Below are 126,977 nucleotides of genomic sequence, written 5' to 3'. Positions count from 1 at the left end.
TTTTGGTTGGTCAAAGAGGCAGCAAAATGAGTATATGTCCCTGACTACTGGTGGGGAGCTCTGTTCTGGGTCTGAAGGGGGACTGGGTGTAAGGGAAGGTCTTGCTTCATCGATATGTGTCCTATTTGAAGTCTGGGTTTTTTGTGAGACTCATTTGTCATAGGCAGCATGATGGTAGAAGAGAATTTACATCTGTGAATCCTTAACAGCACCTTCTTTTTACACATCTAGCCTTTCTTGAGGAGTCATGTTTCTCACTGGTTGGCTTGGGCAGCTGGCTTTCTGAATCCGGTTCCTAGGCACCCTGTGAAGGGGAGCCCAAACTCCCCAAGTGCTAAAGAACTGGACAGCATGGCGCTGTTCATTAAAACAATGTGGGAATGACACACTTCCCAACACTAGGAAATTAATTGACATCAAGTTGCATTTGTGTCATTCGTCTTGTTTTCCAGGGGGTTGAGATGCATGAGTGCAAATATTAATTCTAAATTACTTTGCTCAGACTGTAAGTTTATACAGACCTAGGAATGCCAATAATTTTCCAGTGGAGAAACAAGGTGAAGTTAAACTGTTATATTGACTTCTGGTGCAGTAGCTACTAATTTTGCATGGGGTGAAATAACATGAAGAGTCAGTGCAGAACAACCATTGTGTCACCTGCTTTCATTTTATTTAAATTTTATGGTGTGTTGTTTGCAGGTCTATATAGGTCATTAAAAGTAGGGCTTCAAGGAACTGTGAGAAATCATCTGGCTGATATCCCTGACCCAAGGCAACTCACCTGTCAGGAATGGTTTAGATAGTTACGTAAGCGTCCCTGTAAATCTCCAATGGTGGAGATTTTGCAGCCTCCATAAGCGATATGTTTCACTGCTCATCTATTCCGACCACCAGAAAGATTTTCCTTATGTCCTTATTTCTCCTGTTGCAATAGGAAGACTTTGTTTCTTTCCTCTATGAAATTTTGTCGTTTTTCTTCATGGTCTTTTCTAAACTGCATGATCCTGATTCTTTCATGAATTTGGTCAGAAGTCTGAAAGACTTCTACTATATTCACTTTAGTCTAAATTGTTCTTGAAGTACAATACTCAAAATTGGATACAGTATTCCAGCTAAAAGTCTCATCTGTATTGACTAGAAATGACAACTTAGGTGTAAACCCTGTAAGACTGTTTATTCATCATGTTGTAAAACTGTTGGAAAATCATGCAGGTGGGATATTGAGTCATGTTCAAGTTTCTGTTTACTGTAATCCCAAGAAACTTTCTGGAGGAGCTGATACGCTGTCATACTATTTATTTTGGGGTTTGGTAGTTGATTATTCCTACATGTAGTACTTCATCCTATTTATTTTAGATCATTGTTGATAAATTGAAAATTCTTGCTGTCCTCTAAAGAGCACTCAGTTCCTACCTTGAAGCGTCTCACATTTTATGTGTACTCTAGTAGCATCTGCATCACCTATGAAAATATAAATACTTTTAGAATCAGATAGACTACCATGGAATTGCCTAATTATTCTTAGTTAATAATTTCATATTTTAAAATGGTCTTAAGGGGAGGCTGGAAGATAAATCCATTGAGAGGTACTAACACATGGGAACCACATCTGGCTCTTAATGCTTGAGATTATTAGAAGGTCACACATATGCATCCTCTATCCTTAGGCTCTACCCTAGGCATCCACTTTAGGCTGCTTGTCAGAGACACCGTATTTTCTGGCCATGTGAGTCAAGCGAAAGATCCATTTTTCACTGCGCTTATGTTCTTAGGGCTATGAATTATTATAAATTATTGATACTTAATTATGTAATGCAGCTTTTTAGCCCGTTGTGCCACTGACTGTATAGGCTACAGATATAATTGTATTTCCCTACGTTGTTATGAAACTGGCATTTGAAACAAAAAGTCAGTGCTAGCACATCTTTCGCATTTTCCCTATCCACAGCACTTGCTCAGTTAAGAAAACTGGGGACGTGTGACATGATTCCCACTGCCAGCTCTGTGCCAGTGGGTTTTTTCCAGGAATTGAAGTCAGATTAATTTGATCTAAAATTCTTTGGCTTGTCTTCTTCCTTGTTAGGTGCCACACTTTTATTTCTTTCCCTACCTTTTAAAATCCCACCTACACTGCAGAATTCTCCAACGCAATCATTTGCTGTGCAAGTGACTTCACTGCCCTTCCATGGCAGGTGTGCAACTGCCTTGCTCCAGACAGCTGCCTTGAAAATAACCGAGACAGACCCCCATACTGACAATATGGCCATATTTTTAACACCCAGAGAATTTCAGCAGGACCATCCCTTATTGCAGGGAGTACCACTTGGCTACCTAATTCTGTCACGTTTTCCAAATTAGAGAAAGGAAAAGACTTAGAAGTGCTGCAAGTAGTATTCCAAGTTTCATAGTCCCACTCTATGTAACGTAGCCTGTAGTACTATAAACACTGTCTTTTTCTTATGTGATAGAGTTAATTGCTTATCATTTTTAAGGTAAAACCATAGCCACAACTGTTACTGTAATCTTAACAGTTCAATCAGAGTACAAGATATGGAAACTACCAGACAGATTGATTGCCAAATGAAAATGGAAATGCCTAGAGCTCTTCTATCGCTACATTTTCATCACTTGTAAACTCCCACCTGTCTCTGCTTCGCTATGGAGATATCACAAGAGCAACATTCCCCATAGTTTTCTTGAAGACATTGCGCCATTTACATTAGCTTTCTTTGCCAGGTGAACAGTGACGTCCCATTGTCTAAATATTTGTGTTGTTCAGTGTGATTCTTTTACAGCATAACCAGCACTACGCCTCCCTGCCACTTTTTATCTGCGTAGGTAAACATAAGTGGTGTATTGTATAGTTTGCCTAAACATCTGTAGTACAGTTATTTGCACATGGCAAATAACTGCGTGAAAGATAGTTATCAAAACCAAGAATAAGAGAGAAAGCTGCACAAGCAAATGAATTATTAGAATTTGATCTATTTGATGTAGGAAAATAACAGAGCCATCTTTCAATTATTATTTCACAGAAGTTCTTGTGTAAAAAAAGTCAGTTGTTACACGCAGTTTAGCTGCCTTTCCAACCACACCACAGCACATCAAAACCACTGAACTTGCTGTTTACAGAGACGACTATGTGAAAGCCAGGATTTATAAATACACTAGGATTGCTGAACCCTGGTATTAATCCAGAAGCTTCCCTAGACCAACATCTTCAAATGATGCAGACTTCACAGAATTTCTGCTAGGCTGAAATTAAATTACTTGAAATGGACAGACTGCTTGAAATAACACCTTTTTTTTTTTTTCTTTAATTACTTCCTGCCTCACAAAGAACTAAACTTACAGCTAAATCTTAGCCTTAAGATGAGCTCATTAGGCACAAACCTCTCTTTCCTAGATTAACTAGAGAGAAGAGCAGCAGACTTTTTTCTTGTTTATTTACTTTTAGGATAAAAATAATTTTCAGTCTTGAACTCCTCCTTAGCTTCTGAAAAGTGGAAAAAAAAGCAGTGATAAGATCTGTGTGCTTTATGGAGTTGGAGGTTTATAGTTAGTTTTAGTTAGGTGTAGCTGATGACAATAATATATTTGCGATTCTGCCTTCAAAATAGGTCTTCTGATGCACTAGAATGTCATTTTGGTATTTTTCAACAAATACCACACTGATGTTGTGTATACATTTATCAGTAAGGTTTTTTGTGCTTAGGTCTAATGTTTAGCAAGCATGACTAAAATGCATTGTTAAAGTTCAGAAGAGGTGCTGGAATGAACAAAACTTTTTAAAGGTTATTACATTATCAACTTTATGAGTCTCCCTCTACAGTACCAGCTTCTAAAGAGAAAGTATGCTAATTTAAGAAAGCCTCAGAACTACTGAAGAGAAGACAGCTGACCTGTAGCAGGCAAATTTATTTCATCTATAATACATAAAAGATCAGAATTCCCTATTGCAGAAACTATGCTTAGTATGCAACTGGGAATAGAATACTAGCTGATTAATGTGTGGTTAAAAGACAACTTAAACTTCCTAGAGTAGTTTAATTAGAATTTAAAGTTATTAGGCTGCAATGAAAAGCATAGTTATTATCCTGAATTTAGATGATGTTTAGAAAGACAGACGTGAAATTCAGACAATTTCTCTCATAGCAAAACCTTGAGATTCTGAAGCATAATTTATGTTTTACTCATTAGGTCACCATATCTTTGGTCAGAAAACCTGTTGCTACAATTGAGCAAATTGTCAAACACAAAGATTAGCCTGAGACATGCTCAGTGAAATGGAAAAGTGGATATATAGTGGCTAATACAATAGATTTGGCAAAGATACTTCAGATATCAAGATAATAGCTTTTAACATTTTCTTTGTCTCGCAAACTCTGGATTTAATCAATAACAACATAACTTAATATTATAATAGTTATTGAAAACAACTTGGAAAATGCCCTTGTATTTAAGAATAACACTTAACCATCAGAGATTAGGGCATACATTATGGGGTAAACACATGCAGTTTTGCAGCAAAGCGTGAGGGAAAAACCCATACTAGCTAGCAATAAGAATCAGTATACCAGAGAAAATATAGGCTTGGGGTATTTTGCTGTCCTCAGCAAGCTATAAACTTGTAAAAGTTGTTAAATTTATTTTAACAAGTGTATCTTTGTAAGATTTCCTCACTTTAATAATTTTTTGTAGAAGGAACTGCTTGTTGAACTTAACTACAGGTGCAAGGAACAAAATGCTAGCAACAGATCCAGGTTTACAGTAGGTGCTAGAGGAAAATAACACTGTGGTTACAAATCCGTAGGGGAATTTTTTGCCAGTTTCTAATTTGTTGCAAGAATTTATTGCTAACTTATTTTCTCTATTAATACCAAAATACAGTGGCACTTCAAATCCACTAGAGCAATTTATTAAAACTTGCGCTTTTAAACTGGGACATTTGTCAAATGTAACAGATTGAATAACTGACATTTCCCAATTTTAACCTCTAAAATACAGAAATGCAAACAAGTTTACTTCAGCATAATTCTATCCAAACTTTGAAAATGGTCTCAGACATTGTCCAAATGTAAACTTTTTTCAGTGTCAAGGAAGTTTGTATTTGCTGGGATGTTTGTTTTCCCAATGACAATTTTCTTGAGAAAAGCTTAAACTTTGGTCAGCATTTTTGTATGAGCTCTAAGTCACCCGTGACTGGAGTTCAGAAAAAGAAGCTACTTACGATTGATGTTTTCAACATGAATCTTAAGCAGCAGAGACCTCTTAACATGACTCTCCTGAGTTTTAATGTATCAAGATGGTGATATATTACACATGTGATACATATGTAAAATACATGTATATATATACACTACACATATACACACACATTATGTATATATAAATATATATAGTGCACCTACTAGGACCAAAAAATCTCTTGCAGCTCTTACTGTCAGTTAAGGTACAAGCACAGTCATCAGGATTCACCAAGAACTGGATATGCCAAACATTAAAATAAAGTGTGACAAAATAGGTGTGCTTTTACTGTTCTCATTTCTAATAGTGAAAAAAATCAGTAGTTTACTATTTTAAGATATTCCTAATTATAAACACATTTCCATTTGCAGTCAAAAATGCAGTAGCTGTTTTTTGCAAAAGGTCAGGGAAAATACTTGAGGCCAAATAAATTACTATAATGTTTTTGTGGAACTGAATTATAAAACTAGTAGTCCTTTTTACAACCTTAAAAAAAAACTTTAAAAAGATCTTTTGCCTTTGTAGAAGAGCATATTGGCAATGTGTATAAAGCAAATATAGTAAGTCCATCTGGAGCTCAAGCTGTACAAAAGTCAATATGTGCTAGTAATTCTCTATGCTGGCTTGTTGGATACTGCACTTTACATCTGGGACACTCGAGAAAACTTTCATCAAGAAGGCTTGAATGTTTCAGGGAAGGACTTCTATTATATGTGGTCCGCTTCTCTTCAAATGCAGATTGCAAATCTTCTTGTGATTCCATACATCCAGATTCCTGGAGTTTCTGGAAAAGGAGAAGCTTTGGTGTAAGACTGGAGCATGCATGCATGCACTGATCAAATACCAAGGGAGAAAAAAATTAAGGTTTGATGGCACACAAGCCTTGTGTGTGTTATAGCACTAAGGGTAGAACTTTAAAGATGGCTAAAACATGAATGAAGAACATCAATATCTCAGAATTCATTCTGTTCTCTTCCTCATTTGAGAAAATACTTCCAAGTTGCCTACAACTAAGAGGGAGAGCAGTCTGGCAAAGTCACAGAAGAATTCCTCTCACCTGCAACTTGTTAGGAGCTTTTGCATTTATCTTTTCTGTAAAAAGCACAGCAGCCCCTGACCTGATCTAATGAAGGACACAGGTATCCGATTTCCATTCTGAACCTCCTTTAAATAAGTCCAGAAATGCAGTTTGACAATGCTATTCAGCTATCGTCTGATCTTACAGGATACCTTATTGTAGAGTTCCAGAAGCACCAACAGTCAAACTGCATTTCTGCTAAAGACCAGGGTAGTACTGGATATGACAGAGCAAACCAGGTCAATGGTTTGCTTAATACTTAATCCTTCCATACAAATGTCTCCATCAAGTCTAGGTCTCAAATCTAGGTGGCTTTCTCTGGGCTTATACAATAAGCAGCAAACAGACCACGGCCCTCACAATACAACAAACGTCCTTTTTCATTGTGTTAGGGAGCTTGTCTTTTTGGAAATGAAAAACCCAGGTTTTAATGACCCACCCATCCTGTATCAGATAGAGACGGGAGGAATTCAACTTCTCTATCTAAGGATTGAGTCCTGTTCACTAGCAGAAAGTCTGAGTAGAACCATACTGCAGCTTTATCAGTGTGCAGCAGACAAAACTAGATACACATTGTGACACAAAATACAGTTACGTTCCCTGCTCAGGAACCTGACTATTCTGGATCTCCTTCTGCAGTACTCGTTCTCCTCTCATACTGTAGAGGAAAGTGATGCCTAGCTAGTTGACATAGAGTTCTGCACCTTGAGGCCACATACCTAAAGGATGTAAGGGCCTACAGTGAGTATCTGACAACATTAACAGAAGTCTCACTACACTTGAAATAAGGTCCCAAGGTGAAAAGATGTACATTATGCAAAATCCCTGACTAAATTCACCTGCAAGTTATTCAGTACATACCAGAGGTTCCAGACGGGTTATTTGCTCGCTGGCCTTGTGCAGTTCCTTAAGGACTTTGTTTAACTGATGCTGCAAATTCTGGCGATCGAGCTTTTCATTCTCAAAGTCTGTGATGCATATCAGGATCTGGCAACCCCCCAAAGTGAAAATTAAATAATTTAACTCAGAATTATTAATAATTGAGGGGAAGAAAGAAATATTTCCCCTTTATATAGAATCATAGAATGATTTGGGTTGGAAGAGACTTTAAAAATCATCTAGTTCCAACCCCCCTGCCATGGGCAGGGACATCTTCCACTAGACCGGGTTGTCAAAGCCCCATCCAACCTAGCCTTGAACACTATGTATTTAAAGTAACTTTTACTCTATCGTATCCTAAAATGAGATTTAAAAAAAAAAATAAAATCACTCGTTGCTTTCACTACAGTGAAATTCATACATGCTCAATTATGAAAATCTTCTCCCTTAGTAGAGGTGGAATTTGAAGTTATTTTGGTTGAAGGGTATTTTAAACTGAACATTTTATAGAAAAGCATATAGTGTTAAGTTCTTATTAAAAACACCAGTTTCTACTCCAGGATCTTTCTTGTAGCAAGACAATTTGGATAGAAACTATGGGAAACACTGTACACTCAAGCTTAGCAAATAAATGTAACTTTTTTTTCAATATTAATGAGATCTGTAAGAATGTACTTTGAAAAAATAAAGAAAATGGTAATGACAGTAATGCAATTATTTGTATAACTTTATCAAGAGTATATTACAAAACATCTATGAGCTGATTGGTTTCAGGATGTTTCCCATACCTAATCTGAGGCTGTACACTTGGAACAAGTGATTGTGGAGAAAATAGCATTAGGTTTGATCACACCCTCTTATCTGTAAAAGGTTGCAGATTTTCCTCGACAGACAAGTCAAAATTTTTAGCAGCATCAAGAGATTATTCAGTTGAATATTCATGTCTATTATTAACTTATTTAATATACTACTCATTCTTAAAATTGAAAAGTTACTCTAGAAAGTCTTTATGCAAAATACAGATTAAGTATTGGCATCTCAGCATATAATTCAGTACCTGTTGTTCCAACAAAGCTATCCTAGTGTGTTCCTCCTTCTGTTTCAGCAACAATTTACGAAGATGTTGCACCTATGAGGCAGAAACACATTTGTAATAAAGAACTTCCATATACAAGAGTTAATAAGCTTAACAAATACTCAATCTAAAAGGGGATGGAAATAAACTTTTATATTCCAACACCAACAGAAAACATATGCCTGTTATGCAACAGCCAAACTCAATTCAAATATCTCTTATTCTCTGGGGAAAGCCCCAGGGGAACATTATCATTGCATTGAACAGGGGGAATGCAGGATGATATTATAGTTAAAAAAATCAAACCAAATTTTCCTAGGTGTTTGCTAGGATGGAGACAAAAAAACCACACAAAACCTATCTTTGCACTTACATGCTATGATGTTAAAAAAACAAGCAATGCAATTTTTTTTTTTAGTAGAAGAGAACAAGTTTAAGACTCAGAAAGTACTATACTATAATGGATTAAGTAAACATTTAAAAAAATTAAAACATCCTCTGTTATCAGCATGTATCAACTTTTACAGTGAATGCTATTGTTCAGCTGAAAAAAAAAAAAAAGACACACCACCTTTTAATCATTATTAACCAGTGAGAACAAGCTGAAGCACTATCCAGGGACACAGCTGCTTATCCAGTAAGCATGAAACTACAAGCCCATATGTGTATTTGCAGCAGCCAGGTGACAGCAATATGTTTAATATTCCATAGTTGAGACTGCACAATGATATAGTCTGTATGGATTTGAGTTTTTACTTTTCCTGTTCTTATTCACATTTAGCCTTGACAATCATCTCGATTAGAATCAATTAAGTATTCTCTCCCTTCTCCCTCTTGTGTCCCAGAAGACCAGGGAAATATGTGAACAAATAAGTGCCTTGTTTAAACAAGGATATTTCAGAAAAGTTTGGATTTTGATTCAAATCAATGTATTAAAGAATTCAGTTTTAACCACAAGGACGAGTCTAGATACACATAACCAACAGTTACCAGAGCAAGTGAGTGAGGGTCCATTCTGATTAAGTAAGACTCTTCAGCTCTCTTGATACTTCGCTAATGACCCTAAACCTCCAAATGCATCCACTTACCTGACATAAAAGATCTTCAGACTTTTTCTTTTCTTCCTTGAGCTGTCCTTTAATAGTTTCATTTTCTTGTTTTAGTCTCTGCACTTTCGCTCCTTTCATTTTATTTTCATTTTCTAGAGTCTTAATTTCAGCAACCTGTTGCGACTGCCGTAAGGCATTTAAATTCATTATTTCTCGTGTTTCTTCATACATCTTTTTGAATTCGTTAAGTTCACTCCTAGCAGTTAGTAACAGCTGGTCATATTTTTGTTTTTCCTCTTGTAGATGACCTTAATGAGTCAGAAATAATTTAGAAAGTAATGGTGTGTTTATGGGGGAAATCTTAGAACACCAAATCCTTGACAGCATTTTGAGGCTTATTGATAGAAATTGACATTTTCAGCTATTACACAGCTCAGATTGACACCAGACTTCAGTTAAAGCAGCTTTCAATACTTCTGATGCAGTGAAGTCCCCTTCCCAATATAGTTACTGGAAAACTGCAGCTTGGCTTGCGCATAGTGTTCTGTGCTACTGCCACTTCCTTCACTAAAGGCATATAGCAACGTTACATCCTTTGCCCTGGCTACACAAGCTCCATGACCCACACAAAGTTCTTATATGGTCTCATGCATTGTACTAACACATTGGAATCAAGGCTCAAAGACATTAGATTCCCACTTCCAGATTTAGGCTCTTTAGCCAAGATTCTGGCATTACTCCCTCCCCAGAGATACCTTGGGAATTTGATGGGCCCTACTTCACCATTGTTGACCAAAGCCAAACTATCCATTGTCTTTTGCAGACTATCTTCTTCAAATTGTATGCTATCATTTACTTCTAAATTGCAAATAAAAGGGAATAGGATAGGGGTTTTTTTTATAAAAACACCTGCTTCTTGGCCAGTGGGTGTTCTTTAAACAAGAGTTTGAAAAATTTCTGCTTGTTGACTCAAGAAAAGTTTAAGTAGGAAAAAAAAAGGAGGCAGTCTGTAAAAATTAAAAGTTCAATAGTAATATAGAATATACCTATAAGCAGAACAAGGGATGCAGAATTTCACAGGCTTTGCTAGTTTTTGGCACTGTAAATTCCTTGATTTCAATACTTTTCCTGTTGAAGGCTTCCCCTCGTTCTTCAAAGTGTAATTTACTTGGGAAAGTTTCTTGCTTGACTATTCTCCCTCCCTTTGACTATGAACTATGCCTTACCTTCTCATTAGCAATACTTCTTTATAGGGTGGCGAGATCTTCAGAGGGATACCAAGTTTTTCCTTTGAAAATGTTGTCATACCTACTTGCAACTCTTATAGCTAGGTTCTTAGGAACATGGATCTCTGCTACGGTCTAGCTGCTTAAAGAGGGGAACTTTATTACAGCCTTACTCCTAGTCTCCTGGCTGTTCTGACAACAAAGCTTTGACTGCAGTAACTGAGTTCTATTTCCTGGTGAGCTACTTCAGTCTGCCTCCCTCTAAAATACTGTTCATAGATTCCTAAACAGCACCAAAACACAATTATGGTATTTTACTATTTTCCATAAAGATTCGAGCAGTAATATAGAAACCAAGCCACTACACATTAATTACTAAGTGGTAATACTGTGGCATACTCTGTGGGCACTCTTACTCCAGATGATTCTAGTTCTATTTAGTGAATTCACCTTGCAGGTCAGTTGCAGCATATATGAAATTAGTATTTAATAATAAGAAAAGCAAGCCAACTCCTTCTGGTTCTTCTGTTCAATGTGATTTTAACGTTATTCCACCTGCTGGTTAAGCACAACTCAAGTTGATCTGAACACATAACTGAGAGGGTGCTCATTATTGAGGAACTACATAGCACAGAAGTCAGCTAGAGGTGGCCAGATCCATATTGTGAAACACAGTTTTGTATAGGTGCCAAAACCTATCACGGGTTTTCATGTCCTGTAAGAACTGTTAAGGTAAGTGAAAAACGTGGCAGTCTTGAGTCATTTTTATAATATTTATTTTGAAAAAAAAATTAAAAAACCTGAACCACACCTAACTAATAAATCCTTAATGCTTCCATTATGTACATTGAAAGTGTACTTTGAAGGATGGGAGACATGCATGTATTTGCCTCAACACTTTCCGCAAACAGAGAGGTTACTAATAGAGTGTCAAGGCTGTTAAAAAACATCTTTGAAGTAGATAAGAACATGAAATACTGTCAATCAAGTAATATAGCTAGATAACAGGAAGCAAAGAAATTTTACTTAATCAAGTTTTACCATTAAGAAACCAAAATGTTGAGAAGAAAGTCTTGATTCCATTCATTAATTGTGCTATAGTTTGTTTTCAGAAAACTTCCATAGATAAATATGGTTTGGGTCACTTGTGAGGAAAAAATAAAGTTGATACCTTCTGAACGGAATTCTTTAGATTCTTGTTGGCTAACTATTCCTGACTTCTGTTCAAGTTCAAAGATCCTTCCAAGCAGGCCCCTGACATATGCTTCACGTTGCTGGTCATACAGTAGCCACTGTTGGTTTTTCTCAAGAGCCTTTATAAAAAGGAACAAAAGAACAACAAAGCAGCCTCTGGTAATTTATCAGATTTTTGAAGTATTAGTCATCTTAAAAATGTTAGAAGTTATACAGTTTAAAGATAAGCTAGTTAATTCTGCTGCAAATTGTAGTAATCTTCTTTGTACTATAAATAAAATCCATCTTCATTTGGAAGGATGTCAGGTTGTTGAGCACGTTAAAATTGCAGCAATATTAAACAGTAATTGTTTTTAAGTCATTTTCCCATTCCAAGAAATAAGCCAAAGGCTTTCATGCATCATGCCTGGATTATGAAGAATTAACTTTTCAATTTCAAATATAAGATAGAGTAAAAAGAACAGATCTTGAAAATGGAATAAACTAAAACTGTTATCATTGCAGTTTAAAGTTGGTAAGAATGAGGACATGGAATTTATACCTGATTGATCATAGAATTATTCAGGTTGGAAGGGACCTCAGGAGGTTTCTAATCCAACCTCTGGCTCTCCCAGACAGTCAGCTGTGAGGTCAGATCAGGTTAACTGGGGCTCCTGTTTTGTCAGCAACCACTTCGTTCTGATGTTCCAAGCAAGGTTTTTCAAAGATGATTGAAATATTATCTTTTTTTATTTAAAATGGTCTTGTCACAAAATAATTTTCAATATTATATTTTGGAGGGAAACATACCCTCTGAGGTCCCATACTACCTAAAAATGCATATGGTGATAATTTACATTCTTATGCATCTTGATACAAATGATTTACACTTGCAGTATTCTACATGAAACTTACATCTTTCAGTTGTTTTTCAACTTCATAAAGATGAGTTGGTGATCCAGTGCTGTTTGTTACAGCTTCCTACAGACAAAGAACAACCTGTTAGTGTTCTTTAAAGTAGATGGCTGAAACAGTAAAGCTAGTCCTGTATATCCAATAATTTCATATAAATAGCATAAGACTATTTTAAAATGGAAAACAGATGCATACATGTGCCTTTGTGTTTAAAGATCTTTATAGGCTTTCTTTCTTTTTACAAAAAGAAGATCTAAGTTACATAGAAAATAATTTCATGGATTTAAAATAAAATCTCCTGGAAATACAGGAGACAGATTTACATTTAATTTATTCTGTAACTCTGCAACTCAAAGTTACATTAAAACATTTCCTAAGAAGACTATCATGTGTCTTCTGCTGAACTGCTGTCTTGGAAGACCTGAAAGGTGTAGGAGAGCTTCTGAAAATGAAGATGTTTAGGGTGTTATTTAAATAACAAAAAAGGTCTTTGTTCTATTTTCATATTCTTTTGTGTTTGACAATAAGCTAGACCTATAGAAGTTGTTGGGGAAAGCTAGAGACCTTGACAACTTCACTGGAGTAACAGTAGGATTATAAACATCTAGGAAACCACACAAGCCTGTCTGGAACCATAAGGACATACTGACTGGTCTTCTGAGACCTCATGTGCAGTAGAGTGCTTAAACTGTGAGTTGGAGAGTTCTTTAGACCCATCTAAACTAAACAGCAGTTAAACAGTTATACTTCTTTCATAACCTGACATGTTTATTTAATGCATGATAGAAAGCTTTTGAAATTGTGTAGATATCATTTAGAGGGAACTTTAAGGAAGTAAAAGTGTAGATTGCTACCTAAATGCAAGCTACATTTTGCAAAGTTTTCATGTGTTTTTTGGAACATGATTTAGAACAAGCGTTATAGCTGAAAAAATACAGAAGACCTTTCAATGTAATTATTAAACTTTAGCATTTCCTAATAAAAATAGGATTTAAAGACACTACAATTGCTCAGATTCCTATTTCTATAAACATTAGAATTCTGTCTCAGTGAAAACTTTCTCAAAATTGTCATACAACTCGTTTCTGTTTCGGAATATACCTGCTGCTCATATGCCACCTATCAGTTTCAAGCAGCATTGCTAGACTTGTTTTCAAGTTTCCAAGACATCCACTCAAAGCAGTCAAATTAGTTGTCCTCTGTTGATAAATCAGTAAAAAAATTAAAAGAAAATTTTTATTTTAAACTAAAAGATATTTGGTAGTTCATTGACAAAAGTATCATGGAAATCTGTTGAATTAAATACATTTTATATTCTGTAAGAAAGTTCAAAGTCTCTTGAAATTGAAAATAACACATTGCATTTAAAGTGGTATTGCCCAAGCCACTGCATTATTAGAAGTGATACATATATGTGTCATCATTGAAAATTAGTAGATTAAGATACTTTGCTAAGTATTTGGCAAAAGCTCGATTTCTAGAAATTACTCAACTTCCCTGTGTAACATGGGAACCAGCACCATCTGCAGGTCAAAAGCTGGAAAAGACTTACAGGCACCTCTTCTAGGTATCAACTTCCCTGCGCTCCTTATTGAGGTGCTACTGCATTATCCATGGAACATTAGAACAGGCAGGGCTGGAAAAACAACTGTAGAAAACTAAATGCACTTGTAAAAGCTGCCAAGTGCCTGGCACCATACCTATTAACCATTTTAAATAAGAGAAGCAACTCATTATTCCTGTCCTATCTTCTGTCACAATGAAGTATTTACCATGTGTGATGTCATATAAAGTACAGGCAACTATTTTTAACAACTAAGGAGCAACCAAGGATTCATAAGAGCAAGGAGGAGAAAGATATTCTCATAGAATCGTAGAATAGTTGGGTTGGAACAGACCTTTAAAGGTCATCTAGTCCAACTCACCCTGCAGTGCGCAGAGACATCTTCAACCAGATCAGGTTGCTCAGAGCCCGGTTGAGCCTGACCTTGAATGTTTCCAGGGATGGAGCATCTACCACCTCTCTCGGCAACCTGTTCATGTTTCACCACACTCATGGTAAAAAATTTCGTCCTTATATCTAGTCTAAATCTGCGCTTTTTCAGTTTAAAACCATTACCCCTTGTCACAATGCAACAGGCTCTACTACAAAGTTCGTCCTATCTTTCTTATAAGCCCCTGTTAAGTACTGAAAGGCCACAAAAACTTCTCCCCAGAGACAAGCCCAGCTCTCTCAGCCAGTCTTCATAGGGTGGTGTACCATCCCTGATAATTTTTGTGGCCCTCCTCTGGACCCTCTCCAACAGGTCCCTGTCTTTCCTGTGATGAGGACTCCAAACCTGAACACAGTATTCCAGGTGCAGTCTCACCAGAGTGGAGAAGAGGGGCAGAATCACCTCCCTTGACCTGCTGGCCACGCTTCTTTTGATGCAGCCCAGGATATAGCTGGCTTTCTGGGCTGCGAGCACACATTGCCAGGTCATGCCCAGCTTCTCATCCACCACTACCCTCAAGTTCTTGTTCACAGGGCTGCTCTCAATCCCTTCATCCCTCAGCTGGTATTAATACTGAGGGTTGCCCCAACCCAGATACAGGACCTTGCTTTTGACCTTATTGAACCTCATGAGGTTCACACAGGCCCACTTCTCGAGCTTATCCAGGTCCCTCAGGCATGTCAACTGCACCACACAGCTTGGTGTCATCCGCAAACTTGCTGAGGGCACACTTGATCCCACTGTCCCACATCACTGATGAAGATGTTAAACAGTGCTGGTCCCAATACAGACCCTGGAGGGACACCACTTGTCACTGATCTCCATCTGGACATTGAACTGTTGACCACTACCCTCTGGATTCGACATCCAATCAATTCCTCATCCACTGAACAAATCCTCTCCATCAAATTCACATCTCTCCAATTTAGACAGAAGGATGTTGTGGAGTACCATGTGAAAGGCCTTACAGAATTTCAGATAGATGACATCAGTAGCTCTTCCCTTGTCCACTGATGTAGTCACTCCATCATAGAAGGCCACTAGGTTGGTCAAGCAGAACTTACCCTTGGTGAAGCCATGCTGGCTGTCTTGATCACTTCCCTATCCTCCATGTGCTTTAGCATAGCTTCTAGGAGGATCTGTTCCACGATCCTTCCCAGGCACAGAGGCTGAGAGGTCAGTAGTTCCCAGGGTTCTCCTTTCTACCCTTTTAAAAACAAGTGTGATGTTTCCCTTTTTCCAGTCACCAGGGACTTCACCTGACCGCCATTACTTTTAAATATCATGGAGAGTAGCTTGGCAACTACATCAGCCAATTTCCTCAGGACTGTGGAATGCATCTCATCAGGTCTTAAGACTTATGTATATTCAGGTTCCTCAGGTGATCACAAACCTTCTCTTACAACAGGAGGGACTTTGCTCCTCGGTCCCTGTCTAGTGGTCTATCCACTCAAGAGGTGTGGAAGAGAGACTGCCAGCAAAGACTGAGGCAAGAAAGTTGTTGAATACCTCAGCTTTCTCTTCGTCTGTTGTTACCAGTTTGCCAGTCTTGTTCATTAGGGAGAATACGATTTCTTTGATGTTCCTTTTCTGGCTGACGTATCTGTAGAAGCCCTTAATATTCTTTGCATCCCTTGCCAAGTTCAGCTCCAGCCACGACTTGGCCTTCCTGACCCCATCCCTACACAACCAGGCAACATCCCTATACTCTTCCCAGGATACCTGTCCCTGCTTCCACTGTCTGTGCACTTCCTTCTTGCCCTTTAGTTTGACCAGGTCTTGACTCAGCCATGGCAATCTCTTGCCTTCCTTTCTTGATTTCTTACAACTGGGGATCAAGAGCTCTTGTGCTCTATGGAAAGTGTTTTTAAAGATCTGCCAGCTCCATTCTGCTTCCTTGTCCCTGAGGGCAGTTTAGCAGGGGGTCCCTATTGAATAACTCCTTGAACAGCTTTCCTAAAATTCAGTGTCCTGACTTTACTCTTCACCTGACCCATATCCCTCAGGACTGCGAACTCCACCAGTGCCTGATCACTGCAGCCCAGGCTGCCTCCAATCTCCATGTCACCGATTAGCTCATAACTGAAGCTGAATTTGGTGAGGAGTTTAGTTTGTCTTTATTAATGTCTAATGTCTCTTACTGCTGTCTTCTCAGTGTGTTTTAATCACTGAGCTTAGAAACCTGAGAAGGGCATAATATCTGCTTAAGCAACAGTGGATCATTACATGTCATACCACTAGTCATACCACCTGCCTGCGAGCTTGAAAAAGGGATCTTGTAGTACAGCATTAAACAATTCCCTCCCAAGCTGCATTCCCTGAAGTTGTGCTTCCTGATTGAATGCTAAATGAAGAACAATCTGGATATCATTTCTCTTCATACAAGAATATTCAGCATCCTATTTTATATCAGATGCTATTTTATAACAGATGTCAGTGCTTAGCAGGCACAAATTCCAAGTCTAACCTGTTTCTTTAGTGCTTACCTGGGATGCCTGAGAAGTACCAGCTCCATTTTCAAGCTCAGAACATTTTCCAGTAGCAGCAGGTAAATGACATTTTAACCGGTTCATTCTTCCGATAGAGAATGAAGTAGCTGTTCTCTCCTTTCTGCTTCCTTTGTTTTTTCCTCTAGTTGACTTCGTAGCAAGGAGACTTCACTATTCTGGGTTTTGGATCTAAGCTGGTCTTTCAGGTTTTGGATTTCTTTGTCCTTCTCTCCAAGAAGATGGTTATGTTTGCTTTATCTTTTTCAAGGAAAGTATTTTCTAAATGAAACAGAATTAAAAAGTGACACGAATAAGTGTCAGTCTATGCAACAAGTGTATTAGCAAGTTTACAACAAGTGAGAAGATACTCACTTTGAAAGGTTCTCTCATAGCCTTTAATTAGAAGAGAATATTACTTTTTACTCAAAACAGACAATACTGCAGTGACCATCTGAAGTATTTCAAGTGGTAGTAAAAACAATCTGAAGGAGATGAAACACGGAAGGAATGCAAAGAGCCAAATTTCACAGACCTGGTAGGTATTCAGTTTTGTAAATGAATCCAGATCACTACAACAGATGAACCTTAAAACACAAGCAGTAGAAGAACTCTTGAACATTTCCAGTGAAGAGGTTGGTGATACATTGCTTAGTGTTGGTTTGCGTATTTAGTAGCTTTTGAGAAGCAGCAGAGCCTTCTTGCAAACTAAATGACAATAAGTTATAAAGAGTTATAATAAAGCTTTCAGGAGAAAAATCCTGTTTTCTAAATTATCTGGCCTTTTAGTTTCAAAATGTGCTTTAGTAGATATTTTCAAGAGGCACTCTCTTTTCAGTAGGCCTCCAGCACAGGTAATTATTACATAATATTATTACTGCCTTTGGGATACTTGTTATAATAGCATTTCATCTTCCATGAGGAAGGTTGATGTTGAAATCCTACATGTTGATATCAAGTCATTAGAAGATGACAGAGAAACTGAAAGAAACTGAATTTTAAAGAGGCTCATTTAGGGAGTGGTTGAAGACCACATAGTGCTCACTAGAATTAACATATTGACACAGTCAAACATGCCTGTGATTTTCCACCTGTAAACTAGGAGCCCAATATTAAGTAACCAACACAGAGCAAGCTGCAAGTCACCAGACACAGCAAACACGCTAACGAGTTTAGCAACAGCAGTACATGAGCTGTCTAGCCATAGCTGGTACTTCGGTTAGCACTTCTCAACTGACCTTGTAGTACAGGCACATGAAAAGCCTTATTGTCAAAAGAAGTAGGCTGGAAATGTTAGTGTGCCTAGTCTCCAGCAGTTGTATCCTTTGAAAGAGTCCATTTAAAGTTCCCCAGTCCTACTAGGAAGCCTAACAGTATGTGACCTGGTCACATACTAAGTCTTGAACTTCTTTCTCTGCAACCATAGGTTTACCTTGAATGGACTACAAGGCGTGGAAATTGCTATGTCTCATTTTCTGCTCTATGGTTGTACTGGAAGAACAATGGGGTGAACTGATTTCAATTTTATTTACCTGCAGCTGAATGGAGCTTGAGAATATAGTTCAAGCAAATACACAGCACTTTTGGCATGTTCTTAGGCAACAGTTTGCAAACACTATGTTCTTTGCAGGAAATGCTCAAAATAATTCTCTGGGACCAACTGTTCCGAACAGTTGGACGTGTGAGGACAGGTCTTAATGGGCTAATTGGAACCTCTGGACTCGAGTCTTTGTATTTAGCAGCCTTAAAGAGGAAAGATGAGCACTTTGCTTGTGAAGTCAGACGTGCTCAGACCCACGATAACCGTGCGCAGTTAGGACATCACGAACATTAGCTTGAGCACAAGCATCCACCTCACCTCTCGGAGCCCGTTCCTTTCCGGATCAGTCATTCCGCTCTTCTCTTTCACGACTTCCTCCATGGATTTTTTAAGGGCTGCGTTCCCCTGCTTGTACTTCCCGAGATCATTCTCGGATCTGGAGCTACCCGACTTTAAGCCCCACTTGCCAATAATTATATCTTTAGCAGTCTTGGAATTCATCTTTAAGCACCTATTGAAAAAAAAAAATAAAATAAACGCCGCGTTACGGAAGAGCAATCCCTTCCGCCAGACGGGACGTAATTCGGACACAGTTTCAGTCACGCACGGGCAGCGCAGAGCTTCCCGGCTCCTGCTGGCGGCTGTCGGGCCGGGCCGCGGCGAGCGAAGGGCAGGCGGGGTGACGGCGAGCGAGGAGGCTCGAGCCGGCGGCGGCTCTGCCGGCCCGGCGCGGCCCCGCTTCCGGGAGTTTGAATCCCGCGGCTCCAGTAACGTCACTTCCGCCCGGCGCCGCCCCAGAGTCGCCGTGAGGGCTACGGCGTCTGCGATGGGTCACGCCAGGCAGGGGGAGGGGTTAAAGAACGCTTCCGCAAAGACGCTGGTTGGACGAGCGGGCGTGGGCGGGGCTGGAGGGACGCGAGCTGCCTGGCGTTGAGTGGCCGGGGTGCTGCTCAGTTCTCCACGGAATGCCTAAGAGAAGGCTCCCCATTGGCTGCTGCGGGCGCCCGCCTGACCTGTCTAGCCAATGCTGTGGGGCCTTTCTTCGCCCTGCCTCGTTTGTCTGCCCCGGCGCACGTGTTGGCGGGCGGCAGGTGCGAGGCGAGGGTGGCCGCGGCGGGGCCATCTGAGCAGCTGTGGGGCGGCGTGGGTTTCCCCTTTGTGAGGCCGTGGTTAGTTTTCCCTTTGGGAAGATTTCCCTTTTGTTGTTGAAGGATGATTGCAGAAGCAGGGGCCGCAGCAGCTGAGCGCTCCCTCCTGTCGCTGCCCGGCGGGTGGCTGCCCTCACCCTGCAGGAGGGTTTTGTTCGCTCCCTGTTGAGGCAGAAGGGCGGTGGCGGCAGCAAGCCTGGCCCGTGCCTCTGGCACTGCACTGCCTGGGGGGCTTCTCCAGGACCGAGATGGGTGAGAGTGGGACAACCAGCCATGATGCTCCAGCCGAGTCTTCTGGGACCTCGCAGTGCTGCATCTGTATCCTCGTCTGTATCCTTGTCTTATCCTGGTGTCTTTATCCTTGTCCCTTCCTGAATGTGTTGGCTTTAGATTACTTTTTCTTCCCCAGAAGCCCTCTTTTTCAGCTACCCAACATCTAATTGTTTCAGAAAAGAAGCAAGGCCCATCTTGGTTTCAGAAGTAATAAGCTAGGATAGTTCTCGTGTGCCCATTTGAAAACTAGACTCAACTTTTTCCGCGTATTTTGCTCTATCTTGCTGGCTTCCTCTCTTCGGCTCTACTTAAAAACGTATTTTGCAGTGGTAGTCTGCACCACTTGGTTTGTTACATCTGGTTCACAGCTGAGGAAAAACTGTAAACATGAACATGGGGTAGCTATGCATGTGTCATCAAAGATGTGTCATCTTTGAACATGGTAGTCTACTGCATGTGTTTACATTAAGACAAATATTTAGGCCTCCAAACAATATATAGGGTCTTATCATATTTTTATACATATTTGCTTAAGTCTTTTTCATTTTTACTTATGCCTATATATTTTAATAATTTCACAGACGGTCTACTAAATTCAGCGTGTTAAATGCAGAACCTGTAGTATTTATGTGTAAAACGTAGTTGTTCCAGAGCACAACTGAAGGGGGAGCACGTAAACTATTTTTGCAAGCTGTAGGTATTTTGTGATTGCGGACAGACGCGGAGGCAAGACAAAAACGTTTATCAAACAATGCAGTTGTGAGAGGAAAAAAGCGTAAGCTGTTGTGAAATTTAATACTTTGATATACCAAGAGGTAGATGTGGTGTATCTTGAGTACTGGGAGCGATGCTTAATGTTCATGTTGCTTATGCTTATTCTTGCCTTGGTTACTTACGAGAGACTTACCACACAGTTTAAGAATAAAAGCAATGAAGAAAATCTGCACTCGTTTTAGCACTACGCTCTTTCTGTTACTGGTTTTCACTACGAGAGCTCTGTTTGTGTAGCAGCAGAGAACGTGGTGTCAATTTACAGGGTACTTTTCTTTTAAAAAACTTAAGTAGCTAGTCCGTCATAGATCCACCCATAGACCTTCTTTACTCTAAGCCAGCTATTCCCTGCCTCCCCTTCCTGCTAGCATTCAGTCCAGAAGTTAAGGAGTTTGAAACTTAAGACTCACTTGTGTTTCTTCGGTAACAATCGGTGTTTAGTCAGGACTGGAAACAATGCTTCGGGTGATTGTGGAATCTGCTACCAATATCCCTAAAACCAAGTTTGGGAAACCAGATCCTATTGTTTCTGTTATTTTTAAAGGTAAGGAAAACTGTCATAAATTTACTCAGGGAGGAGGTTTCTGAAGGATATTTGCCTGTGTAAGTAATTGAAAATCTGTGGAAAACATATTTCCTAAAGTTACATCTGATGTAACTTTAGGCAAGACTTTTTAATTAGGAGTTACCTGAATTAAGTTTGAACTGGGTGGGGTGCATTGATCTTTTCTGGCCAGCAGTGCTTCTGTCTCAGGATCCCTGTTTTACAAGCTTTTGCAAAGGCTTAGCGCTTTGCTTTAAAAACCCAAATCTAACTGTCTAGATAAATCTACTTTTAATTCTGGTATTGAGATTACCATGTTTTCCATCTGAAAAAATAATTCATTGGTCTTCATTACTTTGCACAGCCATTGCTTGCTGTTACACCAATTTTTATTGTGACAGATTTACTGTTATTACCAGCGTGTTGAAAACAGTAGTACCATTACTGAAGGTGTTTGGTTTTGTTTTATTTTTTACAAACTGAATGGCACTATAAAATTTTTTCTGTTGAGGTTATTTGATTTAAAATAAGGATTTAGGAAGGAAACCACATTTTACACTTTCATTGCTCATCAGATACATATGGGAGAAGCAGAAAACAGTGTGATAAAATTAGCATTTATATGTAAAGCTAATTATTTTATAGTACATTTTACCTATTGCCATCATTTCTTCACTTGGCTAGACTAAAGGAACTTGATTTCAGTTATTGGTTTGTCTTTAAGGTGCAGAAACCTCCAAGCAATTTTGGATCGTGTTATATGTTAAACCAAACTGTGACAAACAGTCATCTTAATTCCTGGTGACCTGATTTCCTAACTGTGCACTGAAATGGAAATGGTATTTCCTAAAGTATGGATAATCATCACAGGGATTTATCAGAAACCAAATCTGAAATCGGACATTTTGCTGGGGGCTGGAAAAGGACAGGGCAATGCACATCCAGTATCTCAAATTCCAAAAAAAAAAGTGCTTGGATACTTTATTTCAGCATCATAAAGATGTGATATCATTCAATTTCCTTTCTTTTCCTCCTCTTTCTCAAGTTTGTTTTTTTTACCCCTCTGTGTGTTAGGGCAAGTGGCTCAGCCTGTCTCAGTAGCTTTTGGATCTTCCTAATTAATAAAATTTTATGAATTAGCCCTGCAAAAAGTGCTGTTACTGGTGTGCTGTAATTTCTCAGGTTTGTTCCATTTGTTCCTGCTGCTTTTTAAACATTCATATTATCTTCTTAATTCCTTGTGTTTCTCTTTGCTTTCCTGTCACAGTTTTGCCTTTCTGTGTTAGCTCTGTTCCTGCAGTTTCGTACTCCAGAGTTGTTTTAGGCTTCGCTTCTTTACGCCTTAAGTATCTGTTTAATTCCTACTTATAATCTTTTGTTCCTACTCTGTGCTCTAATTTACTTGCATGGCAAATATGTGTTACAGATTTTTTTTTTTTCTACTGCATTACTGGATTTGTTTCTCAGTCCTTCAGTTATCCAAACACAGGAATTGAGCAACAGACATTACAGGAATGAGTTTATCTTTTATGTGCTCTAACTGAGATTTTTAATGTTCACAAACATGCTTAACCATTGTCTTAAATACAGCTTCATAATTATGACAGTTTTTTAGCAGGATATTTACTTTCTTGTTATACCTGCCACTTCTTTTTATGTGGTTTTACTACATACCAACAATCTGATGTTTTGCTTCTGTCCAGAGTGGTTCAAGGGGCCAGAAAATATCAGGCTTTTGCCAGCTATTGAGGAGCTCTGATTTAATTTGTAAGTGGAGTACCTGGTTGCCAGGTTCAAGGGCATAGGGATCATATCTGAAATATGTTGAACTTCTGGCTGTTTAGGTTTATAGATATTTTATTTTTTTTTTTACATACAGCCTGTTCCCCCTCACCCTTTTAGTGTGTACAATGGGAAACCAGTCTTATTTTTGGGAAGGTGTATGTCAAAGGGCAGCAGTCTTTAACAGTACTCCATACCCACTGTAGCTCCTGGGGGACATAAAGACACAACTGGGAGTTTATTTTCCACACTGCAAAAAAACTGAGGCATTTGCAAGACTTTCACCATAGCCCTGCAGTACATTTTGATGTTCTTGTTTGACTCTGAAGTGTTCTTGTTTGACTCTGAAGTATTCTTGGAGAAATCTTAAAGAGCAGCACTCATTTGACACAAAATTGCTGTAGAAGCTGACATTTCATTAAACGTTTTTTTGTTCATTTCTTTTTCAAACTTTAACTTGCGTAGCCTTTGCAGGTTCAGTAATTTTAAGACTTCAGTGAAAACACACAGTTTTCTGTGGCTATGCTATGAAGAAAAAGGCCGTGATCCTACAACTATGAGTATATAAGTGACTCTGCGAGCATTTTCTATGTTAGCACCCATGTGTTAGTATAGTTTCATCTATGTATAGAATAGACTCATCAAATTTGTATAACTAAGCTAGCTATAGACTATACAGTCAGTACAATTAACATGGCGACATATATTAGGTACACATTGAGAGAAAACAGGGAGCTGTCGCTGTTCTGGTATCTTATTTACAATAGAGGGGGTTTGTGCAAGCATTTGACTTCGACTCACACATTTCTGTTCAGTCCAGTGGGATGGACCTGAATTTTTATTTACTTTAAGAAACAGCTCACTGTTCAAGGAGTACTACACCCTGAAAGTAAATGAGTATAGCTGTCTGAGTCTGGGTGCTGTTCCTGCTGAGTTCATCATCACTCTATGTGAGACAAATTATTAGTCAAATTAATATGAAAAACTGTTGCCATTTGCTGAGGTGGCACTAGTGGTAACGATAAAATCAGTACAATTGTTTTGGTTTGTCAGATATACCAAACTGGAGAAAAATGTGTCAGATTCTTGTCTTTGGGTGTAAAAATTGATGCAATTGCTTCTGTGTGCAGTCGGTACTACGACATTAAGTGCTTGGATCATTCCTTTTGACTGCCTCATTCAGCTTTATGCATTAAAACTGATGGGAAATGGCATTCAGTTGATTGGGCCACCTGAGTAAAACTTCTTTTTCCATTTGTGCTTAATCTTAAGAGCTTTCCAGCAGGCCTGCAGTAGTTCATAGCTATGTTAGTTTATATTTCAGTGTGTGAAAGAAAAGAGTATTAGAGTGTAATTATTCACTACGTTATATTTTCTCTTTTGCAGAGAATGAAATTACCCTATCTTTAATTTCCTGGGTTGTGGAGGTCTGCCCATTTGATCTTGCAGTTGCTGCCACCGTGCAATCTTAATTCTCATCCACAGAAGTTTCATAGAAAACTTAGTTAACCAAAAAGTGATTCTCTCTTGCATCTTAGACTTCAGACTGTTCTAAAAGACAATGTTTGCTTCTGCTATTCCCTACCTGCTGAAATTGATAAAATGCCAGTTAGGCAGGGATCGTAGGACTTTTATCTATAGTTCCGTCAGGATCAGGTCTGTGATCACTATCTCCTTTACAAACAGCTGCAGCTGTTCCTTTTCTCACCAGCACTGACTTCCAGTTCATTTTGTAGGGGGACTTGGAGTACTGGTGCCAAACCTCCAGATACTCTGGATACTGAGTTTAGAGAATGCTTTATCTCCTGTTAGATGACATGGAGTTGAATTTCTCTTACTGGCATGTTAATTAGTTCTTTGTTCCGCAAAGTGCAAGCCCACAGCATGGTATGTTATGAATGCTCTTTCCTTTGTGGTATGATGTGAGTCAATTATCTGTATAAATTGTAGACAATTCCTGTTACATAAATGTGAGTCAGTTCTCGCAAATTGCAGTATGGCTGACTTTTTTCTTTCAGTACATCCTAGTCTCATCCAGTAAAAAGATCCACCACAGGTCTACTGCCTGAAGAGTGGGTATATGAACTTACCTATGTGGCATATCTTTACTCCTGCTTCCCAGCCTTTGCAATGTCTTCCTGGCAAAGTATAGCCATAACTTGCAAATGATAAAATGCTCTTACCTTTACTGTAGTACTTAAATACAGGCATATGTCTGAAACTTACCTTTTTGTGGTGGCTGAGCATTTCATAGATCAGCAGTTAGTTTACTGACTGTACTTAAGTATACTCATTTGTTGTCCACTAATATATGCAATTCTGTTTAGAAAGCTGCACGTTTGCCAGTGCTCTTTGTGCTTCTGAGTGTCATGTGGAGACTTGTTCTCCTCTGGAGCTGTATGTGTATAATGCAACTAAAAAGTAAAATAAAAGTGGTGGCATGTTACTTGCTTGAACCTGTTGCAAGAACAGAATATTGTTACTCTTTTTATTAGATGAGGGGATCTGCAAAGGGCCTCTGCAAGACTTGAGTTGTATTATTCCTCTCAGGAGAAGGAATTTGAATTGAAGTGCCACTCTATATATATGCTACACCCACACTCCTGTGATTTGTAGGTTGAACCAAATGCAAATTTTACCTGAAGTATGGAAAATTTGTAATTTTTAGGCTACAGTAAATGTCAGTGAAGTGATCTGCATAACCTCTGGAAACCATTTGTTCAGGAAGGACTGCGTTTCCTCTTATATGCATATGTATTTCTGCTAATACTTGCTCATTAAAGCAGAAATGCTGACACTCTAAACATATCTCTTAGGGTTTTTTTTTTCCAAGTGATTTGTTTCAGAGTTAAACACAAGTATTTTGTAACTCGAATATGGTAAACGTGTAACACATTTTCTTTACTACTGAAGTTCATCACTTTGAGGTTACTGTTTGGTTTGATGTCTACAAGTCTTTCAGTCTGTCTTCTTTCATCATTACTGAAGTTGCAGTCAAGGGTCATAAAAGGTTGAGAAACCCAAACACTAGTTTTGCTTTTGGGATACAGCTAGCTATGCTTAAACAAAACAATGAAAAGCCTCAACCACTAAAATTGTCCAGAGGACTTTTGATTGTAAAATGTGCAGCTACTGGAAGAGCCAAAAGATTGGAACGTTGGTTTAAAGCTCAAACTTTCTTTTGAAAAGTGAAAGGAAAAATTGTTATATTTGTGTAGTGCTTTAGCGAAAACAGATCATCACACTTTGTTTGTATTCCAGATGAAAAAAGACAAACAAAGAAAATTGACAGTGAACTTAATCTGTTTGGAATGAGGTATTATTATTTTTTTAATCAATTCTTGGTCTTTTTAAGACAAAACACTTGTAAAATTGGTGAGTAAGTTTCTACAGTTGTGAATATCCATTAGAAACAGGAACTAGTGATATATTCTTCAAGGTGTTAATAAGTGCAGGCAAATGGATTTATCTTGCACCATGTATACAATTCATTAAGTAATGTTCTTGTGCAAAAGTGGATAGATATCTGGTGAGTTTGTCGTCTGACTTGGTTCCCTCTTACTTTGGACCAAATTATATTCACCCATTGCTTAGCCACATGTATGGAAACATAATTGGATCTTTTATTACATGGTAGGAAAAACCCCTACAGAATTAGAATGCATCATGTAGTGAAGTTCCTCATGTTTTATTTGTAGGACTGATCCTATTTTGCATCTTCAATATTTTTTGGGGGGATAAACTGCTTTCTTAGTAGTGTTTTTTCATAACCAGAAATGAAAGTTAAAGATTATTCTTACATTTTGTAATTAGGAATACAAAGAGAGAGAACCTACAAATACTTGTCTAAATTGAACAGCAATTGACTTCAACCAGTATTGCAGGGGAATAGTATCAGATCTTATGAATGACAATAAAATAATTCTGTTATTTGAGGAAGTGGAACTGCAAAAGAGGTTATGGCTCAGTATTAAACAATTCAGTTCTTCTTCTGTTATTGTTACTAGTAACCAGCAAATCAAGAATGGTGCTGTGAGCATGTTCCCAGATTTTTAACTTTGATTTTGCAAATGTAAGCTGGTCTGGTCTGTCTCTTACTAAATGCAAAATTATTTCTGAATAATTCTGTTGTATATGCTACTCTGCTGTTAATTAATTTACACATAACTTGTAATTATAATTAGTTTTTCTCATTTTTTTGTTCAGATTCTTGAATTTGACTTGAAAGGAATTGCTCTGGATAATTCATCTTCCCTGACAATTATGTGAAGGATTTTGAAACAATTGGACAAAACAAGTATGCTCTTTTTTTTTTCGGATATTAAACACAACTTTCAGTACAGAAGTCCAGGGGAAAATGGAACTGATAGTTGCTGGAGAGAAATAATGGGTGCAATTAGATCGTTTCTGATGTAGTAACTACTTGTTGCCTATAAGATAGTGGGCTTTCCATCTGTCACCCATTGGATTGTTACTCTGAAGCAAAGTGTCAGCTTTCTTTCTTTTTATACTTTAGACATGCTGAAGCTAAGTTCAAGGAACTTTTTAGGCATTTAAGGTAGAATGGAAATGACTTCCATGTATGGATCTGTGCAAAAATACTTAAAAATCCATACCAAAGACAAAGCAACATCTTCAAAGAAATACTCTTTGAAAATAACCACTATATATTTGCAGTGTGTGATGTGTCTGGAAGGGCTATTGGCAGGGAACAAGAATAAGGGGGTGAGAAGTGGGAAACAAATTAGTAGGATTCCTGACTGAAACACATATAAGAAATGCCATCTTGGATTTCTTTTAAACCACTTTTACAGCAGAAAGGATTTGGTATTCATGAACATTCATGTTTAGACAACGGAACATGTTGAAAGAGGGAATGTGGAATAAGTTTCCCACATATTATTTGCATGTATGCGTAACCTGTGTTTCTGTAGAGTTACTGATTCTATTGAAAAACTATGTCATAGTTTTGCCATTCTTTCACAGTATCCTCTTTTAATATTTATGGAAAAGTCTGTAGTTACATGCCTATACATGCCTGCAGTGCTGCAGCATTCCAAAAAGATGGTTCGTGGAAGAGTGTGCAAATAACGCTTCCTTGCTTTGTCTGCGTGCTAGTTCAGGATTGGAAAGATGGAGTACAATGCCAGCCTAAGGTCCTTCCCACTGAGAGCTATTATAATGACAGTTTAAAGAAGAGAAGTGGAGGAGTGAGGACTGGACGATATTGTGTTAATTTTTATATGTAAATTTGACATGGTTAACTGAACTGAAGTCTTTCAGAGGTAAAGGCCCATTATTTCAGAAACCCAGGTTTGCCATGTGCTGTTGACATTATTCATGAGTAGACCTGTTAAATTGGGAGGTGTATCTGGTGTTTAAGCTAAGTGGAATTTTGAGTCTAAATCAATAATCTTTCCTTAGAGGTTCATGTTTTTATATATTTTACTTTAAAGTCCAGATTAAATTAGGATTTAGTTTTTGACTGTAAAGGGTACATCTAGGGGGCTGTGTCACCCAAGAAGGAGCACTGAGAAGAAACTGTACCATGCCTTTGGCTTTGTTTTCTCGCTGGAGGAAAATAAGCAGTGAGGATTGTTATTTTCAAGGTAAAGACAACTTTGGCTCAAAAGTTCTGCCACCGTTCTTGCTGCAGTGTAGGCTAGAAGCAGAACAAAGTGTTTCTCAACCCAACTGCCTCTCTCTGGCTGCTCCCTCACAAAGCTGCTAGCCAATACACACTGCTATTCCATGCAGTGTTCCTCCTGACTAGTTCTGGGCACTTGGTCCGTTGCGGCACCTAAGAGGTGACTACAGAACCCATACTGCCCTCTAGAACACCATAGCAGAAGATTGCAGTATAACCCATGACTTTTTACAGCTCCTTGATCCAGCCCATTCTTACACTGACGCAGGAACAGGAGCACAGTGGATGTTGTTCTGTTTTTACATTGTGCCAAAGCACATTACTCATTGCTTTGGCATGTTTCTGTAAATCAAGCCAGAAAGAACATTTGAATATTTTTCCATGTATTTTCCTGGAGATAGAATTTACTGCTTGATTTACAAGATCACTAAACTTTCACAGATGGAGTGCTCTTAATGGTAAAAAGACACAGTCATTGGAAAAGATAAATAAAGTAAACCACACAGACATGTATGCAGACAGATCATCAGAGGAATAAAGTAGAGAGTACTCATGTGATCCATGCTTAGCTAGATTTTCCAGCATAAAGATACTTGAAAAGAGAACACATCTGTTTTCCATTATGTCTGATACTGTTAGTAGAAAGATTTCAGACTCTCAGAACACAAATGTTTATGCAGTAAAAAAAAAACAAACAAACAAAAAGAAAAAAAAAAAAAACACAAAAAAACCCAGTAACTTCAGTTGTCCCCGTGAAGTTAGGAAAAAAAAATGTTAACAGGAAGTTACAATCGTGCCTGAATGAAGTGATTTTCATTCTATGTGAGAGAGAGTTGGGATTATGAGTTTCCCCATGTTCTTTGTGTAGTTAGTAACCTAGTGACACAGAGGAAAAACAGATTGGGCACACCCTTTTCTCAAGCAGAAAAATGCAGCCACAAATGAACAGTGCAGCAAATTATTTAATCATGTTTAAGTGTTCTCCGTAGTTAAATAATTTCTAGATTGTTTGAATCCTCCTACAGCTGTACCCTTTTGTGTGGATTCTTTTCCACGTCAGTGTGGCTGTGCATAGTTTTCCTTGCATACATAGCATGCAAGATCCAGCCTGGTTAAGATTCAGTTTTGGGATTTTCTGCCTCGTACAAAATAGTATCCGTGCTTTGTTTCTTTTTTAAAGTTTGGTCTTGCAAAGAGTATTATCAAGTAACTAAAAAAAATAGTTGCTTTGCTCTTAATAAAAATTTTAAACACAGCATGAATAAGAGAAGGTGGATGTTCGGTCTTGTAACATAGAATCTATGATGAAACACGCGCTGAGAAAGAAAGGTTGAGTGTAGCAATTATAACTGCAGCGGTGGGATCAAGTTTGCTTGAATATTCAGTATAAACCTCTGCCAAAATAAACTCTTATAAAGTCAAAAGAACTTAAATGCTTGACTCTCGGGGGATTAAAATCACTTGGCTTCCAGTAGAAGTAGCATGTAAGCAGCTGGAGAATGTGATATGCTGAAGAATTTAGTATAAGTTGCTACCTTCAAGCAGAGGAGGAAGTAATAAAATGGTTAGTACTGTGAGTTAGCATTTCCTGATCCAGGCATGGGTGTGAAGTTTCACTTCTCTTAGTTATTTGGGCAGTTAACAGGAAGTGCTAACCACAGCATCAACGGATTAATTAGCTTTGGCACAAATGCAACACTGTGTTTAATAGTTGGTCATCAGTAGTTCATTGATTTCATGCTGATAAACGAGGTATTTCTCTTTGATTACTGGAGGGAAAAGTATCATAAGCCTAGTACTGATAAAGTATATTTGAAGTCGTTTAAAATCTGCTTCTAAATTTGGATTTTGCCTTTATCTTTGGTGTCTTATTCAGTGGTAGACCAGAACGTTTAAACTGCTTGTGGCAGGACAGGTTTTTTGCTTTACTTCTGCAAAGCTGGAAAAGTTTAAGAGACCTGGCTGACTGGGCACTATACATGTACAAGTCTTAGGGATGGCCAGAAAGGTACTTAAATAAAGAAGTAATACTCATTTGCTGTCTACTGCCAAAACAGCTGGAACAAAAGGTCAGAGGATGTATTGAGCTATTCCAAAAGCAGAAGCTATCCCACCTAATGGTGTCAAGAAACCAGTGTGATCTGGAATTAAATGGGCAAATGTTGTTTGCCTAGGCAGGAAGAAAGTTGAAATAGCTCCAGCAAAGAGCAGCGTCCTTTGAGAATGAATAGGTGACAGAAAGTATTTCAGCTGTGCTGGAAGGAGGAGACTTCTTATCACCTTGAAAGTCATGACTTCAGAGGGAGATTGCACACAATCCTGCTGAAGGTAAAAAGTCTTCAGAGCTCAGAGGAACAGAGCAACTTAACAGTAGTCATGCAGAGGACTGAGGATCTAGTTACATATCAGGAGTACAGTAGGAGGCCTTGCAGCAAAGCGTTAACCAGCAATTAACTATTAATGGACGTGGTGTCACAACATCAACTGCTGCTGTCTGACCTAGCTGACTTGATGTTACCTGACACCTCAAAGATTAGAGACCTGAGAAGACCTCAGGAAAAAGACTTTCTCCAAGACCTGTACAAGTGACAAAGATGAGACCTAGCAATGACCTTGGGGCAGTCCTTGTTACTTTTGAAATACTACTTCAGCCACTGAGTAGTTGTATGATCAAAATCAGACTGGATTTGGTCCTGGGCAACCTGCTAGCTGACTGCTTGAGCAGAGGGCTTGGACTAGATGATCTTGAGTGGTCCCTTCCAACCTCAACATTCCAAATTCGGTGAACAGGATCACTTCAGGGAAGGCAAAAGATTCACTGGCTAAAGCTTAGAAGTTGGCTAAAATAGTGCATAGGCTGACTATTAGATTTCTTACTCTTGCTAGAGTGGAAAAAGACTGGAGACTCTGTTGCCCAACCTGTTAAAGGAAGGAGAACAAAGGATTTCAGAGGCAACTAGTAGCAAGCAAGTAGTCTATGTAACTGACTCCCTCTCAGTCTCTGAACTTGATGAGAATTTTTAAAGTGATTACTGTATATTCAAATGTGTGCCGTTATCATTTGCACAGGACCAATGAGGATGTAGAACTGCAAATTTACGCTGGAATATTTCAAAAGCACTACTGTGAACAGCTGGTCTTGAGTTAATGTCACCAGAGAGAAGGGTGTGATTGCTGAAACAGTCATCCAGATGATTTGAGGCTGGGTCAGTTCAGTTCTTTTTGGAGTTGATGTCAATCACTCCAGCTCATATCAAATCAAAATAGCAAATCTACAAATGTACATAGGGAAATATTTTCTTTGTCTTTGCCTAGAATCAGATTTGGCTTAGCTGGTTTGGATAGTCTTGTTCGTTTTTTCCCTTCTATGATACCTCAAACTATGTATGTTTCTCTCTGTTATTCTCAAATGGCAAGGCATAGTAACGACTGAAGGATTTGGGGAAAATAAGACTATTGGAATGGAAAGTTTTTATTGATTAATTTTGCATTGAAGGAAACAGAGTGAAAAGAAGATGGCTTCTTTCAGTATCCAGCTATGTAAATGAAGTTCAAACGTTTCTTCCTTCCAACTGTAGGAATTGTTTCCCATTTGCTTATATTATACTTGCTTTCAAAGCTATTAACATGTAGAAGGCTATGTGAAAAAGAGAAAAATACATTAAGCTACCCAGTATTTTTATCTTCTAACTGCTTTGGGATTTGCAGTCGTTATGGAACGAACCTTTTCTGCTTTTCTTTGTTGAATAGTATCAGCGACTGTCTGCATGACACCTACTGTTTACATAGAAAAGTTTGGTCAGATATAGAGGGAGATGTTCTCTTTGGTGTGTAATGTCACACTCATTTGACTTCTATGTAACACCGATTTTTGGAATGTTGAAGTCACAGGGGAAAAAATAAAGTCTCTTTCTGTTTGAGAGAGACTATCCGCTGTTGTTTCATGAGCTAGGTAGACATTACTGTTTGGTGTCAAGATGTGCTACATCAATCATAAGCAATGTCAAATAATACGACAGTTGGAGGGATAAATAAGACCACTGCATGTATATGTGATGTTCCAAATCTAGGTGTGTCTTGGGCATCAAATGCAATTTTGATTGCATAAGAGAAGAAATTGCTTCTTGAGCTCCCTGAAATTGAGAAATGCATGGCGTCAGTGTTTCAGCTAAAATCCAGCTCTGGGCAACAATTTGTCAAAAGTGAAAATGTACCTAATGCTCACTGAAATAACTAGATGTATTTCCCTAGTTTTTAAAAGGATACTGGATCAAGACTACAATACTGAATCCAGGTGTCTGTTCAGAAAAGGAAGGAGAGAGACAGATGTTAGAAACAGCATCTTAAAGGTTAGAACAGCTTTACACATTTCCTCTGCAGTATGGCCCGATCTTAATGGTTTTTTCACATCTAGCCCATCCCTTTGTGTGAGGAATATGTGAGGCATAGCTGGAATATTACTGTGTTCTGGCAATTTGTGGGGCGCAAGTGAAAGGTTTGAGTAGTGAGTCAAAATATCAAAAAGGCAGCTGCGATTGGAGGATTGAGATAAACTGGGAAAGCGGAGTTGACTAAGGAGGTGACAGCTCCAAATTAATTCTAACAGGTCATTCAGTGGATGCCCCTTCCCTGGAGGTGTTCAAGGCCAGATTTCGACGGAGCCTTGAGTAGCCTGATCTAGTTGAGAGGCGTCCCTGCCTATGACAGGGAGGTTGGATTAGGTGATCTCTAAGGGCCCTTCCAGCCTATGCCGTTCTATGATTCAAACAGAAAGTGTAGTTATTTTTTGTGCACAGCTAAACAAAAGTTGTAACATGTAATACCTGAAACATGTATTTGCAGGAAATTAGTGTTTTATATTTACCTATCCTAACACACTTTGCAAAAAGTAAACTACACTGTCATGGCATGACATCTGAGAGTAGCTATAATAATGCTCTTGCTCCATGTCAAAAAATGCCCTTGTATCCTTAGCATCTCCATGAAAAAGCACTCCTAATGTATTCAAAGGCACCTCAGTTAAGTTCTCCATATACAGCTCTTTTTTTTCTAGTTTGGCAGCAAAGCTGGTATTTTGTTTGTAAAACATGTTCTTTGTAATATTTGCAGAGTGAAATTATCTTGGAGGTTTTTCATTGGCAAAAATCTCAGTTATTCCAATAATCCACTTCAGTATAGCAGTAAACTGTTACTACATACTATGGGAGCAAAATACAGTGCCAGATATCATGAGACCAATTCCACACTGTTAGAAACTGCCCAAAATAAGTTTCCCAGGTTAAAAGTGCACACAGTTTTCACTTTTTTGAAGAGGATGAGGGTGACAGATGTGGTCTCAAAGTAGACAGAAGAAGCTCAGAAGAGTCTACCACATAATGTTACATCTCCTGGGCAGCTTCCTTCGGTCAGCCTCTCTAGAGCCATATTGAAACATGCTGAGAATTTGGAGGCAAGCAGATGAACCTATTCCAAAACACAGAGTATGGAAAGAAGATTAATTTGTGAAGCCTCTACTAAGCACATTGATTGCATTGTTCTGTTTAATTGTTTTCATTACAGGGATGTGTGTATGTCTTTTGTGTCTGTTGTGTGGCACGACGACTGTCATATCTAGCTTTCATACTGGACTTCTGACCTGAGAGTTTGCAAAGCTATAGAGGGAAAGAAAGTGTTACATCCTTTAGTTTATCTATGAGAATTCAGTGGCTGAAACAAATGATGTAGCTGTTGAAAGTTATACAGAAGATTGTTTTTCAAAAATACACATAAAACTTACTTAATTTAGGGTTTTAACCTCTTTAGGTTAAAACTGTGTCTTACGTAAAGAACGCCAGCACATTTAAGTGCAGTGAAACACAGAATACCAATTAGCAGTACACAATCTTTAGATAACTTTTGCAATGATCTTTTGTTGTGTCTTGAGTTTTCAAGTCATGGCTGGAGTTATTGGTCAACTAACAGACACTAGCAAAAGACAAAAGGTAACTTCTGTTTGATGTATGCTTGCATTCTAATAATGATTTTACTTCATTTCAGATTAATTGGCAGTGCATCTGTAGCGCTTAAGGATCTTGTAGGTAACCAAAGCAGATCTTTTCCCTTCAAACTCATACCTCTGCTAAATGAAAGAGGACAAGAACTGGAGTGAGGGCTTACATTTCCTTATTTTACTCTATTCTTGATCAAAATGCTCAGCAACAGGGCTAAGAAGGAAACAAAAATATTTGCAAGTTGTTTTGCTTTATAAACTAAATATTTGGAATTTTGTCGCAAAAGCTCCAGACAGAGGAAATTATAGCATGATATAGTTTATCTATACCATCTAAGTTTGTTTAATATCCTTTAAGTTAGATAAATTGGTTTTTGTGTATGTAGTATGTATTTGTATATAAGTGTTACAAATATTATGGGCCACAGGGTATGCATGGAAATCAGCCTGATGTTGAAAAAGAGCATTTCCTAAGTAGCAGATGGAGTTCCCATATGCACTTTTTTGCTGTATTCTTTCTAATATCCACCTGTGTCATAGCACTGATTCTAGGAAGCACATAATCATGCACATGTTCACTGCCAACTCAGTTCAGCAAGTTACACAAGAACTCGCTTAACTTGGCTTAACATGTGTTAAATTTAACAGAGTTATTAACTGGTTATTACCTTAGTTATTAATTAAGTAGTTTCTAGAACTGGGAACTTACTGTGTTTGTGCAGTCTAGCTGTTAAGGCACTTTATATTGCATTCTAGTACACTTAATAATAAGAGACTTTAAGGGTAATTGTAGTTTCTCATCAGCTGTAATTCAATATCATGGTTAACTGGTCACAGGGTTGGGCTTTCTGCTGACTCCTCATGTTACTGTGGCAACTGGGATAATAATGGTGTGTTCAATAATCCAAAACCACAGTCAAGCACAAAAAAAGACAATTCTGTAATTAGGGTGGAAAATAACATAGTGACATAGTGGTTTTTCTTCCATGATGGAGGTATGAAGAAGCAATTAGAAGAGCCATATAGGAAATTTTACTTACGTCCAGACTTGTTATGTTATTGGTCAGATAGTGTTATTTCTCATTGTGTTTGTTTTTCCATCTGCAAATTTAGGATGTCACCTAGTCTACCCTGAATATTGTGGAACTAAATAAATTAAAATTTGTAGGACATCTTATATACCTTGTAATGTGACAGATTTTTCTAAATATAAACACTGTTCCATTTGTTAAATACTACTTTAGAGCCTATTCCTTAGCTGCAAATTGTGTAATCTTATTGTTTGTATGTATATATAGCTTAATAACAGTTTATTAATTTACTAATCACTGAATTTTCTTATAAACTGCTGTGACTATGAATAGTTAACTGTTCATGTACAGTGGTAGAACAACTTACTGCTATAAGTCAATCGTTGTGAGTACTGTGTGCTACACAAAAAAAAAACCTCGTGTATTTCTCTATAGGCAACAATTGATTTGGTAGTAGGATATGAGCCGCCAGCTGGACCTGCAAATCCAAATGATCCAGGAGGGACAAATACACAAGAAGGTATTTCAATCTATTCTCAGAACATTATTCTTAAAAGATCATGGAGATATTTAAGATAAGACAAGAAAGTGATTCAACAGAATTGTTCATCAGAAAAAAAAAGGTAACCAGAAGCAATCATGTCAATATTGCCAAATAGTGATTTAAAGAAATTAAAAGATGATGCAGAACTACAACTAGGATGAAATTGGCATTTCTGGCATAAAATGGTTTTTAGAGCATCATTTTCTCCACTGGAATCAGATTATCAAGCAATGATGTTGCTTCAAAGCTTTTCAGATGGCGTCTTGTTTAGGAAAGAAAGGCTTTCAAATGCTTAAAGAAACAGCAATTATCTGCTATAATGCTAGGGCTAACCAAAAAAGCAAGGAAGTCACATTTATGGAGAAATATATCTGTTTCTTTCAATGTCAGCGACCTCTGAAAATATTTTCTTAAGTCATTAAACTTTTTTTTTCCTGTAGAATAAGTAAGTTTTGAAAGGACATTATTGTATCTTATATTAGGCTTGACATTTAACTAGCCTATGAAATGCTGTGACCAGTAGGGGATATTCTTTGTCTCTGTATATCATTTTAAACAGGCTTTTGCTGAGAGTGTTTTGAGATCCTCTGGTTTTTCAGCCTCCTGAAAGAACTGTGAAGTAACAACAGGTTTTTGCAGTTGACAGGGAAATAATTACTGTAATATCCATGTAATACTGTAATAATTACTTATCTACATGTAAGTGTAGAAAGATGTAATAAATGTTATATGTTTGAGGAGAAATAAATCAATTTGACCATTATCTGCTGATAGATAATAACATGAGAAAAAAAATGAAATTAGGAGCCTTCTCAGAGGAAAATTTGATTCCATTGACTTCACTGAGAGGTGTGACTTCTTGCAGAGTGGAAGGATAGGTAATGCAAACTCCAAAGTATTGGGTTAAATAACTACTCTTCAAATAATTTTCTAGAAATGTGGACTTGAAGGCTAAAAAAGCCATTGACTTATATGAGATTATTTTGATAGGCTTTTAAAAATGTACTTGAACTATAAGGTAATACAGATAAAATAAAACATGACAGGCTTTTAGCTAGTATCCAGCAACTGCATGAAAATTATTTCAGTGCAATTATCAAACACACCTTAGTTAATTACTGCAAATGACTATTTCCCATGAAATGAACTCACCTCCCCAGCTGAGATTCCTACAGCTCAGTTTCAGAAATTAAAAATTAGGTGCTAAATCAGGGTGTGTAATCAATCAGGTTGCATGTATTCATCCAGATAGATGGATTTTGAGAGATGTTAGGGAGGTGGGGTCTTCCACTTATAAAATACATGGTATGTCAGTCTTTTTGGTTTTATACTTCTCTTACAGGATCACTGAGGGCTTCATCATGCAAAGTGATCATCACTCTATGTTGGCAAACTAATTCTGAAGTTAACAAATGTTCTTTTAATGTACACTACCAGAGACACAGGTGTTCTTCCTGTAGATTTTACCATAGTCACTGTCCTTCAGTTAAGAAAAGAAGCTGGAAACACGAGGGAATGACACAGTTTTGTGGTCTAGATATTTATAGATCCTGTTTCGCAATACTGGAATCTTACTGTATGATCCAGTAGTGTCATATGGTTGTAAAACAGTCTTCCACAGAGGTATTGTGATTTCAGAACTGTCAAAGAGGCTTACTAAGAAACTTTAACTTATTCCACAGTTAAATGTCGTGGAGGAGGATTCAGATTTTATTTTAGATGGCAGACCCTAAATACCTGCATGTTTTCAACATTCTAAAGTAAAAATTAATGCTATGCTATAGCCTAGTCTTGCTGCTGGGAAAGGGCTTCAACGGGAATAAAATTAATCACTTCTGGTGTATTGTCACGATTACAGCTCAACTGTACTTGCTACAACTTCAATCATTGGCTCAAAAAAGCATATGGAAATTGTATTAGGGACTCTGCATCCTGAAGAGGGACAGATGTACAGGATGTAAGTTTGTTCTTAAGCAGGCTAAATGACTAGCTTTCAAAAGGAGTTGGAAGCATGTGGTTAGCAAAAAATATTGGTGAACTGAGATAAAAATACAATTTTAGTGCAACTTCTGGATATCAGACTCTTACTCCTGTAACTTTAACATCAAGCTGTGCTATTTGTTCATTAATTACACTGTTTTTTACTGTATGAGATGGAGAAGAGGATGGAGGTTATGAGGATGGGTTGGATGGTCCAGTTGGTGGTATCACACCAGCAATTCCAAGTGGCACCAAGGAAGCCCAGCTAGCTAAACGCATCACAAAAGGAAAGAAAACACGGAGAATCCTTTCTAACAAACCACAAGATTTCCAGGTAATAGATTTATTAAATATTGCATATTCCCTTTTGTCTGCCTGGCATGACATTTTTCCTTTCACATAGCCTGAGCATAATTTAGTGTCAGATTGTGCAAGTCTAATGCACTGTAGACACAATTCGCCTCTTCATTGAAAGCTTGTATTACAAAAGGATTCTTCAAAATTGCCTGTTACAGAGATGTCCAATTTTTTACAGTTCTAACTGAAATCTAGATGAAGCTTATTTATGGTATAGTTGTATAGATTTCAAACTACAGTAGCAGCTTTAAAAATAAGTAGTAAAAAAAAATTTACTGAAATAATTATCCTCAACTTGTCTTGTAAAATTCAAGTAAAACTATACTTGCTATCATAATTAGTTTGAATAGTGTGTCCAGTCCATATCTGCCAGCTACTTCAGGATATTGGCTAACTTTTTTGGTGGTACAGTAAGAAATTGGTGTCACCAGGATAATAGATAATATAGGGAATGAATTAATATAAATTTATTTTTTTTTCCAGATTCGTATTAGAGTCATTGAGGGTCGTCAGTTGCCTGGAAATAACATAAAACCAGTAGTCAAAGTTCACATTTGTGGTCAGACACACAGAACAAGAATCAAAAGAGGAAACAACCCATATTTCGATGAAGTGAGTGGCATAAGAACACTGTAGCTGAATGTTGATGCAATCAAATGTAGAAAAATAGTTATCATGGCTTTTGTTATGATGAATGAATAAGAATTTGCTAATATTTAAGGGTAAATGGCTAATATATATTTTGCGGTTCCAGTCCCTTTCTTTTTGTATTCCTATCACTAAACACATCTCTACCGCTGGCAGTCTTAGCTGATAAAGCTATCTAGAAGGAAGTCGAACTTCAGCTGAGACATATGGAAAATGTTTTTTGATACAGTTGGCCATGTGACATAATAATGACTTTGAATAATTGTGTGAAGTTTATAAAATCACAGAAAAAATAATTAGGAATCATCGCAGACCTCTATGAATGTGCAGACGAGCTTTCAGTCAATAAGACTGCCACACAGAATCTGGAAATGTCATTGCCTTGCTACCCAGGATGTGCAAAGCACAACCGGATTTCTTTATCCAGACAGGATCTGCACATCAAACACAGTGAGATACAGGAGAGAATTCAAAGCTGTGTAAGGGACACAAGAATGATCCCATGTCTGGAAGACTAATGTTGCAAGCTTAAGCTTAATAGAGAGAACACTGAGGGATACCTCATTATTTTGAAATGTGTGGAAAATTCAGGAGATTTGGAACTGAGTGGCAGGCATGCTTAACATATGCAGGCAAAACTAAGGAAGTTATAAAACTTTGAGACTTGAACTAAGGTGTAGGTAGCAGTCAAGATTTATGAAGCAGTGGTAAAAAACAGGGAAGGGAGAAAGCCAATTGCACCTTGTATTGAATCAATTCCTAGGCAGTCTCAGTATCCAGACTAGGCAAGAGTTGGAATAGGAGGGACTATGTTTATGTTCCCTTTGCTTTTGTTCAGCAAAGTACTGACTGGAGTATAGCTGGGCTGAAAGATCAAACTTAGTGAGGCATATACTAATAATAAAACAAATAAGCTAATAAGTAGTGTGTTTATCTTCATACTGTCTAGCTATCAGATTTATTTTTGTGGCCTTGAATTCCAAAGACGCAAATCATTACAATCGCTATCACTGCTAGCCCTAAGCAAAACCTTTTCGACAGTTAGAACAGAGATGGCTAGACCAGGATTGAATGCCCTGGAAAATGAACAACCTTTATAATTCCTGAAAGTTTGCAGCACTGCTATGCCTGCTGCATTCATTCAAATGGAAGTTGTGACTGTCTTTTCTCTATTTTATATTAAGTTCATTTACTAAACTTAGTTCATTATTCTGCACCAAATTATCATATAATGTGTTCAGCAAGGAGGCAGGGTAAAAGTATTGTAGTAGGCATGCCTTACAAGCCTCTTAAACAATGTTTTTGCATTTTCTGTTCAGATAATTTTGTCATTTTGAGACAGTTTTTTTGTTTGTTTTTACCTTAACAGATATTTTTCTACAATGTCCACATGACTCCTTTAGAGTTGCTTGATGAAACAATTAGCATTCGGGTAAGAAAAATGAATCATTCTAAAGGTTGCTGGATGCATATAGCATTGTCTGGCCGTTTCACTGTGATGTTTAGGACATTCCTGTTTCATGCTTGTCTGTCTTTTCAGGTGTATGATTCCTACTCTCTACGGGCAGACTGTCTAATGGAGAATTTAAGGTGAGTATGAAACAACTTCCATATCTTGACTAAATTCATTAGAATGACAGAAATTTTTTAAGTATTTGTTTTAAATGTTTAAATTATACTACTTCAGTGTGGAGCTAAAGAACTACTTGGCGATGTCTTGCTTCTCATGCTAGAGAACATTTGCTCAAAGCACTAGTAAACAGTTTTCTTGTTTAAGTAGAAGATTATTGTTAAAGAAAATTGTATGGTTTATATACCAAGTCCTCTAACTTGCATCCAAGAGAAAAAATATTTACTGAAAGGTGAATTTTTTCCTCAAAAGGTATCAGGGTGATTATTTGGTATAGGTAGGGTTTGAAGAGATAATTTTATTAGGTAGCTAACAGGCAGAATAGTGGTATGTATGGCAGCGTAAAGATGTCATTCTCAAGTGTTGTGGAAAGGTGTTCCTTTGGTCAGAAGCTTGTTAGGTAAAAGAGATGGTGGAAAAGTCTCCTAGTTAAAGTAATTTCTGTGGTTCCGATTATATTAGTGAAATTGTCTTTATTTGTGTTTGTTGTGGTCAATTAGGAGGTAGACAACTGCCTGTCGAAGGTACTCCTAAAGCAATACAGACAAAGAATTCACATGACAATTGTAATGGCTACTGGGATCCTCTCTTACAACATTTCCAGTACCAGTGTTAGCTGTGTTTTCTATTTGCATATTTTGTACTGCATAAATTCTGGTCTCTAGACCAGCTTTTCACAAAAATACACAAATGGGAAAGAGTACTCTTTTCTAAATGAAGCAGTTTCTGGCACAAAGCTGGTTGCTTTGCTTCTCACTGCTTATTATCTATGTAATTTCTAGTAATTCAGACAGTGGTATATTGCTCTATGGAGGACTGAACATTCACTAAGCAGGTGACAGCATGTCATTCAGCTGCTTTCTGTTCCTGCAGGCACACATTCCAGGAGAAAACCCAAGGGTAATTCTCTCTAGAAAATCACCCTTTCAGCCTTTACCTGCAAGGAATACTAGCCCCAGTTGCCACGAGCAATCATACTTACATGTTGAAATCTGATACAATGATACAGTCATGATGTATCTGTATATGTGCAATCTCGTCCAGATTTGACACAGTGGGGGAAAAGTTGCCCATCATCTTCGTTTAAAAAAAAAAAAAAAAAAAAGGAAATTATTCATTTAAAAAAAAAGCTTTTTTTTTTTCTGAAACTGAAAGATGAGATGTTGAGCAGGAAATAGAAACAAAAGAGTTCCGAAAAGCCTGTTTGAACATAAAATAATGGGGGAAACAGGGAATTCAAGAAGCAGTAAGCTAGCCCCATCTTCTGTCTCTGGTAAATAAAAAATTTGGGGATCTGAGAAAGAAGAAAGTAACTACAGCTGTTAGTTTGAATACATCTTTTCTTGCATTTTCTTCTTAGCTGCTGTGTCCATTCAAAATCTCATTTTTCAATGCAAAGCTCTTTCTCCTCCCAAGAATATGCTATGTAAACTTTCTTTTGTTTGTGACAAGAGAACAATGTAGTAGTACTCATGAAAAACTTCAGGGGAGTTGGCCCTAACATTTTTCTGTTTTGGTATTTCTTCAGAGGTAACACCTTTGATCTTTATTTCAGATTGACATCGGCTATTTTATGATGAGCCTGGTAAGTAACAGTTACTTCAGAGCTTCTTTCCTAGCTTGATACTTGAAGTTGAAACATTCATGAAATTTCTAAAGAGAAGAAAGTTAGATCTTGAATTGAATCTCAATCATTCTTGACTGAATCTCAATCATTTGAGATTGCTGCATTAACTTTAAAAAATTCAACAATGTATAACTCCTTTCAGTGGTTTCAAGATGAAGTACAAGCATCTAAAATTTGGATATTAGTTTTGATATCAAAGACACAAAATGTGAAAAATAATGCACAAAAATTTGATAATTGTGTCCCTGAATTGATATGCCACAAGATTTTAACACCACTAGATTTCTCGTTTTGAATGGCACTATTGAGATCTGTCTGGGACAGAACAAATTTTTTAAATAATTTGGTTTAGGATAAAAGCACGCTTTTGGAACAGTTGACTTTGATTTTGTGATTTCTGCCATTTTGTAATGGATATTACTGGGGGTGGGTGGTGGTATTTGTTTTATTTTAGGCCATGCAGTCATGAGAAAATGGGCTTTTGCTGAGTGATCCTGAAGATACAAATTCAGGACCTAAAGGCTATATGAAAGTCAGCATGTTTGTCCTGGGAACTGGGGATGAGCCACCAGTAAGTTTCATTTAAATGTTTTTCTTCTCCTCTCTACTCCACAGGTATTTATTCATGTCCCCTTGACATTTTTTGAATACTGTATAATTCACTGTATGAACAGTATTTAAAAGCAAGACAAGATTACAAGTTGTTTCAAGGGCATCCAGTACTAAGTGGCTAACTCAAAGCTCATTGTCTTATCCTGTCCATTTTAAGCAAGCTCTGGACCAGCTCTGAGTGTGTTGATCTACCGTTTGTAGATACTCCTTCACATCCTGGAAGAAGTAGAGATGTGTTAGCCTGGTGTTGCATGCGAGCTGAAACGCAATTCTGTTTAGCGTAGCTAATCAGGCTGAGCAGCATATTGATACAAGTTCCAGGACTAAGTCAGGAATGTCTCCACTACTATGTGAGGTAGACAAGCCCGCAGAGAAACCTGAGTACCAGAAAGCTCCAAGTATTTGCCATGTGAAAAATCAGACCCATCAGTAATTGTAAGTTAAGCATGAATAGTTTGATCTATGTGAAAGCAGTAGGTAGCAATCTAATCCTCACCTGTCCAGATGAAAACAGGCCCTTTTCTGTGTCACATTTTTCTCCCTTGACCATTGTCTGTAGTTTAAGTTGTGCTATTCTTCCTGCCTGACATTTTTGCATGCTGTTAGTTGAATATAATATGGTCTCCAGAACTATGGAAGATCTCCTTCTTGAGCCATATAACTCTTCCCTTCTACTGTCTTCATGATTCTTGAAATCACAAGGGTATATCTAGTTATTTGTAGTGAAATTTTTATTTCCTATTTATTTTTTAAAGGAGGAAGCAGTTAAGTTCTGGTAAATTGTATCAGAGTTGTATGCGTCTTCTAATTGCAATAAGATGGCTTACCACAATATTCATCTTGACTTGAGTGTGAAAATTGCATGAATTGGCATTGCATGAGTGCCAAAATCGTCATCATCGTCATCATGTGATGATGATGATTTTAAAAAGTGTGTTTATAATAGGCTCCTGCAATTGAGTACTTTAGAGATAAAAACGTAAGTAAAATAGTTAGGGTAGAATTAATTTTTGTGGTTTGATGTTTTGATAAAATCTCATTCTTTACAATGAAACTGACAATAGTCTTCTATCCGAAGAGTATTGTGAGCATCAGTTCAGCTAATCACCTTAATTCTGTACATTACTCTGTCTTTCTTATATATCAGCTATTATGTACCATGGTGTCTCCTAACAGGTTGAAAAAAGAGAAAGAGATAATGAAAGCGATGATGTGGAGAGCAATCTGTTATTACCTGCTGGAATTGCACTACGATGGGTCACTTTCCTTCTCAAAATCTACAGAGCTGAGGACATTCCGCAAAGTACTAGCTTCTTACTGCTTGTCCATTGATGTGTTTGATTACCATTAGAAATAGTTGTGTTAGCTGTTCAGAAATATTCCTTGAACTTAAAACATCTTGAGTGTTTTACATTGTTACTTGAGCCAATAGTTCTGTAATGGCTTAAGTAGCCCATTTAAAGTCCTTTGGTAATGCTCAATAAGTCTACTTAATTCTCGTAATGGGTAATTTAATGATTTGGCCATTAGATTAGTAATGTTCATCTGTTGCTGAGTGGGCCACACAGCTTCAGGTAGTGGGAAAAGGTCGTCTTCATTAGCCCTTCTCCAATCGCAGAAGTTACACGCAAGTAACTAACATTCAGGTACAGTTGATCTGCAGATAAGCTGGATGTTCTGTGCATGTCTAGCTCAAGTATGCAGTGCATGCGTCAACTTCCTGTTGTATCCCAGTCTCTGCCCACTTTCAGGAGGTTATCAGGCAGCCTGATAACCCGCAGCCCTCTTTTCCAAGGCCATTTAGATCCTAAGTAGGTAAGTAGTACTGCTGATGGCCCCTTGCACCTTCCTCTTCCAAGCAATCCTCCTCTTCATAGGAGCTCATAGCTGCAGCTATTTTACAATGGGGGAAAGGCGACGGGACTGCTGAAATCAGTCAGCTGCTGCCGTGATGGCCAATGCAGTCTGTATTGCCAGCAACCTGCTCCTGAGTGGCCACGGGAAATGAGTAACTAGGAACTGGCTGTATCCCAGAAAGCTGCATGCAGTTTGTGGGCTGTAAACTGTGCACCATAAGCTTAAATAAACAGCCTTGGAGGGCAGGGGAGCCTGTAGGCAGTTCGACCTTGGTTTGTTTTGTGAGATTTTACTTGTGTCAACCCTATATTGCTGAGACAAAGGCTATTTCTCTCATTATATGCCATATGTGTTTTCTGATAGAATATAGGTGGCTTTTTATCCCTTCTTAGTATGGTACATGCATAATGTTTTTCAAATACAACTATGCCTCTAAATTCAGGAGCGCATTAGCACTCCTTATGATGTTTCAAAAATTTATATTCTTGAAATTGGTCCTAAGCCTAAATTCTCAATTTTTACTAGCAACACTATTCAGAATTTTGTTTATCATATGAGACTTTACCCTACCTAGATCTGTAAACTGGTTGATTTAGATGGGATTGCTGTAGGCAATTTATTATTTAGGCTGAATAAATAAATAAAATAAAATAATAATTCAAAAGCATAAACCTTAATTACTTCTTTGACACCTCTCTAGTGGATGATGCTTTTGCACAGACTGTCAAGGAAATATTTGGAGGAGAAGCAGACAAGAAAAACCTGGTAGATCCATATGTAGAAGTTTCTTTTGCTGGGAAAAAGGTAATTTAGTAAATATCTGAATCTTCACATTCTAATTGTAGTCCTGCCATTATAAATTTTTAAGTTGACTGAAATTATGGAAATAAAAAAGCATTAGCCTTCGAGTTCACATCATAAAATAAGGACAAACTACAAGGTACAGTAGAATGGGTGTACAGCTGATGACTAATAAAAAGAATGTATGACTAAATGCTAGGAACTGATGCATGCTAGATTGCTTGCCTATCCTTTGTTCCTGATCACTCTTTGTATCTGAAGGTGCAGATCTTTCTGGACAGGTTAACAGCATTTGTGCATTTTATTATTAATGTGTTCCTTAGAATACCAAGTTTGAGCTGAAGCACAATTGCACAACCTATATTCATGGCTAGCCAATCTTTTTTTCTTTTTTTTTAAGAAGAAAAACGTCAGTCCTTTATTATGTTGTATAGTCAGTTTGTCACTCCCAGTAAACGTGAAGGATCTTCAGCAGACATGACTAGCAAATAATATAACCTCTCCCATAGAGTATATTCTTCATCTGCTCTAAAATCTGCATAAACCAAGCTGGAATCAAGTCATTCCTTCATCTCATTTCTCTGCTGTAAGAGAAGAGATCAGTCCTAGTACGAAAGCACATTAAATTGTAGCTAGTGGAAATAGCAAGCTTTTTTCCTGTAGGGTAACTCCTGTCTTAGCTTTAAATACTATTTCAAAATGTCCTTTTCTCTCCAATAGTCATTAATGTTGCATATGCAGATTGGTTTAGCAGTATTTACCAACTGAAAACTAATGCCTCATTGCAGCATAAACCACTCAGGATTCATCATTAGCTACTACCCCTCATCTTACCAAACAAAATATGATTTATCCTAAGTTATAGCTTGTATATGCTTTTTTTATCTGTTTTATCTTTGATGTCTACATAGTTGATTTTATTTTTTGCAGGTTTGCACAAATATAATTGAGAAAAATGCTAATCCAGAGTGGAATCAAATTATTTATCTTCAAATCAAGGTCAGGGTTTTTTTTCTTGTTTCTCTAGAAAACAGCCATCCTTTTGGAACTCAGGGCATTAACATTACAGAGGTGAAATAAGTAATGGGCTATTTTATTTTAATTGCTTTTTTTCAGTTTCCCTCGATGTGTGAGAAAATAAAACTTGCAATTGTTGACTGGTGAGTTATGAATTTAATCAAAGCACTAGACAAGGTTAATTATATTAAGTGAAGAAAAGTCTGGTTCTATAGATGTCAGGTATATTTACATTTTATGACAGTATTTAAGTAAGTGTTTAAGTATCTTCATTTATGGTTTCTTTACAAGAGACTTGATTAATGTAACATGGGAGTATTGTTAATTTTGTGCAGTAAGCACTGAGCACTGTCACTGTTTAGGTGATAGTGTAGAAGTCAGGTGACTTCTTCATGATACAGCTCACTTTTATATCTAGCCATTACTATCTGCGTTAGAAATACTTAAACATTTCAGATGACATAAAATGTATGTGCACCATATTTAGTCACTGGTAGCTTGTTCTGCGTAGAATGACCAGCATTATATTTAAATAAAAACTTTCTTTTTTTCTTTTTGTAGGGATCGTCTTACAAAAAATGATGTAGTAGGAACAACGTATTTAAGTCTCTCAAAAATTGCTTCTTCTGGAGGAGAAGTTGAAGGTAATTGATTGAGCAGTATGTAACTTACTATCTTCTCTTGTGTTATGAGGAATAGGAAGGATCAGTGTTCTAAGAAAGTATGTTTTCCTATAGTGCCTCAATTCTGTGGCAACAAGATTATCTGTTTCTGGAATTTTCAAAACAATGCTCCTAGAAAACATAGTGTGGGCCTTCTCTAATATTAAAATTTTAATGTTTAAACCACATCATCATGGTAATAGCAGTAACTAATTCAAAATTCAGTGTTCTGTTATATATATATATATATAAAGTTAATATTATAAAAAGTTATATAGATATATGGATATAAATTTATATGTAAAGATAAATTTGTGAGTATTTTCCAAAATTCAGAAAACTACGTGATATCTCAGTCTATCATGAGTAAGATATGCAAATTTACTAAGATACTTAATAAGACATTTAATTTAAAAACATCTAGAGTCACTGTTTCAGAATCACTACTTCTTTGGGCACTAGCAGACAAGACTTCTTTTGCCACTGTATAAGTGTGTCTGTTCTTTCTCTGGGTAGAGAACCTAAAAGCTGGAGAATGTTCCTGAGTAACTTCCTTAGTAGTTAGCCTACAGGAACTATGTAGAACCATCTGCTCATTTCCTATATACTACTAGACTGCTTTCAGATGCCGGGGGAACTTGGATCGATCACTAGCTTACTAGAAATGGGCATTGCATCTCATTACATGAGTGCTCCGAATTACTACTTAGTAATCCTTATGTTAGAGGCTTCAGTGAAGGACGATTTTAATTGCAATGCTGTAATCGCAGACAATTAACCTACATGCTTCAATCAGTATAGATGGCTGGATTATGTCATTTTATGTAATTTCATAAAAACTGAAAAACAAAACTGATTAACTGCAAGAAAAAAATCAGTTAGACAGGATATGAAGTTCCTAATGTGTTGTCCCCATTAGACAATACTTTTGTAGTAAAACTGTTCTTAAAAATATTGTAAGAAATGGGTTTTTTTGTGTCAAGATTTTGGGAAATATTAAACAAAAAAATCCTGTTACATTTATGTTCTAATAGAACGTTGTGATTATTCATTATTTCTTTACGATCTGTATCTATAATCTCCTCTTCTTTTTATAGCAAGATCTTTGATACAATTGAGCTGGCTCCATGACAAAGATTCTGTGTTAATCTGCCAGAAAAAAATGTTTTATCTTTTTAATGAACAAAGTATGACATATTAGTTGTCTGTACAGAATTGTAAAGTTCATGGCTAAACAGGCTTAACGTTTATTTATCAGACTATCTACCCTAGGTTGAAAGACACTGGCTCAAAACCATTTCCACCACTGCCACAATAAGAATCTAAATTACATTTTTTCTGTTGTGTTTATAAAATCTATATGATATGTACTTGTTGTTTGAGACAGACCAGTTTGTCCTTAAGTTGGTAGATGTGTCAGGAGTTTAAAAACAAAACTCGTGGCTCCAATCCTGTAGTAACTTGAGCAAGTATTTATCTTATTGGATGGAACTGTATTTTCAGTCACGTAACTTCAAGCTTATAACCCAGTCCTTTTAGAAGTACTGCTGTTGAACTAAGACTTTGTGCAAACATTCTTTCCATATATCCCACGCACAACCAGAGGCAAAAGAAAGGGTTACAGAAAAAGACAGTGGGAAATCCAAGACAGGAGGGCTGGGCTGTTGGGGAAGATTCAGCTCTGGTGAGATCACTTGCATTACCCACGTTAGTGTGTCACTTGAACTGCTGCTGAGTCACAACTCATTTATACTTCAAACTCAGGCACTCAGTAACTGAGAAAATCTTATTTGGCGTCTCTCTACTGAGGTACTGACATTGGAATAGCCATTTCCATGTAAAAGCACAGATTATCTTCCCTTGAGGTCAATGCCATGTCCTGAAGCCTGTTCTTGCTTCTAAAGGATTGGGAAACTGAACTAATCTATGGTTTTCAGTAAATGAAGATATCCTAATGGGCCCTGAAATGTAGTAGTTTTCTTAAATGTTCTTAAGATTTTAAAATCATTTTTTAAATAAAATTTTATTTTGTGAGGAGGAGGACCATACAAAGCTGAAACACAAACTTCAAAAGAATGTATTTTGTCAGCTACTTGCCTTTTTTTTTTTTTTTTCATTGGAATTTATACAGGAAAAGTAATTCCTTCATATTTTAATCAGGAAGCAAAATTCTAGCCCACATGAACTTTATTTTTTCTCAGGCCTTCAAATTTATTTTAAAAGCAGATTGCTTTGTGATGTATTTTTTTTTAAATACTATTGTCACTTGTCATGTAACTTCTTCTCTTTTCATAATATAGAATTTTCATCTTCGGGAACAGGGGCTTCATCATATGAAGGTTTATATCTTTGTCTGTTACTGATTTTGCTTTCCATTGCCCAAACTGAGAAGTATTACCTAAGAAAACCCATCATCTTAACAAATATTTTTTAATAGTTACTTGTCTAAAAGACTTCATCATTATGATTAAAGAATATCAAGCATAAATAACTGTATAAACAGTTTTGGCACTGGAACTGGTTTGAAAATATTTCTGTTTGGCTGGTGCTTCAAGGTGTATTTTAGAGTTGAGTATGCAGTTGCTTCAGTTGTAAGTGCTCTAACAATGGCTTGTAATTTTTAACTTAGCTATGAGATTGCAACTATATTTGCAGCTGCAGAGCCCTGCAGAAGTAAATAACCACCTAAAATAATTAATGGCTGTTTTGCTTATGCTTAGCTAGCTATATAAATAAAGTCTGAAAAATGAAATCTCATTCTGTTAAAACCTGGAGAGACAGCTTTTTACATAACTTTCTAGGTTGACATCCAGTTTTGAAAGACTTTGTGGTGAATATTTGTATAGTGAGAAATAAATACAATTAGAGTGCAGTTGAAAGCTAACAAACATTCATCTGCACAAATACATCATTTACTATATTTCTTAATAAAGTAATATTGTTAAAGGCTGAAATAATTTTTCAGAATCGCTTTTTGTTATACATAATCATCAGCCTTCTAAATGTGAGCAGTTGAATTTTAGATGTAAACAAATAAAAAGAAAAATATTCTTTTAATTCCAGGATTGGGAGGGGGCTGGGTTATTTTGGTTTGGTTTGAGTTTATATTTAGATTCTGTTTATTAGCATCAATAAGTAGTGGATGAATAAATTCAGCACAGATGTATTCCTTCAATCTAGTCACATTGAGATCTGATGTGAGCAGTTCAGTGTTAGAGTTTTTAAAAGATTGGGCGGTACTCCAACAAGAGTAAATTATTTTTCATTCAAATTTTGATCCGTATCCGATTCAGATGTAAGGATGTGAAAGTACCCAAACACAAAATAGAGAACTGCAAATCTTTATTTTATATTTTTCAGATTTTAAAATGACTGTGTTGATAGGTATTTACATCAAGACATCACGTTCTTTTTTATTATCCATTTGTGTCACTCAGTAGTCACAGTGGCAAAGTCATACAAGCCGTAATCCTTTATTTTCACTTTATCGCAGCCATCCTTTCCTGTGATAAATGCATCCTTCTTTGTGCTGCAGATCACTCTAAGTAATATCTGTTGCAAGGTTTAGAACCCGATTATCATCTTTTTTTCATACCAGGATCATTCGATCAAAGACAAAAGCTAGGATAAAAGAAGGAAAAGGATATAGAACCTTTCCTGTTCACTCTAAAACTATGCAGTATTTTTCTGCATGTATGTTGCTTGTCTTGTTCTAATTGGCTTTGCACTAATCATCAAATTTATCAATCAATAGCCTTGGCATGTGTTTGTAACTGAAAGAACAATTAAAATTCCCTTAAGTATAGATGTAAATTGGCTCTAAAAAGAGCTTTTCAAAATCTCATTCATCTAATCAATTTGCAAGGCATGAATGCAAACCCAGAAGATAAAAGTAGTAATACAACTAAGGCTTCCCTATGTATATTTTTCTACTAAAAAACAGAACGCTGTTCAAAAATGGGAAGTTATGACAGTAAGCGTTAGCAATGGAAATACCTTTTCAAGTTCTTAGATATCTTAAATACCTGAAAATAAACAATAGCTTTGGTGTGCGGTTTCCTAGCTTAGCTATTAAAACTGACAAAAATATCTAAATCCTGTTGTTTTGTTTTTTTTTTTCTAGGTTAAGACATTGGGAAATTTTAAATTGTTAGTCATGGAATAAGAATAGTATAGAAATTAGAGTTTAATATCATCAGAATTAACTGAGTTTGCAGACTTTCAGTCTTGTATGAATTTTACCTTACTGAAAAGGGAGTTTGTGTGAAACAATGCACGGTAGCAGTGATGATTAGAGTTTGCAGTAATCTTGTTTTACCCTGAAGTATAAGCACAGAAAAATTATACTAGAAATTAGAAGAGTAGGATTAACTATGCTAAACAGTTGGGGTTTTTTCCGCTACAGTGTGCATCTTTTTTGTAGCTGTTTAGCTAGAACAATGGCCTGTGCATTTAAATGAATGCAAATGTTGTTTTACTCAGTTTCATTTATTTCTAGAAAGTATGTTTTCTGTTAACATAAGAGTGTGTTACTTTTTCACATAAATGAAAACCTGGTATTTGGAATGGGGCAGAATTTCTGTTTATTCTGTGAGTTTTTTACTGCATGAAGTAGTACCTAGTAAGTGTTATACAATAGAGGATGTTAGGAACAAGTACAGTTACTGGTATAATTACTTTAAATTCATATAGTATACCCAGAGAATAAAGTGTTCTTACTTTACTAATAACTAATACCTAACTAATACCTAACATTTGTTCTGCTGAGTGTGATAGTAATGTTAATTGTTTTTCTGGCTCTGAATGATAATTAACAAAGATATACTGATAATGTTTTCTGTTAGTAAACACTGGAGAAACTGAAGTTGGCTTTTTACCAACATTTGGGCCTTGTTACCTAAACTTTTATGGAAGTCCAAGAGAATACACTGGATTCCCAGATCCATATGATGAATTAAACTTAGGAAAGGTCAGTTTCTTTATTCATTGTCTTTAATAAAAGGATTAGTCCCAGTTGTTTTTAATCAATGAACAAATTCATGTTAATGGGGTTTTTGTTTGACATTACACTCCCTTTGGTGTTTCTTTTTTAATAATATTTTATATTTATGAATAATAAGTATGATAGTATTTTCCATTCTTATCTGGTTTTGTTTTGAAGGAGCAACAGTGTTTTTGATGATTTTCACCTTCTACATCTCTGCTTGCTTTTGTATTTCTTATTTCCTTGGTTTTGTAAATATATATTTTTCACTTCTAGTATCAATTAAAGCAAACTGCTTTATTTTATTTGTTCAAAAATGTACATCCATGCCTCTGCAGAAGTTTTGAGAACACTTCAGTGAAGCCAGAATCATGTACAGCTGAAGAAAGAGTATGCTACTTCAGGAGAAGTATATAAAATTGGAATAAATGTGTGATTATGTTACAGGGAGAAGGAGTTGCTTATAGAGGGAGAATTCTGGTTGAACTATCTACAATACTTGAAAGTAAACCTGTTAACAAAAAGTTAGAGATGATTCCTAATGATGACTTACTGGTTGTTGAGGTAAATCTTTGTTTTATTGTCAGTGTTGGTAATGGAGATGTGCTTTGGCTGGTTATTTTTTGAGAATGATCTAACTTAGTAAAATTGAAAGAATTGAGTTGAATCTTAATTAAAAGAGGTGGTAATTGATGGTGTGGCTACAAAAATGTCATAGCCTGATAGGATGAAATGTCAATTTGAAACATTTTTATAAGCTGAAATACAGTAATTTATTATACACACGTTATATCTTTTTGGTTGCTTCTCAGAAACTAGTAAAAATATTTAAATTATTATTTTCATTAAGAAATTGCTATTTTTTTCTGTAATTGTGGATCCTGCTTTACAAATACTGAAATACAACTAAAAAGGTTCTTCTTGTAGAAATACCAGCGCAGACGAAAGTTCTGCTTGGCTGCTGTGTTTCATTCAGCTACCATGCTGCAAGACACTGGTGAGCCTATCCAGTTTGAAGTTAGCATTGGTAACTATGGCAACAAGTTTGATACTACCTGTAAACCTTTGGCATCAACTACTCAGTACAGTCGTGCTGTTTTTGATGGTAAGGATGCTGCTGGTATGGGGATAAAATAATGTAAAAATCACTTTTCGAGGTCCTATTTTATAGCTTTGGAATGAGAGCCCTCACTGCACTAAAAATTTATTGAAAACATGATGGAAAAGAACATGTGGCTCTTCACAGCCTTTGAGATGAAGTTACATTTATGGGATACATGCTGCACAGACTACTGAGGTTATTAAAGACATTTTCACAGAATTCAGACATCTTTTGACCATGTACTAGATGTGCACAGGAAAATTGGCAAGAAAAAAAATCACATTATTTTACAGGTATCTAAAAACTAGGGATTAAATAGGGAAAATACCCTTTAAACGTCTGCCAGGTGTCTGGCAGCCTAGAAGAAAATACCCTAGCTAGATCACAAGAAAATATATTTTGGCTATAACTATTATTTTATTAACTGCAAACAGTAGGAGTTCTTTTTTTTCTGTCTATTAAATGAAGTAATCAGGTTTACTCTGGAAAGTACTTATTTGAATATTTTATTTCAGAGATACATTAATGTGCTGCCTACATTGATAAGATATGCATGTTCTTAATGAATTGCAGTACATAAATGAAATAAATAAAGCAACTTTTGCAGTGTACAGTATGTATTGCTGCCATTAATTCTAACTCTAACATACAAATGTTTCAAACCAGGTAATTATTATTACTACTTGCCATGGGCAAACACAAAGCCAGTTGTAACACTGACTTCATTTTGGGAGGACATAAGCCATAGATTAGACCCTGTGAATGTAATCCTAAACATGGCTGAAAGACTGGTAAGACACTTAAGATTTTTCTTTTGCTGATACGTTTTTCATTTTTACTTTTTTTCATTTAGAGGTGTAATAAAAAAGGGACATTTTGAGCAAATTATGGAACAGTTTTCTGATACTTTACCCTCCTTTTTTCCTACTCAAAATTAAACATAGCTCAGTGTAACAATTGGCACTGATGATCATAGGTCTGTATTCTGACAAGGCCTAACACACTCCTGCTTGAATCTGCAGGGGATTCCCACAAGAAGGAAGAGTCCTCCGTCTTGGCTAGGGGCACGTTAAGTCTGTAGAACTGTTACTTGCTCTGGAAGTTAGGTGCAGTATCATGTATTGTTAAATACAGCGAGAAAGAACATAGGAATAGTCCTGTTAAATATGAATCAAGTTTGAACGTTTGAGTCTTTTTTTATTTGGGCTTTATACATACAAATAAGATGTCTTAACTCATGTTGACCATAATACCACAGTGGAAGTTTCTAAGTGCAAATCCTTTTCTTTTAAATTCCTCAGCAATCCAACTTAGCCACCTTAAAATCAGGAATGCAGGCTAAAATTTCTGAAAACCAGTTAGCTGAGATGTGGTTGAAGCTGATTGATGAACTTACAGAAGATATAAGGTAAAAGTACCTTTTTTATCTCTTACGTTAGCATTCTAGGCCTGCTCAGAATCTTCGTTATTGCCTCTACTAAGTCAGAAAACAAATCCCAAGGACTACAAAACTGATTACCCCTATGAAATGACCTAAGAACTGGAATTCCAAAAGTCTCTGAAAGTAGTAAAACACCATGGATATCACCAATGAAGTCAACCATCTAGTTTTGTAATTCTCCTTTATCTTAGTCAATTAGTCACCTAGGAATAAAACAGCACCTCTTGAAAAAATCTAAGGCAGGACTGTTCTGAAAATGTGAAATTGTGGATCTTTGCTGCCTGTCTACCATCTTGCCTTCTTTAGAACTCCTCATGTACCTTTTGTTTACACGTTTCAATGTTATTTCTGAAACTGAAGAAGGAAGAAATTCTGTGATTTACTGGTAAGCCCAGAAAAAAAAAAAATTAAAAGCTATTTAGAGCTTAAAGGCCGTAAAGATGATATTTCGAATAAGCCTTTAGTCAACATGTCTGTATGTAGGGGAATGTTAAGAGAAGGCAATAGGAGTAAGTGTATTTGAAGGAGAATAAATTCTAAATAGAGAGGAAGGAATTGTATGAGAAAGACATTAAAAAAGGGAAATAAGAGGTGGAGAGAGACGCTTGAAAAATATTAAACAAGTGGGTGATGAAACAGGACAGGAAAAGGAAAGGGAAAATGAGACAACAGTTATTATCCATTAGAGGAAATAACAGAGAACATGAAATGAGAGAACAAATCCTTTAAGCTGTAGAACCAATATAAAAGTGAACGGAGGAAAAAGCAAACCGTGGAGATCAGCATACACTAGCAAAGAATTATATGATAGAAAGCTTATGTCAAAATATAAGCTAGTAACTTCATAGAATACTTGCTGTGATCTGGGAAAAAGCAGAGAGAAAGAACTGGCATACCTTAAGAAAGCAAAACGTGAAGGGCAAACTGTTGTCACATGGAGCCACCTAGTGAGTGTAGGAACTTCAGGTTTTATTATCGGTTACATCAACCTACCCTCCTGACACACATCTGCACTGTAATTAATTCAGTCTGTTATTTTATAAAATATATTATCACTCAACAGTTATGGAGCAATAGCACCTAGATATATCAACCAAATAAGCTTCTTGTTGTCCATAGAATACAATGCTCTTTACGGTTATTTTCAGCAAACTCATGAAACCCATGTCAAAGACATAACTGCCTGTGTTGAATGCACAGAACAATCTTCCTTGCCATGCTAAAGTTTACATGAGTTAGGGGTTTGAGAGAGTTTTCAGTGCACTATTTAAACTTTAAATGAGATGACTTTCTGGAAGTTCTGATCTGTTACTTTTGATTCATGTGTAAGTACTTGCACCCAGGGCAGGCAGCATTTGCATTCAGATTAGTAGAACTAATTAGAGTGGAAGGCACAGTCGTCAGTATCAAGGTCTTGCAGAATCAAAGCCCTTAGAAGTGCATGGTTTGTCATTATAAATTGGTCAGATACGAGTCAGTCTTTTCAAAATTGGCCGTGTCTTTGGAAATATTTTATTTCAAAGTATTTTAAAGACCTCTTAATGAACTCTTTAACAAAGAGAAATAGTCATTGGTCTTTGAAAAGCTGCCTTTTCCTCTAACCTTGCCCAACTCAAAAAAGCTTATTTTTCCTGGGCTTTACTGTGATGCTGTAGGGTTTCTTGGTTCCATTCAATCATTACTCTGCCCTCTGGTGACTCAGTAGTTCTGTGTCATGGATTTATTTTAGAGTTCTTCCATGTTTTGATGCAGAGGGTTAGATAACTCTAGTCATAGACACAAGTCATATTTGTATATTGAGTTTCTGAGAATTTACAGCTTTCAGTGAAGGAAAGGAACCTAATGTTGGTGTGAAGGCACTAATTTAATCTTTGAAATGTACATTCTGAGACAATAATTTTCTGATTTGAATATATAGGCAAATGGATTTTGCTTAGTTTGGTTAGCAGCAGCTGCATTAAAGCATACACCTTGAGCTGTTCCACATTGGTGCTTGTTATGTAAGCACAGCATTTCCCTTGCTTATTGTAAACACTTTGTCAGGTGGAAATCTCTGCAGAAGTAGATGCTATAACACTATTCCGGTGGTTTTCAATCACAGGAAATAATAGCACAAAATCTGTTGCCACCATATGCATGTCTGCATTTAGTGTGGCTAAATAAAATCCATTGAGATTATTAACCATAATAAATATTTTCTTTTCAGTAAACCATTTCCCCTCATAGAAGGCAAATCTAATATTACAGTCCTTGACACTCAGATAGAAAAACTGCGCCTCAAGTCTCTCAAACAGATTGGAGAAGCAGCAGCAAGGATGAGACATGAAGCTACTGACGTGAAAGCCACTCTGACAGAAATTGAGGATTGGTTGGACAAGTTACTGCAACTGAGTGAAGAGGTTGGTACTACACAATACCAGTGATTCAGTTAGTTTACAAATAGCTGCCTAATACAAACTCCTGTAATCTTGCTGATCAAGCAATGTCCACTCTCCTTAGAACAGTAATTTTAGATGCTGTGAAAGTAAACATGTTCCCCTCTGTAATGAGGATTTACTTAAACATAATGTTCTAGTTTGTTAGTTGTCCTCACCGAGAACATGTGATGGAAAGTAACCACTCTGTGATTTGTAAAACAGACTCTATTCTGTTTAAAGTGACAGTATTTTGTCCTTTCCTTTTTTCCAGAATTGCAAGTCACATTGCTGGTTCAGGGACTGCAGGATGTATGTTGTATTTCTGGAGTTGTTAGCCATAGTAATCAACTTCTAACAGAGTTAAAATGTGCTTGTTTATGTGGTTTTTAAATTTTCAGCAACATCTTAAGTTTTCGCCGCAGTTGTCTTGTAATTGGTTTTCGCAACATTGTAGAATTGTTTTATTTTTTCTCACTTCTCCTTTGAAAAGTTACTGATTTTTTTTTTAAAAAAGGAGCAGTTAATTTGGCAGACTTGCAGCTAGCATACAAAGGTGTGCACAAAGATGCAAAAGGATAGTAGGCCGTTTCTGTCTTCTGCTAGAAGTCTTATGATGATCCACCCTTAATGTGGAAGCATTACAAGCACGTAAATATGTAGCAGGTCAATCCAAAGCATTAGCATTTGGGATCAGTCACTACAGTCACCATAAAGGAACTGAGATACCAAATGTCTCTAAAAAAAATTGCAAAATATGTAGGAACTATTTTTTTAATAAAACTTACTTGCTTTTCAACAGTCTCAATGGTATTTTTAATTATTGTTTCAGAACTATATATTGCATTACTTGCAAAGTAAAACAATTGCCTCTGTTTATCATAAATTCACATTAATTACTGATTCTAAGTGATGAATCCTTTGACGTAAATCCTAATTTATGTTTCTCTTGTCTAAGCATTAGATGAGTTTAACATTCTAATAATTACCATTCTTAACTTTCTTTTCCCCACAAATAATCCACAGCCACAAAACAGTATGCCTGATGTAATCATATGGATGATCCGAGGAGAGCAAAGATTGGCGTATGCTCGTGTTCCTGCACATCAAGTGCTGTATTCCACAACAAGCCCTGAATCGTCTGGTAAATATTGTGGAAAGACTCAAACAATCTTCTTAAAGGTACTTTTCTTTTCCCCCTGCTGAAAAAGTAATTAACTCCCTAAACCGTGATGCCTTCTGACATGAGCATGAAATATGCAAACAAATTATGAACAATGAAATTATGAGGTGTCAAAACTGAGGACAGATTAGAAGCCAACTGCATATAGCTTCTTCAAAATATCACAGAAATTTTAATGTAAAGTTGATCATAAGCCAGTTAGAACCAGCATCAGCCCATAACTCTGAGGCTTTTCTGAAAGAGCTCAAAATTGTGATAGGACTTTTAAAGCGTTACTGGGGCTAGTGTTTTGGGGCTAGACATGAATGGAGACTTTCAGAGGGAATAATTAGTGGAAGTCAGAGAAGTTCCAAAAACCTCTCCAAAGTTTTGGATGGTTTTCTGCAAGTAGTACAGAGCATGTCTATGCTGAGAAGTACCCTAGTGTGTCTTTCTGCATTGTGTCTTACTCTTGAATAGGAATGCCTTTCTCCATTTAAGTTTATGTTGTCTTTAACTGGAATGAACTTAACCAGAAAAAAGGTAATCTGACTGTAGAACAATAGCATTTACACAGTTTGCCAATGTACTAGTAGTTATATTGATTAATACTTCAATGCCTCCTTCTCATGCATGTTATTATGCATTGCTTCGACATTTAATGAACCATTTTGACTAACCTCTGCGTTTCCAGACTCTCCTGATGAGAAACGTTGACATCGACGCTGAAGTTTTAAGTTATTGTCATAATTAAAAATTCATTGCTGGATGAAACTTGGGAGGGAATATACATGAACAGGGAAGATACTACTGTTACTGTGTTTGGTTTTTACATGCCCTAGGCAGGTACCATTTAAAGAATGTTTCCTTCCTGAACTATTTATTACTAGCTTTTTAGGAAATACAGTACAGGAAGAGATAAATAAATCATGTATTATTACTCAAACATGTTGTTGTATGTATTTTACTGAAAGCTACAATACCTGCATAACATAAGAGAGTAACTTTTTTTGTTCATGTGCCAGTACCCGCAGGACAAGATGAAAGATGTCAAAATGCCTGTGGAGTTGCGAGTTAACATTTGGCTTGGGCTGAGTGCAGTCGAAAAGAGTTTAATAGCTTTGCAGAGGGAACCTTCAGTGTTTTTTGCAGAATTGGTATGTCACATCTTGCTTTCTTACTATAAACTTGGACGCGAGTGTTAGGAATTCAGTGAATCTGAACTCTCCTAATTTATTTTGTTTGCATGCTGGGCAGAAAGGGAGAGTTAGTATTTATTATACTGATAATTTATTAACTGAAACAAGTAGACCTCATTCAGTGCAATTATGATCAAGCCCATTGTGCCTACAGATGAACTTCAGCAGTACAGATTCTGAAGTGGTTAATCAGGTAAAAATCTGGTTAACTCCAGTGAATTTCAAAGACATTTATTTTAGATTTTTATCAGTGTATTAGATTGGAATCTAGACCATTATGTTTTGGCATGTGAATAACCCGTTTATTTTAATTGCTTCTTCACTTTTACAAATGATACTTGGATACAAGTGTTTTGCTTATTCATGGTTCTTTTGTAGCAGTAGAAATGTACTGTTAACAGGAAAAGCTGGTCAAAACCAGTGATTTTGCTGACAAAAAGGCTTTAATAAGATAACATTTCAATGGTAAGAGATAACAAATTTGGAATAAAAATGTTTAAAATAGTCCTACAGCATATAATAGAAATTTTAAATTATAATGGTAAGCGGCAGGTGTCTTTTATATGCCCCATTACCTGATGGTACATATAATCCAATATCACTATAATTGCTAATGAAACAAGACGTTTTTACAGAGGCTTCTGTCACCATTGCACCTATGCTTAAAAATTTAGTTGTGCTGTAGTAGGTCATTTAAAATAGTCCATGGATGGTCAAAGCCATTATTTAAGTATAGAGTTTAAGAGGCTATGGAATATCTTTTTTTGCTCTTCCTACAGCAATCCAACAATTTTACAGGAATACAAGCAGAAAACAAGACCATCATAAACTATGAATAATCCTATTAGCATAAAGGGAAATAGAAATATACTATGTAAACTGGACTGACAGCAGAATCGTGCCCCTCGTACATTCCATGATAATACTATAATTTAGTTTTCATAGAATCTTAGAATGTTTTGAGTTGGAGGGGATCTCAAAGATCACCTACTTCCAACCCCCTTGCCATAGTCAGGGACACCTTCCCTTAGATCAGGTTGCTCAAAGCCTTATCCAGCCTAGAACACCTCCAGGGATGGGGCATCCACAACTTCTCTGGGCAATTTGTTCCAGTGCTTCACCACTCTCAATGTAAAATATTTCTTCCTTATATCTAATTGAAATCTCCCCTCTTTCATTTTAAAGCCATTGCCCCTTGTCCTGTCACTACAGGCCCTTGTCATAAGTCCTCTCCAGCTTTCTTGTAGGCCCCTTTAGGTACTGGAAGGCTGCTAGAAAGTCTTCCCAGATCCTTCTCTTCTCCAGGCTGAACAGCCCAAATCTCTCAGCCTGTCTTCATAGGAGAGGTGCTCCAGCCCCTCGGATCATCTTTGTGGCCCTCCTCTGGACACGCTCCAGCAGCTCCATGTCCTCTTGTGTTGGGGACTCCAGAGTTGAACACAGTATTCCAGGTGGGGTCTCACGAGAGCAGAGAAGAGGGGCAGAATCACCTCCCTTGGGCCATGTTAGAAAATGAGATACTACAACAGGAGGAGATTTGAGATGGAAAGAATGACAGGATCATGCTTTTAGGGAACAGAAGAAACTTGTTTGAGTAATGTAATGGAATTTTCTTTAACAAAGCCTTAATTGGAAGATGTTTGACTGTACTTGTAGAGAGGCATTAAATTGAGAAGATAGCATAGTTTAGCAGTGGAATCCTTGTTTACCAGGCAGCGTAAAGCAAATGAAAGAAAGAAATGACTGATATTGCGGAGTAATGTAGGAAGGGAGTACTTAATTTCAGAGACAGGAAACATATAGTAGAATGTTTCAGTTGTAACAGTTACATAAATCTCTTTTTTTCCCTCTTAAATGCTTTTCATTATTCCTAAAGTACTGATTTCCTTTCGTTCTTCTCAACAGTATGAAAATCAGGCTCTTCTTTTTGGAAAGTGGGGTACCTCAGGACTTGTTGGTCGCCACAGTTTTCCGATGTCACAGGAAAAATCAAACTGAAAAGAGAGTACTTTCTACCTCCAAAGGGCTGGGAGTGGGAAGGAGAATGGATGGTTGATCCTGAAAGAAGGTCAGATATTTTTTAATTTTATGTAGGTGGGAATAAAGGAGTTTAATCTCAGAGTATAGAGTAAAAGCTCCTCTCTCTATTTTCTTGCCTAAGAAGAGATTTAAACTGAACTTTCTATGACAGCAAAAGCCAGCCAATAGTCAAAGCTTGCTAATAACACTAAAATTAACATTACCTTTTTTTAAAAGTAAAATAAAACATAAAACAAAGAATGCATCCACTTCCTAGGAACCAGCTTACAGTTTAGAAGTGTCCATATGATGATGGGCATATTGGTTATATTCTCTGTGTCTCAGTGCCTCATCTTTAAAAAAGGGATAGTAATAGTTTTCCTTTCCAAGAAGCTACTGTGAGGATCACTTGTATTATATGCGAGGTTCTCAGATCCTGCTGTGATGGTTTCACACGAGACCCGTAGTTAGCTACATCTCCCATAGATAGAAACTTAACTCTGACATCCAGTACAATCTGCAGTTCATGTTGTATCAACACCATTTCTGCATTTCCATGGTCTTTCACATATAGTGGATTTTTTTGTGTGTGTGTTTATTTCACTAAATGTTGAGAAGGTCCACTGCGCTCATTAAACAGCTGTCACAGGCCATTTCTCAAACTCACTCAAGGCAGGTGTTGGTTTTCAGAGCCTAAGGTTGTGGTGCCATATGACAATTCCATCCCTGGCAGACCAAATTCATGAGATGTCAATCCTCCCCCCAGCTCTAGCAGGTTCAGTCTTGCTCTCAGAGATTTTCTACTCCTGAGCTGTGCCAGTTCAGCTATTTGTGCTGTCACGCTTTAAATCAGACTGGGTAAATTATTTGTTTCACAAACAAAAGCCAGCATGAGAAAGAGATTCTTTCTTTTTCTTAAAAGAAAAGATTCAGCCTTTTAAATTCTTGTGTTCTGATGGTAAAAAAAAGTACAGAACTGTTGCTATTGAAAAACTGTTCCGGAAAAATATGTGCTATTATTTGATCTATTTTAAAATCGTGTCAGTTTATACGTATGAATGGATGGACTTATCTTCATATTCATTGAATATTTTTATTTCAATGAATAGTCTGACACGAAGAAATGCAATAACAGACGTAGAGATATTTTCTCAGATAAAGCATGTTTATGCCTTGCATCTGCTTTTATTGGAAATAATCTGCATGGCTTTATTTGACCAGCAGATGGCATTTAGAACATACTTTAGTGCTTTCTGAATCAGCTAATCACAAGTGGAAATCAAGGCTATTTTGTCTGATTTAATGTTACTTCTTTTACTTGCAGGTTAGGAAGGATATTAGCCAACTGATTACTTGCCTTGCCAATAGCATAAAGGCGAACAAAATTAAGTACATTGCCAAATTTTTATGAATAGCTAGAATATAAAAATTAGAGGTACATGTAACTGTCTGGGTTTCCTACATTTAAATAGATGATATTTTTCTTTTCCAATAGGAAGTCTTGAAAGCAGGTCCTGAATAATGCAGCAGTTAAAACACTCCTGCTAGTCACTTATTCTTATGAGTAATGTTCCTCCTATTGCTTACTGCTACTGGAGGTGCTTCAGTTTTAGAAAGACATTCTAAGAAAATAAGTAACCTCATATAGATGATGGCTGCACTGTACCCTATTAATAAATAAAACATCACAAAGATAGACAATCCAGAATTCCAGCACGTGTGCACATTCCGTACATTGTTTCTATATATTCTCTGTAGCTAACTGAAATATTTTTGGTTTAGTATTGTATTTGCTTTGGACTTGCAGTTTGTTGACTGAAGCTGATGCTGGTCATACTGAGTTTACTGATGAAGTATATGAAAATGAGAGTCGCTATCCTGGAACGGAATGGAAAGTAGCTGAAGACAGTTACACAGATGTGGTGAGACTTATATTTTCACTGGATAAGTAAGGTTTAAGAGAAGGAATTCTAGGACTTGCTACACAGTGATTTCATCTATTAATGCACAAAACTGTTATGTTTTCCCTACATAAAAGAATGGAGAAAAAGCTCCACCGCCACATGAGTTTACGTGTCCTCTTGGATGGATGTGGGAAGACGATGCTTGGAAATCCGATTTAAATCGAGCAGTGGATGAGCACGGTAAGATTTACTGCTTATCTGCTGATTATTGGGCCAATCTGTCATAGTCTATACTGAACAAGGACACATGTCAAGACTGTAGCAATATCCGGAGCATGATAGTGGTTTGCCATGGAAGAATGTGAAGGAAATATTTGGCTAACAGTTGCTTAAGATAAAATGACACTGAGAAAGTGTTTGCTGTCTGCATCTGTTCTATTCCATTTTAATCACTGCTCCATCAAACTCACTGTTCTCATTGAGCCTTCCTTGGACCAAAAGGGACCAGTATTTTGAACAGTATATGTAATAAATGCATTTCAATGTGCCTACTAGAGAGAGAATCACATAATCTAAGAAGCTGTACATTGGTCTTACTAGCAGCAGCAGATGACAGTTTTGAGCCAAAAGCTTTGACAAATTAAAAAATGAAGGCTAATGCAAAGAACAATCTACTAACATGAGAGGTTCCATTTGGGAAAACTGTATGTACAAACAGTGTGCTTGGAAATAGAACCCATCCTTGTTTGAAATAAGTTTCAAAAACATTTTTCTCAAGTCCAGTGTTAATGCAGCCCAATGGTTAGGATCTGGCCTGTAAGATGTGGTTTAGTAGTAGTAATTGTGGTTTTTTGTTTAAAGAAGTGAGCAGCTTACATTGAGACATCAAGCCTCTGTAATTGCACCACGACTATGTGGCAAAGCCAGGTTTGGATCTATCTGGTAATTTAACTGGGAGCCTTTAGCCAGGGGAGGAGTCACCAAGCAATGCTAAAAGGTGAATCAGGAGGTCTGGGGACCAAAGAAGTCAAGAAGCTGTTTGTGTTGGTCACACACCACAGAAGTGTGTGAAGGATTCCTACATTGTTGAGAGCAAAATAACTTCACTGGATTTGTGTGGGAAACAGCGCCATGCAAAACTGATCAGGATGAAATCTTGACATTATGCAATTGGTTATTAGGCAATTCTGAAATGAAAAAGACTTCCAAGTCTTTCTGTGAAGAATCTGATGCTGCTAGACAGAGTTTTTTCAGATTAGATGTACCACTAACCTCATCAGGTTAGAGAATTCTAAGTGCATAGAGCCACCGTTTTTCCTGGATTTGCTTTGACTTTTATATGCTTGTTACTTACACTAAATTAAAACTGTTACCAGCTTAGAAAGTTGTGATATAAACAACTTTGTGAGACTATAATTTGGATTCTACAGAAATACGAACAAGCAGACAATCTCAAAGCAAAGTATTTAAGGAACACTGATTTGATGGTTTGAAAACAAAATTAATAATAAAAGCAAAAAAGATGGTCATAGAAGATTCTGGGAAGCCAGAATTTTGCAAAGCTATCATGAATTTTATTTTGTTCTAAAACAGCTGAAAACTCTCAATAGTTATTGCTTTTAAAGATATTTGAGTAGAAAAAAAAGATTTTATTTTCAAGAGTACTGATATCTGTCTTAACCAGAACTTCTGGTAGGAGTCTGCAATAACTTTTTAATGAGATCAATCTAATTAAAAGTCTGAGTCCTAGATATCCGGCAGCCAAGTTATAATATATAGAGCCAAAATACCAGTAACAGGTTTACCAATTCTTAAAGTTTTATGATCAGAGTTCAAATAGTTGGTGTTCCTTTAAAAGCCAAGCTGCTGCAGTTACAAGAGTATATAGGACATTCCACTCATTTAAAATTAAGGATGAGTTTTCCCTGTGAAGTATGAAAATGGTATCAATACACCTAAAATTTGAAAAAACAAGAATGCAAAGAAAAGAATTTAAAATTTATTGTGTATGTTTTAATGTTGAGATTATTATTGTCCTACATGCCATAACTTATCATCATAAAACATCATCAGTTGCCCCTAGCTTTTGAGCATTTAGGGTTTGCAATATTAAACTGTCTTGTGTGATTAAGCTTCATTCTCTGTAGGTACATAACTCTATTTCCATGCTTTTCTTCTTTGTATCTTGCTTGTGTTTCTGGAAATAGTTGATACCAACTAATCAATTCTGTTTTAGGATGGGAATATGGAATTACTATTCCTCCAGATGCTAAACCAAAGCATGGGTTTGCTGCAGAGAAAATGTACCATACACACCGACGACGAAGACTGGTGCGGAAGCGTAAGAGGGATCCAGCTCAAGCAATAACAGTAGGAAGGGTAAGTAGAAGAGAGATGCAGTCAGACTTGCACATTGTTAACAGTTTGAGTTTCTTTTTTAAAAAAAAAATCCACAAGAGATTACTCGTTTCCTGAATAAAGAAAAAATTAATACCAAACAAAAAAATCTAAAGCACCTTGTATGTTTTCATTATATTCTTTGTCTTTGTCTTTTTTGTAAATTGATGTTTCCAGCTTTGGTTACGAGGGGATTATTATGCCTGCCAGAGCAAGTACTGATTTTTTCATTACATTTATACAACACTGTGGATTACAAAGATGTGTGTCTTCCAGGGAACATCATCATATGAGGATCAAGAAGGATGGGAATACGCCTCCTTGATTGGCTGGAAATTTCACTGGAAACAACGCAGTTCTGATACTTTCCGTCGAAGACGATGGAGACGAAAAATGGCTCCCTCAGAGACGCATGGTGCAGCAGCTATCTTTAAACTTGAAGGTGCTTTGGTAAGGGACAGAGTATCAAAAAGTCGTTAAAGTTCAATCTGCTAATTTACAGTAAATACACAAGTATATCAGCTATTTTAGTCCCTGAATTGTTCGATGGATACATAACTGAGAAACTAATACAGTTTATGTTGTTTAAATTGTTTAAAGTCTGAACAGGACCATTAAAGTTAGAGACACTTGCATAACATGCTTATTACTTTATTTTTCAAGTTATTATTACGTAACGTGAGATTTAAAGCAAAGGGCCAAATTACTAGATGAGCCTTCTCTAAGTAAAGTGAAAAGATAGCTCAAGCTTTTCATGTACATAATTTAGATGTATTTAACATCAGCACAAGAAACAACAGGCACTGAAATAGCTGTCCCTGATTAATATTTGCATGTATAAACAATTAAACAGAAGAAAGGATAGCAAACTATTGGAGAAGCCAGAATGTCATACGTCACAAGTAGATCATCAGATGTAATTATTCCTCAAGTTTTCAGGTTAACACAGCTTCATAGATAAACTCTATTTATCAAAATACAAATTGGAGCAAATAATGTGAGAAGGCTACTTTGTTTTTCTAAAATAATTATTCTGAGTCTGATTGTATAGCGCTAACAAAAGTTTGCTTTTTTTCTTGGTTTGTTTCTCTTTTTTTGTACCAAATGTCGACCCACGATTCATCGGTAGCGTTTTCTTTCTCCACCTAATTTGGATCCACAAAGTTTAAAAAGTCCTGGTTTAGTTTCTCTTCTGACTATACTTCCTGGGGTATTGCTAGGATAAAACCTTAGAGCAGTTCTCTGCTACAGTGCAGTGCAGAAGACCTGCAACCTCTCCCTCATTAAGAGTTTAGTGCATCTCCAGAAATAAGACATTCTGGAAAGTAAGATGAAACCCCTCCATGGCAGGGGGTTTGGAACTACATCATCTTTGAGGTCCCTACCATTCTATGATTCTATGAAATGACTGGATCTGATTTCTGCATAGCTTCAATGGCAACAAGAAATGACCTTCAGACATGAGCGAACCATCTTCTAAAATGCATTTACTCAGGAAAGTAAATTCCTCCTTGTCCTGGAGGAGAGACTGGAACTCACACACAGTCCACTCTTATCAGGTTCCTTCTATGTTTGTAACTATGCAGTAACTTTTTTTTCTACGTATAACTTCAGGGAGCAGACACTAGTGTCGATGATGGAGAAGGGAAGAGTTCAGACAAAACCCAGGAGAAAGCTACAAAGGTGTTTGGTGCCAATACACCACTTGTTTCCTGCTACTTTGACAGTAGGTTCTTCAACGATTCCTTTCTTATAAATCATGTCTGTTTCTCTCTGGTCTCAAACAGAATTGTAATTATTTGTGGTTTACATCTAAGTTTACATTTACCTTCTGTTACAACTACTATCTGATCCTTGATTGGGCCCTATTTAGGCTACTAAAATTAGAATTAGTCATTTTGATATTTCAGTCCCCTGTCACACAGACATTTTTAAAACCTGTATGGGACAGGAATTCTAAAGCTAACTATTGCAGCACTTGAATTTTAGGCTGTCTTAAATGATGCATTTTTAGCATAGGGGCCCTCCATAACAATGCAGGGAGCTAAGCCAGCAGAGATGTCTGTGCAGTTAATTTTTTGCTGGTTTAGCTCACTTGGCTTTAAATGCCTTGGAATCACTGTAATGGGATTCACAAAAGCAGGGACACTGACATGGCATACCCCAGTGTTAGTAAATAGGAATAGAGGCCATCCACTCCAAAGACTCAAAATCCTTTTTGAGGATCTCTGACTGGAACACTTGTCTTTATTTGGACTCTACAGAACTTGATCTCCCTGTGGGGAATGGGTGCCTACATCTTAAGTCTTGTCCTTCAGAAGCTGAGAAAGATTATTGCTGTTTCTTTTAAATAACGACCACAGTAGGAGGAAAATGTCACCTTTTCCTGCCAGAGTTCAGAGGTTTCAGCTCGTTGAGGCTATGAGTGGCTCAGATTTTTCCAAGGGCTGAAAGGGTTAGAGCTGACATCTTTTAAAGAAAAGCTGCAGGAACTTAGCCACATGCTGTCCTGGGTTTGGGCCTCTCACGTCTTCCTTTTAAGCTATTCCACCTTGCATGCAGTGATTTTTTAAAATTTTTTTTTTAAATTTTCCAGCTAAAGGGACAGTGTTACAATTGGAATTGTTTTCTAGACCTAACAGCTAAAAATGTGAAACTCTCAGGTCCCTGCAAATGCTGTAATGAATATTTAAATTAAGCACAGGAATGTCCAGTTCTTGATCCTCTTTGGAGGAGCTGGATTAGATATAAGGAAGAAATTTTTTACATTGAGGGTGGTGAGGCAGTGGAACAGGTTGCCAGAGAAGTTGTGGATGCCCCATACCTGGAAGTGTTTAAGGCCAGGTTGGATGAGGCTTGGGCAACCTGGTGTAGTGGAGGATTTCTCTGCCCATGGCAGGGGGTTGGAACTAGATGATCTTTAAGGTCCCTTCCAACCCTAACCATTCTATGATTCTATGATTATCACACTGTTTCAAACAGAAATTTTTGAATAGAAGGATTTTTAGATGATCATATGGTGAAAAAAAGCCTAATAGCATTAGTGGGTATCTTTTATTTCTGATTTGTGTTCAAACAAATGTTCTCAGGTGCTAGCTCGTTGATATTAGTACACTTGTCACTAGGAAAGAAAAGCTGAAATGTTACTACAGTGCTTGTGCTTGAGTTAAACGTGTAAAGCATTTTTATAAACTCAAAATATCTTCATTACAGAAAAGAAGCCTGTGTAATGCAGTTGAACTTTTTTTATTTATTTCATACAGGAGTATATACTTACCATCTTCGCTGTTACGTCTACCAGGCAAGAAATCTCATGGCTTTAGACAAAGACAGTTTTTCAGGTATGGAAAAATCCTGCTAATCCTGGCTGCAGAAAAATCACTTTTGCAATGAACTAGGAACTTGATTTAGCTATAGAATATCTTAAATCCTTACATTCTGTGCACAGGTCCCAGCTACTGAAACTATGCCATCAAGGAAGTCTCAGCTTCTTTACGTATGATCCAGATTTGGTTAGTATTGCCCCAGGAGCTGCCAAAAAAGAAGTGCTCTGAATGTGCAGCACCTGCTGCTGCCAGTGAATTCTCAGTGAGGGAATGGGAATTCAAATAATGTCTGAATTTCCCATGGCAAATCCCTTCCCTAGCTTCTCCTTCTAACCAAAGCCTACATACAGTTTCTAGAGCTGTCCTGTAGGAAGCTTGCACAAAAGCAAGAATGAAGAAAGCTGGATGGCTGTTATGTCACCAAGTGCCTCTCAGTATTCAGTATTTTACATGTTATTGCTGAGATGAACTTGTAAAAAACTACACCGTGCCTTACTAATAAGCATGGCTTTCATTTCTTTATACAAGTGTACCTGTTGCCCTTTTATTTCCAGCTCTTAGGTATTCCAGCAATGTTGCATCCATTTGGCATCTTTGTAGTCAGGCTAATTCAATACTCAGGTTACCAAGTATTTAATTTTTGCTAATTAGAATTATAATTCCACTGGGAAGTCAGAGAGCAAATTGAAATTAGATCCTGTAAGGACTATGACTTTATACTTCCTTTTAAAAAGTTCAGACAAAGATAAAGATGAAATGGGCATGTTAGAATTTTCTTTACCCAGCAACCTGCATTTGCATCTTTCTTTTTCTCCCTGTTTTAATTAAAAATTGAATAAGTATAATGCATTTGTTAATTTGTTACAGAAGAGCTATAGATATTTAGTGTTGTTTTCTGAAATGAGGGGGGTTTTGTACAGCTGCCTCTGTGTATTTGGTCTTATTTCAATATGCTGCACTTAAAAGCAATACAAAGAAAGAATAATAATACCTCTAATTTGCATACATAGAATTCAAGATAGGTACCTCAGATGCAGTCACACATGAACTAGCACATCTACATTTTATTTTCCTCTAAAACTAGTTTGAAGAGTTAGCCAAATTCTGTAAAACTCTGAATTAGATACCTAGACAGAAGCTGTTGAAACTGACCTAGAGATAACCTTTAAAATAGCCTCTAGTCCTTAGTAATTGCCAATTTGTACAGGAAATGTTAATGACCATCATCAGATGCCTTCTACAGAGCTCTTGAAGATTTAAAGACCTGCCAAACACTGGGCCTAGACCACTTTAATCATTCAGCTGTTTCACAAAAAGAGGTTACTATAAATAAGGATGTTTGAAATCAAAGCTTGATCTGAGCAATGTAGCCTGGGAGAATTTGATGTTTGGCAACTAGTCAAAACTAGAATGATTTCTTTGTATTATTTATGAGGCTGCATGGTTGTGTATCAATGGAGACAACAAAATAAGAGCTTCTACAGACACCATTTAAGTGGAGATTAGTATAGCCAGTGTTTCATTTTAGTTTTCAGGTTCTCTTTCTGATTTGCAAGATGTTTTATCATTTTCATTTATTACTCTGTTAATCAAGACTTGTATAAAGAAGCTATTTAGTAATCACATAGAATTTGCTCTATTAAATGTAAATTATGTGTATGTGTGGGCTTTTGTTTTATATAGAAAGGCTTATAGAACTGGTAATGACAGAAGAAAATAACGTACTATATTTGATAAAAATTGTGCTTGTGTGCCTTATGGCTTGATGGGGTTTTGTTTGTAACTATATGTTTTTAATCTTTGTATGATATTTCAGATCCGTATGCTCATGTTTCTTTCCTCCATCAAAGCAAAACAACAGAGATCATTCATTCAACTCTAAATCCTACATGGGACCAAACTCTCATATTTAATGAAATTGAGATCTATGGGGACCCACAGACAGTGGCCCAAAACCCACCTAATGTTGTTATTGAACTTTTTGACAGTGACCAAGTGGTAGGTGAATGAATGCTTTTTACCCTGATTGCTTTTTTATTTATTTACATTAATTGCGAATAACAATAATGGCTATGATTGCTATTTTCGGTTGCAGGGTAAAGATGAATTCCTTGGAAGAAGTGTTTGTTCCCCATGGTCAAGTTAATCCCAGAAGAGGACATCACACCAAAACTACTCTGGTATCCTGTAACAAATAATGGCAAAGCTAGTGGAGACAGTCTTTTTGCTGCGGAACTTATTTTGAGGGACAAGGTATATATTTCTTGTATTTTGTGTGTGTGTATGTAATATAATATGATAGATTGTATATCCTTTCACAGTGAGTCATAATGTGAAGAATTGTCCTAATACTTGCAAGGTATTTAATTTAAGGAAGATGAGAGAAAGTAATATTCATGCTTGTGTCTTAATAGGGTGGCACCAGCCTTCCAATTCTTCCATCACAAAGAGCACCAAAGCTCTACATGGTACCTCAAGGAATCAGACCAGTAGTTCAACTCACTGCTGTTGAGGTATGGTTTATTCTTAAACTAACTGAATACAAGTACAGTCATTTCATCCTCTAGATAGTAAGTTGTGTATTTGCTTCAATGAAAAAATATTCCATAGTGAGAAATATGGGAGATTTTTTTCTTTAAGTGTTTTGAATTGCATTTTTTCCATTAACTTTTCTAGAACAACCACCTTGAAATATTTTGCCAGTCACTTTTTATTATTGCAAAGAAAGACTTCATTTCTTCTTTCCTACTTTTTGAGTATCATATTAAGCATATTGATACCTCTCCTACTTTTGCTTATATTGGATTTTATTTTACAGATTCTAGCTTGGGGGTTGCGGAACATGAAAAACTACCAACTGGCACCTGTTATGTCTCCGAGTCTCGTTGTGGAATGTGGGGGTGAAATGGTGGAATCTGTGGTGATCAAAAACCTCAAAAAGACACCAAATTTTCCATCTTCTGTTCTCTTCATGAAAGTTGTACGTTGCAAAAAAACTACATACCAGCCTTCTAGACTAAAATCAGTTATCTCATACTTTTAAAGATCAAGGATTTGTTATGCAAGAGTGAACAGAAAAAACTTCCACATCCTTTTTTTGAGTTAACATAAGCAATTTACTGAGCCTGAAAATTTTAATAAAGAACACGTAAGCATGCCTGTGCAGTTATCGATAAATTATACAATTTTATATGCACAACCCAGTGCAAGATATATATATTTATTTGAAAAGGCATTGATTTACCTGTAGATGTGTGGCTACTTTCCTACTGCTAGGATGGGAGCTCTGCAAGAGTCAAGAAAATTCAAGATTTGAGGCAATTAAAATTCTTACTGACTTTTATTGAATCATAATATAAGGTTAGAAATTTTCATTTACCATACAGCCGTAGACCATAGTAGTTCAATATTAAATAAATTAAATAACAGCTCTAATTTAAGGGTGAAATGTTTATTCTTAATTTTCCTTGTGTTTGCATTACAAACAAATTTTAACCTTTCGTTTTTAGCTTTTGCCAAAAGAGGAGTTATACAGTCCATCTCTTGTTATTAAAGTAATAGACCCACAGACCATTTGGACGGAAACCCATCGGGGGACAGTGTACTATTGATTTATTGGAAAGCTTTCGCTGTGACCCTTACACTACTAAAGAAGACATTGCACCACAACTGAAAGGTACACCCTTGGAAAAAGAAAAGTTCTGCTTTCTTATGAGATGCTAGAATAACCTCTCTTTGGTGTTTACTCTTCATGATGTATTGATGGAAAGCTGTCTTGTGTTGTGTACTTACTTGGAGATAATGTGATCTGAAAGGATAAAAAAATATCTAACTCAGAGTACTAATTAGTGCAATATTTTGAGGAGTATAAAGGACAGAGTGCAAAGGCAAGACCACTGTCAGACTGAGTGTACTGGTTCTCTGAAATTCCTCTTTAGTATCAACCTGGAATTTAACTTCTTGCAGATTACCTCGGCTCTAAGTACCAAAGTAATCATCCAGTATTCCAGCAAGAATTCTCTGAATACAATGCTGACATTTTCCTCGATATTTTTCCCAAGTTTTACTCTTTTATTAGTTCTATATATTTGAGAAATGTTTGCATATCCTGCATAAAAATATATTGTGTATTTTAGCAAAAAATGGAAACTGTATTTTTAGCAAAAAATGGAAACTAATTGCTTGCTTTAGAGGATTAAATATACAGCCAATGAATTGTTTTACATCTTCTGTAACTGGATTTCAAATCTCATGGAAATGTTTGGTAAGATGTTTTTCCTATATCATATTGCCTTAATAAAATCTTTGGTTTACAGTTACTCTACTCTCTGCTGCACCTCGCTGGGATACAGTAATTGAAATGGAGGACACACAGCCACTGCTGGCAGCTCAGGTAATCTCTGAAATTTGATGTTTGACTTTCTTCTTCAGATCTGCGATTTCTGAGAAACTATCTAGGCAGCAAAATTGTCAGAAACATATGCGACCTTCTGGAAAGTCAGATGGAACAAAGTTACTTTGTGACAGGAAAGCAAAGGAAATATGTTAATAATTTTAATCTCTGTTTTCATACAGTAATCATCAAAACTATAGCTTTTTGTGCATGGTAAAGTTCACCCAGTAGCTCAAGAATGAATTCATTTGTTCGATAGCTACTGAAAGCATATGATAGAACATAACCCAGTTGTCCATCACTGCTGGCTACAGCAGCCTGATCTTGCATAGACTGGGCAGTTCTAAATAAAGGAGCTAGAAGTGGAAGTATGCTTTGGTGAGTACAGAATCAAAGCTATGGTACCACAGGCTGTTCATTTTATAACAGTTGCAGCTTTGCCTCTCTTACCATCAAGTTATCCAAAACTGATACCACTGAAACAATTTTCTTCTGCACTAACACCTCTTTTCTTTCCTTTTCTGTTGTGCCTTGTGAATCTCTCTACTGCTCTGATCATTTCAGGACCACCACAATACAATTTTACTTTCCAGGTAAAAAATAATTCAGCTTGCAGAATTTTATTCGTGAGTTGAAACATGAGTGAAGACAAATTCCAGTTAGTACATTTTCAAGGAAAAATTTTCAATAATTTTAAGACTGTAAAATGTTTCCCTTACCTAGAGGGAGTTTTCATAAATTTCTGATGGCCTGTTGTTTTAAAGGAAGCACAAAAGTTATGCCCTTTAATATAATAATACTGCAGGCTCTTACTCCACACCTTTGATTTTTCAAGAATGCAGACAGTTTTGGTTTGTTACACAGATCCCAAAGTGAATACATTGTATTTAACTTTTCAACTCTCACTACTATTTGAGTATGTTATTGATTGCATTGTTCTTCCTTCATTTCCTCTTCTGCATCTTAATGCCACGATATTCAGACTCTAAGTATCTATCTCATAGACCATGTTCTTGTATTTACTTTCATCATACATGTAAATTGTGCTTAATATTTAATTTAGAACAGTCTCTTTTATCTGAATTAGGCCTTCTGTTCTAATGCTTTACAGCTGGTTCAGAGAATTTTTATTTCCTTTGAGAATTTTAAGAAAAGAGATTTAAAAAATAAAGAAAACTTGGCACTTTAAACCAACTGGCAAAACTGATTGAATTTGCGTAGTTTATTTGAACTGTAAGAGGGAAAATTTTAAATGCTACATAAAGCGAAACACAATTTCTTTTAGAGTTTGACATCACCCAAGACAAATACATTATAACACTAGATATACAGTGATAGCATCCATATGAGAGAGGAAAGAATATTCAAACAATTCAAATTGAAATAAGTATAACTGAGGAAAGCGTAAGTGATATGCAGACAACACCCTGAGGACACAGAATGTCAAAATTTCATCAATTACATTCCAATTTCCAGTGTTTAAGCAGTATGTCAACAGCACTCAGCAAAATGGCTTCTCCAACAACAGTGCATGTATGTATGTACCAAGCTAATGCATGGAGATGACCAGAACTGGGTCAGATGGGGGAAGAATGTTAATGTGATGTGGTCATGAGGCTGTACTTCTCTTGGCAATTATTCCACATAGAGATTCTGGAGGTGATGGTGCTCATATGTCTAGTAGGATTACTTTACAAATATTAAGGTATCCTTCTTCTGAAAGTCTTACTGTGTGTGTACAATATGTATGAACTATTAAGAACTACTTTTGTGTGGCAGCTTACTTGGATTCTATGTACTAAAAGAACCAAAATCAACAGGAATTATTTGACCACACTATTAATATTTAAATTTTGTTTAAAATCTACTTTCTGGAGAATAAAACAAAATAAAATAAATCTACAGTAAATAAAATTCTAACTCTAATAGTTTCAGAATGTTCAGAAAGGTAATAGTTTAGTATTGGTGTCTTGAAAACTTCATCTATAACAATCTACAGTGAAGTCACTGGGTATTTTAACAAAAGGACAGTAACCATTACGCGTGATCTTTACCATGTGAATATTTCACTCCAAAATCTCATATTTATCATATGGCATTTTATTCTGTGTTTTGGCATTCTGTGAGCACATCCTGCTTGCCAGTTGTAGTAACAATAATAGCCAAATATTGAATACTCATTATTTGCTTTGGGAATTTTTAAAGAAGGTCTTAAGCTTTTGATTTACTTTATTTCTTAACCTTTTCTTCCCAAAGCTACCAAATGCACTATTTGAAGAGACATTTGAAGGTATATCAAGAGGGAGAAAAAAAAAACCCACATCAAAACCCCTTCCAACATTATGCATTGATGAACGATTCAGAGTTCTACACAATGCAGTTTGTGAAAAGGCTCTAAATTGGGAGTTTAAATTATTATTGCATAATTATGCAAGCTACCCTTCATGTTGTCAACATTCCAAACCAGTGTTTAAACAAATTCAAATTTAAATATGGCAAAGTATTCAAAATTACCTCATGAATTCTGCCTGTAAGTTTTGCAAATCACTGATGATATGGTTTCTGAGAATAAATCACTCCCATTACCTTTAGGAAATCTGACATTCCCATGCAAATCTGAAAAAATTATTCTGTATTTCTGGTATGAAGTTAGAAGTAACTACTAACATATGAACATCCCAGGAAGATAATTACTTACAGAATACAAATGGGAGTAAATGAGTATGATATACCAGAGTGATGTCCTGGCCTATTGATGCATCTGGCTTGTACTCATAAAATGTTTTGCATGTTTCTTCTGCTTTGCACAAAAATTTGTGGATTATGCCTTTAAATTACAACACAAGGTGTAATATATAAACACTAGCACAAATCGCACTTGCTAGTCGCAGCTTCCAAAAGAGATGCATGATGCTTCCTCTTAATGGAATATCAGGTCATAATTATGGTATCTGTGATTTAACAGGTGAAGCATTTTGGCTTGTGCAGATTATTATTACACTTATACAGATAAATCTATAGACACATATACTGGTTTTTACTGTACTTTATAATTCTTCACATTTTTTTCAGACTCCTGAAAATCCACAGCCTGTAAATAATTGAAAAATGATAGCAGAAGGAAAAGGGAAAAGGCTGTTGAGCATTAGCAAATTGTTTTATAAAGAAGTAAATATTCAAAAACGGAAAAAAAAATCACTTGAATTTTATGTATGTGAAATTTTTTTTTTAAAAGAATCTCTGGAATAGATTAAATTTTGTAAGTGCTCTTAAAAACATTTTTCATCTGAAATAAATCAGATTCAGAGCTCTCTGCAACCACGGATGAAAGCAGGAAATGATGCTACTGTGGAAATCAATAATTAGAATCCAGAGCGGAACACTGCAGTGATACAATGAGAAAACCAAGTTTCTCTCAGGTTTGCTTTGTTATGTGAAAAACAAAGCACGGGGGTGATAATGTCTTACAGTCCTGAAAACTTGCTTCTTAAAATTTTCATATATACGCTCCAGTTTAAGACGTACAACATACTGAGAGCAGCAAAAAAAAAAAAAGTTAAACACATGGTGTCTGAATTTTCTTCAAAAGTATTTACAAATTATTGATGTTAGTAACTTACTTTACATACATTCTATATACAAAAAGCTGAACTTTTATTCATTATTTTATTTAACTGTATGAAATTCTAAAAATCATATCTTTACCATTGTTTTTATTTTGCTCTTTTCAATGAATTGATCTTCATGAGCAGCTTACAGAAAAGGTAATGTATATTATATTACTTTCTAAAATCTATATATTGCTTTCTTGTAAATGATATCACCAGTTGAAAATCAGTATATTAATACCGTCTCTTAAATTAGCATTTTAAGCATATGGATGAGAACATTAATCTCTGAAAATGTTTGGCATAAAACCTACAATCAACTTGTAAAATGGTAACTTTAGAAAAAATATGTGAGAGAGAAATAATAACCCCTAGATATTAAAAAAAAATCACATTTAATGATCTGTATAATACTTCAAGACTCTTTTAAATCTAAACAATCTTAAAGATTTTTTCAAACTTACACAGTGAATGAATACTATTCATTCACACTGAATTAGTACTGTTCATTAGTGACTGAAGTATGTTTTCAGGGGCAAATAGTTATGCAATCCCTATGGATAAATACAGAAAACTGCACTCTGTTGAACAAAGCAATTATCAGACTTAAAAATATTTAAAACCCCACAGAAATACTGTCTTAGTGGAACATATAGTTTGCTAGCATCGAGGGCTCCATGAAGCTCACTGAAGTATTATTTTTAAGAGGGCAAGACTCACTGCTCCTTCTTTTCAACTGCATTTGGTAAACATCAAGGCAGATCTCCAACTGACAAGATTTTGTCACAATAGAGACAATCTCCACTGGTTTTAATGGAATGATGTATGGTTAGAGCAGTTAACAGATCTGTCCCAGTGCAAACTAGCACATTTATACCTCAGGAAAAAGTTTCAACTTGTTCACTGTAGTTTTTACAGTAATGCAATTCCTGTAATGAATACCAGGTATGACGGTGTTTTTCCTTAGCAGCTGAAACGATGACTGCACTGGCTAAGTGTACATTCACTGACTTAAGTAATCTAGAAGTTAGGTGGCTAGGCTGTGCTGCCCTGCCAGAAGATGGAGAAGGACATATACACACCTCCAGAAATCAGTCCTTTAAGATGGGTATCTAGATACCAGTAATTAATTGCTTGCTTGGAGGTGGCTGGCTGTTGACTGTCAACGCAGCTGGATTATAGACTAGATACCTTCTCTTACTCAAGTGTAGGTAAGAGAAATTCCATCTTTTTAGCCTTAATATTTACATGCTAATTCTTTTTCAGATGAACCTTTAATATTACCAGACTGATAAGTTTTAGAATATACTGTCTTTTAGTATGCATAATTGTTCATTGTTTGTTGTGCAGCATGATATAAAAATGGGCTTTATCTCCCAATGAAAGACTTTTTTATTTGCTTTTCTTTAAGGAGGAAGAAATTGTTGATTGGTGGAGCAAATTCTATGCTTCAGTAGGAGAACATGAGAAATGCGGACAGTATATTAAAAAAGGATATGACACTTTAAAGGTATTGCTCGGGATAAAATAAATTAACATATCTCCATCTTTATAGGCCCAAAACCTGGTCAGAGCTGTGCCCTTTGTTTTTTGCTCTTTCAAAATTTAATTGTACATTATTTTCTGTAAAGGTCCATTGCTAATTCATGTGGTGAAATGAAGGTTTTAAGAAGATATCTTTGCTTATTTTCTACTTAACTACACTTCTGAAGAGATATACTAAGAGTTTAATCTAACTTTCAGTCAAATAGAACATTGACTGCTTATGTGCCAGGCAGATCCTAAATTAACATACACATTGAGAGTATGAACACAGAGGATAACTACTTTTACTGTCTGTTGGTTAAAAGCTGAAGTCAAACTACTTTCATTTCTCATCTAATCAATAAACCTAACGAAGAAAGTAAAGATAAACTTGTGAAATGCGATTTCTTCTGTTTTCAACAAAGCCTAAATGAAGGTGGATAGCCTTTGCTTCCACTTTGATGTAAAAGTAAAAATAGTTCCAAATGCTTTGGTTCCTTAAGATATTCCATCAAGCATACAATACACTTTGCAATGCCACAATGGTGGAGCTGATATGTATAATAATTTCTAAACTGCACTTTTTTTCGTTTTTCTTTTGGGTTTCTTTTGGTTTTTAAGGTGTATGACTGTGAATTGGAAAAAGTACCTGAATTTAATAGCTTAACAGACTTCTGTGATACATTTAAACTATACAGAGGCAAATCTGAGGACAGTGATGATCCGTCAGTGGTTGGGGAATTCAAGGTAAATTTCAAATAATGGGCAATAACCAAATACTAGATGCAGTCCTTTGTACGTAAGTGGTTATCATTTAAGTAAATCTATATGCAAGCACTTCAGCTTAAATATGGATGCATGCATGAATAAGGGTAACAGGTGCTCATAACTACTTAGGTACAGGCCCTTCCTTTTCAAGGAAGGTACAACTACACATTGCTCTCACTAAATGTGATGCACAGTAATTTAAAATAAGTATTGTTCCTGCTGTGATCTTCCCTGGTACCTGTGGAACAGAACCTTCCCAGATAACCTCTTGAATAGGGCTAAAGTTTCACCTGCAGATGTTCTCAGTGAAGTACGTTTTCAGAATGAACTTAGAACAGGTATTTTGTACTATTTCTGTGACTCTTCTGTAACTTCTAAGGATTAAACTAATGTTAACATTGTACGTAAAAAAAAAAAAAAAAAACAAAACAAAAAAAACCAAAGCCAACCAACACCCCAAAATACCAAAGACTACATGATGTTTTTGGCAAGGGAAACAAATACCAAATATGTATTAGGTGTTCTCAGCTGAAACAAACTGAGTAATTGTGTTGAAATCAAGAGAGCTGTATTGATTTAAATCATCTGAGTGGATCAGGCTATAATTTTACTGTTCCTATATGAAATAGCATATGTGTAGGATAAATAAGAAAAAAAAAAACAAACCTAGCAGAGTGACTTTTCTACATGTATCTTGATTGAGGTTTTATATTATTTTTAGGGATCCTTTAAAATCTATGCACTACCTGACGATCCCACTATTCCAGCTCCTCCGCGCCAGTTCCGTGAGCTACCAGACAGTGGGCCTCAGGAGTGTATTGTGCGAATTTATATTGTTCGAGCTTTGCAGCTTCAACCCCAGGATAATAATGGGCTGGTGAGACTTTTTGCTTTTGGAATGTCTTTGAGCTCACTCCACCGTAGTATATGTTAAATAAAGTTAGTCTCGGTAACTATTTCTTAACAATATTTTTTCTTATTTTACATAGTGTGATCCTTATATAAAAATATCCCTAAGTAAAAAAGTAATTGAAGACAGAGATAATTACGTGCCCAATACTCTCAATCCAATTTTTGGCAGGTAACAAACTTTTTTGTATTTTCAATTTTCTGTATTTTAGAATGTTTTCCTATTTTTTAAGATAAACCATTATTTCAACTATACAGTGCTCTATTTGTGGTTATATACTGACAGTTAATTACGAGTAAAGTTGCATAAGGCATTTCCCTTTGAAATCAGGTGTTTGGCTAGTCTACAGATTTTCTGTATCACACAGGTAAATTGCACAAAGTTAACAATATATGTATCTTAAAACCACCCTGTGTTTTGCATACAAGAAAAACAAAATATGTTTATAGAACATGGAAAAAGTTTTAACTCTGAAAACTACTTGGATGTCATGATGAGTAATCAGCTTAACATGTATCCTGAGTATACTGGTCTTTCCTTCAAAGGCTCATGATAGCTTTGAAATATATGAATAGAAAAATACTAATCAGGAATGGGGAGGTTAGATTATCTATATAATTACTAATGAAATTCTGGGTCTGGTTTGGTGTCAAGTGTTAGAGAAATATTTTGATAAATCAGAAAGCTAGGAGAGGAGGACTAGATGGATTATAGAGAGTTTGGAAGGCTTACTTTGCAATGACGTGCTACAGGATTTCAATGGTTCAGATTATGCAAGGAAATAGCAGAGACTTGATTACAGGTACAAACTACCTTCAGAAGTAGTTTTTCCAGGATGATTCTGGAAATCAAAGTTAAAAAGTTAGACTAGAACTAAAATTAAAAAAAAAAAAAAACCACACACAAACAACACAACAGAAAATTATTAACCATTAACCCTTTGCCTCAAGGGTAATGGAGTCAGCAGTAGAAACCATGAGGCTGCATATCTTGAAAGTAAATTCAGAGAACTAATTTGAGAAAACACTATAGTCTGTATTGTGTTGGACATCGAAATGACAGAATAATCCCTTCTAGTCATAGAAGCTAAACATTTGGGCCATATTTTTTAAGGCTCCAACTGTGTTTGTATTGTGGAAAAAGAAAAAAATTCTCATCATACAGAAACTATGGATTGCACAACCATCCTTTTTACAGCGGCTGGCAGAGCTGCACTAGTTTCTTTCTCAGTCCCAATTGAAGCTGCTGCACAGAAAACATCTAAGTAATACACTGTGCAGAAAGGAAGGATGTAATATCCATAAGAGTACAAACAGAATTATTAATGAGTGCAAATAGAAATTGGAGCATGAGTGGTAACTACTGCTAGATTTTTCAGCACTGGAAGCATCTCTTTAATATCTTGTGAAGGCTATTGCTCAAAAATAAACTAAAAAGGGGTTTTTTTAAACTTAAAAAGTATTGCTCAAAAGAGCAATAGCATTAACTGGACATTTTTATGTTTAGAATGTATGAACTCAGCTGCTTCTTGCCTCAAGAAAAGGATCTGAAAATTTCAGTCTATGACTATGACACATTGACTCGTGATGAAAAAGTGGGTGAAACCATAATTGATCTTGAGAACAGATTCCTTTCTCGTTACGGATCTCACTGTGGCATCCCACAGCAGTATTGCATGTAAGTCATTTTGTCTATTGAAAAGTTGTATCTGTAAGATCTAGTACCCAGTCTCTCTAAAAAATCTGGGCTTCATCTTAATTACATGGTCATTGGTACAATAAATACATTACATGACATGTAAGTGCCCTGAATGGTGAATAATTTTAGGATGTGTTTCTGTTGCTTTCCTAAAAGTTCAGGTGTGAACACCTGGCGTGATCAACTAAAACCAACCCAGTTATTGCAAAATGTAGCCAGATTTAAAGGCTATGCTCCTCCTGTCCTCTCTGAGAACGGTAGAAAGATTCACTACGGGGGACGAGACTATACTTTGGAGGAAGCTGGTGAGCTTGTTCACTTATTTTATATTTCTATCTTAAATTCATATTGATACAAATATAAAACTTTTCAGTCATTTACAGAAAATTAGAAAAAAAAAACTTGGCTTGTTTTAAATGTTGAGCACAGTTTTCTGCTCAATTTTAAATATCTGTTTTTAATTTTTTTTTAAGTTCAAATGCATATTCTGTTTCATGAGCCTCTGTTAATTTTCCATTTTTTTTATTTCAGAAGCTAACAAAATTTTGCATGAGCATCTTGGTCCAGGTGAAGAGCGGCTAGCCCTTCATATCCTCAGAACCCAGGGTTTGGTACCGGAACATGTGGAGACAAGGACCTTATATAGCACCTTCCAGCCCAACATCTCCCAGGTATTATGAACTGGTTTTACTTCTGGTTTCTTGAATGCAGAAATGGAGCATTCCTGCATTCATATCATGTTGCTATAGACAAGTCAATAGAGTGGTATCACTCAGAGGGAAGAGGGTTGCAAATTAATATTACTTGGCTGATAAACTAAAGCAGGTTACTCTAGAAACATAAAAAAAAAGTTATGTTTTGCCATTAAGACCCTTAAATGACACCTTGAACATTCAGTGGAAATTGGGAAAGATTTAGTTATTATTTTGTTACTGAAATAAACTGGAATTTGTATTTAATACCTCACCAGCAATAAGAAGACAGCCTGGCTCAAGAGCTTCCTAACTACAATCAACAAATAAGACCAAACTTGTCATTTCTCTACAAGGTGCAGAGGTGAAAGTTTAAACACAAAATCTTATATGGGACCTCTCTGTTAGAGAGGAACAAATGCTAACATTTGTAGTCTAGCATTTACTAACTCACCGGTGGTTGTTTTTTTTTAAGAAAGTTTCTGCAGCAACCAGAAGAGTTATCTGCAAAAATAAAGGAAGGGACTTGCATTTGAAATAAAGTATAAAATCTGCAGTGGTTGCCTTACTTCAGAGTCTAGTTAAGGGGACCGATCATCTACACTGGGTAGGCCACCAGCTGCAAACTATCAGCCAAATGTATGACACTACTTAATACCACCTGTGAAAGAACAGAAACTTGAACCTACAGAATGAGAACTATTTAGGCACCTTAATTGCACTGAATTCACTAGGAATAAATCTCTTTACCATCTTCTGAGTTCTTGGCAATGCTCATTTGAAGAAGCTTTATATAACATGAGGGATGGGGCTTGCTCCTATCTGAAGTCTGTAGAAGTTCTGACATTGGTAACAAGAGCAAACACTGGTGTGTGGCTAAAACTAGTACTAAGCATGTCAATGGGCAGCAGTTCCACGGAATCATAGAATCATAGAATCATAGAATCGTTAGGGCTGGAAGGGACCTTCAAAGGTCATCTAGTCCAACCCCCCCTGCAAGGAACAGGGATATCTCCAACTAGATCAGGTTGCTCAGGGCCTCGTCCAACCTGGCCTTGAACGTCTCCAGGGATGGAGCATCCACCACCTCTCTGGGCAACCTGTTCATGTTACCATGACCTGTTCAATTACCATGACAAACCTGTCTGCAACAAACTATCCCTTATCCATCTTCTTCACTGCTTCAGGGAAAGCTCCAGATGTGGGTTGATGTTTTTCCCAAAAGCTTAGGACCTCCAGGCCCTCCCTTCAACATCACTCCCCGAAAAGCCAAGAAGTGAGTATCTGTATATACTGCACACCATCTGGCAGCCCTGACAAAGACAACTGAAATCTCTTTCCCTAAACATTTTCTCTCTTAGGTATATCTTGCGGGTGATTGTCTGGAACACCAAAGATGTCCTTCTGGATGAAAAGAGCATCACAGGGGAAGAAATGAGTGACATTTACGTGAAGGGGTAGGAGCACCCTGTCATGTAAGACAAACGAATGACGTTCAGAATGTCCTGGGAATGCCTAGGACGTGAGTTCCAAAGATGATTTGGTTCAGCCAAGTCAATGCACAGTACAGCCTCTGAAATAGTGCTAACCCCAGAGAAGTACAGAAATATTATGAGATAAAGCATGACTAGGTAATGCGCAGTGAAAGATCCCAGAAGTTCATCTCTTGAGATGGGAAGCAACTGAAAAGACAGTGAGTTAGCTTCAGTGCTGCATAACCTGGAATCTTACTTTTTATGTTTCCTAGTCTTAATGTAAAAAAATCAATAGAAATCAGAGGAATACACTACTAAGCTATTGATCTAATTTACCTTAGAAAAGAAATAAAAAAGAAACACCAACAACTCATCACTGATACAGTATTGGTCAAGTACTGGTCATAGCAGATCAGAAATTCAGTTCAGCTGTTCCTATTTACAGTGCCAAATTGGAACCAAAATGAGAAAGGGCGTGAAAGGCTCTCCAGCCTTCTGTGAGCAACTCTTACAGCTTGTTTGCAACCACTTAATGACATGGTTACAGCACAATCAAGCACCAGTGTAGTCCCACTGTGAACACCAGACACATCTCTCTCTATTTGCAGATGGATGCCTGGTAATGAAGAAAATAAGCAGAAAACCGATGTTCACTACCGATCGTTGGATGGGGAAGGCAACTTTAACTGGAGATTTGTTTTTCCTTTTGACTATCTCCCAGCGGAGCAACTCTGTCTAGTTTCCAAAAAGGTAAGTATTTCTAAAGATTTCAATACTATTACAATTACAGATTGTAATTAGTCTGATAGTTTTGTACCTACATATTGAAAGAGACAGTTTGGCTCAGTTCTGCAAACTTTCCTCAAACTGCTTTTGTGAACAGATTCGATTTTGCCTTTGAGCCAAGAACAACACACTGGCAACAACAGCAGTCTCCTCTTAGCAAGAGCAAGATTAGATCCTTAATTCTTCCCCCAACCTCAGAATTCACTGACCACAGCTTTGAATTTTCATAAGTAATTATTTTTAAAAGGTGCTTAGGTTTTGGTTTTTAAAATTTTAGGAACATTTTTGGAGTCTTGACAAGACAGAATTCAGAATCCCACCCAAACTGATCATTCAGATATGGGATAATGACAAGTTCTCCTTGGATGACTATCTGGGTAAGACTTCTAAGAAAATAATTATTGTTGTCTCAAAGTAAGAGATAAAACTAAACCATTATAGCATAAGGACTGTGTTTACAAAATGAGCCACTGAGCATGCAAATACACTCCTGCTTTCCCACACAGCATAGGGTTACTTGTGCTCATGAATGAATGGGTGAATATTCACTCAGTAAAGGCCTACTTGCAGGTAAACCAAGATACTTTTCGTTCGTGTAAAACCTATCACAAAGTGCATGAAATGACAATGTGCATAAAAACTTACTTGGCTTCCTTCATTAAGTAAAATTAAAATGAGTACTTAAATTCTAAGTAAGAGTATTGACATAAGGCTGTAATTTAGTTTAAGCAATCCACTTCACATCATTATGAATTCTACTTCACACCATTATTTATCTTTACTTTTTGTAGAGATATTGCTCTACAGAAGAATCTTTGCCCTGTATTAAGACAGCTCCACAGTCTTTAGCTTATATGCAAACCATATAGGCCTCAGAATCTGAAAACAAATTGATATATAACCATCATTAAAGTTACACAAATCAAGCATTTAACTATCAGAAATTACATTAGTACTACATTGCTGTATTTGGTTATCTTTTGTTTAGGTGTGAGGAAAAAAAATGTTTATTAAAAATCAAGTGATCTTGCATTAAAAAAGGGGGAGAGAGCTTGCTAAGTCCAGTTTATCAATATCAGTTCTATCAACATCAACAAGATGGCCTTAAACACAGCCTGATGTGTCCCACTTCCCTGCCTCACATCATCCTTAGACAAACAAGAATATAACATCTACATTGATTTGTTTTTCCTGTAGAACATGTTTAGAGATAGGAAAGCTTGATGTTGAACCACTGTGCTGTACGGCTGGTTGTATTATGCAGTGTTTAATTTTTTTATCCATCTCCTAGGCTTTGTGGAACTTGATTTACATAAAACAATCATTCCAGCAAAAGTTCCGGACAAGTGCAATTTGGACATGATTCCAGAATACAAGGCAGACAGTTCTCAGAAGGCACCCAGGACTGCCTCTCTCTTTGAACAGAAATCCATGAAAGGGTGGTGGCCATGTTATGTTGAAAAGGATGGCTCCCGTATTTTAGCGGTATGATTACTACTACTTTAAAAAGTGCTTAAAACATGCTCACCTTGCTTTTCAGATTATAAAGAATGACTTTTGCAAAGAGTCCCCTGCTTAGCTGTTAGCTTTCAGTGGATAAACGGAGGAGGAGGAACCATGCACAAGTTCCAAGAATTTTGCTTCATCAACAATTTTTTGGTTTAACATATGATTTTAATACTTAAATTTATTTTTGTTTTTTTTTTTAATTCTGTTTAATTTGAAGGACTCTGGTGCCAGGTTGACTCATGTTTTCTCACCAAAGCAGCCAATAGTTATTGTGCAAATGAATTTATCATTTATTGCTTAGGAGAAACACAAGACATCCTAAATGCATTAACGACTAAAGATAAAAGTTTAAATCCAGAGCATTTTTGTACACAACAAATGTAATTTATATACTGAGAACCCAGACTAGTTTCATGATTATGAGGGCAATGAGAAGACCTAAAGCAGTTTAACTTGTTCTATGAAGAATATAAATGCATATTTATCATTTGCTAGAATATTATGCCTTTCAAGTGTGCCTGCTTCTTCTCATGTTTTTGCCTTTAAACATTATAACATTCAATAAATTGAGGAAAATATTCAGAAACACCTATCAGCCACAGTAATATAAAAAATTAGATGCTTAGTCTTTTGGAAAAAATACAGTCCTTGGATTGTTCTTGTAAGAAGAGAAGAATTGTTTTTGTTTTGGTAAGTTGGAAAAAAACAATGTATATCTTAAAACTGAACTACAGATTAATTAGCAGAACCATCTTATGGACTGTGATTGATTTTTTTTTCAGTTTGTCATTCTCTGATACTGCCTTGTGACAGTGTCACAGTGCATAAACAAGTACACTTTGAGAAGGAAATGGAAAACACGCAAACACACACAATGAGCTGATCCCAAACTCTGCTGTATAAGTACAAAACAAGTACTATTACTGCTGTTTCAGTAAGATGCTTTTCTCATTCTACATGTTCTCTGAAGGGTAAAGTTGAAATGACATTGGAAGTTGTCAATGAAAAAGAAGCTGAGGAAAGGCCGGCTGGTAAAGGAAGAGATGAACCCAACATGAACCCCAAACTAGATCTACCAAAGTAAGATACTTTTCTCTCACTAGCTTGAGAAATATAAAATATGTAGTTAGTATGATGTCCTTGACAAAATCTGCATGCAGTAAAGGAGCTGTTAGACAGCAATTATCCTTTGCAAAACTTCATTTATGAAAGGCAGTCTTGTTTCCTTCTGCAAGCATTAGGATAAAATGCAAGGTGGGTTCAGTATTAATGGCACACGTTTACTGAAACTGCTGTCTTGTGTTACAAAACTATCAGTGTTTTCTTCAGCCTCCAAACCAGAGTGTTTTAACATATAATACTCTCATGCTTAAGTATTCCCTGTTTTTACAGTATGAGTAATATTTGTTTCTTTCAACATGCAGCCGACCAGATACTTCTTTCCTTTGGTTTACAAATCCCTGCAAGACAATGAAATTTATCGTGTGGCGCAGGTTTAAATGGCTCTTTATAGGCCTTATCATCTTGCTGATTTTACTCTTGTTTGCAGCAGTACTCCTCTATTCGTTGCCGGTAAGAATTTCTAAATGTTACTGTTCTGCCTCTGTGGTATGAAGCTAGCTTATATGTGAGTCATCGACAGGAAACACTCCTCACTCAGACAAGAGATTCTGTCAACTCAGTTTTAGCAGGGAGATAAGGATTATATCCTTATAGCTACAAACAATTTCAACTGTTATTTACTGAGGAACAATTAAAATTTCTTAAAACTAACCTGTTAACTAAAGATGGAGCAAATGTGTGCTTTAGAAGTGTTAATAACCTACACGGTTAAAAATAGTTAATAGATGGTCTAGAGTCTGAATGTCAGTCGACTTTGATCTAAAATATCTTACTCATTTTTACTGTATTTTAACTGAAATTACCATATCCTGAATACATTCTGATCCATTTCAATATCTTAAATGTCTTTTACAAAACTACACTGAAATATTTCATGTACGTCTTTTTACCTCTATTGTTTCTTCCTTCCTCCTCCAACAGAACTATTTGTCAATGAAGATTGTGAAACCAATTTAAAGAAGAGTTTCTTACCTCATCTTTTTAAATAGTAATGAGGTTTCAACTCAGGCTGTGGACCAAATTCAGCAAGGCACTCCATGCTTTTTATCTGCTCACATTTGGAACTGTAAAAAAGATAAGAATTTAGCCAAGGTGCAAGGGGTTGAGATGGGTGTTTTTAAGTAACAAAGGATAAACCCCTTCATGTTTCATGTACTCTTTTTTTACTTCAGTAGTATCTACACGTGGTAAAGTTATGACTTCCTTGCTTTTAAATTAGATTTTTCATTAAAATCACTCAGAAGGATGCCTGCTATTGCTATCTCTATTTTTAAATGGATACTTCCTTTTGAGAATTGGTTTCTATTGGACAGACCATTTGCGTTTTAACTTAACTTCACTAAAAACAAGCACTACTTATAATTGTGTATACCAAAGAAACCTCACAGTGCAATGAAAGAAAGGTCAGACATTGTATCTAGAAAAGTATTCAGCATCGTGCTGCTTAAAATTCTTAGTTACTGCACTGTGAACTTGACAACACTGTATATGTATCTTGACAACAACTGCATGCACATAGAAACAAATAATGTACTGTTACTTAGTGTAATTTACAAATGTTTCAATAAACTTATCCACAAGTAAAATGCAAGTTTCCAGTTTTCTTTATCTGCTGCAAAACTGCAATGCGGTAGGTATTGTATAGTGTCTGACAGAGGATGTAATGCCACAAATCTGGAGTTGAAGGTATTTTACTATTATCTTTATGTGAAGAATAAGGAAATACTTCTGCACAAAATTCTAATTAGTTTCTTCATTAATTAGGAAATTAAGAAAGAAATTAAATTTGTTGAGCAGTTTCGCCATCCTGCTTGGATTTAGAGATGATCTTGAATCAAAACATAAGAGAATAAACAACTCAGATTCAACTTTTGTCTGAAATCTGATCAGCACATGGGAAGTATTTCATTCAGCCTTAGTCTGCCTTCCCTAGGCACAGTAAAATATAATCTGCACTAAAAATCAGGTTCTAGTCTGGGATTCCATCTCACTTTTATGGAAGGCCAAAGCAGAAGCATCTCTCTGAACATCCTCTGGTGCTTGAAATGTAGGGAATCTGCAGCAGAACCCGAAATCAGTATTTTATATGATTGTCACACTCTTGACTGGATAAAGACTTTGGCTGTCTTTAAAAAGATGATAAAATAACTGAAAGAATGATTTAGTCTTGAAGAAATCTCCGTCATTGTATTTAGTGACACAAATGCTCTCTTATAACACAGCACTGTAAAATAAGCATGTACTTGTCAGGCAAAATAAGTAGATTATACTGACTTAATTCTGTTGAACAAGTTAGAGTAAAGGTATTACATGAAATAATTTCCAGAATGTGAAGTCGCATTGGCTAGCGTGGCGCAAGCAGCAGTCATCCTGTCAAAAAAGTAACAATGCTCTTATTTTTTGGTTGTTAAGAAACGTTCAAGCATCTTGACCTATGAACGAGAGCTCAGAGCTGGAACTAATCACCATCTAGATGGATTGTCCCCTCACTAATGATGAAATAGCACTCCAGAAATAACTGGCAATTTGCATGAGCTAATGTTTGATCATGCGCTATTAAAATCTGTCTCAATCAATGCCATAAATCTGACAGACGGTAATAATCACAGCAGCCTTAATTTCATTGTAAGACAAGAAAGTGTGTTGCTTGTAAGGGTTGTAATTAGAAAGCGTTTAACTTGAAAGAGCATTCCTCAGAAAATAATTATGAAATGGAGTAGAGATCTGAGCAAGCCTGTTCACCTCCCTTGTGAAGAGTGGCAGGTAGTGCCCTTTGGAGTTGAGTTCACCCTCTTCCAGATGCCTTTTTGTCCAAGCATGCATAGGCTTGATAGCTTCACTGCAATTAGGCAAAGCTATTAAAAACATAACTGAAAAGTCTGAGAAGCCATTCTGTCTCCCAGCCTGCTCCAGTAACAAACATGACATGTTCACAAGAAAGAAAATGCGATCATTCATATTTATATACAATGCTAGCCAAACCTGTAATCCCTCGTGTAGCTGCTGTGCGTGCCTAACATAACTCTTTGCCTAGGCCAAACAGTTTGCAAACATGGAGCCCTCTGTAGGGAACAACTTTATGCTGCTCGTGTTCTGCACTGGCTACTGGGATGTTCACTTTGGCCAAGACAGCTCCATACTGCTCCAGTTGCCAGCAACTGAGGCAAGCATCTTTTGAGGCCACAGAAAAAAGAACAGAATGTAGATGTGCCTGATATCACTCCTCCTTATAACAGGAAATTACTTAACCCCAGGAATTCCTCCTTCTATGAATATGCTTTGCCTAAACTGATAAGCTGACAAACATTTTGGCAGTGAGCTGATGGGGGCCAGTTCAGCTGCACTCCTGTCACTAAGTGCTTGGTACACAAACTCTGTGCTTCACAGAAAAGATTGTCTGGGTCTAAAACGACAACTTCTCTGCTCTGGGAAAAGAAAATGTTTGCTGAGGCTACCTTCTCTGCACCTGCGTGTCATTCAAACATGAGATGCTATGCTAGCTGGCTGAAACAGCCAGGGAAAGGCTGAAGCTAAACAGGTAGTGCTTTTAACAAAAAATGGCTAAATAACAGCAGTATGTCACTTGCCAGCAGTACGTCAGAGTCCTTCTGTCTCTGACATCACGTAGGTTCAAACAGCAGCTGCACGATTTGATACACTCAGATATCCAAGCAGCATGTGAATCCCTATCGGTGGCTTGCTGTAGTCACCCTAAACCCTGACTACTGGAATGGGCTGTAATGAGGTTAACAGCTACTGTCATCCACTTTATTTTACAACTAGACAGACTGTACAAGAAAGAATTATCATATCGCTCAAGAAGAGAAAGTTGCACCTAAAGCAGCTCCGTGTAAAGAGGCAGTAAACTCACGAACTACAGGCTGTTCTTGCATTTCTTCGAACAACCACAAGATGACATCCCAAGTCCCATGTGTTCACAGTGGCCTTCCAGTACTTGTTTTATCCCTATCCTCAATGTACCCCACATACAGAGATTAACAACAAGATATATTTAATTGATGGGACTGTGTTTTCCTCCAGCTAAGTCCATTGCTTCTAAGCGCATTGCAGAACAAGGAGTGACTGGAGAGTTATATAAACTTTAAGTGCAATTGCTGTTAGGCAGCAATGGAAGAGCTAAAGGTTTGTACCTAAGCACCTGAACTCCCATCAGCACCTCTTTACACAGCTGTGTCCTCTATTGGGTCTGCCATTGAGAGCAGCTCAATATGAAACAGCAATTAGGAAAACTAATAAAGTTAGAAGCATCATCAAACGGCAAACAATGAATAAACCAGAACATGTTACAGTGTTGTAGCAATCATAATCCTCTTATGTCCAAACTTCATATTTGATTTCGCTACAGGTCTCAAAAAAGGCACATTATAAACCAATAAAGATTCAACTGTGGACAACGAACGTAAATCAAGAGCAAGCAGGTAGGATAAGGCCTCCTGTACAGGAAAAGCTGAAGAGGTCAGCACTGGCCGGGAAAGCAACAGAGTAACAAGCAAATATCAGATATCTAAAGTAAGCTACAGACAGGTAGAAAACATACAACTCACATGCCTTTCTTCAGGGCCTGCATTAAAACCATGTACGTGCACACATGAAGATGACTTCTTCCCCCTCAAAACCTTCAAACTAAAAGGCAGAAAATTTACAAAAAGGTTAAAGGAGACATTTTAGTGCAGATTTTAGATAACTGTTGGAACGTACTGGCAGAACATATTATTTGGTTTAATAGGAACACAGAAAAGCTGTAATATCTCCCTGCATTTACATGTTAGGAGAACATTACAAAATGCACTAGCTCTTATAACTTCACCACATCCCATGCTCACTGGCAGGAATCCCCAGAACAGTATTCCACTCGCAGATAGCACTGTGCAACTGGGAGCAGGATTATACACTCACAAGCTAAGAGAGATGCCCTTTCTTGCAGAATTCCCAAGTTTTCTAGCCTTGAGTGCGTACTCCTTACTACACAGGTTATCAGATAAAATACCACAAAGAAATGATCTCTAAAGATCATGGACCAGCTTCGGTGTCACCATTCCAATGGGGCCACAGCTTCACAAGGCATTGGCATTGGTGGCATTACTAACTTTAGATATTTATTCCTATTCACTACCATGCCCTTGACTTAACAAAATCAGACTTAGAACTAAAGGAAACACCTCCAACCTCTTCCTACACCCTTTCTGAATTTCTTTAGTGTGGGACTACGGTCTTATTTACTTTATAGTACTAAGGTGTCTTGGAAGAAATCATGGGTTACAGCCTTGAGAAGAGTATCTTAAGCTGATTTAGTCAACAAACAAAATATTCTCAAACTGAGTCGTCAGCTAGTTCCTTTGCCCCAAGAGAAAACTGTGGGCAGACTCGGAGAGACAAGAATACATCAACTGCACAGAAATGACCTTGAGAAGAATTTGCTTGCTCTGAGGCTTTGAGCAACCTGGTGTAGTGGAGGGTGTCCCTACCCACGGCAGGGGAGTTGGAACTAGATGATCTTTGAGGTCCCTTCCAACCCTAACCATTCTATGATTCTATAGAGGGACAAATATAATAGGGAAAATAAATAAAAAAAAAAAAAAACTAAAAAGTAACAAAAAAATACTTAGCCACCAGTCCACATACACACCAAAAATGAGGATGGACATTGTAAACATGACAATTTATCAGTCAAGAGAAAGAATCCTTTAAGAAGCTCAACATTTACGCTAAATGTAACAGACAGATATTACCATATGCTAAACCAATGAAAGCTCCAATTAGTAGCAAAACGTTAGACATCACTATCTTGGAGAACAGCATCAAGCTTCTGCAGCAAAATTCCACATTCCTTAACCCTCCTTTCCCTGATTTCAAGGGGAGAAACTTTCCCGAAGCATTTTGTATATGAATCTGCTCTGCTTTTACTCCCGGATACATGAAGCCTTTGTTTTAATTAACATCATTAACACGCGTTTTGCCCAGATAGCCACCTGGCTGAGAACTGACCGCTCAGTTCATCAGCGCCTTCCCTCCGCCCCGCGCCCCGCCGGCCGCGGGAGATCGCTTCCAGAGGGCTTTTCCCGAAGCTGAAGAGTTCCCGTTTCGGAGTAAGAGACGGCCAATTAAACTTTTAAAACTAATCCTGCCCACATCAGGTCAATCTAGCCCAAAATATACACGTTCTACCACATAATCCGTCTGCCCGCCCTCATGCAAAAGCATGCACTGTATATGCACTATATATGTATAACGGCTACCGTTAGAATACTGGGGGGCGGGGGGGGCTGAGACAAGTATTTATGCAAGAAAGGAAGGAACCGGAACACCGAGTGAGATCTTCATCTGGTGTTACCATACAGGGGCTCTGTTACTGGGGTTCTATTCCAGTTTTTAGTTCTGTTTCTTGCCTTAAAAAATCCAGAAACCAAATGGGATGGTCCCGCTGTGCTGTGAGTTTAGACAAAAAAAAAAAAAAAAAAAAAAAAGTAGACAGGTAGAAGTAATCAGTTCTGGAAAAGGATTTACTTTTACTTTAGTTGCACAAGTATATGTGTGTGTGTGTTTTTAATTAGAAATGTCTCCGTTCATCTTGCTCTGATCCATGCTGTGCCAACTTAAACCCTGCCAATGAATCTGAATAGTCAAACAAACCTCTGTCCCTCCCCAAACATCCACCATTCACGTTAAATAAAACACGTAACAATGGAGGGAAAATAGACCTGAAAAGAGCTTATTTCCAAATGTAAAGGTCTAACCTGAGGATAGCTATTTTCATGCAAATCTGAATTCTTCTTGCTCATATACATGGACCAAGAATTATCTGTTCACTTAACACTCTAAGCTTCTCTTATACGATTAACAGGGAGGAGCAAATTAAAGGAAAATGGAATGGAAATCCCCCAAAGCAATGAAAAGGAACCGTACCTACTCTGCTCCCAAACTAGCAAAAGACCCTGAAAACAAACTCGTGCACTCAGGGCAATAAGGAGGGAAGAAAATGAGTTGCAACCCCAAATCCATTTTGCACAGCAAAAGCGTGGCCAGCCTGCCAAAAAATGGGGGAGTTCTGCTGTTAGCATCAGTTCCAACGACTGATCTGCTCTTTGTCCCTTTCTAAGTACATGGGAAAACGTCTTCAATTCAGCCAGCCTCCAAATCAGTCTTACCTTTGCAGAGCTCACGCAGTACAGATGCTGATGCCCCTCTGAAACACCTTCCCACAGCAATTGTTCAGCATGTGGCCACCTTCTCCATATAACTTCAACCATATTATACATACCCACTGCTGCATGTCACTACTGGTTCAAAAGCTGAGTTTCCAGTTTGGAAACTGGAAATACCAAATTTCACTTCCAATATTTTCCTTATCTGAATGCAATGAAAAAGAAAATTGCTGTGAAAAATTGGTGTGAAAGCAATTAAAAAGGGGTCAAGAAAAAAATCCATTGTCCATCTGTGAAAATAGCATCTCGTTGGTTTTACCATGAATAACAGTTTCAATGAAAAGCTGCAGAAAGCTGAGAATTGCCTGTGGTAGCAGTAGCTACACCAAAACATGGCAGAGGAACCTACAAGTCCGATACAGTGCTTACAAGTTGTTACAAGCTCTCAGGAATACAGGCCAGACTGTAATGGACCCTTGTCCCTGTATCTGCAAAACATGAACAAACCCACAATACCTCAACTGAAATCTCAAGCTCAATGAGTTTACATTTTCTTTCTATGCATAACGAAGTAATTACATTTTACCCTGCATATCTGAAGTGGTCTCTCTATTGGTGGCTCCAACCAAATGAGCTACTCCAAGCCATGCACAAGGTAGAAACTGTTTCTAGTAACTCACAGAGGCAAGGACAGGTGGATTAGCTACTAATTCAAGTCCTAGCCCTTTTTTTATTAGTATTTAGTTTTCCATTGTTCATTAGTGTGTCCACAATTAAGGCAGGACTACAAATTTTCAATTATATGTATACAAAAGATCTGATCCACACTAACACAAGGATTAAACAAGTTACCGTAATTTTAATCAGAAAATCACCTAGACCTTAAAAGAATTAGATGAAACATTAGTCAGAATATCATGAACTGGTCTACTCTAACATGTCGTGTTCTACTCCAGTCATAGGACAACAGTGAAAAGCCATATGGAAATAGGGGGCAGACGTAACACCACAGAATGAACTCTGATGTGAAAGCCAAGTGCTAACATGAAGACATGAGCTCCAGAGACCTCAGTGAACTGTATAATCTTACCAGGTCAACAGTTTTCGTATCAGCTATTTGTAAATGTCTTTCATTTTTGTCTGCATTAAATAAGCAAGAGAATGAGTAACAGGGAAGGGATCAAAAGGAGTATATTAACAGTATATTGAATTATGGCATATGAGCCACTGCCTTGTAATAATGCTGCTTTACAGAACTTTCATGCTTTGTGATGTCAATAAGAAGATATATTAGGAAAAGCTCCAATTATTTATGTTTCTAGAGAGAACAAAAAAAAACCACCACACTGGAAAGCAGTGATCTGGTGAGAACAACATTATTCAACGAACATGACTGCTTCTGTGGACTGCCATCATAGAATGATAGAATAGTTTGGGCTGGAAGGGACCTCTAAAGGTCATCTAGTCCCTGCAATGAGCAGGGACATCTTCAACTAGGATCAGGTTGCTCAGGGCCCCATCCAACCCAACCTTGAATGTTACCAGGGATGGAGCATCTACCACCTCTCTCAGCAACCTGTTCCAGTGTTTCACCACCATCATCATAAAAAATTTTCTTCCTTACATCTAGTCTAAATATACCCTCTTCCAGTTGAAAACCATTACCTCTTGTCCTGCTGCAACAGGTTCTGCTAAGAAGTTTCTCCCCATCTTTCATATAAGCCTCCTTTAATTACTGCAAGGCTGCAACAAGGTCTCCCCGGAGCCTTCTATTCTCCAGACAGAACAACCCCAACTCTCTCAGCCTTTCTTCATATGAGAAGTGTTCCATCCCTCTGATCATTTTTTGGCCCTCCTCTGGACCCACTCCAACAACACCATCAAAAGACTCTTTCTCAGAAATCTTATTTTCTAAAAATCTACATTACTTATCCATGACTTTTAAAGACAAAAGATCATAGCACATCAAGTTTCTCACAAATGTAACAACTACTTTGACAGAGTTACACCAAGGACCCTATCTCCTCTTAACGTACAATGCATTTCTCATTGCAAAACAGATCTGCCTACACAGATGTCAACGTACCTTCTTAGCTACCATTTTTATTGTGGTTTGGATAATTTGCTATTAACAATACCTGACAGTCAAAAATAAAACCCTCAAACCTAAAATTTTGCTTATGTTTCTTAGTTCCTTCAGGTAAGTACATCTCTCTGGAAGATTTATGTCTGACAAAGATGAGTATTTTACCAATTTCAGAGCAAAATGGTGTATCTCAAAGGAGACTCAATTCTAAATTCATTTGTCTTAACTCCTAACTCAGTATTACCCCATTAAAATAAATTATTTGGCATAGGACATAGAATCACTAAGCAGCTCAAGGAAGGATGTAGGGTTTGGGGAAGATTTGAGGGAGAGGAGGAGTTTACATAACAACAAGCAATAGCCTGTGATATTACAGAACATTCATAAACAATGGTGCCCTTATGATACTTGAGAAAATAAAGTGAAGTTAGCATTTGTAAAAGGCACTATTAATTTCCAAATATTTTTTTTTCTGCTTATTTCACAGAACAAAATTTCTAACAATGCATAAAACTAGGGAAAAAAAGGTCTAAGGAGGATATCGCTATTCCTAAGGATGTTAAGAGAGTGCACAGTCAGGGTTAGGAGAACACAAGATCCCATACCCCAGTGTTAAAAAAAGGAGAGGGGAAGAACAGCTCCTGACCACATTTCCTCATGACCGCGCTTGCCTCAGCTCCCATGCAACTTTTCAGCCATACACTACTCTGACAATCTGCAGAGCCTCCATGTCCCAACAGTCTTTGAACAACAATTCTGATGCATAAGATGCAAAGAGTAATGGTGACACCATGATACAGAACTGCTGTGTACAAACAGCTGCATGGCTAAAATTAATCAGCATTTCCTCCAAATGTGTCAAACAATCCTATGCTTTCATTGCGTAAACCTTCTACAGAAAGAAGTGCCGCAGCAGGTAAGGAATTTCTTAAACATATCTCAACGTTATTAGTAGACATTACCTTTACTATACTACCTTTTTTTTCCCACGTTATAACAAACAAGGTTATTTTCACTTCAAAGTGTAGCTGTTTTACCTCACCTACCTACAGAAATTCTTCCTTCACTTCTCTGTGCTCTGACATGATGACTGGAAGGGTCCCCTTCGTAATAAAGGCAGCATATGCTAAGTCAACATTCTTGTGCAATACCTCTCAAAAGTTATAAACACCCGGATTGTGAACTTATCTCAATTTATTCAGAAAATAATTTACTCCAAAACAAAACAAAGCCAAATAAATTTTAGGAGACTTACTTTTTCTATGGATTATCTTACCTCTTGAAAAAAGTTTGCAATAAAAGAACTAAAAGGGGTAAACTATGTTCATTAGTTCTCCTAAATGGATATATGTTGAGTTTAGAAAGGGACTTTTTATCATTTTAGAATTCTGCCCGTGAAAAGGCCAGAAGGGACTCTTGGCATCCTTTGTTTTTTGTCCTGCACTCAAACCCACAGGGAGACTGTCCCAGTATCAAACTGATACTCAAATATTTTCACTTTTTGTCCCCTGGGCTCCACCTAGGAGCACAATTCCTCTGGTCTGGAAGACTGGATCATTAGACCCGTTATCATTGGTCAGGTCTTCTCTTATGGTCCAGCTACCTCAAGATAAAAGCCTTGCTGTTTAAAATCTAATCAGCACCCCATTTGCATTATGCGCAGTAAATCTCCACTGAGCTCAACCTGTACACAGTAAAGAGGGTCTGAACTCTAATTAGCACAGAAAGCAGTTTGATACTTACTAGTACTTATTATGGCACGTAAGCAAGTACTCATCTCAGAGGATAGATCATTCAGACTGTGGATTCATCAGCTCTTACCTCCCCACAGTAAAACTTGGCTGCGGCCTCACCCTTGAGCATGCCACGCAAAGCCCACGATGCTTCACTAAGCTTAGAAGATCCTGGGAAATCCTCGACAGTTGCCTATGACAAGCAAAAGCTCATCTGTTAATTTTGTTCCTTCAACACAAATGTTCCCTCTGATTTCTGTTGCACACACAGTGTCCTCCCTGCACTCTCTGGATTTTAGAAAGCTAACAGCAACTCTATTTTGCCATGAGGGGAAGGAAAGGAAAGCGTCAGTTTTAGACTGTGCTGTGCTCTGCTAACAGGTAACTGCAGGCTTAATCTAGCTGTCAGTGGAAACGAGTAAGACTCTCCTAGACAGTGTCGATAAATGCTTTCATATCTGTATTTTAAAACACTATCTCCAGACTATAAAAGCACTGTTCATCAAGTGAAATATATTATGCTTAAAAATTCCACTATATGCATTTCAAGGGAAAGAAATTTCACTGCAGCAAATATGCTACTAAAATGTTTCTGAGGTACAAATACCTCATCCTCAGTCCTTTCAGAAACTGCAAACAAATAATTAGCCCTTCTGAACTCCCGAGTCTGTAGCCTGAAGTTAATGTGATGTTACTAATGCATTTATAAACACCAGGCTCCAAAGCCAACACTGAGATATTCCATCATAATTTAGATCTCTCATTAACTTCACCACCCTGACCAACATGCTGTCACTAGCCAAGTGTTTGACAGTTTACATTACCTGCAGACATGGGTTCGTGTCAATTCAATTAAGAAAGATTAATTCCAGAACTGACAATGCATAAATATTTTTAAATTACACCTGGCCTTGTTGGCAGTGCTTACTCCAAGACTGACTTTAGAAGAGAGAACACATCTTTAGCCTCCTGGGCAGAAAGGGAAACTAGAGGAAAGGTGAAAGAATTTATTATGAATTCAGTATTCCATCATACTCTCCCAGTCTATCTTTTTTAATCCCCCTGCCCTCCCCTCCCAATTATTAAACAAGCTTATCTCTCACTGCCTGTTACAGAATGAAAGGAAACAGGAAAGATTTGATCCAAACAGCCACTGCCAGAAAATTGTCAGTGACATCTTTATGATGATTTGCTGACTGGTTTAGGTCTAATTTGTGTACATTATTACTTTGGAAGGCATTCAGATACCACGGTGATAGACACCATATGAGAATGTAGATAGATAACATTTGACGTTTATCTTCATGAACAAAGATCTGGGTAACTCCCCACTGATTGCACTTCTGATGAGTGAAGATAAATGTCACATCAGACTAAGCAATCTCACACTCTAGTGAAACACTCTTACTGTTGGCTCTGGCGTGTAAAAATATCTAGCTTCAGTGCATATGAACAGGCTTAACTAGGTTAGCATCAAGCACAGGGTGATAAAATGATTTGCTTGCTGTCATCAAACCGGTCAGGAGTCAGAGGAGTCAGATTTATTAAATTCTGGTGCAAGGTTTAATCTACTAGAAAAACCTACTTCTGAGATTTCAATGTAACAATTACACAGCCATTGCCTGAAAAGACCATTTTAAAAAGAAAAAAACTCTACCACTATAGTCAAATCAGTGCTATACCCAAATAAACAAACTCTGTTGAGAAAGAATGCAGTCTCACATGAGTGTCACTAGTATCCTACTTTCAGCACAAGAGCCTTATCTTTGTGCTAAACTACACTGAACTGTGCTGATGCACCAACTTCAGTGATACTAACACCAGCTGATGCTAAACAAGGCAGATGTCCTTAATGCAATAGGAATAGGAATCTCTACTGAAACATAAACTGAGAGTACAAGCAGGAGCATTCAGCCAGCAATGGGAAAGGCAGAGAGAGGTAACCTGCTCCTGCCATTTTTAAGCTGATAGCTCATCCCATGGACTCTTTCTCTGGTCCTACTGAGTGAGATTGGAATTAGGGTTAAACGGAACAAAAGAAGTCACAGAATCTAGAACCACCTCACATAAGCGTTCAAGACTCTGATGCTTAGACATGACTCTTCTAATTTTTCAGCACCCACCAGTTGAAAAGATGGATTGAGCGACTTGCAAGCTACCTTAAACTCATAAAATTTGAGTGCTTCTGTATTCGCCAATATGAGGCAGCATAAGACCCAGACAAATACAGCAAGAAAAAATAAACCCAGAAAGTAATAATGTTTTCAAATCCCTTCTACGGTACAGGTTTGAGCAGATATTAAAATACTGGCCAAATTCAGGGGGTTTGCTTAGTTTCCTAAGAAATGAGGCTTATGCTACTGTATTGTTTGTCCATCCCTCCCTCATCAGTCCTTTCCTAATAAGGATTGAAGCTGCTGGCCAGGCTCCATTTCACACACACAAGACTTCTAGGTGACCAGCAGCTTATCAGAAAATTCAGGATGGATCAAATAACAGGTCTAAGAACTTTCATGTTGGACAGCTGGCAGATCTTATTATTAGGTGCCTCTATTCCCTACGAAGTGTATAGAGCGAAGCAGATGACACAAAATCAAAGCCAAAGTAGTCAGCACGTGGAGCAGACTACGCCTGACCAACAGAGAAGCACTCAGGGCAGGCGTGTCTGACATTCACCCTCTGCAGAGCTGAGCTTGCTTCATAGACCTGAAGCCTCCCCTGTGGGTAGAGAGTGACATCAAGACTGATGCTTGGCCCACTCAACATGGAATTTTAGCCCTCAAGGACTGTAGTTCACTTTATCCAATGATTATCTTGTGTAAATGTGGTGTGCTCTTTTTTTTTTTGTATTTGGTTTTATTTTTAAATCCTGAATTGTATTTGCAAGAGTACGAATTGTTTGCCACTACTGTTATCATAAGGTATACAAACGACACTTTTCCAGATTGTATTATCAGCTTCTGGGGGAACTTCTAGTTATGGTTGGAATTTTTTTTTTTTCCAAAGGCTGAAGGTTTTTAGGCTGTGCCAGGAGAAACAAAATGTTTCAGAGGCTAAACCTTTTTCAAGTCACTTCAGGATTAAAAGTCCAAAGATAAATGCCAAAACACAAACAAATAAAAATACTAAATAAAGAAATTGGTCTCAAATGCTACCAAGGCAGCATCTAAGTCTTTTAACGCATTTAACCTCACACTCTCCAAAAAATACCTAACACAATGGGGAGGGAGAGGGTAGAGAGTAGTCCATACGTGACTACAATTGTGGGCCTCTGTATAAACCAAAGATGCTTAGTGTGTCTGGAAAACAAACTATATACACGAACATTACAGCTCTCACTTACCCAATCAAGCTTTACTATAACATAGTACATCTGACCTGGTCACCACACATATCAAAGCTGTTTTCACCAGACTCTGTTATCCTGTCTGACAAAGGCTCCCACCTGTGGGTTTCCTGCTTGTGGTGAACACAGAGTTGGCCTTTTGAGCACTGAAATTCATTAATCTTAAAGCGGAGAGAACTACAGCTGATTACAAGTTCTTTGGAGGTCCTTCCTTAGGGCAAGATGTAATCCATTTGTATTCTTAATTCCAGAAGTGCACTGAAGAAATCTGGATTTACTGAAATTTTATGAGAATAAATTTGAAAACGAGTGCCTACACCAACAGATAGTGCCAAGTCATTAGAAATTTGTAGCTATATTAGGGAAGACAAATGGAATTAAAAACATCATGGCAATCCTAGGGACTTCTGTCATTCTGTGGATATGACATTTCAACGTTCAATGGGAAAGACAGTCACAAACCGCAGGGAAGCCATATAGGACAATGCTTCAGCTGCATGGAAGTTATTAGCCCAGGGAGGCATGCTGCAAGAAAACCCGTGAACATTTCCTGTGAGATTTTTTTAGTTCAGCCACCTAATAACTTCATATTCTTTCATCTAATCTCCTGGTTTAACAGAACAGTTACTTCACAGTCAGCTCTAAATGATGTTGAATTTCAACATCTCTAAATAGTCAATTTGTGAACTAACTGTTGCTATTTTCTCCCATCTCAGTTTTGGAGATGTGTTTCAGATTGAATAACATTTTGATGATATCCATTGATTAAAATTTTTTGGCTTAATTTTTAGTGTGGGTGTTTGTGTTTTGGGTTGGAGTTTTTTGTCTGTTGTTTGTTTGTTTGGGTTTTTAACTTGAGGACTTTATTTATTTAAAGCCAGGTTTTCTTCAAACCAACCTCCTCCAGCAGAGGAACAATAAGCTCAGGATCCAATGGAAAAACTGTTGAGGCAATTTTTAGGGGGGAGTCAGAATAAATCTATTTTAAAAAATCTGTATTAAAAGAACAAATTTTATTTTTATGTGAGAAGACATTCTCACTCTTTCTTCCAGTCAGCTGTCTAAAAACGGCTGTGTTAGGAAGGCTTAGCTATGCTATGTTCCCTGAAATACCACCTTAGCTGGAGGAGAGCCAGCATCATCACTTGATGTCTCAGGAAAGTGAGGGGGGCTTACACAATGATTTCTGTCAAAGACCGACAACAAGGCAAAACTTCCATCTTCAGGTAGTTGTAAACCTGCTCTTCTGAGCTTTGGGCCAGAAGTCTTGACTCATACCGAATTTGACCTACTGCTGGTAAAGTAGAATAGCTGATAAATCTCTTCTTTGATTTAAAATCTTCTTAAGAAGTTGTTGGGGTTTTTTTAAGGACTTCTGAGTTTCAAACCCTTTTGCATGCCATTTCTACTCACTGTTCCCTCCACTGCATAGTCTGGTTTTGTTCATATGAAAAAAAATGATTAGAATAAAAATTAAAAACAAAAACACAAAACCAAATAAAAACAAAAGACAACATGAGTGCAGTAGCAGAAAACTATGTCAAAGCCTTTGGATTTAAGCCAGTTCACACATCTTGAACTTAGAGCTGAAATACAACTTTCCCAGCCTAGCTCTTTGGTTCATTTAGTAATTGTTCTGAAAGCATTAATGTTCACTTCATTAACAGTTTGATAATTTTCAGAACACTGTGATTTTTATGAAGTGGGGACAATAAAAAAAAAGTTGTGGTGGGTTTTTTTTTTTTCAAGAGTCCATTCAGTGAGATTATAGAATAAACCACAAGTAGCAACTGAAGAACACTGCAGCGGCTGTTTGCTTTGGGTCCAGCTATCAGTGTTTCTGGATATACTGCATTATTTTTTTTAATTAGATTAGCTATAGAGACAAATAGCAGCTAAGATAACAGGAACAGAATTACTTATATGCTTCTCCCCTGCAAATAATCACCCCATTATCATGTTTGAATTGTGAGAACTAGTGCCTGCATTCTTCTCTAGCTTCTCTGTAACCACAGAGGAGATAGAAGTCCACTGCACTTTCCTTCTTAGGCACAATAGCATCCTGATATTGGGGGTAACGGTTGTGTTTGGGGACACACATGTGCAAGTCACACTGTTACTGTTCTTGCAACCAAGTGAAAGATTATCTTCAGGCTAGCAAGCACAGAGTAGACCAGGAGTAAGGACAGCGCAGTTTTCATCCTTGCTTTAGGCAAATCTTTCATGACCACAAAGGAGATACCCAGTGGCTCTGGCATAGCAAGATCACTAGCAGACTAATCAGTATTTTTAACAGGAGCCTAAGTGTTACACAGAGGATTCCCCCAAAGGCCTGGGACAACCAAACTTTGAAGTTTGAACTAATGTAATATGAACTAATTATGTTTTACAGCTGAAAGAAGTGTTTGTATACAAGTGTGAAAACAGAAGAAAGCTAAAAGGAAACAGAAAAACTCATAAAAGTTGCATAACAGATTAAGAAAGGGTTACACAAGAGAAAAGGCATGTGTGTGCCATTAAAGAAAACACTCAGTAGCTACATACGGCAGCAGAATGAGCAAAATAAAATAATAAAAAAGGGCAAGCAGAAACAAATAAAAATGCCCTTCCTCCCTTTGTATCCTATTTGTTTAAAACTTGTAAGATCTTTAGGCACAGTGCTAGCTTCTTATGTGTTTGTAACACCTATAGTACAAACTTTCAGACACTACCGAAATAAATAAATACTTCAAGAGAATCACAGTGCAGGCAGATGGTGCAGCATCAGAACAAAGAAGGCACTGAAAGGGTAATACATTTAAGGTATCTTATATTTTGGTTTTGGTCATGGAGGGGTGGTTTTGTTCTGACTCTCTTTGAAAAAGAATATAATCTACATTACTACATGAGCAGCCCCTGCATCAAGCAACAGAAGACCTCCCTCTGAGATGTTTAGATCCCTCTATGTTTTCCTGAGTCAATCCAATATGACCACAGGGAAATCCAAGTTCCCTAAAAGAGAGGCCATGAATGACATCAAACAGTGTACTTCACTGCTAGCTTTGAAAGCAGCTATTTAAATTCTGTATAGGCTTTATCCTAAGTTTTACTACAGATTTTTTTTTCTTTTTTATTTTAATAAATGGCTGTGGATAACTTTTTGCATTTACCAGTTTCTGAAGTCTCAAAATATTAAGAAGTCCCTTAAACTAATAGTGTTCTTCATAGTTTAAACCAGTTTCTCACCTGCATGAGCCATATCTACACGGTATCTTCCAAACACAGATAATCTTTGGCATTTTTTTAAAAGTCCATTCTAGGCTATGTTAAGATAAGCAATTTTTGTTGTTTTTTAAGAATAAGGAGAAAAATAAGCCTACTTTGTTCCTTGTACTTTTTAGTTGTGCATAATTTGCTTTTTAAACTGCAGAAATTTTGTGTGTTTCTAAAACATGCTGGAGTAAGAGTCACATGTCAATAGCTGCATTAAAATATCACACTGATTAAATAACACCAAAAGACCTGGCCTAAAACTAAATAGGCAGGAAATTAAATGTTATATCTGACACTTCATCTTTAACTCACTGAAAAAAGGTTAAAATGACAAAGACTCTTTCATCTAGGAAATTCATCTGAGAGACTGAAGAGTGAGACAGAAGGTGGTGGACCATCTGCAAGTTGTGCCATCACAGTTACCTAAATAGTTTACCATCAACCTGGACAGACAAGAGAACACACAGGACAACCCAGGATGCTATAAGCAATGGAAACGGGTTCAGCAGGTGGTACCACTCCCACTCAGTGCTCCCTTTGGCTTTGGAGCATTCTGGACCCTACATTCAGCTACAACAGGCACAACAATACTCCTGATCACTTAGATCATTAAACGTTTCAGGGCATTTATTGGGGTAAACATATCAATTCCACTGGACAGTTCTATTTATTCTTCTGCTCTCCTTAGAGCTCCACAGAGTGCACATCCTTCATTCCCCTTCTTGGAAATAGCATGGCTCAATTTTAGGAGCAGATGAATTGATTTCAAATGAATTTATAGATGTCTTCCAACTGAAAAACAGTGTCCTAATACATCTCTTCAGTATTTTCTCCATCTGATGTATTGCAGTGTTGTTGAAACGTACCTCCAAAAACTGCTAAGTTTCAGCTGACTTAGAGAAGCAAAAATAATAAATAGGTCTGCCAATCTTCTTGTATTTTCTAAGATCTGCTCTGTGTAGAACAGCTCAAGAGAGATTCTGAAATTAGCCAGAGCTCTGTGAAACACCACCAAGTCATCCTTGGATTCAGTGAACTAGAGATTTGGAAAGCAGCAAAGAACAATAGGCTTGTGCTCAGTGAAAATCAAAAGGGTCTGGTAATTAACCAATCACACCAGTACCAAGAGAGATGCTCACTTATCAAAAGAATCTAAGCAATTTGGGTCCCTATCTTAACAATAAGATTGCTTAGACACTTGGAGCTGACCAGATGTGCAAAAAAGAAACCAGTCTCCCCAGTGGAAAGCTGATACACTTTGCTGACTCATTTCGTAGTCAGGTGACAAGAGGATGTAATAAACTACGAGGTACTGCCTTAACTGTAAAAGCATCATTAAGTGGAAGTGCTGCCCTAACAGTTAATGGACCATGAAGAAACGCCCAAAAGGTTATAGGTAAGCTCAGCTTTCTCTTGAAGCGAAAGACAGAGATCACTAAGTCTTCATCTGCCTTTGCTCTTTTTCTTTACCCAGAAATCGAGAAGATTACAGACATGGATGACATTAAGCAGCTGTAGTGGGTCCAATGGACACACTTCTGTGGGGATGAACAAGGAGGCATGAGGCTGAAATTGAGAGTATCCATAGCTCCTTTACATTGGTGGACAGAGGAACTTGATCATTACTGGGTATGGTCAGCACTTGAAAGGTGTCTCCTCTATCAGGGCCAAGAATCATGATGTGATGCTGCTGAGACCCACAGAAATCAGCATACCTGAGAAGCAGATAGTGCCATTCTGGGCCAGAAATGCATCTATCCCAAAAGCAGAGCATTTGGACTTACCTTCACCAAAAATGAACTAAGACAACTTCAGCACATTACTGACACAAGAGAAGATTGACGACGAAAGCTATTAACATAATTTGTCCAAGAGTTTGTGGGCTTTTTTCCCAGCAGGCATTTACACAGGCTGAAGACTGATTATAAAACAGCAGCCAACAATAGTAGGACCAAAATTTCCATTATTTCTCTACATGAGAGAGTAGCAGAATGTTTTATCCCCCAGGCAGCTGAGAGCAAGTGAAATAGTACTAGACAGGGACAGCAGAGCATGAACACACACCTTCCATTTGAAGGCAAAAAATTGGCTCAGTCTCAGGAGCAAAAACACTGCACACTTGCAGTGTAAATGTACTTGCAGACTATCACCTAAAAAACCACAGACATACATATGTCTCTATACATCTCTCTCAGACATGATATATAGGATCCTGTATTACACTCAAGGTAGACATATTCAGCTAATGACATAGTACAACTTACTAATAATTAAAAATATGAACTCTGAAATATTATCACTCTTACGGAAAATATGTAAAGAGTGGTCACAGAAGCAATGGGACCAGACAGGATACAAAACCAGAAAGTCTGTCTGGAAAGCAGAGAAGAATAGCCCATAAGAGTAAAGATCTATAACAGAAGAAAGAAGATAGGGCACAACTATAGGGAGTGGAAGTCCAGCAGCTAAATGAAAACAGGCCAAGTAAAGACCAACTGAAAACAAGATACATGCAATGTGTGAAAGAGATTGATCCCTAGGAGTCCAGATAGGGAGAATCGCATTCATACTTTGCAATAAACAGCTGTGGTCTGTGCTAAACATGACTCCATATCATACAGTGTAGCCACAGCTAAGCAGCTGCTCAATCTCCCTCCCTCCTTTCCTCTTTCTTCTCTGCTTAGAACATGACTGAGTTTGCATCAGTAGGGCAGCAGCTTAAGAAGAAAGTTTTAAAAAAAAATAATAAAGTCTAGTGGGATTCTGACCTCTTCCATGTGTGACTCCAGGTAAGGCTCCTTCATCCTCTGACAAGCAGGCATGAGTGATCTAATGGAGTCACAGCGTGATGGGATCAAACCAAACAGTGGAGTTGGTAAAACTGTGATGGAAAAGTTAGGTGGTCTCCTCCTGGCTTATTTACAGGAAGGGCAGGGGATAGACCTGGACGAAGATGACATGGAATTCTGCTGAGTAGGGAAGAAGACACTACATGCAATGCACATATTATGAGTGAAGAAAATACAACAAATTTAAGAAAATATTTCTGAGAAATCTAAAGTTTTAACTTTTCAATTACCTTCCCTCAAAATGCCACTTAAACAGAAGTGCTTTTTGCTTTTCTAACATTCAAAGATTAGCCAGTTTGAACAAACTTCATTTTTGGTAAAAACACCTTTCAAAATCTGTGGGTAAAGGAAATCAACACATTTTATGCAGATTAATAATGAGAGTCAAACACCACAAGTGCTTCAATGGGCGAACAAGGCATAAGGAAAAATAGCTATCAATGGAAGATTGCATCATCTTATCTCAAAACAAGATTACACATCTCCAGTCAGCAGATTTCTAAGCATAGAAAGCTTTTTTCTCTTTTTTTTTTCCCCAGCAATTTCTTGAGACACTGCCATAACACATTTAAAAAGCCCAGAGATACATTCCCATTACTGACTTTTTAACATCCCCACAAGAAAGTTAGGTCAGAATGCAAAAAAAATATGTCTGAACACAGTTATAACGTGAGGAAGAATTCCAGTTTACTGAACAAGTACCATTAATATTGCTACTATCTGATGCATATTGTATTTCACTCCAAGTCAGTTTTTTGCCTCAAATCTATGTAATTAAATGTATCATGGCAAACACACACATTCATAAAGAATATCCTGTTTGTACTTGATCATGAAATCTTAGGGACTCTGTATATAGAATGTCAGTAAATAGTAAAAGATCTTATCTCTAAGTCTCATTATATGGGTCATGAATAATATCAGAAAGCATTGCTGTGTCTCAAAATTGGACAACAACAAACAAGGGAGCTACAGAAGAGGGATAACAAACACAATAGACCAAAAGAGAGAAACATACATCCAAGGCACTATGTCACTGCCCTACTTCATTTATAAAAGAGCTGGCTAGTAATGAGCATTAATTTAGTTTACATTTTTTAATGGTATGACATTATTCTAGACATACATCTTCACTCAAAACAGAGTAGTGGCACATTAGCTTACTTTTGCTAGTTTTACACGCAATGTAATTCTAAAATTAGCTGAAAACCAAAACCATTTAGGAAAGATGAAACTCAAATAGAACACACACAAGGAAAATCTGTTTTAATCATGATTTACCCAAAAAGAAGTGTAAAATCAACATAAACAGGTCCATTTGCATCTTGACTCTCTGTAAACATTTAATGCGAAAAAATGTGATAATTAACGTTTCTATACTTTTATGCTTAAGGAGTCATTACAATCAGCCTTTGTTTGCTACAGAGTTGGCAGCACAGACCTGCTGCATTTGAGAAGGGAATGTTTTAGGGTCATTTAACATTATATCACTCTTGGTGATCCAAGAGCTGCTATAATTCTGCCAAAGAGTATAGAGGGTTTCCCAGTCAAGTTTCATCCTGATTTTGATTATTGTTTATCTCTAGTCCACGTCTGAATAGTTGTAGTAAAATAGAGGAAGTTTTACTCCTGAATTTGAGGTCAGCTTGTAATGAACCATGGTTTCAATCGCATGAACAGCTGCTTCTTTTATAAGCAAAAAGGGTTCACTTACAGTTCAGGGTAACACAGTAATAATTTAAGGAACAAGGAAGCTTCTATTCATTTCTTTTTTATATGTTTTTGAAACATTTTGACATCTGAGTGCCTATAGTGGACTTGTCTGAATAGAATGTAATATTGACACTATTCTGCTTTACAAAAAAATGAACAAAGTGAATTTTATAACCAGAAATACAGTAGACCTATCAATCATCTTATAAAAGTCTTTTTCACTGAGAACTTCATTTTTCATAGCAAGAAAAACTATTATTGAACTTCTAAAACTTTGTAACTCAAGTTTAAAGGGACATAGTAAATCAGGTATGCTCTCTGAAAATAGGACCAAAAATATCTGGAAATGACAACAAACCGAAGGGGAAAACATCCAAAAAACAAGACATTACTAAAGTCAGTGGGACATAAAATTTCCTATAGTTAACCAAGACCTCAACAGAAATAAAAGGGGTTGGTTGGGTTTTTTTCCTTCCATCTAATTTGCAAATGTTCTTCTGGATGAGCAGGAATAATTTCTATGAATTACAGAACTAACTAAATAAAAGAAGATTAATGAGGAAATTTACATTTGTTCTTTTGCTCATTTGTCCAAGTAAGATTTGTTAAAGTACTTGTAAGTTGAATGGTTTCAAGAGGTGAATTTAACAGCCTTTTGGCATTTGTCATCTCAAACATATTACAGTTTCCTATTTTTGCCAAAATCCATGTTGATGCTTTTTTGTTAATCACCCTGTTTGCTTTTGGCAGTGCATAAGTCACTGGACTGGAAGCCAAGAGACCTAGGCTGTATTCCTGGCACAGCCATTAACTTGTCATATGATCCTAGGTAAACCTTTGTGGGCCAGATTTACTCACAGTGATTCTTAATCATCCAAGTAATCCCCATGACAGTTCACTGACGCTCATTCTCAAATAATTTCGCATTTTAACATTGATCGTCCTGTATTAGGGACTTTGCAGTCAGTCTCAGAACTTCTGTGAGCTCAGTTTCATTATCTGTACATGGAGAGGATGCCCATCTCAGAAAGTCCTTTAAGATAAGACTGACATCTTTTAACTTCATTTATGTTCCAATATAGGTCTTACGCACTTTGATGGATGTATTAGGGTTTCTCCCTTGAGCAGGAGATGAACTGATTTGCTCATTATCATGGGCTAAGCATGAAGCTGGAGGTTTTCACATTTCTTCCTCAAGAATAAGAGAATATGCCTGTTTCCCACCACACATCCTTCCTTGAAGTTAGCAAGATGGTATTCCAGATACTTAGTAATTGGAATACAGTAGGAACTCAAATTTTAAACCTAAACTTTAGACAGATTTCTGAACTCTTCCTTCATCTGTTTTTCATTCTATGATACTTCCAAATATCCCGCTGTTTCCAAGAAAGGAGGAAAAAAAAATAAGTACCTTTGACCACAAGCATAATGCAATTCAGGAATAAACACTGAATCCAGAAGTATCACGAAAGCAAAGAATTTTGTAATGAGATTCTCCCGTAAGCTTACAGACATCTCACCTCACATCAGTGCCACTCACTGGATCAAAGCGATCTGGGCTGTGCTGAAACTGCTGCAGCATCAGCACAAACTAGGCACGGAAACACATTCACTGTCATCGCTCTGAGGCTCTCAACATCTGCCTGTTTTCTTCTCACTTTAAGGGAGGATTTTTCTGCTCCCTGGGCTCTGCCAGTGCCTAAGTCACCCTCACTCTCATAACCTACTGTCAACACTGCTTTCTTGCCTTCAGTCTACTCCCTGCAAATCATGCACAGGGTTCCTCTGCATCCCAGTAGTGTTTGTGTTCTAATGACAAAGTCCCAGTGGGAAGTGCAGCACTGATTATAGGAAGGTAATTAACAAGGGTCAAGAAATAGAAGTGTTATTGACAACAGAAGTGTATTTGGCATTCAGTTTCACTCCAGAGGTCTTCAATGACAAGGATGAGGCTGCTGGCCATTGGCCAGTACCGCTTGATGCTTCAGAAGTCCAAAACTGGGAACGCGTTTGAAATGATGAGAATTACTGTATAATATTTAAGATCACCCAGAGCATACCAGAGGCATCCCTACAGCAACACAGAAAACACATTGCCAGGCAGACACAAGATTAAGCCATTGCCCCCACTCACAGTTGTCCTGAACGGAACTTTACTAGTTCTCCTTCCTGACCTTTACAGAAGACTTTACCCTCTCTGCCCCTGCGACTTCATTTCAGCTGGGACTTCTCCAAGCTATTCCATACCTGTGCGACTCTGTTCAGTGGACCTGCTCCTTATTTACAGCAACTGAAAAGGTGAGGAGAACCTGGTGCTTTTACTTTACCTGACTCATTTCAGTACTCAGCCATACAGACATATTTTTCCAGTGTTATTTTACTGACACAGCAAGTGTCTTGATCTCCACCAGCCCTTTTAAACAAGGTTTTACTTGCCAGTACCAGCGCACTCACTCACACCAGGCTCTCCCACTCACAGGCATTTATTTAAATATATCCAATTGCTTTGCAATGCACTTTAATTTCTGTTTATTTCTCTTCTTTATTTAGCAAGTAGCCATCATCAAGTGCAAACGTTGCTAGCAGTGATTTCACAGATTACTAAAGGTTCACTAAAATTTAGTGGTATTGGGGTTGGTTTCTACATAATGTATTTTAGCATGGCAATAGCAAGGCAAATCCAAATCCAAGTGTCTGAGAGTTTTATTTTACATAGGAGGCAAAGCTATGGCAACTTCCAACTCACCAGAAGAAAGTCTGTTACAGGAATTCTAAACCCAAAACCCAATTCTAAATGAGCCAATATCCTGTATTTAGAAGTAAATGGTTTCTTTACCTGTTGGGAAATACTCAGCTGTTCACAGGAGAACTAGTCGATGGAGAGGGAACCCCAGGAGGAAATGAATGAGAACATTAAACATACAAAAGGGTACATGACTATCAGGCTGCGTCTTTAGTCCTCTCCCATAGTTGGGCTGTTACTTGTCTGATAACTCAAACAGGCTCTTGGCTCCTTCCTGAAGTGGCTGAAGTAGGGATGAGCTAATTCAGAAAATATGCAGCTATTCCACTACAGCATACACTATTCTGCAAAGTTGTTTTACTCAAGTCTAAGTATCTCTACGGCTTTGAAACACTTGGAAACTTACATTTCTGAAATCTGCTGCTCTCCGCATGTCCTCTTTCCTCCCTAACATTTGCTGTAATTCACCCCTTTACCAGATAAAAAGTAACACTGGTTGGGGTACACTAACCTCAGATTCCTTGTTGGATTGGCCATTTTTAAAACATCACAAGAGAATACCAGGACACTTCCTACCATACATGCAATGGCACAATGCATACAAAGAAAAAATAGCATGATGAAAGCAATCTCTCCAGGTCTGCTATCCTAGCAACAATTCTTGGAGCACACACTTGTGCCCACTGGATTAATGCAAGTTCCATATTGGAAACCTTTTTTATTCTTTCATTTTCAATGGAGAAAAAGCCTTATGGAATCCTGATGTTTCTAACTCGCACCATTGCTTCTTTTCATGCTCAGCTATGTTTGTTTCCATTATTATTTTTTCTAGCCTCTCATTTTTCTATTTTTGATGCTTCCTAAAGCAAGGATTACTTCCTGAAGCAGAAACACGATCACCAAAGCAATGCTGCTTGTAATGCCCCTTCATGTCTGTACTATGCATTACAAACTTTCTTTCCTTTCTTGCTGTACCAAACTAATATCTTGGTAAGGCAGACACTCCACCCCACAGGTCTGTATGTATCCTTTTATTTAAAATCTAGCTTCGGGATTCTTGTTTTGAACTTAAGCAATATTTGCTTGCATACATTTGCCCTGCTCAAACTACAAGGCATACAAATAATCTTTGAGAGCAAACAATGATTTATGTAACAAGTTTTTAACCTATTACTTTACCTACTAAAAGAGATTAAGAATTAGAGATATTTCACTTTGTCAGCCTTCAACACATGAAAGTATTTAGCATTGTCTCAATAAGGTACAAATCCTTTTTCTAAAGATAGAATGTTCTCAAAATGCTTTCTATTATTTCTATTATTTGAAGTTACTAATTGTTTCAAAAAAAGGAATGCTTCAGCAAAAACAAACAAAAAACCCCACACCTTTAAGGGTAAATTCTCTCCTTGTCTTAAAGCCTGTAGAATATATAATTCCCATTCCCATGTCACATACAGCAATGATGAGACTATTTACATAAAAATAGAATCTTATGGATTATAGAAATACATTAAATGCTAATTTTAAGGTCATCCATCATCTTATCTATACACAAAGATAAGTCCTATATTAAAACTGATAATATAATTTTAACCAAAACTTTAAAATTTTATAACAATTGTGTACACTTGAGATAAGTATGTAGGCTACACTACAGGTGATGGTGTTTTTCTGAAACATCCTCCATAAAATTTCATCCCATACTATGCAGAGCTCCCTAGACATCATTAAAAGAGCTCTTTAAATTTTTTCCTAGAAGATCTTCATCTGCCTTCTCTAGTAGCACAACATGGATAAGAACCAAAAGTTGGTTTAGAGGTAAGCATATACATGAATTGAGTCCATTTTTTCCACAAAGAAAGACTGACCTTTAACTTGGCCTAAAATTCCAGACTAGAACCTTGTGAGGGAGACAGAGAAGGAGGTGGAAGAGAAGGCAACTGCTCTGAGCCTGTTGGTCCTTTCTGATTCTAGCCAAATAGAGTTCCTTAAGCACAACTCTGGTTTCACACTGTTCCTTTTTGTCTCAAAGGCAAACAGAGAGGAGAAAAACCAAAACCAACAGTAAGAAATTAACAGGAAATTACTGAGCTCAGAAACATTTTTCTGATTAAAGTTTTGGGAGCCTCTCTAAGTGCATTCATTTACTCCAAGCTTCAAATTAACTCCTGGGTTTTCATTCAGCCTATACAGAAGAAGGTTCCAATCATAAGCTTTTCTTTGACTATACAGCGAACCATATACAAACACGTATGTCACGTTTTTCACCTTCTGTTAGCTGAAGACCATTACACACAAACATCAGATCAGAACTACAACAATCATCCTCAGTTAAATATCTCTTTAGAAAAGTTACACTTACGATCAACAAGCAATAACAGAACATGAATTAAATTTAAAATGTGAAGGAAAAAAATGTGGTAGCACTAATGAAGCACATTGTACTAGCCAAGGTATGGAACAAAAAAAAAGACAGCAAATAAGAAATAGAGACAAAAAGAGGAGGTAAGCTGCTGACTGCCAATAAGCATGTATTTATTTAATGGATGTTATTAACCACTCTACATTAGCGAGCTCTACAAAGCTGGTCAACCCCTAAAGAAGTAATTCATAAACAATTATAAACCAAACAAGAGGGAAGTAAGCACTAACTAAAGTTATTATTGGAACAGGCCTGCTTCTCAGGGCAAAACAGAGTAGCCTCCATTTCTAAGGTTTCTAAATGAAATAAGAAAAAATTGCACCTCTGGCAAAGGCACACTAGGTGCCAGACTCCTTGAGAGACTTGATAAGATTTAGGCACATGTATTTCTTGAGCCTTTGATAGCCTCCCTCAGAACCTGGTTGACAAACCACTCTGTCACATCTCCAGCAGTAATACAAACCTTTCTACCTCTGTGTTCCCATCAAGAAATAAATTCAAGACAAAAGGTGTAGCTAGTGAGTGTCACAGGCCCCAATCTTCTAGGAATTCTGAAAATAAATTAATCACGTTATGTTTTGCTGCTTCTTATAAGCAAAACTTATAAGATAAAAAGATCTTCATAAGATCATTGCTTTTAGGCAGCAAAACCATGCCCTCTAAGATGTTCAGTTCACATATAGCAGTCAACTTCTAATTATATTCTGAAAAAGACAAATACAGAAAACGCATCTTAGATGAGATCTACCTATTAATTAAAATATTACATATACGTAAAAGACTTAATTTCTTAAAGTCAGTTATAAACAACTTACTACAAGCAGGCAAACAAATCTCCTTGTGATCCAAAGCATAGTGGCAAACAAATCTCCTTGTGATCCAAAGCATAGTGTAGTGCCTTGTTTTTATTTCCACCTGCATCTTTGAGCCAGGTTAAATCTTCATATGCTTGTAATGATTCCTGCTAATACAGCTCATCTGACAAAGAAAAACACCTGTGCAAGTAGTTACTAATCACAGTTCACTACTTAACAGAACTAATTTTAGAGTTATAAAAACCAGCAATTCAGCTGCTTTACCAGGTGGCATCACTTTGTTTCATTTAGATATTTGTAATAGCAAGTCATTAGCTAGAACCATATCCATCACATTAACCCCAAACAGTATTAAGACCCATCTCATTTAGCCACTAAGCTTACTACTGTCTTTAGTTCTTTTACTTTCATTACTTTTTGCTTTTCATATTAATAGTACTTTCGCTTAGCGTTCCTCTGAAGGTCTGTTTTTGCTAAGATAGTGCTGAGGTAGATAGATACCTGTTATTTCAAGGATGCCATTTACAATCAGGGATAAGGAATCATGCAACAGGACAAAGCAAGTAAGCCTGAAGAGAACAGAATGCAAGCTGACCATAAAAGGAGAATACTGTTGGTGGGTTAGTCATATGAAGTGACAAAAGACTATTACAAGTAACTAGAATAAAACACACAAGAGAAATTTCAGGTTCCAAAACGGTGCAAAGGGATGCTATACTGTGAACGCTGATGATGGAATTCAGATAGCATCACTGTATTCTGCTCTCAAAGCACAAAGCACGTGCTATGATATCGAGCAGGAGATGTACGTATCTGACAGAGCAGGGATAGTTTTCTAAACTAACCATAGCATTAAACAATATTTAGACACCAAATACAATCACGAAGGAAAAACAGCAATGCTAAAATGTAAGGGTGAAAAGGAAACTTTAATAGTTCTATATGCATAAAAGGAAGGGTCAAGCATGGCACTTCTGTATCATGCCAAATACAGATTTCTCAGGATTTTTAAGAAGTTAAGAGCAAACATCCACCCACGTAAAAACATAAAAATGTTTTAATCACTTACAAAGGTGGAGACTTAAAGAAATAGGTGCTAAAGTCTCAAACGTAACACACTGAGTGAGGAAAAACTATTGTGCACAGGGTTTGCTTTCTTTGCCTTATAACATTGAATGTTTCCACCCTGATTACAACAACCAAATCCAGCTACCATTTATGTTAAACCAAAGGAACAGCAGCTCACTGAATTTCCAAGTTGAAATCCGCAGGAGAGTTAAGAGGAGTTACAGCAGCCTAGATTCTGGTACCTTCAGTCACACTGATGAGTACTATTAAAAACAAACAAACAAGACACAGGCAACAAAATTTCCAAGTATTATAGAGATTAGCTTTCTTACTGGACTAATGTGAACATACAGCCCACTCTTGGCCCAGTATAAACATTTTTCAGTCAGATGATGCTTCATTCATATGCTTCCACCAAAGAGCAGTTTCCTTTACATAGGTAAGACTGCGGTACACGCACATATGTATGTGCGCACATGCACGATGGAATGTGTCTTGACCATGGAAATCCCATCAGACTGTAAAGATTTATGAATGAAATCCAGAGGCCTCACAGAATGCCATCAATGATGAGCCATTTTATAGACTGGGAAATAACAACAAGACTTCAAAAAAACCTAGAATCTCTAGCCAGATACACACTAATGTAAAACAGACTGCTTCTTGAATTGCACACTTGATAGAACCATTCCCCTCAAACTGTGCTCAAGGATCTGCACTGCTGTTCAGAAAAAGAAATCAGCTCTTAGATATAGTAGCAACTGCCAGTATGCTATTATGCAGCTATTACAGTCAAAAAAAAAAAAAAAAGAGTATATCAGAAGTACCAGTATTGTCATACTTCACCCTCCCAACCTGCCTAATCTCATAAAACTGTAAACTACAAGCAAAAGATGACAATTTTACTTCTGTGGATACACTCAGGTTATCCAGACCCATCTTTCTGCCAACATATTTCAGTAACTATTGTGTAAATTTGAGTATTGTCTCATCACTCTGCTCTGTTTTAGAAATACAAAATTACTAAACCAGGACTCAGCTACAACTTTCTTTAGGGTTGTCAAGTTACATAAGGAGGAATAGAGACACTTGATGTAACTAAATACTAGCTGAAATAAATTGCAAGCTGCTTTGTTTAAACAGGTCAAATCTCACGGTCAGCATTCAGAAAAATTCGGAGTGAAGTTAATGGGATTCCTCCCTAGACGACTATAGCAAATAGGTCCCTGTGATAATGAAAACAAATTAGTTCGGTAATTTCAAAGATTTGGAGCAGATTAGAACAACCAGGATATGTTTTTATATTTCCATCTTAATATATGGCTGATTGCATTATATTTAAAGGATGACTGTTTCTTCAAGGCGCTTTCTCAAAGTTACAGCAAAACATGACAACACTCACCCCTGCTTCAGTCACTGGTCACGCTACTTTATTCTACATTATTTACTGGATCACAATGATCATATCCTTCTTTTGACCCCAAACCTTGAAAAAATACCACAGACTGTTAAAATACTTACAGTAAAAGCATCCATCTAATCTTTCTACTCGAGCAAAACAGTATGCTCTATCAGGAATGAAAAACTAGTTTCACTGAGGCTCACTTGACATAGGAATGAACCCACTGAGTATGGAAGGTAAAGACAAAGGGTGTTAAAATAGGAGTGAAATGTTGCAAGGAGCGTTTCCCCTTAATGAATTACTGGGAGATTTGTAGCAGGCCAGCCAGGGTAAGTCTTTCAGCATGTGTATCCAGAAGTGTCATGGACTTGCTGCACTATATCGTTGCTGCCCTTTCCATGAACTGGGCAGTTTCCTTTCACCAGTTTATTTTCACTTCTATTCTGGCAGCTGTCTACAGCAGTAGGCATTTATCTTAAATAATTTGCTACTTGTTGAAGAATTCATTGGGGGGGGGAAAGAGGGAAACAGCCATTCTTGGTGCACCATGTCATAACTGATTAAAAAGAAATTCAATAAAGATAAAACAGATTTCCCACACGTTTTTCCCCCCCACTTCAGAGGAGATCTTATACATATAGGTACTTTCCCCCTCCCCCAAGCAAAACACCAACAGAACTTGCTGAATTTAACTTTCCAACTATTATAAGTAGCAAAATTTGAGGAAGCTGTTTGGTTTTACTTAAATCTTCCAAAGGATTTTCCTTACAGAAAAAAGTTCAGTGATGACTGCAGTAAAAGTAAACCTATTAATAAAAAGAAACGTGAGGGTTAGGGCTTTTCCTTTCTTTTTTACACTACTAACCTCTTGCAATACTGAGGCAGAGCCTTTGATGCAAACTACCTGTTCCTATGTTCAGCAACTAACCTCAAGAGCAGAGTTTCTGGAACAAAAAGATAGGACAGTGGAAAGTCAAAACATAAGAGCAGCATTGAATGGGGATTTTTGCTGAAATGTACTTTACACTACCTTAACTTCTGTGTCATGAGCAAAATTATAATCTGCCCAGTTTGTAGAGTACTGTGGAAGAAAGAAGAAATGTCAATGTCAAGTGCTATTGGCGATATAAAGGGCTGCTCCAAGCAGGAAAAAAAAATGAAAAGAAAGAAAAAAGTAAACATTTCCATTCTCCTTACTGGCTGCAGTTATGGGAGGCTGGCTGTCATGGTTTGATGTGGAGGGGGGGGTGGTTCTGGTGGCAGGAGAGGGATTTTGCTCCCTGCGACCTCCCCGGTTTTGGATCCGGGTTAGGCTTAGTTCTGGCCACCGGATCAGACTGCCATCCCCCTCGGGGTTGAGCCAATAGGGCGCCTCTGCGAATTGCCCTATTTAAGTCAGGACAAGGGAACCGGAAAAGGTGCTTCGCCCAGGATCGAGCAGAGAAGGGAGGAGGGCACTGCCCCCGCTCCCTGGCTCCCGGCCGGGCAGCTGCCTGCCTCGGGCCGGCGCCGCCCACGGAGAATGGCGGCGGCGGAGCCAGCTGGGGAACTCGGGGGCACCCCACTCCCGGGGTGCCCACTGGGCTGAGTTCACCTGGAGAGGACTGAGATCTGAGAGAAACAGCTGCATCGACAGCAGGTCAGTGAGGATGGAGCGGGAGGAGGTGTGCCGGAGCCGAGTTTCCCCTGCGGCTGATGGTGAGATAGCAGGCTGCCCCCCTGCAACCAGGACGGCCTCGGTGGAGCAGCGACCCACTCGCAGCCCGTGGGGAGAAGATGCCTGAGCCCGAGGATGGTCGTGTTGGGGGCACGGCAAGGCAGAGGGGCATCTGGAGTCTTCGTGACGACCCACGCCGGAGCGAGTGCCTACAGCTCCCTAAGTACCCGAGACTGTGGTATAGCCCACACCGGAGCAATCTGTGGGGAAGGATTGTTTCCAGTGGGCTGGACTCACGTTGGAGAAATTTGTGGATTTTCCTCGTGGGTAGGGGATCCATTGGAGCAGGGGAAAAGGGTGTAAGGACTCCTTCTCCTTTAAGAAAGAAGCAGCAGTAACAGCACGGAATGAACTGACCTGCACTCCCCCAGTCCCTGCCCCCTGTGCTGCTGGGGGGAGGAGGTAGAGCCGGGAGGAAAAGGAAGGTGGGGGGGGAAGGTGTCGGTTTTAAGATCTGGTTTTGTTTCTTTCTGTCCTCTCAAGTAATCGGTTTTTATTTCCCTTTGTCCTTCTAAGTAATCATTAATAAACTGTTTTGCTTTGAGAAAAGCGCTGCCTGTTTTGCCCAGGACCATGGTTGGTGGGTGCTCCCTCTGTTCTTGCCTCAACCCTCAGTCCTTTTGTTTTTTTTTCCCTCTCCTCTCTACTTTATTGGAGAAGGAGAGACTGTGTGAGTTTTAGTTGCTGGATCAGCCTAAAACCACGACACTGGCAAAGTACATCTTACAAAATGTTTAGTAATTTTTATGAAATAGGAGTGAAAGCAAAACGGGAAAGAGTGAAAGTAAAATTACATTCTTGTGTTGCACGTATGAAACCCGAGGGAGCAACTGGTATTCCAAGCACTGGTTGTTACAAATGATTTGATGAAAGACCAGTAGCTGCTAAACTTTAATGCTTTTCTAGGCTTTATACAAATTCTGTGAAGTCAGAAGTTCACTGCAGCAGGTGGAAAACCAGGCAAGCCTCCCTAGCCCTCATTTTCTCTCATTTGAATGCAACAGTTTACACTGCAAGTTTGCATACTGTGGCCCCACAATAAAGTAAGCAGAACTGTAATTTTCTATTTAGAGTAGCTCATTTTTCCAGACTGAGCTAGCATTAAAACTATTTCGCAGTTGCAGAGCTAAAAAAAAAAAAAAAAAATCCATTGCTTACCTAACACATTCATTATACTTACAAAATGCATACTGTTCCTGTTCTATCTACTATCTCAGGAAAAAAAAGCAGAAAAACAACAGATAATGTTGGAAAACAAAATATTTCTTTTCACCATAAAGTCTGAGTAATAACTAACTGGTATTCTCCAAATGGAGAATAACAATGTTGAACCAGATGTTCTCTATTTCACAAGTGTCTATGTCTCAAAAACATCCAAGACAGATATCCTTTGGAAAATCCTACCTCTAGAGTTCAAATTCAAGCTTAAACGAAACAAAAACAAACTGAATCAACACCCTCTCCCAACCCCCTAACCTCCACAGCATGCGACGTTTCCTTACTCTGTGTATGTCAGTTAGAAACCAATAAAAAAAAGAGTTTGAAAAGTTATGTGTGCACAAGATTACGTGAAGTCTGTTAGAGAGGAGTTATGAGAACCTCAACTGTAATGCCCTGATTCACTTAACATTTCAGAAAAAAAATAAGCTTCAGCTATGCGAGTCAGTCTTCTTGAAGTCCAATACTGAACCAACAGCTTTGACTCCAGTTAAAATGAAAACCAGATTTGCTCCAGTTCCAGTCTACTAGAAGTTGGTTGAAATTTTCATCAGAATATGAATTTCCATAAGGATTGAATTTCAAAGAGCAGACATCTCATAAGAATTGCTAACATTGAAATATTTCCCTTGGAATCTTATGTCATGTGGATGCCATTTCATCTGTGCCCATTTTTTCAATGCAATCTTAAATTATACTGGACCTAAACCTCTTTACTCAATAGTTTTATTGAGTGCCAGTGACAGTGCCATCTGTATTTCCTCCTGTATAGCGGCTTACAAAACTGTTCAAATTCTAAATTCTAATTTAAATTAAAACCTAGCAAGCTGGTTAATTTGTATGTGTGGTAGAAGGGTCTCAAATCTGCTACAGCTATGTTTACCTAAGAGAGAGAATCTAAAGGGAAATGAAAATCAGTACTGTGTTATAAATTTTGAAAATCATCAAAAACATTTGACATAGGAAGCAGGCACCTTCAGTAATCTGCTTAGGTGACCAAAAGCAGCGTGACATCATCACACTCAGGTAGTTTCAAAACTAGATGAGCTTCTATATTTTAAATATCTGGCAAAGGACTACATAATGTATCATCAGGAATGCTCTTATCATTGGTTTATAGTAATATAAGTACCCAAGTTAAAGCACTGATGAGAGATTTATCAGTATTCCAGGATTAAAAGTGAATTTTGCCCTAATTACATATGAGGTGACAAAGGCCAGCCAGGGATCTGTATGTTATTCCAAAGAAAAGAGGAAATACAAAGTCAGAGCACGGGTGCTTAGCAAAATTAGTTCAGTCTATGAGTCAAGTTTTGTTTTCTTCAGAACTGATGGCCATATTGATAATGTAACAGTGGCTCTTGCCAAACTAACATGCTATTGTCAGCTTCATTCTATTCGCAGCTGATTCAGCAAAAGCTAGAGTTATCCAATATTTTGCATTATAAAAGTCTCTTTTCAACTGCCTATAATTTTGCGACTCCAACCAATTAATCTGAACATTCCCATTCCCGTTATCTACCCCGGGACAGTCTTCTGGAGAGCTTCGGTGCAACTGTACCACTGCTCCCTGAAATAAGAATGAGAATAACTTTGCCCCAACAATACATTCAGACAATAATGCCTACCACTATAATGGTTAAGAACAAGGACTGAAGACTTGGCTGGGGAGACCATTATTTTGCAGTTGTATAAGATCAGCTTGGAGATTAGGACAAGAAGCCAGAGGACAGGAAAAGAAAAGAGAAAAACGTTTGATCAGACCTCAGCACAAGATTCATGTCTGAGGACTAATTACTTCTGCAGTGAGTACACAACAAGCTACAGGTGCTGTCAGTCCAAAACCTGTGACAGAAGTTTCTGGGGGATCAACTCTATGAAACTGCATCTTGTGAAAATACACTGATGTTGTTCACAAACAAGTAATTTCTGTATTCAGTTTTCTTTAAAAAAAAAAAAAAACCAACCAGCCAATAACAGCCAAAATCCTTTAAAGCATAAGCAACATGATTTCTTTTCCCTGATAAATCAGGTCTAAACATCTCAGACTGGAGTCCCAAACTTAGCAGAAACTCTTGCACCAACTTCCCTGCACTTTTATCATACTTTATAAAATGGGAGCATGTCCCCATCACCCTGTGGAGCTGCTCTGAAAACAAAACATCTTAACTGACATCTCTGAAGCCTAAGCATTCCAGAAGGCACCCTTGAGAAAACTCAGTATCTATCACAGATAAAGAGAAGGGTTTGACTCTCAAATTCTAAACAGCAGTATGCTCAAAGTAAATGGAAGAGGCACCCAACTGCAGGGAGGAGTCTGTCCAAAATATGTGTTAAGTCATGGCCACAGTTAGGCCAAACATTTCTAGATTTCTTTCCCTTCATGTTTTGCTTCCTGTACTAGTTGCTGATAAAAAACATTCTGCCACTGCTTAGCTGGGCAGAGAAAGAGACAAAGCCAAAACCCAAAAAGCTGTTACATGGTTTATTTACTTAAGAAAACATGTTTTCATTGTAATCTGAACAAGGCTCAATAACTACATTCTGGGAATTAAAGATTCAAACTCAGTGTTCTTAATTTGTATTTTTCCACAGAGCCAAGCCTTTCAGAGATGCTGCATGGTCTAGTGATGGTCAGAGGAGAAGACTGGGAGCCTTTAGGATACTGGGTCCTAGTCCAAATTCACAGCACTGACTCACAGTCTGGGACAAGTCACTTGACCTCCTATGCCTCAAGCAGTCCATCTGGAAAATACAGAAAGAAAAGCAGCAACCCTGAATGAGGAACAGTTATTATGACTAAGATCAGCTCCTGGATAAATCAAACATCAAATAAAATGTGTTTTCCATATGGAAGCCGCTTTCCTAAAGTGGAATAAAATGTAAATGCCTGTCAATTATAATGATCTGAGAGGCAAGTGGTGAGAAAAGCAGCTCTCTGACAGACCAACAGGAAAGACTCAGCTAGGAATGAATGACAGTTTTTGAGGTGCAGAGAAATGGGAGATGGAAGGTAGTCAGGCATCTGGCAGCAACAAAGGTGAAACCATGATTTGAGGAGGTCGGAGACAACAATGTGTCTGAGTCAGAAAAGGTCATTTATTCAATATTCCAGCTGTAAGATGAAAGAATGCAAGTGGAGATTTTTCAGAGCAGAGATCACAGATGCAAGAACGTCTAAAAGGTGGACTGTTATTTGAAAGTGCCACTGACAGATATGACAAATCCATCCTCTCAGGCCAAACAATTTCTCATCAACTCTTGATTTTTACCTTTTCCTTCTCCTCTCTTGCACTTCTCTAAGCAGTCTCCTTGTTTCCCTGCATTTCCATCCTGCCCAGGGATCCAGCCTTTTCACTAAATTTCAATAGGCCAATCTAACTAACTTTAATAATACTGTACTGCTCTAAATATTGAACCATCTCAAGAATCATGATCTTCTACAGTTCTGCTAAAACCCTCACATCACAGAAGTCCCAGTACAAGGAGATGAGATATTCCCTAGGACACAGCGCAGCCATGTCTTAGACTTGCATGTTTTCCAGCAGATCTAAATGCTGTTTATCCAAAAAGGACCATGGATCTCTTTCTGCTACTCTGCTGCCATAAAGACACTGTTATGGAAGCCTGAGATAGAAAGCTCTATGCTTTTGTACCATATAGAAGATAAGTCTTGAGCCCAGATACCTCCCCTATCCTGGACCACATGCTAGCCCACCAGCATTCAAGCAAGACTGCTCCAAGCACATCTGGGGGAGAAGCTAACAAACTCCCAAAATAAAACCAAAGATCACACTTTCTCTGTTCTGCCTCTCCTGAGCTGTGCTTTCTGCATATTTTTGTGACAGCCATTCCATTAAAATAGAGTGCTTTTGAAAAAAGCTTATTTCCTATACGAACAGCTGAAGTAGCAGTGTCATTCCTTATTGGTGTTTACATGAGGTTCATATGACAGTGAATAGATGAGATTGCTAGTCAAACAGAGGAGTTTTAAAGAGCTAATACCTTCTAGAAGCACCCAGAATTCAAACCGAAAAAGAAACAAGTACGGCATCGTTTGAACTTGGAATAGATACTGATCTCCAGCATGACCACAAACTTTCAGATTCACCAGCTGACACCTCCTGATTTCAGAGAAAACAAAAATGACAAAAAGGCCAGATGTCCTTGAAGTGAAACATAGGCTGAATAGTCAGTCAGAGACAGTAGGGAATTGTGAACAAAGCGAATGAGCTAGAGAGGCAGCCATCTACAGATGGCACAGTGAACTGCTCAAAGACAGAAACTGATTTCCTTGGACTGACTTTACAGAGCCAGAACAAATTATGAAGGTGTTGTACGAACAGCACTATCCAGTTCAAGCTGGACACGTGCCATCAGGAAGTCCACTAATATAACTGACCAAAGAAGCAGCTCCCGTGGAGATAGGTAAAGCTTGTTCAAAACATGAAAAAGGAGACACATGCAGAACTTGAGTTTAAAGAACTGGTCATATCAGAAACCTGCATCAGCAGACGCCCTGACAACACACAAGCATTGTCATTACAGTGAATCAGTTAATCCTCTGGGTGGGATAACCTCCTAGGACACAGGACAAGCCAGCAGCCATTACAGCATACCAACATGGAGACATACAAACCATACTGTGGCCTCGGGCAGGTCCACTGGGTACAGAAATACACCCTGGCAGCTTCCTACAATAGTACAACTTCCAAAACACTGTGGTGAGAACTATCAATAGCACAGAGTCTTTTATGGGCTGTGAAACTGGTACTGACAGTTCCTCACTTTCATCTAGCCAGGAGAAAATTGAGGTAAAAGAAAACGCTTTTAACAGTTGTAGTAAAAGCGATTTAAAGAAGAATAAGGAAAGAGAGGACAGCAGCTGAGCGACTGGCTGAAGACTAAAGGAGGCAGTGCTGAAGGCATAGGCAATTTACAGCCTTGTAGTCAGCAAACAATACAAAGAATTAGACATGCTAACCACAACTTCGCCAGGTACCAATCTGATGAGGAGGAGGATATGAAACATGGAATGATGTTACTTTATGGTTAACCTGCTGTCAATGACTCTCCTTTGACAGCAAATGGGAATTGTTCTGTAAGCTCAAAGCAAAGCTCTCTCTTGTGACTTACTCTGCTCTCATGAGACCTCACTTGGAGTACTGTGTTCAGCTTTGGGGCTCCCAACTGAAGAAGGACATAGAGCTGTTGGAGCAAGTCCAGAGGAGGGCCACGAGGATGATCAGAGAACTTGAACACCTCTCCTATGAAGACAGGCTGAGAGTCGAGGTTATTCAGCCTGGAGAAGAGAAGGCTCCGAGAAGAACTTATAGCAGCCTTCCAGCACCTAAAGGGGCCTACAGGAAAGCTGGAGAGGGGCTTTTTACAAGGGCCTGTAGTGATAGGACAAGGGGCAATGGCTTTAAACTGAA

At 37.4% G+C, this 126,977-nt stretch overlaps 2 protein-coding genes across 2 annotated transcripts; one reads left to right on the top strand and one right to left on the bottom strand.

The window, feature by feature from the left end:
* Positions 1-5,824: 5,824 nt before the first annotated feature.
* On the bottom strand, positions 5,825-19,163 carry CEP55 (centrosomal protein 55). The gene is given in 10 exon segments (XM_009988665.2): positions 5,825-6,031; positions 7,187-7,312; positions 8,262-8,333; positions 9,368-9,636; positions 11,726-11,867; positions 12,643-12,708; positions 17,123-17,208; positions 17,211-17,377; positions 17,379-17,404; positions 18,981-19,163. Coding segments are annotated over 10 exon segments (1,344 nt in total).
* A 2,147-nt stretch (positions 19,164-21,310) lies between these two features.
* On the top strand, positions 21,311-88,972 carry MYOF (myoferlin). Its single transcript, XM_086616828.1, is given in 64 exon segments — positions 21,311-21,398; positions 26,442-26,480; positions 26,483-26,496; positions 27,387-27,441; positions 27,444-27,477; positions 34,864-34,971; positions 35,654-35,756; positions 36,283-36,367; positions 38,545-38,705; positions 39,212-39,340; positions 40,746-40,808; positions 40,917-40,970; positions 42,562-42,574; positions 42,577-42,591; positions 43,088-43,110; positions 43,112-43,204; positions 44,422-44,548; positions 45,803-45,906; positions 46,834-46,902; positions 47,020-47,063; positions 47,482-47,564; positions 49,883-49,921; positions 52,427-52,551; positions 53,014-53,130; positions 53,494-53,671; positions 54,335-54,459; positions 54,970-55,076; positions 57,316-57,508; positions 58,550-58,705; positions 59,711-59,792; positions 59,795-59,840; positions 61,789-61,847; positions 61,850-61,952; positions 63,711-63,825; positions 63,942-64,047; positions 66,044-66,186; positions 66,481-66,654; positions 67,819-67,930; positions 69,468-69,545; positions 71,347-71,528; positions 71,626-71,656; positions 71,659-71,783; positions 71,945-72,043; positions 72,349-72,510; positions 73,040-73,093; positions 73,095-73,206; positions 73,847-73,923; positions 75,400-75,456; positions 77,676-77,687; positions 78,943-79,041; positions 79,677-79,802; positions 80,545-80,700; positions 80,813-80,904; positions 82,240-82,410; positions 82,588-82,736; positions 82,963-83,102; positions 84,311-84,399; positions 84,485-84,580; positions 85,207-85,348; positions 85,662-85,761; positions 86,676-86,869; positions 87,864-87,973; positions 88,318-88,465; positions 88,937-88,972. Coding segments are annotated over 64 exon segments (6,321 nt in total).
* The last annotated feature ends 38,005 nt before the right edge of the window (positions 88,973-126,977 follow it).

Source organism: Tauraco erythrolophus, chromosome 9, assembly GCF_009769465.1.
Source record: "Tauraco erythrolophus isolate bTauEry1 chromosome 9, bTauEry1.pri, whole genome shotgun sequence".
In the NCBI taxonomy this organism is placed as follows: Eukaryota; Metazoa; Chordata; class Aves; order Musophagiformes; family Musophagidae; genus Tauraco; species Tauraco erythrolophus.
Note: the sequence above shows the minus strand (reverse complement) of the source record. Positions and strands in the feature narration are given on the sequence as shown.